The sequence below is a fragment of the Aythya fuligula genome, chromosome 2 (assembly GCF_009819795.1).
Source record: "Aythya fuligula isolate bAytFul2 chromosome 2, bAytFul2.pri, whole genome shotgun sequence".
NCBI lineage: Eukaryota > Metazoa > Chordata > Aves > Anseriformes > Anatidae > Aythya > Aythya fuligula.
The window spans coordinates 4830882-4975060 of NC_045560.1; the positions used below are offsets into that span (position 1 = coordinate 4830882).

General features: G+C 41.4%; 1 protein-coding gene across 1 annotated transcript; it reads left to right on the top strand.

Annotated features, from left to right (window-relative positions):
* Positions 1 to 7926: 7926 nt before the first annotated feature.
* CRHR2 (corticotropin releasing hormone receptor 2) lies at positions 7927 to 116240 on the top strand. The gene is made up of 12 exons (XM_032183444.1): positions 7927 to 8231; positions 8397 to 8516; positions 44358 to 44443; positions 51185 to 51291; positions 66486 to 66603; positions 70566 to 70719; positions 74545 to 74605; positions 82111 to 82183; positions 96663 to 96748; positions 99859 to 99994; positions 101714 to 101755; positions 115093 to 116240. Exons 1-12 carry the CDS (start codon positions 8117 to 8119, stop codon positions 115231 to 115233), a joined length of 1239 nt encoding a protein of 412 aa, XP_032039335.1. The 5' UTR covers positions 7927 to 8116; the 3' UTR covers positions 115234 to 116240.
* Positions 116241 to 144179: the final 27939 nt, after the last annotated feature.

The following is a 144179-nucleotide window of genomic DNA, read 5'->3' on the forward strand; positions in this document are numbered from 1 at the left end:
AATTCAAAATTAGATTTAATTGTAGACTTTGGGGAAGACAGTTGGAGACAATACAGGTTTCTGTTCAACTGGAAAGTCTTCCTGGGAAGTGTAAGACTTTTTCCACATGTGGAAGATGTATTAGTTGGTATATGTAGACAGCTCTTAGCAAACCCAATAACATATTCCAGCTTGTTGATTTCTTTATTCCTAGGACACAGACTAATTTTCTTCTCCTTTCCACAGCCTATTATTTTTACTAGGTCAGATTAGATTCTTCTTGTGGCTTTCTGGCGCTATCTTGCCTGGCAACTTAGTTGATATATTACAGGCTGTTTTTTAAACATAGCTTCCTCAAGAACAAGATATTTTTGGTTTGCACTTTGTCATTCTCCTCCTGGACACTCTGGCTAATTTCACTCAGAATTAAGAGAGAGGCTGAGCTTCTGCTTATGTGAGCTGCAAAGAGGACACCCTCTCTCTGAGAGAGTGTTATAAGCTTGACAATTTAATGAAGAGGGGTAAAAATGGCAGAAAAGCTTCATTTACTCTCAAGTCTTCTTCTGCTACTCTTTGTATTTTAGGACATTTCCCACATTTATTAAGGATTCAGTTTAGGTAGCCCAAAGATTGAAAATCTTTTACACATGGTAAAGCCTAAGCAATGAAAGATGCTCCCTAGTGGCATGCTGATGGTGGGCTTCACCCCTTTTATGGAAGGTCAATACTAGGAGACCAAATGGCCTATAAGCAAATTTACTATCTGAGGCTCAATCTAGTTGCATAGATACAGGTGTCCCATGCCATTTAAGATGCCTGAGGACAAATTGTCTGGCCTTCAAATTCTGCTTCATAAGGATGGTTCTTCCCTAGGCTCTGTGTTTATGTGCCAGCCTCATATAACAATCTTGGATGAGATAGAGTATCTTAAATGGTTCTGGACATCCGTTTTTGGATACTCAAATCAAACTGTAAATCTTCCTTGGCTATAACAGCAGCATATGAAAGGCAGAGAGTCAAAGCCATCTAAATCTGAAAACTGGCAACTAAGCAGTGTTTAAAGCTGTTAGACTTCTGCCTTCTATGCATGGGTTGGGCAGAGGTGCACAGAGGAGTATGTGAGCCACTAGTCCAGGGTCTCAAAGCCAGACTGATGATGCTTCTCAAAACCAGGCAAATCTGAATTGAATGATTTAAAACTGTAAGTTACAATACTGTAATTACAATGCTTTTTCCTGTGCAGTGAAGGCAAGACCCATAATGTAAAAGGTTTATTCTCTTACTGCGTATGTTAAGGTTGCTTAGGGTACTCTATAACTAGATCGTGAAAATCTTAAGCAGGTTGGTGGGCTACATCATTTTTGGAAGCAACTGATTTTAGCCATTATCAGAGATGGGATGCTGGGCAACATGATCCATGGTGATCATATGCTCTATCTCATACTTTGCATTCTGAGCTATATGATACTTCAAAGTCAGTTATCATGCATAGTGTCTGTGTATTTTCAGAGGAAATGGGGTATTGACTTCTGAGCATTTTATTACTTGCCACCTTTTCTTTCTGTGCTTCCTCTCGACTCAAGACTTATGGGATGACTACTCAGAACTTCCTAGCATGAACTGAAAAACAATCACAATGAAACAGAGTGGGAGGCGGGGAGAGCAAAAGCCTGATTGGCACAGCCTGAATTATGCCACAAGAAATCTTGTTGCCTAGTGTATTGCATGGAGAGCAGGGCAAGACCCCTGATTCTATACATATTTGGCAATGGTCCCATTGTACTTGATGGAAGCGAAGTGGAACTAGTAAGACACATTGTCATTGCCATCATCCATCATTTATTCAGATGTGACCTGACCTTTTTTTTTTTTTTTTTTTTTTTAACTTGCTTACACCATAAACAGAGAACTTGGACATTGTAAGGCATATATATACATATATATCTACATATATACAATAGGTCATTTGTGTTCTTAAATATCTGTGAAACACCGACCCTGAATTTGACCTTGTATAAAATCACAGTTATTCTGAAATGAATGTTTCTGTGCTCTCATATGGTAGATGATATTTTGCACATTCATCCAAAACACCTCACTTTAAAAAATAACATTGGCAGTTTATGAGTGTGTCAAGGTTGGTTCCTTTGTGTGTTCTTCTAATCTCCCTGCAATGTCTCATCATTTGTCTCATGTAACATGATTCACTTGTACAGGTTTTATAGCTGTAGAGAATGACAAGTGTATTAATGTGCTAGAAGAAATATATTAATGTGTAGCTAGAAGCCATTTATTATTTATGCTGTTGGAATCTTTTTATACTCACAGTAAATATTTTCCAACATCAATGAAGCTGCAGAGATTCATCACCACAAATCTGCGTTTTTGATTTTTGTCTTTGCTTGCTACAGTCATAGTTCATTTCCAACAAAAAAGAACGTCTCCTTTTTCTAACAAATAAGCCTATCAACTGAAATGAAGATCTGTATTTATATATGTCTGATATTCCTCTCTGCATACAGTAACTTACAACAGTGCTCATTTTGTGTACACCTCAAGTACGTGTGGCAAGGACCAGATTTTGATTAGAAGAGTTGTACTCAATTTGAGAAGTGGTTTTCTTAGCAGCCTACTCCTCTAGCAGAGTATAATTCATTCTGAGAAGCCATAGCACAGCGTGGCACAGAAGTTAGCCATATATGAATTTCTAGGGTACTTCTTGAGGTGTACTGTCTGTAAAGATCTTTAAGTTGCTGTCAATCTCTTTTGCTGCTTGAATGGCTTAACTCCACGATTGGTGACTGTCCTGTTCACACTCCAAAAAACTGCCATTTTTATAATTCCTGGAACAAGAAGGAAAAATAAATACTTTACCAGGTTATGGTCATGTTGTTGCTGCATTTGAATGTGCAGTCACATCAATTTTACAGTGTATGTTGAGAAGAAGGATCTTCAGGTTTATGGTCCAGAAGCCCCTCTGATAAATTAATGCTTTCCTTTAAGGTATATGATTTTTCATTCTTTACCCAGATGGACAGTCCCACTTATTTTGAAATTAGATGATGGAAGGCCATTGCTTAATTAAGGATTATTGGAGACATTTTTCAAGCAGAAAAGGGGAAGGTGAGAAAAGGCTTCTTCTCATGCCGTTAGAAACCTTCCTTCCTCATATTTAAAGGGATTTAAAAACAAAAGTGTAGACGTAGACAAATGCAAAGGTAGACACTAAAGCTCCAATTACAACAGCTGAGATGTATGAGGAATTAGTTGATGACCCTGCATTTCTACCATCAGCTTTAGTTCTGCTTCTTGATTGTCCTCTAGGGATTTAAACACCTAATTTCTACAAATAAGAAATGTATTTCTTATTCCTCCTCTTTCTTTTCTTTCTTTTTTTTTCTCTCTGCCTGCTATTTTCCATCAAAACCAGGGTAAGAAAACATTTCTTTGAGATTCTCCCGACTCTTTTCTTCACTGAAAATGTGATAGCCATCACAAAGTGTTTGTGGCATTTCACATGGACCTACATTAACTCCAAAAGTGTTGGACAGCAGACTCGACCAGAAGGCCCTGTACTTGCCCTGCAGGCAACAGCAAATCAAATATTTGGGTATGCAGCTTCTTGCTCACCTCACACTACAGAAGAAGATCTATGACTATGTTAACAGAACAATTAACAGTATCAGATGACAAGTATGGATTTGGATTTTACTTAGATTAAAACAGAAGACCTAAATAGACAATACTCTGGAGAGTGATGCTATGATACCTCCATATTGGTGAGGTAACTACATATAAGTTACTGGAAGTAAGATAGGATTATTGGTGTAACCAGGTGGTTTGATGAACAACATGCATTTCTTGTCCTAAGCTTTGTGTTGCCAACAGAAAAGAGGGGTGACTATTGTGCCTGGAAAGCTTTTATTGATGTGAAAGAGCTCTTCACATCAATGAGTAGGGAAATGGGTGATAAAACAGTCATAGGAAAAAAAGGAAGGCTGGATGAAGTATAATGGGCTCTTCTGTTTCAGAACAAGGGAACTAAGGAGAGAAATGACTTTTAAAATTATTTTTATTAACCCCTTCTTGGGTATTGAAATATACAGCAGTCATCTGGCATTGTAGAGGTCAAGTGTCTGGGGTGAAAAGGTCCCTCCAGTAGGCATGACCAAGGAGCGGTCAGCTGGTTTCAGAGGTACCCCCAGCCCACAAAAAATGATATATTGGCTGCATAGGGTGGAGTTTTGGTGCTGCTGCTTGAATGGCACAATGTTATCCTTGTTGGTCACTGCTGGTGGGGCAAACTGAAAGACATCCTGTACCTATGGGTACAGTGGTGCAAGAGCTGGCATACAAAGATTGATACTGCCGGATCATATTGTATCCCAGACTTGGGCAGAGCTCCTTCCTGTTCCGGAGGAGCTGTAGGTTACTTTCCAGTCTCTCTTCATGTGTTTATACATTTATTTGCCCATCACATTCACTTACATAATCTGGACTATTCAGATGTTCTGATATAAATCGCATCTATGTCAGATGCAATGCATCTTGCATCTCCCACAAGCAAACCAACGAACACCGCTGCATAGGAACAAGTTCACTTTTAATTTGACAAAGTTTTTCTGCCTGCCAAGTGCAATTATTAGCTTTCTTTGGTTATTCAGTACTTCTTAAAGAAGATCTCTGTTACCTAGAGCCTAGCAAGATGTGGTTGCTTTTTATTCGTATCAAATGCATCTCACAGAGGGGTACAGCATCAGCAGAGTATCGACAGTGTCAGTAGCTATAATACTTCTGTCAATCTTGTGTTCAGTTGGATTTGCTGCTTTTATAAGGAGCAACATGTTCACCTTGAATGACTCAAATTGACAGTCAAGATTTAAATGGATCCAGCCAAAGGGAAACTTTGACGAAGAAGTTAATTGTACCCAGGGAAAGTTACAAAAGGAGCTCTGCATGAAGAGACTGTGGCTGAACTGAGAAGAGATTAACAAATGATGGTGCAGGTTTGTGGACTGAGGAACAGCAAATTATTTTCCACATCCAGATTTACTCACAGAGAATATTTTCACCACCTCTATAATTATTTTTGAGGTTTGTTGCTGTTAAATGTATGTAATACAGTAGCGTTACCTGTGCTGTATATACTGTTTCTGATTTTCTAAATGGAACCAAATTGAAAGTATGGAAAGGAGAATCATTTTAGGATGACGATTTTCTAGCTCTTCTCACTTAAACAAAGAAACTGTTTTCTTCATTCTTGGAAAATATTTAGTTTAATTCAGGACTGTTGTTTTGGGTGTTAACTACTATAAAGAACAGTTCTGAAATTAAATCCAGCTCAGTCTTTGTCTTTGTACTATTGGAACCATTTCCCAAGTATTTCTGCAAGAAAATACAGGGCAGCATTTAGAAAAGTGAAACATTAATCAAATTTATAAGTAACTCCTTTTTTGAAACTGTCTTTCTTTCAGTAATTTATAAAATGATGTGTTCCTCCAAAAATTCATGGAAGTTTAGTGCCCAAATCCTCCAGCTGGGTTTATGATTCAACTGTGGAAGTTGCTCCACAAATAGTGAGTAAATAGACAGGGCAGACAGGAGATGAAAAATAGAGACCGTGGCCCAAGCATAGTGATTTTGTCTTGCGTAGAGACAGCAGAAGGAAAAAAAAATCCTGTCAGCATCCTGAATGAGTGCCCTACTCACTGATCGGTTGTGCATCAATTGAAATGGCCACTGAGTTCACTGATGCCACTGGGCACTTACAAATACTGTCCTCCAAGAAGAACTCACAGCCATCACTAAGAAGGACTCTTGAAGAAAAAATAAAAAGAAAAAAAAATAAATAAAAAAATCTGAACTTAACTGCTCCATTAGGAAAGTGAAGTAACTTAAAGTGAACACTTGAAGATACTTTGAGGGACAGACTTCTGTGAGTTGCTTGGAGGGTTAGAGCACCCTTTATACCTCTCACTGTAAAGTTCCAGAAATAGGGTTTTCTCCTCAAAGCTCTGCTTTAAGACAACCAGCACGTTGGTGGTGGCCATGTTGTGTGAATGATACTGAATAAATTTTCTTTCCTGCTTTTGGGGATTAGAGATGCGTGGGACAAAGAGATCTGGAGGTGTTGACAAAGGTCAGTTTGCTGAAATGCAAATTTCTCAAAAAGCATTGCAGTTTTGGGAATATTCACTTGGGAAGGAGATCGTGGCTCCAGACAGAGAAGCAAAGAGATTCGTTCACTTACCTCAGAACATTGTGCTGCCTCGATAGCTAGGGCATTTGTTAATTTGTGGTTTTTGCATATTTAAAACAAAAATATTCATCCCAAAAATTGATGGCACTCTTTCACCCTCTCATATTGCAAACTATAAAAATGAGCAAAAATCTTCAGGTTTGCAGATGGCAAAATAGTTTTCTGTCTAGTTCTCTCATTGGTGCATGTTGCAAATTTATTTGCCCTTCTAACTCATGTTTTCCCCCTTTCTTTGGATAGCAAGCTTCTTTCTGTCTTTGAAGGGTGAAGAATGAAGCCTTTCAATCTTAAATATGAGTAAAGGGAAAGTCCAGACCATTGCAGGATGGGAGATGGATGTTATTAGAAGTCCTAGGCCATTGCTTTGAAGTCAGTATAACACCACGTCTGATCTAAAGTTGTGAACACAAACTGCAACCAGGAGTCCACTGCTGAATCTCTTTTTTTTATGTCAAAGTTTCTTTGTTTTCCTTGTATTTTGTTTCTGCATCTCTGCCACTACTATATATACTTATTGTGCATTTCTCCCTTACACGTCAGTTTTCTATTTGCTTCCTAAGATCCTTCTGAATCCATGGAGCTAGATGGCAAGAAATGACATTTTTTTTTTTCCTTAAAAATTTCCCTACATCCTAATGTAGCAAATAAAAAATAAAAAATAATTTAAAAAAAAAAAAAAAAAGGCTTCTTAGGTCTAAGCTGCTCTTCAGCATGTTCCAAAGTGCAGAATTTCACTCAGTTTTCATTGTACTGAGATCTGATTTCCCTAAAGGTGACCACCTTTCTGAGCATCTCCACCCAAACTCATCCCTTCCCTTCCCCAGACCCTTCTCATCCTGCTCCCCAGGGACCTCAGGTCCTCAAGCCCCTTGCTTCCCTCCCTCCCCACATGATGGGCTCCTCACCCAGGAAGATTTTCTTGCCACCTGGCTCAGTCTGAGTGCTCATCCTTTGACCTACTGGCTCCCCCCATCACTGGAAAACCAGGGTGTTCTCTTTTCTTCTTTGACCCCTGAGTGGTCCACTTTGATCCAGAGCTCTACTCTGCCCGCAGTGCCTTGCCCTGCCCAGTTGCCCCTCCCACGCTGCCTGCACAAGGGGCAGAAGGAAGAGTTGCCCCTGCCTTGCTTCTCCCAGCCCTTCTCTCACTCTCCCCACTCTGGTTGTCACCCGATTCCTCTGTTCCGATGCCTCCCGTCTCTCAGACCATCTCCCACATCCCAGCTGTTAATCTTGCCTCTTTCTCCAGGCCTGCTCAGGATGCACTATTCCACTTACTGGACGAAGTCCCTTCTCCCCCCTCTCTGTCCACACATCCCTGCTCATCCTCCGTTCCATGCGGTGCAGACAGTAACTGCGCTGCTTTCCAAAAAGCCCAAGGAGTTTTATTAGTCTGATGGCTTTTCCTTTTCTCCCTGGCTCGAATTCGCACAGAGTATTCTTGCAGAAGTGTTCTTCACCGGAGCTAACAATAAAACTCTGTGTGTGTGCGCGCGAGAGAGGAAGAGGGAGAGGAGAGGGAGGGAGAGAAAGCAATACAACGGTCTGGCAACGTGAGGCGGCATTGGAGAGCTGCTAGACCAGGGAAGCCGGCTAAGAGACACGAGCCCCTTACTCTGGGCTCAGTGTGATCCCATTGGTTCCCGAGCTGCTGTTTTAAAGCAAAGAAGAGCCTGAAGGATTGAACTGCACAGCCAGACGCAGACTCTCAGCCAAGTTGTCAGCACTCTGGGAGGGAGAGAGGCTCACACACACGAGATCGCAGGGTGTCCGCAGCTTGATGCTCGCTTCTTTCCAAAAAGGAAGAAAGGAGAGGGAACAAAAAACAGAGAAGGGGGGAAGGAGCCTGATCCAGCCCAGCAGCCCCAGGGGGAAATAATGGATGTGACCATATCTCAGTTCATCTTAGAAGAATTTGATGTCAACTGCAGCCTCCTGGATTTACAAGAGACTGTTTTAGAGAGTTTCTCTATCTCTTTCCTGGGCTTTCATGGTAGGAATCATTACCTAGCACAGGGCTCAGAGAAGCTTTTTGAGTGCTAAGATTGGGTTTGCTTTGTGATGCAAAGTGTGTCGCTTTTGTGCTTTCTCAACTGCTTCTTTTTCCCTTTCTCTCTCTGTCTCTCTCTCTCTTTTTTTTTTTTTTCCAATGCAAAAGGTCCGTACTGCAATGCCACCACTGATCAGATCGGGACCTGCTGGCCCAGAGCCTCAGCGGGGAAACTAGTAGAGAGACCCTGCCCGGAGTTCTTCAATGGGATCAAATACAACACCACGAGTAAGTACAAACTCTTTTTCTTCTCCCGCAAATCTGGTTTTGAGAAGGCACCTAGGGAGATCCAAATGATCTTTTCATTGAAAAAAAAAAAAAAAAAAAAAAAAAAAAAAAAAAGTGCTTTCCTGGGAATTAACATTTCCTCCACATTCCAGCCTGTATATTCAAAATTTCTGCCTGGAATGTTGCAGATTTCTCAGAAGCACAGACTTCTGAACACGGATTCTTATTTTCCTCAGTGTGTTTAGGTAGATTGGGCAAAAATGCTCTCATCAGTCTAAGGAGGGTATACTGTGCTAGCTGGTTGTCAGGGTGTTTATGTGTAGATATATATGTGCCTGAATGTATGTTTTACTGTAGCTGTGCTTGAGCTGTTTGGATTAAAGATGCTCTGGCTTGCAAAGTGTTTAGTCCTAACACTTAAGAACTGTGTTCGACTTCCCGTTTGAGGGGCTGTTTCTGCAAATAGGGACAAACTGGGCTGGAAGTTTATATCTAACAAACAGGAGGCTGAGGTCTGGAAGCTGTTTAGTAACTTCATTGGCAGTTTTCTTAGGAGGCTGGGGTGGCTGCATCATTAGTGCAAGAGAAATGGCAGAGGATATTATGATGCAGATAAAATTCAGAGCAAGGGAGTATGGGGCTCCTTAGAAATCTCTTGGAACTGATGCTCGAGTCTTAGAGGTAAACAATCACGATGACTCACTAAGAATTTATTATTCAGGCTGTCGGACCCAAGCACTCATTTCCTTTCCCTTATCTGTCAATATTGTTCGGACCTTTCATTAAGAGGTTTTCATGTATTAGCTCCAGGTATGTGTATCCCACTTGTTTGTCACTCATTTTTCCAGCTACTTAGGGTGCTGGGGACTGGGGACATTTCATTCTGTGTTTCACTCCTAACTGTTGTTCAGGTGTTGGTAATCTAATTTTGTGTAGTGTTAATTTCATGGGCTAGCAGTAAAAGCATGACCCTGTCATCTTCAACTTTATTTTTTAACCGTGGAAAGTGAATTACCTCTTTCCCCAGCTCCAAGCGTCAAAGGTCAGATAACTAGACAAAAGTTCTGTGTATGTGCTATGTAACAAAACCCCCTTCCAGATTTGTTCTTAGGGACCAGCTTCTGTCATCCTCGTCTTTGAGCAAAGTACAGAAGTTACCTCAGAGAACTGCATGATCATCCTCAAATCCTATATTCTCTGACCTATGGTCTTTGCAATAAAATAGGTGGGAAGGGGTGAAGGGCTGGGTTGTGCTGTCTTCAATTATAGCAAATAGTCCACTACCTTTCCAGTCTCAGATGAGACAAAAAAAAATAAAAAATTCTGAGAATTAAGGACAGCTTAGACAAGAGCATGTGTATCAGAATGGACCCTAAAAGAACAGCCGTAGAAAAGGTATATCAAAGAAGTACGGGTATTTTTTTACCATTTCCTTTTTTTGGTGGGGGATGTCACTGCCTTATTTTCATTTTTGCAAAAAGAAAGAATGAAGGGAAAAAAAAAAAAAAAAAAAAAAAGGAGAGAAATGCATTATGGATGATTCTTTATTTATGTCATAAATACACTGGAGAGAATTTAAATGATTTTCCTGTGCATGGAAGGAAAAAAATCTTTAATACCCCAGTGTATTTTGATGAACTCTGTTAATGCTTTCAGTAGTTCATCACTGACCTGATTTAAAGTTCTTCCCTGATTCCCTCCTTCTCAGCGATGGCTAATTCTTGTATTACAGTGCTAATAAATCTTCTTAAATTCATTATTCTTAAAACAGTGACATGTTAATTTAAATTAAAGAAATCCTGATGAAGTGGGTTTGTAGTAGTAGTAGTTGTTGTTGTTTTGTTTTGATTTGATTTCAGGGGCAATTTTTTTGTTACAGCCTGAGAAGATGGGCATGTTTTTCCTTTGAATATAAAATGTGAATATGCACATTGAGAAAAAGTATGGCTGCAATATTGACTCGTAGTACATACTGGTGCCCAGATGCAGTAGTGTGTGTTGCTTGCAATAGAAAACTAAACTACATTCTAGCTACTGGGTTGCAATTGATCTTATTTCTTCCATGTGGGTAGCTCTTCCAAGCTGTAGCAAAGCAAAAGAACAGAAGGACTGTACCAAGATTTGAGACAACTTGTAAAATCAATAGCCTCTTGGGTACTGGTAGTACCAGGTAAATAAGGCTTGGAGAAGCAGTAGGACAGCAAGTTAAGATTTGAAGAGGTGAAATCTCTTTGGTGATCTGAAAGACTTGCCAACTAGTACATGTAGAATATGTCCAGAGTTTGGGGAGGCCAAATACCAATACATGGTCTGACTGCTTTTACTTGCATGGTTTCACCAAGTTAGCTTGTTGAATGACCAGCGGTCCATTGTAGCAGGACTCAGTGTGCTAAAAACCTAGACTGTGCACCTTGTGCTGGTAATAAAAACAGCACAGACAGCTGATTAAAACAAAAAAAGGGAAACAGCTTGAGAATTTCAGAGGTGAATAACACAGGTGTAAAGTCAAGGCTTGGTCAGGAGACGGATTGGAATAGGGTGAGATTTCTGCCTTGGAAAGGTAGTGTATCTTTGTCCTTTTTTTTTTTTTTTCATTTTGTTGGAGTAAAGAGAGAAATGATTGTGTATTACATTGTACTGAATTGTTTTTTGAGAGGCAATTCAGACAAGTTTAGAAAAAGCAATGCGTAATGCCGCTTTTCTACTAAGGGTTTATCCGGTTCTGGTCTGTAATTCAGCTGATGGTGATACTGTAAGGAATCCTGTATTTGAGAGCTGTTGCCTGTGAGGAACTGTAACATATTTTTAGTTTTGCTTTCTATGGTCATTAGTATACTTCTCATGCTAATGAAGATATAGTGAATTTTTTTAGAAATGAAGACCTCAAGGATTCAAAGTTTGTACCAGTGTTGTAAAAGTAGCTCATCATTTGGAGGGCATGAACCCAGCAGAGTTCATCACAGACAAAACCTTTTGCATTGTAGACACCAGAAAATCTGGTCTTGTAAGTGCCTAAACTTATGAAAATCTTATACCAGCCTCAATCGAGCTCAACACACTGCTCCAGAACAAACCAGCCTCCCTCGCTTCTGGTCTTCAAGGGGCGATTTCTTTTCCTTGCCATAGTTTCTGTGCATGTAGCGTATGGAATTCAAGACAAAGCAGCAGGTCTCAACAACACAGATCAACTCACCAAAGGCTTTGCATGGACCTCCCCCTTGCTTGGTATCTGTTTTAGCAATTATTACGCTTTGACCATCACTCCAGTTCAGAAACCCTGAGTCCTCAGATATGGAATGCTGTCAAACCCTGCAACATGCCAGTAGAATTTCAGCAAAGGGTACTTGAGTTAAAAATAAATAAATAAATAAATAAATAAATAAATAAGATCTGGTGCATTTAAAAAAAAATAATAAAATAAATCCTGCTTGCAATTATAAAATAAACTATTTGCATAAAATATTTCCATTTTAACTGCAGAAAAAAAATTCCTGCGGTGTTGTGCTTGTGTGTCTGTGTTTCTGTGTGTCCCTTGGGAACTACAGAGTGACTCAGATAAGTTTCAGCTGGATTGGTAAAACAAAGTCTGTCAGTCTGTGCGTATTTTTCATCTCTGACACTTTGTTATTTTGTGTTGGTTTGTTTTTTTTTCTCCCCTCTTTTTTTGAGAAACAAAGTCATACTGACAAATCAAGATCTGGTTACTGTGCTGTATGACTTGTGAATGCAGGCAAAATGCTCTTTGACCATGGAACCGAAAATGATGCCATCCATTTACAACTTTGCTTTTGGCAGCAAAGCTCTTGTATTAAACTCAAAGGAAAAACAAAACAACGAAGGGGAAAAAAAAAAAAAAAAAAAAAAAAGGGGAAAAATGTATGTGTTGGTGCAGTGTGTGGCTGTGCACTTGTCTCTGTTCAGGATCTATATTTAGCTAAAGATGACAGTATCATTGCTGCCCTCTAGATGTGTTTATGCTTTGACAGTGTGAAGCTTTTATTTGTGTTTTAGAAAACAGATTAATTCACTTATTAGGGTATCCTCAAGCTTGATTAATTCAGCAGATGGGCAGTAATGAGACTCTTCACTGCTTGCAAAAAAAGGGTGGTTGTACTTAGAGCGTTACAGGCTTAAGTATATCTACTTTAGTTCTTCCTTTTCGTTGTGAATTGCTTTTTGCAATGGGGAATTCCAGATGTTCATTCAATAGACAATAAGTGCTGATTCCCATAGCCTTGGCTGCCTGGTTGGGGTTTGTCTACAACAGCCTATGCAGGGCAGGGGTATTCGGTTGTGAGACACGTCCACAAGGGCTGGTTGGCTTGGTTTGCGGTGGTTGCAGGCAGGAGGTGGAAGTACTGGAAGGCTTCTGGGTTGAAGATGAAGATACAAATCTCTGTGTTTACAGGCAGGTATCCACAGCTAAGTAGCTAAACTCTGATAGAAGTTAGTGGAGCGCTGTTCACTCCAGGGGATGAAGCCTGGAGAGTTATTCAGCTTAATGTAATTGGGCAGATCAACTCAGTAGTCCATGCAGAATATCTCTTGCCATTTGATATGTCCAGAAGCATCTTGCCTGGTGCCTATCTCCTGTTTCATAGGGTCCAGGGTTTTTGTAGGTTTGTGTTTCATCTTCCAGGCCACATAGGCATTGCAGGTACTCTAAGAAAAATGATATGATGCCTGCATATGGGCAGCTGAATTCATCCCTGGGTGTTTGTTGAGCTGAACTGAACCCACACCTGAGGACTGACATTAGGAGGTCAGCCTGCTTTTGTGATCAAAGTGGACAAAAGGTCTCTATAGCTCTGGATCTCTCTGCAAATCCATATCTCTTTTGGTACAGGAAAGCTCTTTGACTGAGATAGCCACTTCAGATAAGTGTTTTGGGTATTGCACAAAGCATCCTCGTTTTCTCCAGGGACTACGGTGCAGAAAATAGGCACATAAGCACTGCCAACCTCGCATTGATGGGGATTTGGTCCCTCCTTGACTACCCCTTGTTCCAAGGGTATGTACACCACCTTTTCCTTGCTAGCCCTACAACCAGATGCCTTGTTGACAATGGTTTGGAGAGGGCTGGTGACTTAGCAACTGGGCTGTTGTTCAGGTGGACAGAAGTGGGAGAGAGCGAGCCATTGACACAAGTATCACAGCTGCATCTATTGACATGGCTTACTCTACGCTGAAAGAAAAACTCCTGCAGCTTTTTATCATCTCATCTTGAACAGAGGCTTATAATATTTTGTGTGGTGAGGGAAGAGTGAAGAAGTGAATTAATAGCTCTTCTTTTTTTTTTTTTTCTTTTTTTTTTTTTCATGCCCCCTCTTCTGAGAGTGGCTAAAGAGATTATTTAATTTTAAAACAGCAAAAGAGCTAATTTTCATAGGTTAAACACCCATTCTTTTAACAAGATCTAACCTCTGCTGTTTTTCATTACTACTAATTACTGTTCAGACTTCTTCTGGAGCAGTGGTTTTAGCCTGCATATAAAACATGAGCCTTGCTTGGAAATCATCGGTTTTAGAGTCTTGTTCATATTATATGGGTAGAGACCTGTCCCGGTAATTACAGAAATGTGCATTTTTATAAGTGGCTGGCCTAAGGCTCTATTAACATTTTCACTTATGTTTTATCTTGTGTATTTTACTGCCTGAGTACTTCTAATGATTGCATATGCATGGCTTACTTTTTCCTGAGAGATTATTCTGGTTTGATTTCTAAAGGGTGCATTTTTGAAAGCCAAGACCTTTTGTAAAAGATGAGGACCATTTATGCTATGGTGGCCTTTCATCTTTACTGGAGAAAAAGAACATAAAATGTCCATTGGCACTGTCTTGTCAGCATGAGCGGTGATTCCTCGAGGTACAGCTGGATGCAGTGAGGAGTTGCAGCTGAGGTATGGGCTGGGGGAAAGGACAAGGCAAGAGGAGAAGCATCCGAGTCTGAGAGCCAGCAGATGCTGAGCAGTGCTGGTGTGCTGCCATTTGGATTGAAGGGCTCTTTATATATTTAAAACACATTGCTGAGACACGTTTCAAAGGTCAAATACAAAACTTTTTCTTTTTTGCTAAGCAATGTATGCGTATCTTCAGCCTTAGAAAAATACTACTAAGCCCTAAAACTGCTCCTACCCTTTTCCCTTTTCTGTAACCTTGTTAGATGTCTGGAAGGCTTTTATCCCACTGGACTGTTTAATGACTAGAGGAAACTTGGGGTAAGAAAAGTTGTTTTGGAGCCGATTTCAATTATGGACTCGCTACAAAAAGTTAGTAAAAAATGAGTCTGCCATTTTGCAGAAGTCATGTTTTAGCCATCCTGGGGTGACCAACACTGCACTTGCCAATTAGGGAGTCAAGTGAACATGAAAGTTAAAGGAAGGAGATGGATGAGAAACGGAAAAAACACAGCAGAGGAAAAAGAAGGCCGGAATTGGAATTCTGGGGGAGGGAAATAAACATATTTTTAAGCTCGTATAACTTCTCTCTGAGGAGACCAAATCTGCAGTTGATTAGGTCAGCTTGACTCCAATAGAGCTGTATCCAGATTAAGATTTCAACCATCTCTGTTCATTTTCTCTTGCTAGTTTAGGTTGAGCTCGTCCACAAATAAAGCAGTGGGAAGCTCTTGATTTCAGTGCATGCACAGATGGGAGAGGCTGTACATTTTTTCCTTAACTTTTTTTTTTTTTCTTTTCTTCCCATTGTGAAGCTTAATTTGTGGTAAAAGATCACTCTGATTTTGCAGCTTGGAAGTAGAGTGTTGAAAACAAAAGGAGAAATTAAAATAACTCATCTTTCCTGCTGCCATCATCCTGTGAAATGTGTGATTTCTTCATTGAGCACAGAACAGAAGTTAATTGCATGTAGTAAAATAAGAAGATTGTTAATGTTGCTTCAGCCATGTTGAGGACCCTTTTCTGCAGCTAATTAAACAGTGGGTAGAATTTTTGTTCTTCTGCAGTGAGTTACGAGAGGTGGCTTTGCTACGATCCTGTTTTGCCTGGTTGGGTTTCTCCTAAGTTTAGGCTTGATCTTTGAGGCAGACTTGACACATTCCCCAGGGTCAGGAATTGCTGTCACCATTCTGCACCAGGCAGGCCTGATCCTCTGCCAGGGACGGTCAGAGGCCTGATCCCCTGCCTTGTCCTTCAGGGTGCTGATACTGAACTTGGGGACATCATCCAGAGCTGCTCAGAACAGTGACTTGTCGCAGTGAGAAAGCACCCATGGGCCTGTGAGAGGGTTCTGAGCCTCATGGCCTTCAGGAGGGTCAGCAAACAGGCCCTGAGCATCTTTTTTGAAGGTTTCTGTGACCCTCTTACTGTGGAAGCTGCCCCACACACCTCTCCGATGCATTCTTGAGTGAGCTGTTGTCTAAAATGACAGCAGCAACCAGCTGGCAGACAGATGGATTGAGGTTCGGTCTCTTCCCACAATATAGGAATCAGACAATACTTGCACAATCATGTGCTTCTGGGGCCAGGGGAGGAGTGGAAGAGGGAACAGCTCACGAGCACGTTGGAAAGGGGAAGAATCAGATGCATTACAAGAGGAGACAAAGCAGAGATTTTTCATCTCACAACATAAAAATGGCCCACATGGCTAGATCTAGCGTGGGGCCTTTCGTGGATGTGGGCTTTCCTTCATTATTCTCCCTCATGACCGGTTTTCATCCAGCCAAGCTGTGGAAGGGTGAGGTCTGAACACTTGCAGGGGAAGGAGCGACCAGGCTGTTCCCTACAGTCACTGAGCCCTTGAGACTTGCTGTGACTCCCTGGGCTTTGGCTTCTGCGTTTATTGCCACAAAACCTCAGGGAGTGTCACTGAGGGAATTCCGCTGAAGGGATGGTCACCCGTAATTCTTCCTCTCAGCCACAGGGTGTCACTTAAAGTGCAGGTAAAGTAAGTGTCCACAAGCATCTGCACTGAGTCACTTGGGGGGTGGAAGTGATGGATGGGGGTGAAACAAAACTGGTGTGGCTGGTGGGCCTGGTCCTGGTCCTGCTGTAATTCCTGGCAGTGCTGCCTCTGCAGCTCCACATCCTGCTGGGTGGTAAAAGAGATGGACTGAAGTGAAGTGGGGACAAGGACACTGTGGAGGAGGAGGTGGAGGATGCTCTGGAAGGAACCCTGCTGTCCTGCCTTTGTGGAGCACTTGCTAGGCAGTGGGATGCTGGCTGAAGGAACATGGTTGGTGGTGGTTTCACCAGGGCTGCTCTGAAAGGCTAAAGGAAGGGAAGCACTAAGCTTTGTTCCCAAGCAGGTGTGTATTGTGTTAGAAGATGTGGAGCTATGCAAATCTTAATGTAGCCATTCAGTTGTGGAGCACCTCCATGAAAAGCAGGCAATGAAAACCTACATTTGGATGACAGAGGAATTCTTCCTTGTAGACACCATGTTCATTCATAACTGTACTGTTTCCTGTTGCAGTACAATCAGCTGGATATTTCCTGCCAGAGTCCCCCAGCAGGGACTGTTAGATTCCCCCTATAGACCCTCAGGTGCTTGGCAGATGCTCTAGGTTCTCCCTCCTCACAAAAATAACAGATATAGTAAATGTGGGACAATGCCTTCCTCAGCTGTGACTGCTCAATTTACCTGTTGCTGATGAGAGGGGTGTTCTGCAGCTCAGTGAGCACACTGACTGGATTTAAGGTGTTTCTTTTTCATAGAATCATAGAATCACAGAATGGTTTGGGTTGGATGGGACCTCAAAGCCCATTCAGTTCCAATGTCCCTACCATGGGCAGGGACCCCTCCCAGCAGCCCAGGCTGCCCCCAGCCCCATCCAGCCTGGCCTTGGGCACTGCCAGGGATGGGGCAGCCACAGCTCCTCTGGACAACCTCTACCAGGGCTCACCTTTCCTTCTGTGTTCCTCAGTGGCATGGAAGTGTCTTTGATGTTCCTGTAATGGTGAGTCTTTATGACTTCTATGGTTTGTAAGGACAGTACTTCAAGTTGTGTCCTCATCCCAGTAAAGTTCACAGACTGCAAATGCCATGCAAGACTCTGCTTACAGTCTTCTATCCCATGAAAGGGAAACTCTTACTCAGTTTTGGACTGCAACATAGCTTATGACTTGACATCCAGCTTATAACAGCCATTCCTTAGTAGCTTGCAAAGGCAACAAGGACTATGGTATCCCATTAAATTGGAGGGGAATGGATTTTTGTAGATATTTTCCTTTTTCAGTGCAGTTTAATTCCTATCAGACATCACTCATGGAGTTTGTAATCAGTAGCTCTTGGGACAAATTCCTAAAATCAATAAAACTCAGATTGCTTTATGCTGACAAAGGTCTGCAGTGCTTGGAATACCAGAGGGCCAGACACTGCTCCGTTTGAGATTTATGAAATAAGAAGCAATCTATTGAAGTGAATGATAAAAACAGAAACTGGTACAATGTTTCAAAAAAGAAAAAAAAAAACAAACAAACAAACAAAAAAAAATCAAATCTCATGAAGCATTTTCCTTGGAAAAAAATGGAAGGAGGAATAACCATACCCAATGTGCCTGCATTGTCCAAAGCCCCTGGTGGCTGGAAAGCACTGAACACACAGTGACATGAGGCTGTATGCAGTGCTTTATCCTCCTGAGTCAGCTGGGGAGCAAAGAGAGATTTGGAAGGTTAAAAAATGCTATGAAAATGAGAAAGTCAAACTAGGAAATGACTTTGCTAGTGCACTGTTAACTAAACTTAACTAAGCTTAGATGTGAACTCTTAGTGACTCTTTTTCTCACTGCTGGGAGTATTAATGTAATTATTGCTGAATTATGCCACTAATACCTGAAGCATCAGCACTTGTGTATCTTAAAGTACATGATGAGCAGTCATTCCTTCCAGAATCTTCAGGCTTTCCACCTCAATTGCCACTTTTCAACTAGAGCAGCTAAGGCAGAGTTTGAAAGTGAAGAGTATTCTCAAGGATCCTGGTTTCTGCACTGATCTTAGTACACTTGACAGACCACATGCTTTGAGCTCTGTTTGGAAACCGGTGAGGTCAGCAGGTATTTAATTGCTGGAAATGGATTTCTAGGTATCATAAACTGCAAGGTTTTACATAGTCATGCCCTTGTCCTCTGAGCGGTGTGGGAGCCAGGTAACACTGCCACCAGCTCACAAGATCTCTGTAGTGTTAATGTCTTTCATTGTTCCTTATCAACACTTTGCACTAAAGCCAGAATGCCATAGATCCATATTTGGTTCATTTTGGCCATCTAGTTTGATCTGAATTTCCCACTTCACATAAACTTCACGTGTAAATGCACCCACCTGCCCCACTAGTATGCCAAAAGTTCATATTTCACAAATGTCTGCCTCGTGTCAGGCCTCTCTAAAAATGCACATTTCCACCTGTCAGCTTGTGGCACTGCACCAAAGTTGATTGTAACTAAGGAAGCCTTCTTTCCAGCACTAAAATAAGAAGGGTTGTGGGTTTGTTTTGTTTTGTTTTGTTTGTTTGAGAAGTGAGGGAACAAAGATTTTCTGGATCCTCATTCTACTTCAAATAAAGCCTCCTCAAAATGGACAGGAGCGGATGCAAATGTAGGTACAATGGTGCACTGCATTATCCAGCCCAACCCAGAGGTGAGAGGCTGCAGCACTCTGAATGCTGATATTTGCTGCAGGTTCCTATTTTTTCTTGGGAAGGTCTAAAATATCACCACCAACATTTTTTTTTGTGTAGTTAAGTCATCCCTATCTACCTACAAAACCATTCTCATCCTGGCTTTGTCTTTTAAATCCTAATCTCTCCATAACCCCTTCCTCTCTCAGTTCTCCTGTAAAATAAATTCTGGCAGCAATAGTAATAGCAGTTTTATGCTCACACAAGAGCCATTTTATACTTTATTTTATTCCTCCAGCGAATGCTAAGGGAATAGAAGGATCTGTGAACTGCGCTGGAGAGGCGAGTCTGTCAGAAGAGCAAAGGCATCATAGTAGTTTGTTTCAGTTTATAAGGCCATGTAAGTATGTAAAATGTTCTCTTGTAACTGGAAACGTGATAAATAATTGTTTAATATTTCAGCAAATGGACATAAAGTATTTATTAGAGATCCTCGTTTTACTGATTCTCTGCTAGATTTCAGCTGTAATCCATGACTGAGTTGCTGTGATTACATCAGCACACTACGGACGAGCACAAGTAGAACATTGCTTTTCAATTACAGGGCCTCGAGAGAATTTGTGGTGCTATTTTCTCATCACTTCTTCAGCTGCTTAGGTAACCTGAATGTCTTCAATGCGTTACCTCTCCTAGGTGCTCTATCAAAACCCCATTCCTGGTTCCCCATTCCTTGCAGTAACTGGACCAGGTACTGAAGGTTAATTGGGCAGACACATGAATGAGCCACTGATGCTCTGGGACCATATGGAAATCAACCATGTGTGAACTCAGCTTCTGATATACTTCAGCTACAATTCCCTTTCTTAAATCTAAGGGAAAGAAATTCATTCAATTTTGGTAAGTCAGACATGTGACCAAGTCCTTGGGTTCTGGAGTGGTTTTGAAAACTCTACTGTGATCTGACCAGCATCTTCTAGAAGTGAACTGGTTTTAGTGATTTTGAGTATACAGCTAAGAAAGTCCTGGCTTTGCTTGGTGAAAATAAGCATGGCGTGACAACATGATGTACTGCAGGCTCTCTACTTCTCCTTCTAATCATCTATGGTTTTGTGCAATCCTACAGATTTCCAATGGCTCCTTCAGTATTCTCTATCATCCACCTCTTGTTCATCTTAGACAGCTATGGCATGGCACTTAGTGTTGGTGTTTCTTTAGTTTCTAAGACACTTGAGATGTAAGCAGAATATGCAGATTTTTTATCCCATGATATGTAACAGAAAGAGGGGGCTCAATCTCTTGTTGGGAATCTAGGTATCCTACATATTAATCTATGTAATTGTTCTGCACCACTTTACTTGCTTTAGTTCATCCTTTGCTTGATTTCCGGGGAATTAAGTGAATCGCACAGGGCACTGACCTTTGTCTAGTTGCCATGTTACCTTAATGAAAATCAGCTGGAAAAGGCAGGGCTAATTGCTTAGATTGAATCCTGAAATGTTGATGACTCATTGATGGCTCATTCAGGATAGCAGACACTCAAGGTAGAAGGACTGGATAAAAATAGCTTTCTTGAGATTAAGTTAAACAGTTTAAATGCTGAAAGTTTCAAATGTTTAGGTCTTAAGTGTTGCATAACGCTTGCTGGAAACTTGAACTCTGACTTTGGTATCCACGTCCTCTTCCATCTTGAGGTAAGAGCAATAAACCTGCTGTCCAACTGTCAGCAGAAAGCAGCAGTGACTTGGTTCCAGGTGTCCCTGTGACAAGCCTGGAGCATGCATCCAAGCAGCGATGTAAATGTCTAGCGCAGGAGTCCCTGACACATCTGGAAGGTGACACCTTCTGAGGCCATCTGGGAACACACAAGCTATTCTTCAGATTTTAAAGGTTTCTCATCTTGCTGCGACTGACTGGTTTCCAGGGCTAATTTATTCCTCTTCCGCTAAGGGGAAGGAATTACAGAAGGTTGCAGGAAAAGTGGAAGTATCGATAAAAAAGGATAGCACCAAAAAGACTGGCCAGTGGAAGAGCAGAGCATCAACCAAGAGGACTGGGAATAAAAAGGGAGATGAAAGTGAGCAAAGACGGAGGCCTTGTGCCTGGAAAAAAAAAACAACAAAACATGAGTTAAGAGTCAATGTGGGAATGGGTGAAGGTGGAGTTTCCGCAGAAGACTTTAGTGAAAGAGTTAAGTGATTTTAGATGCAGAAATGACAGATTGTGCAGAACTAAGCAGCAGCAATGAGCTCCTAGACAAGTGTTGTGGGGTTGGAAGGAAAGATGGCCTCAACCTTGGGTGAGGAGTGGCTCTGAAATTGGTGCTGTCAAAGAATGCAATGTGTGAACCCAGGTGGAGGGAAGGGACACTAGGACACACTCAGAAGGCATTTGTGGGGAACCACTGGAGTGCCATGTGTGCCAGCTGTGAGACAAAAACCAAAATCTCAGCTGCCACCCCAAAGGACAACAGGTGAGAGAGGGGACTTGGTGATTAAACCCTGGAGATAAAGAATAAATGTGATACATGCTGTACTGCATCCAAGGCAGGCAGAATGAAATAGCAGGCAGTTACCAACAGAGAAGGAGGGGTAGGAAAGAGAGAGAGCAGGGAGAAAATACCAGAGACAAAATAGCTACCTTGCAAATGAGGAGATGTGTGCCTTGATTTCTAGCATTTTTGGCTTAAGTGCTTCCTCTGTTTCCATGCGTTTGTGAAAGAGTTGTTCATTCACTGTTTTTCTTAATGATCTTCTCTTGCTGCCTCTCCTCTGCCTTTCTTGGCCTTGGGATTGGTGGGCAGGCAGGCAACAGGACCACAGCCTCATGCTAGAACCCTTTTGGTTCTGATTTCATTGCCTCAAAAGTACAGCTTTTACTGAATGCAAAGACCTGCCATGGCTTGCTTTGGTCTGCCCAGGACATCACTGGCACATGGGGTTGTTCTGGTATGTGGCCACAGTCAATAGACAGCATTTGTCATTGTGCCTGTTTGAAAGGGATGGTAGTAGGATTATTTCACCTGCAACTGTCAGACCAGACAGAAAATGAGACCTGCTTCACACCCTGCAATTGACCTCAGGCAAGCTGCTTCAGCCTCCTGTCCTTTTGTCTTGCCCTTTGTAAAGAAACTCCAATAAATCAGGAACTCTGAAGCCTTACAACTCTTTAAAGACCTCTGTCGTGCCTTTTTGGTTTACAGTGCAAAAAGTTCTCTGATAATGTATCACCTCTATTCATCAGTGCCATTAATTTCTCTGGGGCTGAGAAGGACAGTTTTGAGGACAGAATCTGTGTTTTACAGTCCTTTATAAGAGCTTTACTACTAAGGTTTTTGGACATACAAATACTAAGTAGACTGTCAGATTTCAGTATCTCAATATCATTGTCTCCAAGGCTCTCTTTTAGCAGTAATGTCTTTTATTCTCGACAAGAAAATGTGAAGTGAACAAAAAGCATCCCTTTGTGTGATTATCTGGGAAAACTGATTTTTTCTGATTAACATCTTCAGAGTTGCAGAAGTATCTACAAGCTTGGATATTTAATCTGTGTGATCATTACTGTTGCCAATATATTCCTGTGTTTGACCATCTACTTTTACAGTTAATCTATAGCCCTTTATTTTCACGCCTTATTATCTTGGTGCAGATCTGCTGGTCTCTAGCACCTGCAATTTTTCTGTGCGCCAAAGGAAATGCTTAGTTATCAAAATCACATTTCTTCAGCTATTTGGTGCTCTACTCTGCAATGCAGAGTTGTTTCCTAGGCTACATTTGCTACTATAATACATATTCTGTTGTCAGATATCCTATCCGGTGGGTTTTGCCTCATTCCTTGATCTAGTGAAGATAAATTATTGAACTGTCTTGCTTTATCAGTGGAGAATGTCTTCACTTTCCACGAACTGAGCTCAGTTTTGCAAATGATTTTTTTTCTGCAAATCCATTTCAGATACATCACTCAACACTGTAGCACAAATGAAGAAGAGGAATTCAAGCTCTCAGGTGGTGATGTAGAAAAGGCAGTATGTTAAAAGAAAGCAACTTTTGATCAGGCTCTGCTTGCTTTTTTGTGCTAAAACCAAAGTAAGGGTATGTTGATTCTCTGAAGGCTTGTTGCCTGTTTGATACACCAGCCCTATTAGCTTTTTACTGTGCACTGCGAGGTTTGGATCTGTCACTAGGGCAGACATTGCTCATACCAAAGCTGACAATCCTGTCTCTGTCTGTCCATCCCAAAGTCCAGTTCACAGGCACTCATCAGTTTACAAGCCAGCTTCTGGTGTGCTGCAGTTACAGCAAGTGTTTGCTTTTAATTAAGGTCTTTTGGGTGCCTCTCATTAATGGTCATCTCAGCAGTATGTGCTCTGGGACAAGACAAACAGCTAGCACTGGTCAGTTTTACAGTTGCAATCCTTATTCACGAATGGCTATTATTAACTCTCCAACTGTTCAACCATCACATCTATTTATATTGCCAGCAGTGACTGAGAAGAGCTAATTACAGAGATTATGCAATTTGGTCGTATATTATACGTATAATTTTGTAATGAAGGGGTAGTGCTATTTAGAAGCTGTTCTCATAAGCCTCCCTTTGACTACAAAGGTCTGGCAGGAAGCTTTGCAAGAGAAACTTTACATAAAATGGTTATTTAAGAGTCAGATCATTGACAGGGAGAAAGATCTTGAGACATTACTATGTTCTTTTGGAAGCAAGTGCTAATATATTAAAAATCTTCTTTATGGATAAGTAGCTTTTAGCTCCAGTACTGGTAGTGTCCTGAATGCTTAAATGGATCTTATGAATACATGTAAATGTAATTGATCCTTTGCAGTTTTTAAGAACTGATTTCTTTTTCCTTTTTTTTTTTTTTTTTCTTCAAGATCAAGCAGGCAAGAGATTTTGTTGTTGTTGTTGTGCCCTTGTGGTTTTTGTCATGCTGTTCTTTGCAGTATTTTTTCCCCATTTGTTTCTTCCTGTATGGGTAAGATTATTGATGATTGTTGGTAGTAAAAGTTACCTTTGTTCTGCTTGCACCTCCCTAGTGCCTAGGGATCAGATCTTCGGTGGGCTCAAGACAAACTGTTGAAAATATGTTCTTCCCCTTGCAGCTATTTGAAGGCTCTTTAAAAAGGTCTTAGCAGGAAAGAGAAAAGGATATGGATTATGGAATAAATGTGGAAAAATCCATTCTATCTTTTTTTTTTTTTTTTTTTTTTTTTTAATTCTAAAAGGTTGGAAATACAATTATGGGGACTGCAGGAGGGTTCAGGACAGAGCACAGCATGTTGTCCAGGGGAAGGGCTTGCAGAGCTCTGAGCAATGCGCTGGGGCATTTGAACAGTATTTGCAGATTGGAGTTTCTGTGCACTCTATGCAAGCTGATTTAATTCTCAGTGGTATATCCTACCTTGAACATGGAAGATTGATTATTTCTCCAAAGAACCGTGCAAGGGGGTAGGTCTACTTTGTAACTCAGAGGTGTGAATTAAGTTGTTGACTTCTAGAGGTGCACCTAGGTTAGCTTGACTCAGTACCACGAGCATCACAGCTGTAACAGCACCACCTCCAGTTTCTGATGCTCAGGCCCAGCAAGGATTGAAAGGCAGGGATGTCAACACCTGGATAAGCTACTGCAGCATCGCTACCCAGTTCAGCTTGGTTGCATTCCCATTGCTTCTCTGTAAATATTCCCTATAGTGGTGATTCTCACATGTTGTGGTAGCATGGAGGCAAATAGTGACCTGGGCATGAATTTTAAGTGAGTTATGAGTGTTTAAAATTCAACACCTTATCTATTGGTAAATGCATTACCTGGTTTTCAGCCTTCAAAAACAATCAGGATTTGGTGTGCTGGCATTTTTATCCCTTAGCAGCTTAGTGAAGTCATATGGAGAAATTCTCTTTGCATGCAGCACGTATCCTTTCCCAAAATAGACACCAGACTAAATTGGCTTGTTATATTTGCCTTAAGTTCTAGGTTGGTTGTCTTACTTCAAAGGATTTCAAAACTGATCTTTCTTTCATTGAAACAAATTCACTGATCTGTAGTAATTATCTTCATTCACTGCAAAGATTTTTACACTTTCCTGGAGTTTCTGAAATCACATCCTATTTAACACAGTCCTTGAAACTCCACAAAGCTGTAAAAGCTGAATGTGTTTCTACCTTCTCTAACTTAGCTCCAAAGGTGAGGCTCTCTCAGTTTTCAGACAGTCTGCTGCTACCAGCTGATCGTCTAGGGATGATGCCATGACATTTCCAGGCTTTCCTTCACTAACTGCTCTCCATTCAACTTGAGTTTCCATTCGTTCAGCAGCATTTGTGAATCCACTTCCCTCACAGCTATTGCAGGGCAAATTGTCTCTGTGTTTATACTGATGTTAAATAGAATATTGGAAAAGGGCAGCTGATGAAGCTCTTTCTGTTCAGTATTTTTCTCCCCTGTAACCAAGTAGGGCTGTCCTAAAGGTCTGCTGAACGTAGGCACTAGCACTGACATGTAACTGCATGAACTGCTTACTTCTGTTGATCTAGAAGTTTGATTTGGTCACACAACAGTCTTCTGAAAGCTGCAACAGTGTCAGTCCTATTATATGGCCCACAAAATCTTTCTGCAAATGTGTTACGTGTAACTCAGCGTTTAAGTTCTGAGATTGGTTATTTTGACTGATCCCAAGCAACAGTATTTCAGGAAGGGAAATGTAAGTGGACAGTAAGTAGTAAAAAGAGAGATGGTAGAAGGATTTAAAGGAGGCTTTGTAAACTGACTGCTCTCGTGTAATCAAATAGTATTCTCCGCAGTTGGAATTATCCTGTGAATAGTTTTCATAAATGATTTTCAATACTAAAGTAACAGAGACACTTGAAGTAATTGCTATATGCACACTGCATTTTAAATCTATTTAAACAGAGATAATGAGCTACACTCCTCTCTTAGACTGAACTAAATCCCAAGTAATTCTCTGAAGCTGAATGTTTCTTCCTATCGTATTCTGGCTGTACAATCATGTAACAGCTAATTATAGTGATTAACTGAATTTCACAGATGATGACCTGAAGAAACTGTTACATGATGTATATTGCATTTCTTTCGTGTTTCAACGATAATGAGAGCAAGTCGTAGTTAACATTGTACTCTCATTAGAAAGTCTGCTAACCTTCTTCTACTAATTTGATCCAAAGATAAATTCTTGTACACTGGGAGGGAAAAGGCATTTTATCCTAAACACTTCATGTGTAATTACCAAAAGAATCTTTCATCTATATAAAGATTTAAATTCTATTTTAAGAGGAGCGGAGTTAAAGAGTAGTGCACCACGTGATCTTGTTGTACATGATATAGTTAAGATCAAATACCTGAGAAGAACAAAATTCTTGGAACATTTTCCTTTAAAAAATCTTCAATGGGAACTACTGCAGGACATTGTAACTGTGTAAGTGACAGTTAAGTTGTCTTTTATTCACTAATGTTTCATTTGCATATGTTTCATTTATTTCATTTAATGTTTCATTTGCGATATGCAGCAAAACTCTCCTTGGAAATTACAGCAAGTGAAATGAGGGTTTAATCACGAACCCCAGTGAGTTTTTGTGTGGGTGTCAGGAGCACTTCTGTAGGAGTCAGCGTGGTTCTGCAGGTTGGTTCCACACCGTGGATTTGGTGAAGGTCTGTCCTGGAACATCTTCTTTGCTGTGTTGAGCTGTGTTCTTTGTTAGCTGTGATCTGTGACCACTTTTTTTTAGTTATGCTGCTTGCAATCTGCTCATGGTCTGGCTTGGATCCTGCACCTCAGCCCCAGTTTCTTCCTGTACTGTTTCTTCAGAAGTTTAGCTCTCAAAAATTTGGGAAATGTGCTGTTTTCAATATCTAATTAGAACTTAGCACTGTGGATCTCTATACTACATTTTATTACTTTAAAACAAGCAAACAACAGAACAAAAAACAAAACCAACACATTGTTTCATGTCTTTATTTCTTTCCTTCCAACTTGTCTAGGGGTAAGGTCTGACCCACAAAGGGCGCTATATGTCTTCAGGGGTGGTGAATGTACTAATGAGGAAAAACCTGCACGTCTTTGGCAATCTGCATTACTCTGTGAAAGGGAGATGATGGAGGAGTTGGAGATAGACTGGGTCTCCCTATTGTAATGTTTTAAAATAAAATTCCTAGAGTAAAAATGGAAACAAACAATGTTAGAGTTTAATAGAACAGCACTTACTTGGTCTCTTGAGGCGCTGGGCCAAAATGAATATTTCCAGTGGAAACTATAAAAGTGACTGCTTATTTTTCTTACAGGAGAGGCTTCAGGGTTTGGATGCTTATTTGTGCAGAGCTTTTATGTTGCACTACAGATTTTTTCCTGGTCACGTTCAGTTCAAACTAGGTCCAAACTGTTACAGATATATTGTTGGAAAGTGTGCTGTAGCTTTTTTGTGAACATGATGGTTGCATTGCTATACAGCATAGTTCACTGCTCTGTAAAGATAATCAAATGTCCATCCAAATTTAAAAAGAACAAATTTAATTTAATTCACCTGTTAAAGAAAAAGAATTCTAATATCACCTTTTCCACATTTGATATATACGCCAGTAAATCATTGTTATTTGGCAGATGAAGTCAAGTTGCATTGCTTCAAAAAGCATTATAAATTAAAGACACCTTTCCATTCACTTTGTGTTGTTCAAAGTCCAATGCAGTTTGCCTGCCATTCACACATTTCAGCTTTTCTCTTCTACAGTGCAATTGTTCATGGCAAACTTGGGCTTTAAGACTTTGTGGTTCAGTACATGCAGAATATTAATTAAGCAGTCCTTGTTTGAATACCCAATGGTTAAATAGTACGCACTCGATCTTCTCTCTGGGGACAATTCCGTGGTTGAATTGGAAATGGTACTGGAAATAAATCTTGCCCCTGTATAAGAAATTTAATTTATGAGTACTCACTGATAATTTTCTTTTTTACCAAGTAAAGTACTAAGTGTCTGAATAGGAGAATCTGGTCTAAATGAAAGTGAATGGCAAACATTAAACACTGCTCTAGGTGAATGAGCACTTTCAGACATGTAATTTTTTATTCTTGCCCTCTTTGAAAGGAAATGGCAAACCTTCATAAAGACACCTTTTTTTTTTGTCTGTTTCTCTTTGTATGTTCTAAAAATTGTCTTCCTGCATTATCACTGTAAACAACCAGTCTTAGTGCCTATCTCCCATGTCAACGTGACAGGAAATTTGCAGTTGTTTAAAGAGCAAGCAAAGTCAGCTACTGAGTGATAGGAACTTTCCACAACATTCTGCTGTATGGTCCCTTCGTACAGTTATATGTATTACACTTTAAATCTGTTGTGGAATCACATTTCACCAGCTCTTTTATCCTCTGTGAAACACCTAGGGCATTTTCTCCCCCTCTAAGTTCTTGGCTGATGTTCTTGCTGGATGCATCATTTGCTTAAGGGGGCTACTGTGTGAGAAGCCTGCTTTGCTCTTCTCACCTCCTTCTTTCCTTTCCTCAGTACCTCATTCAAGCTTATAATGTCATTTGGTAACCATAAAATGACAAGTCTTGGCAGACTAACCTGAATTAAAGGGAAAAAAATAATTTTTATATATATATATATATATACACATGTCCTATGTTTATTGGTCGTTTTCAGTCTGGATCCAATTTGTCTTGCTTCTTCAGAATCCCTGGAGCCAGCATTTTCCCCAGCAAGGTGGTACGTAAGCTGTGGCTGGTGAAATGAATAAATTTGGGTTCTGAAAGCCTCAGTTCTAGAGCTAAAGAGAAGGCCTGCATAATCAGCTTGAGGCGAGGATGGCAGGGGAAGTAATATATAGGGAAATAAAGTTCTCTTTTGACATAGCCACCTTTTTCTCTTGGTTAGAGCAAGCTCCTTCTTAGCAATTACAGAAATGGAAGGGGAGTCTTAGCTTTCAGGGATGTGAGTCCAATGGCTTAGAAACCAGAATAGACAAGCTTGGGTTATTGTATCCACTTACAGTATATGTCCTCCAATCTCTTGCAGGACTGCAGAAATTAAAGGATAGTGATTATAACCAGAAATAAATTTTACAAAGATGCCTGAAAGTGAGGAATTAAAGGTGTCAGCAGTATGCAAAGCAAACAAAAAAAAAAAAAAAAAAGTAATTCCAAACTGATAGACATGGAGACTTGTCTTGGGAATGACTGGATGTTCAGGAGACACCTGAGCTAAGCCAAAACAAAGAAGCAAGTCACTTTTAGTGCTCTGAGAAGTGCCTAGAATGCTCTTTTTTGTACCAGGAAGAGAGTTATCCCACCAACATAAGGTTTCTGCCCTGTCATTAAAGCAGTGCATCTAACTTGAGAACGGGGTGTGCGATATTTGAAATGTGTGTAGTGTTTTGTGCCAGTCTGAAATGACTTTGCCTTTCCATCCACTTCCTTGTGATCACAGAACTACACAGTGAATTATTTGAAGAGAACAGTGTTCTTTGCAGTCTTTGGTAGCACTAGTTTGAGACACAGCGTATCACTAACCTTTGCATTTCAGATGCCTCATTACTTGTGTGTCAGGTGTGAGAGACTGCAATGGCAGCCAAAACTTCAATTGCCACAGGGTCTCCTTTGCCTTTTGGAACTAGTGGTCTGCCCATATGCTTCTGTATTACCTTGAAATTTGTGCTGGGAGAGAAGTACAATGACCTCTCTGCAGAGAGAATTGTCCTTCCTTGGGGTGGGCTTCCAACAGAAGGTAGTTTGCCTTCAGAGGATTGAATACCATTATAAAGATGGCTCTTGGCCAGGATTGAAAGCCTGATCCTTTTCACAGTAGGGCTTTTTGGAGAATCTTACAGATAGCAATGGAATCACATATGCAGAGTCTTGAAGAGGTGTGTGTGACAATGCTGAAGATGTCACACCACATTTACCGAACTGCAGCAAACCTGAAGCCATGTGGGAAGTTTCAGAGATGGCCTAGCAATCATTCCTAGTTGAAATGATCTCAGGCTTTTAAGATCCATCCGAAAGCTTAGCCAAGAAATGAAGCTGGTGAAATGCTTTTCTTAGACTGTCACAGCATGTGCTGACAGAACACATTATGTGCTATAAAATTAGAAGAGATTTTAAAATTCTCCTTTTCCCTCCCATGCCATTTCAAACCCCCAAAGAGACAATAATTATCAGGTGATAATTGCCAGAAAGCACCTTCCCACATAACAGCAGGTTTTCCAGATGAGTGATGCATTGTGTTAATAAGGTTATGTCAGGGGAACAGCCTCTTTTCCTCTTTTCACACCTGGCTGAGCTTGTTACAGATTAAGCGTGGTCTTCCTGGCCCATGTGTGATCACTCAGCAAATTGTGCACAGGGGGATTTTATTTGAGCAGAAAGGTCTTTTGGGTAGGAGCTGGGAGATACCTTGGGAAGCTGGACTGAAACAGAGACCAAGGAGCGCTGCAGAGTCCCATCTTGCAATCAGAATGTCAAATGAGCATCTTTGATCTGCCTTTTCTGATTCAGAAGGTGGTGTATACACGAAAGCAACCCTCCTGAAACAATGTGGTCTTTTACAGATCCCTCTCAAAACAAATCATACTTTTTCACTTCCTTTGTGATATCACTTGCAAATCACTTAATTTTCTGATATCTGTCCCGTACTAATGTACATTAGATGAAACAGTATTTTTCAGGTTTTTGATTCCACTTAAAGTTTTGACAGATGCTGTCCTAGAGGAAGGGATAGGCACATGATGCATGTTTTATGCTACGCTTCAGGAAAAAACATAAATGTGGCAGTATTTACAGGAATGGAAGAGTAATATAAGGTACAGGAGGGGGAGCCCTGGGTGGTTTAGCAGTTTGTGGGCTTTCAAACTTATAATCTAACAAGCAGGTACAACATCAGCACAGTTCATAGTGCATCTATGAAGCCAGCTAATGCCTACCTCTCTTCTTACCAGACAAAACATAAAGATATGTTAGCATATCTTACCATAAACCATAGCAGCACTGTGCTTGGTTTATGTTATTTACTCAATAAGCCTTTTGGCACTAGTTTAATGGAAAAAAACTAGTAGGATGTCAAAACTGTAACACAAGCCCAGTGGTCTTTAAAGTAATTTCTTTAATAAACGTTTTGTTGTGTGTGTGTGTGTCTCTTTTTGGCTGTGTAAGAAAGAAGAAGGATCTGAGGTGGGTGTTACTTTTCTTCTAGCAAGTATTTTCATGCAGCTGTTCTTAAACCTTCCTTATCCTGCTCCCCAGTGGGAGAAGGAAGATATTTATAGGGAGAGACAATCAACAGAAAGCACGCTATTATTAGGTATAATAGGACTTTAAGGCTTAGAATTACTGTTGTATTTCCCTGTATCTGCAGCGGCTTTGTTTTCTTCTATCAAACAGACCTGATCTGTGCTGGCTTAAAGGAGCTATTTATATCCTGTCACATCAGCAGGCATCTCCACAATCAAAATTCAGGCTTCTGGTGTTGCTGACTATTTTGCTTATCCTGCAGAATAGTATGATTAGAAGGGATTTTGTATTAAGGATAATCAAGTCAACTTCACAGAAATTGGTAGAAACTGCCCAGTTCTTATCCGCTTCTTGAAATTACTTTTTTGGAAAGAGAATTGTGTCTCAGCAAAGTGGGCTGGCTTATATCTGCCAAGAAGCACTCGGATTTTTTAAGCTCTTATATCATGTTTTGTTATGAAAGTTATCTGTACTATGCTTGCAGTCTTTTTTTTTCTGTTGGTTGGTTTTCTCGTGTAGGCAATTTGTTTCTTCCCTGCACTCTCATACTAGATGTTTAGGCTTAAGGAAGACAAGGAGCTTTCTGGCTGCCAAGCCCAGCATAAGTTGACAGAGTGTATGTTGTGCTTTTGTCCAGACATCCTAAGACATGCTGTATTGGGCTTATGTGGCAAGATTTTGGTAGCAGGGAAGCTGCAGGGGTTGCCTCTGTGAGCAGAGCCCAGCAGCTGCCCCATGTCAGAGCAGAGCCAGCTCCAGATGGCTCCAAAAGGGAACTGCTGGTGCCTGGAGCTGAGCCATGGTGATGGTTGGGTCTCTGGGAGAGCAAAAAAAGCCCTGCTGTGCTACAGCAGCTTGGAGAGAGGGATGAGAAATGGGAGAGAAGCAGCCCTGCAGCCCCCAAGGTGAGTGCAGCAGGAGGGCAGGAGGTGCTCCAGGCATGCAGCAGCAGTTCCCCTGCAGCCTGTGAAAGGAGGAGCCCCCGGTGCAGCAGGTGGATGTAGCCTGGAGGAGGCTGTGGCCCATGGAGAGCCCCCGCAGGAGCAGGCCCCGGGCCGGAGCTGCAGCCCGTGGAGAGGAGCCCACGCAGGAGCAGGGGGGCTGGGGGGAGCTGCTGCCCGTGGGGGACCCGTGCTGGAGCAGTTTGCTCCTGGGGGATGGACCCCGTGGGACAGAGCCGTGTGGGTGCAGTGCTTGCAGAACTTCTGCCTGTAGGCAGCCCCTGCAGGCTCAGTTTGGGAAGGACGGCATCTCGTGGGAGGGACCCCGTGTGGAGCAGGGGCAGAGAGGGACCATGAGGGAGCAGCAGGGACGAAGCCTCAGGGACTGACTGCAGCCCTCATTGCCCATTCCCCTGTGCTGCTTGGGGTAAAGGAGTGATAAGAGGGTGGATAGGGAAAGGTTTTTTCAGGTTACTTTTAGTTCTCACTTTGCTGTTAGGAACAAGCAATGAATTGTGTTAGTTCTCCATATGCTGAGTCTGTTTTGCCTGTGACTGTAGTTGGTGAGGGATCTCCCTGTCCTTGTCTGAACCCACAAGCTGTTTTTTCATCTTATTTTCTTCCCCTGCTCTACTGAGGAGGGAGAGTAATTGAGCAGCATGCTGGTGCTTAGCTGCCCCATCATTGTTAAACCACCACGCATGCCGCTGTTGTTAACCCACGACACCTGTAACAAGATCTAGCTGAATCGTCTCATAAGACTGTAATTTTCTAAAATGCATTGTAATAAGAAATATAATACTGGATTTATGATCCAAAGAAGAGTTTGACATGAGGGAAAAAAAAAATCCCTGCACATCTCATCTGAACAACTGTTCTGGTTCATGATGAACCTTCTTAACAGATAAAACCCAAATGCTGAGTCTGTGGTAGTCAGGTTTTGTATATCCTCTTGACCTTTTAGCAGGACTGGTTCCCTGTGTAATGTGTGATATCTTTCCCTGTATTCCCAATCATTCGTGTTTTCTAAGGGCCCTCGTCTCTCCTGTGTGCTGCCTTTCGCTTGCAGCCTCTTCTGTCAGAGTGGAGGTTTCATCTGAATTCCACGTCAGAAGGCATATTAACTGTTCCAGGCAAATACCACGTGGATGGGCCCATCCTGGAATCCATTCCCATCCCTAGTCACCAGCTCCTCCCTTTCTCAGCCACTCTTCTCATTATTTTTGTGGAGTCCTTAACTGGAACTGGGTCAGGATTCCCACTATAGACTGACTTTGTGCTCTATCACAAACCATTCATACAGCTGCTGTGTTTTGCTTACGTGATTACAACTCGGATTTCATAAGGTCACCAAGTTCCTAAATGAATTCCAGGCAGTGAGGACTCTGTGAGAGGAACATAGGTCCTTGCGTTCCCACTTACCTCAGCAGAAATGAGACGAAAGGGAGGATGCACACTGGGACTCGTTTATCTCATTAGGCTGTACAAATTGTATTTTCGAGTCAGCTTCACCCTCAGGCTCCCCTCTCTCCCACTACTGTGCTAATCAGATCATAGTGCTTCTCAACTCCATTGTGCCTTACCTACAGGTAATACAGTACAGCTACACCTTTCCTTGTTGTCATTGCCATCTCTCAGTGCGTTCAGTAATTATGGCAAGTGACTAATTGAATTCTGAATTTCAACTAAGAGGCAACTATTATGAAGATCAAGTATCATCATCAGCTTCTGACCTGGTAGCATTTCAGAAGGGGGTTAGTCAGGCAGCTTTGTAGCTCTGTGCTCTCCTAGTCAATCAAGCTGAGAAATGAACTAGGCTTCAGCCCAGTGTGTGTGTGTGTGTGTGTGTGTGTATATATATATATGTTTTCAATAGAGAAGTAGCCCATAGACCATGAAGATCAAACCAGCTTCACGAAGTGAACAGCCACTGATCAGCTGAGTCTCAGTCTAGGTTGTGGTGACTGCAGTCACTAGGGATCAATTCACTTGCTTAAACTTAAGCTTCCATCACAATTTGTGATGCCCTTGATTGAGTGACTGCCTTGGACACCATGGGGCATCTCAGAGAGTACTCAGTATCTATCTAGCAGTGTGTGCATCGTAACTGCCACTTGCATATGGGCATCAGCATCATAACATCAGAATTGATCTGTCTTAATCTTGAGCCCTGTTTCATCTGTAGGGAGGAGTATAAGAATAGGGCAGACGTGAAAAGAGACTGTTCTTGGGTGCTGTTTTATTTAGCTTCCAGTGATCCAAGTTTCTATGACCTGCTGAACCAGAGGTGATGTCTGTGAATGTTAAACAAGTGACCAGATGCCTGCTCGGTATTGTGTGGGATAACTGGCCTGGCAGCGGAGAATAATTTGAATAGGAGTGTGTGAAAATCTTAATCTTAGTATGAATTTCATACTTTTCTCTCCGAACAGGCTTTTTGGGAGACAAATTCTTGTTTCTGTTCAGCTAGCATAAAAAGGTTGGTGGTGTATATTTTTTATCATGTGCTGACATCCAGGTGAAGGGGAAAGGTGATAACCTGAGGAATATACAGATTCAATGCAGATTGCTTCATAATCTCCTTCTTTTCTTTCTGCTTAAAGATACACATGAGTCTGCGTAGAAGATCATTGGGTTCTGCGTGCAGTCACGTTTCTGTATGTGCTGTCTCAGAGAATTAGCCACAAAGTGCAAATAGCCTTAGGAGGCTGCAGACTCACCCTGCATCTTCATGTCAAGTTCAGCACAGTAACACAACACAGGAAGAAAGTAGTCTCCATTTGTTCCAAAACAAAGAGCTCTGCAAGTTATTACAGGGTATGTTTTTAGTTCCAAGCACTGTAGCACTTTCTGACAGACACAGAAAAGGAGGGATTATTTTCCTTTTTACTCTTCCTTAATTCTTTTGACACATGTGGTCCAAGCTCAGTCATGTCAGTCTGTACAAGGGGGAAAAAAAGAGCTGTGTGCTATTTGTGAAAGCAGAGTCAACTGAGCATTTATCAAATGCTTGGGAGCCTGTTCACTTGTCTCTGTCTCCTTCGTGGTGTTCCCTTGATTGTTTTCATAACAGCATGGTCCTGGTACTTCAGAACAAGAGTTTTCTTAATCACAAGCATGGAAATAATTTCCTAAAGGAATTTATAACATTTAGGGATAATAATCATAGCTGTGAATAATAATTGTTTTGTTGAGTGATTAATAGGAGTTGTAAGGAGATGTGACAAAGAAAGCAGCTTCTGGGATAGCTCCCGAATCATCCTTCTGAGGAGAGATTGTTTCGGAAAAGGGCAACCGTCTTGGGATACCCTGCCACTCGTCACACTTGAATCCTGAGACAGTTCAAAATGAAGCTGTAAAGCAACAGAATATGCACTATATCAGAGATGTAACTTATGGAATATTTTTGTAAGCCTTTGAAGAGAAAAAAGTGAAAGAAGAAACAAGAAGAAGAAAGAAAGAAAGAAGAAAAAAAGTGAAGAGAAAAGAGTGGAAAATATTGAAAGAAGTTGTGGATGTATTTCCTGAGAAGAACTGTGTGGAGTTGACTTGACAGGGGTTGGAAAGTCACAAAGAATGTGTATTTTGTTTAATTTTGTATTAACAGGTATTTAATTAACAAAGATAAATAAAACCACATTTCTGACTGCTTTGTACAACTCAGTCTGTGGGATCCTTCTTAAGGGACTGAAATGAGAATACTTGCTGCGAGGTAGCAAGGGTCTTGCCTAGGACAGGAGCAACCTGCTGAGCACAGGGGAGTCCATCAGTATCGGAAAGTGTGGAATGGGACTTGCTTAGGTCAGTAATGAAGAAAAGAGGTAGGGATACAAAGGCTAGTTTGTGGGTTCTGAAGTCAGGGTCCTGAAGTTTGTTTAAAAAAAAGTGAAAGCACAGCCACAGATCTAGCCACAGCCCACCAGTGAGGTGCATCTCCAAAATGAGAAACAGGGGAACAGCTGGCTGCCCCAAGAAAGAAGGTGCGCATGGGATCCCGGTCTGAGTATTTAGTAAACATTAATTCTTGGACTTCAGTGCTTAGGTGTTTAAAAATAAAAAATGGAGAAAGAGATACAGACCAACAGAACTGTGTATGTTGAATGCCCTTTTATACTCTTCTAGTCCAAGTATTAAACCTGCTCAACTTGTCTAATAAAGTTATGTTCAGAGGTGCTGAATGCATGACTAAGAGCATCTGTGCAAGAGTGTGCACAAAGGTGTGGGCAAGACCATAATCTTTATCAGTATGCCTAATGGAGTAGGCCGTGGGCTAGAAATCTGAAGAAATGTTTTTCTAAAGTCTGGGAGCCTAAACTCCTAAAAGGTTCTGCTTCTGCCTTTGCTTTTGACATGTTACATGACCTGTGTGAATCACTCGAGCTCTTTAGCAGATAGGAAATCGATACAGAAAGTGAGCATAATTAGACTGTTGGAGCTTCTCATCAAGCATTTAGTATTTCTGGCAAAGGAAAACAATAGAAAACTGCGCAACATTTCTTGCGTGCTTGAAAGGCTGGAGAGACACCAGATTGGTGAGCTAGGCAAAGCTGAGGTCAGAAATGTTTTTCTAAGGGAACATTTATTGCCTAAAGTACTATTTATCTGCCTTCCAGCCCTCTCCTATAAGTGCATTATAATTCTACATGAATGTCAAAAAAGCCCCAACAACATGACATCTAAGAAAATCTCTCTTTGCACAAAGGCTAGCTTTCAGGATGATGTTGGCTGCTAGACAAAGTAATAAGCATTGGCTGGATAACTCTTCATTCCTCTCCTTATTTTTGTCTGAATATCCCTCATTCACAAATAAAGTATGTGGAGAGAGATTTTTCTTTTCAATCTCCTGCACTTCTGAGCGCTGTTAGAATTATATTGAAGTGCTACCTATCGCTGTCACTTCTGATCTCTAGAAATAGCAAGCAGTGTACTGGTGCGTTGTGAATCCTACCTTCTTCTAGCTTGTCACTGCAACAATCAGAAGAAAACCACCAAAGTTCTCGGGTGGGAAAGATGGCACATGAATAAATAATGTATAGGCTGTGATTCAGTCCTTATTTTTAGAAGCCTGCTATTTTTCTGGGGCTTTGAAAAAGGGCTAAGAATAGTATACACATGAAGTGACGTATCCTTTATGCAACACCAGGCTTTTCTGTCTCATTTGTTCTGAATCCTACAAAATCTGAGCAGTCAATTTGGGGAATTTATGCAATTCGTGTTGTTTTTACTGGATATCATGGAAGAGAAGCACACGAGAAGAAATATTTTGCTTGATACCCATCAAAATGTCTTATTCTGAACATTATTTTTAAATGAATAAAAAGTATTTGGAGATGGAAAGTCTAATCACAAGTGAAATTGAACTTTTTTTCTTGGAAAAAAAAAAAAAAAAAAAAAACGAACAAACATAATGATATCACTTTTGAATATATAAAATACAATAACTATTTGGTTTAAATAGCGGAGGAGGCACTGAGAGAAACTTGCAATATCACAGTGATATTGTGAAAGGAATGAATTCAGGAGCTGGGTTTAAGTTCATCTTGAAGTCCAGCAGTGGAAGGAACAGAAGGAACAGAGCTGAAGTTCCCCATGGGCATAATGTTTGAGGCTGGAATGTCCATGGATTTTTTTATTGGTTGGTTTGGTTTGGTTTTGTCCTATGTTCCATGCGTTTTTTTGAAATTTAAAACGTCAAAATGTTTGTCCTTTCTGGGGGATAAAACCTGGATAAAATTTAACCAATTTAACAAGTGATTCTGGCTGCCCAAGAATGGTGTTTAAAAAATAATCAGACAAGAAAATGTCATCTAGCTTTGGGCTGGACACTGAGACAGGTCTTCTCCCCTTTCTCAAGTGCCAGCAGTTCACCAAACCTATTTTTATGTTAAATATCTTCCCTTATTTGTGCTTGCTCCCCCTCGAAACAAGGCAAATTATCCAAATTGGTCAGAGGACATTACAGAGGCAAAAAGGGTTTAACAATCGTCTTTAAAAAGGAAGAAGAAGAAGAAAAGTCTATTAAGATATCAACAAAAGCTTCCTGGTAAAGAAATCTAACAGAGTGTATGAAATAGTTTTACAGAGTGATTACTAGAAATTCTTAGGGTTTATGCTTTTTAATCTGGACTGAACAAATCCTATTGGCAAGGAGATGGACAACATAATGCACTGTGCTCTTTCAGTTATTTGTTGCATCTGCGGTTCTCTGAGGCTGCCTCAGTCACTGCTAACTCCACTTTCCAAAACTTTGTGCTTTCCAGGGAGTTTGTTCAGTGGGGGTTCTGGTTTTCTAGTTGAAGGACCTTCATTTCAGCTTGACTGGCAGCTAACATGGATCAGCAAACTGTCAGAGCAGTCAGATACCCCTAGCTGTGCACAGCTCAGACCTTAGCAGACTGTGGTTTATTTATTTATTCATTTCCCTGTTTATTCCTTAACTCCAGTAGCAGATGAACTTGTCTCATGATTATAGAGCCGCTCCATGCATGTGGGATCCAGGACAAAAGGTGGAAATCATTAAATTGGAAGTCTGCCTTCTCTAATTATGACTGGAAATGTAAACCTTGTCAAAGTCATCTGCATGAGGGACAGCAAAATGACTAACATCTTCTTAAAAAACAACTTGTTTCCAGTTGTCAAAGGCAAGATCCACTACGGTAGTGCTTGCATGCAATGTCTCGAATTGCCTTTCACCTGCTAATGACTGGAAGGATGTGGTTAACTGCCTGCTGAGAATTACATCCACTTACCTTTCCCCTCTGCTCATCTCTTCTTTATTTCATGCTTTTAATAGAGTTTTACTGACTAAATACAAACCTGCCACCAGGCCAATCTATACAGATTGGGTTACTGCTACCTAAGAGGTATTATTTTCTTCAACAGAAGCAATAAAAAAAGTAAAAAAAAAAAGTAATGACACTCATCAAATACTCCTTGCTTATTCCATTCGGAAATGCAACATCATCTGCTGTTGGAAATGAAATTAAGGTCAAGGTTTTACCTCTCAGGATGATGTAAACCATTGATCCCAAGCTGTATTTTAAGGTTGGTCCAGCACATGGTCATGTCCTATTGGTACACCTTTTGCAGCTACTCTGTGTGCATGTACGGTTTTTTTTTGGCTGGTAGTACTGGTTATTGGTATTTTAATTACAATGTTTAGGTAAGCACTTGCAATTCTGAAGCAGATACACTGAATACTAAGGGTTATCACCAGCTCTCTCAGTTTTTCTTCCAGGAGAGATATTCCAGCCCCCTGAGCATCCTTGTGACCCTCCTCTGGACCTGCTCTAACAGGTTCATGTCCTTCTTGCGTTGGGGGACCCAGTCTAAAGTTTAATATAGCTGTATATGTGTATATACAAATGAGACATTCCTGTAGTTGTTTGATTACTTTTCTAATTTTATTCAGAGAAGAACCATGAAAAATAGACTGAACTGGGCATGCCTTTCCAAAAAGCTGGAGTGAGGGCGAATAGGCACCATACTGCTGTCTGCAATATCCTCACCACGCTGCAGATGTTGCTGTTTCCACTGTCGTGGGGTATGGAGGCATATAAAAGTTTCCAAGTTCATTTTAGACAGCTGGAGCTGAAATGTTGGCTGGTGCATAGAATCAAGGCCTGGCATCCTGCTGCCAAAACAGCAGCCACAGAGTAGGAGCGGTAGAGGATATTGCGGTGTGCTGTCTGAGGGGCCGTAATTGCTGCAGTTTGATTCTGGGAATAGTGCCATAGCTGTCACTGGTTTTATTGATAGACTATAACCGTGATCAGCATGAGTGATTTGGCCCTGAGAGGGAATATGAAAATGAGTATGTTATAGTGGCTGTCTTGGAGCAGGTGAGGTATATTTTCTGGACTCTAGCAACCTGAGTGACAGTCCGAGCACTACTGGATGTTTCCTTCTATTCAGGGAGTTCCCTTTTATCTCCTTGCCTGCTCCCTGGACTGATGATTAAGCAGAAGCAAGCAAGTGCCAGAAATGTTGCTCATCAACATTTTCCAAGACAAGGAAGAGGCCATAGATTGAGGCATAGGCATTAATATTGGATCATGTGTCAGAAGCTATGTGTATAATGGCTGTCTGTTGCCTGTGTCTTCATGAGTCATCTACTGCTTCTTATTTGCTTGCATGAAGATTAAATCTGCTTGTCTGGTTGTATTATATGACTGCAAGTGCACACAGAGCACGGATAACTAGAAGTTATAACTACCAAAAAACTCTTAATTTATTTTGTGTTTGTGTTCTTTAGAATTAAATCAGTAAGGCGGGAGAAATGAAAAGAAAATATACTGGGTTCTTCAGTATGCCATTTGTCTAAGGAAATTAAAATTGCCACCATTTCTGTTTCACTAGAAAGAAAAGAAATCATGCTAATAGCTCTCAATAGCTATTGTTGCTCTAGAAAGATCGTGTGTCTATTCTTCTCTTCCTGGGCGTTCATTGTGTGTCTCCACAATGGAGTTGTTCATCATGACTCTTTGTACTTATTTTTTTCGTGACAATGATTAAGAACAAATGAACTTAATCTAGGATCTTTCTGTATGTAGTGCTTTAAAGCAAAGCACGAGAATTCTTATAGCAAAAAGCACATTAATCCCAGTTCTCATTGGAAAATCAGGTGTGAAGGAATTCTCTTCTATATGTTCAATAACCAGAGATCACAGAAGTCTCTTGGTAAGATCTCTGGCTGTTGGGTTCTGTGATTCATTTGAAGTTGACATTACTTTATCCAGGGTCTTCTGTGAAGAGGTATACAAGCATAAAAACAAGTCAGTTGTGGCTGACTGTGAAAGTAGAAGCCTCTGTCCAGTGCATAAGTGGTATGTCCAATGCCCCCAAGAAATGATAGACTTACTGATGATATCCCATGGGCGTGAGCAAGAGCTGCTGCTTCACAATGCCTGCAGTGAGGCTTTTGCCCTCTAATATTACCTCACTTACTAAAACAGAAATTTCTGCTTTAAAATTCTGAGTAATGATCATTGATGTTATTAAAATAGATACTTGAAAATACAGTCAGTATGATCAGAAAGTTGTTTCCATGTGGCTATTAGAACTAATGTTGTAAGGCATCTGGAAGAACGAAAGAAGACCTTTGCTTTGGACTATGAATTACTTATGACTACTGCAGTTTGGAATGAGACTTTCCCAGAAGTCAGATCTCCTTGCTGTGTTTTGTTTCCGAGAAGTGGCTGATGCTGGAGGAGATTCTGGACTGGAGAAATTCAGAGTTTGATTTTTGTCCTCCTCTTTTTCTGATACTCACTCATGTAAGAGGTCTGGGTTTATGAGCTCCAAACTGCTTTGCTGTGAATGTTGTGTAGGATTCCTGTGTTGGCACTGAAAGAGAGCTCAGGGGTGCATTTTGTAACCCCTAATATTCTTCATGTTGCACGTCAATATGGAAGTGGAAATTAATGGCTTTCACTTCACTTAATCATGATCTGTTCTCTAATATTTCTTTTGGATTAAAAACATGAGATTTTGTGTGCAAAGGGAAATGGGCCGATAATATCTTTACTGTCACTGGGATTCATGCAAATACCTGTTTCATCAGTTTGCAATCCCAGATGACTGTAGAACTCCCACCCATTTTACTAACAAGGTTTCAAGTGAAAATGGAGTTTTGTGGCCTTTAATGGGACCTTGTTGCATTTACCAACTACTTAGGCCAGATGGTAAAGGTAAGGGCAAGACACATTTTGGATGTCTATCAGTAAGAAAGAGAAGCACTAACCAAATTCCAATGAATGTTTAATGTAACAGTCAGCTAGTGTGAACCCAGGGGAATAGTTGGGTGTCTCCATCCCAGGGGTTCACTGCAGGTCGTGGGAGCCTTTTTACATAGGTGAGTATTTGGTTGGAGTTGTGCTGAGGATCTTCGTATTAGAAGGGGAAAGCCCGTGCTCACATGGAGAGAAATATTGTTCATTTACTAATGGGAGCATTTTCAAGTGGCCATCCTATTCTGTGGACACTCACTTATCTTTCTGAGAAGGTTGAAATGAGCAGAGAAGATGCAGTGCAGGAGACAGAGGCATCGGCTGATAAAGTAGAAGACATCGACCCTCACCACCCTACAACCTACTTTGAGGTAGTGGTAGAGAACAATAAGGTCTTCCTTGAGCCTACTTTTCTCTAGCTTAAGTAACCCCAGTTCCTTCAACTGCTCCTTATTAGACTTGTTCTGTAGAACCTTTATCAGCTTCATTGCCCTTCTTTGGATGCAAAATGCCTAGGGAAAAGAAGAGCCAGGATAAATAAAACAAGGGTTTCTTAAGGAAGCTATCCTGGAAGTGGGATTCAGGATCTGATTAAGTACCAAAGCTTTCTGCTCAGTGTCTGGAGAACCAGGTTTTTGAAACAGACACTCAAAATCAGCAGCCAGGCAGCTTCACTGTTGGCCATGAGGAGGAGCCAAATACAGGGGCTTTCAAGGTTGAAACTCATATCCAACTTTTAAACCCATCTGAAATCTGGTTTCAGACTAAAAGATGTTTTGAGACACTTCTAGCTTTGTATGTTGAATAATAATACTGAGGAAAGAAGTCTAATCACCTGCTTCTTTCTCAGGGAAAAACTGCATGTAAAATAGCACAGAAAATTGCAGTCTGTGTCTGATTTTCTTATAAGGACATGGAATTGCATGAATTTACCAGTATATCGGTGACAGAAATGGAAACCGATGACCTTACTTTTCACACAGTTTTCCACAGTTGACCCAAATGTTACCAGTCATTTTATTTTGTTTGGCCTTGTCAGTCCAAGAAGAAACAGTGCAAATAGAAAAGGACAGAATGAAATCTGTTGGTATGTATGAGTATGGTGCAACCTGGAGCTGTAGGGAAACTGTTCCTTGTTGCTTTCTATGTTGACTTCCCTCCTCTGTAGGAAAAAGCACCTTTTCAGAGCTTTCAGTGGCTTTTTCAATGGCTGTTGTCAACAGCACTTTTAGAAACATCAATGTGATACTTTCATTTGACATCTTGTTTTTCCTGATGGCTGGGTGTTGAATTAGACCATGGCAAAGTCCCAAAAAGAAACTGGGTAAAGGGTAGCAAGAACATCATGAAGAGTTTGTTAGGAAGTTGTTTGTATGTATCCTCTGGGATCTCTCTGAATTTCCTGTTTTATTTTAACTTTCTTGTTTCTAAGTCGGTTCAAAATAAGCATGGAAAAAAAATCTATTTCTTGGGACTGGCTGTACTTTTGATGGCTACAGAAAGGTAGTTTACGCAGCAAAACTGCATAATTTTCTCTCTGAGTTCCTTCTGATGAAGAGGAGTGCTTGCCAGAAGCTGAAACCTCCTCCCTACCTCCAATGCATGTAGTTTCTAGAGCTACTCAGGGCGCCATTGCAACTGGACATGAAATTGCTCTTCTTCGGTGAAGTAATTGTTGATTTTTACTTAATGACACCTTGGAAAGAGATCAGAAGGGTTTCTTTCCCATAGGGATGGGTGAACACATCCTACCCTAGGTGTACCCATTTCTGAAATCTGTTCTCGTGTGGCCTCCCCAGCACCTGCCTGTTCTGGGACTGGGAAATGTGGTTGTCTTGCTCCTCTTTCAGGTTCTTTGCAGAAGTTTTACCAATAATTCTGTTGCATAGGAAGACTAGAAAATCAATATCCAGGAATGTTTCATCTAGTTTGCAGTGGGATAAATGGGAGGATAGTAGAGCAGTAAGTTTACCACATGCATCCCCTCTTCCTAGGTGGAGCACTTAAGACCTAAACCTTTCTGCCCATTTATGAATACAACATCTAACAGCTTTCTGAAAGACACTTACATTAAGTTTCTCTTGGACTGCTCTTTTCATATCTTTCCTGTCTCTCCCATTTACTTAAAGAGACTATTATCGATAAATATCTTGAAAAACTTGTTGTCTCCAGATGCATTGATGTCTTTTATTTGTCCTCTTCCCTCCTTGGCAGGCTGTTCGAGTCTTCCCTCCTCACAGTAGTGGGATATGTTGATTTTCCTTGTGAATAATCTTTGCTGTTAACCTCTTCTTAAATATGTGAATTTGCTAGTCTGGTTAAAGTCGAGTACAGAGTGTTCATCTCTTTTATTTTGGTCCCTACCAGGAAACGCCTACAGAGAATGCCTGGGCAATGGAACGTGGGCTTCTAAGATAAACTACTCTCAGTGCGAGCCTATTCTGGATGACAAGGTCTGTATTTTTCTTTCCCTTCATTCTTCTCAATGTCATTTCTCAGCACATATGAATGCAAAGCCAAGCTTAAGGTTAACACGCTAATTTAGGATTTCTGAGCTGGATTCCATTTCTGTCTCTGCAACAAATCCTCCCTGTGAATTCAGCAAATCATTTATCCTCTCTCCATATCCTCTATACACGTAGTTTTTAGAAAATAAAGGATGCTTTATTTCACTGTGTCCCTGGTGGTATATGTTTATGCAGATCCATCCTAGCTTTGTTGAGAGCCTACAGCTGCTATGGTAAATGTTAGTGATAATAACAATAATACCAAAAGCTTCTTTGGCAGTGGAATGTAAACTTTCATTATCTGATTCAACCCCCTACCTGCCAGTTCTGAAGTCTCATTGACAACTGGCCTTTCTAGATCTCAGTGCCATTTTCCCTTCAGCAAATATGTAAAGGGGCAGCAGCAGAAAAATATATAAAACTCATACTCAGGTCCCAGCTGTCTTTAAAAAAACACTGAGCCAGCCCTGCATTATACAGTTTACAAAATGAAATTAGCATAAAGGGTTAAGCCCCTTCGGAAAAGCTGCAAGCAATTGCAAATTGTCCCTTTTTTTCAAATGTCACACCTTTTTTTGGAGACACTGTAGACATTAATCCTCAGTTTAAAACTTCAAACCTTCCCTGCCATGTCCTCTTTCCCTTCCCCTGCTTTGAGTGCTACAGTGGGACACACAGGTACACTGGGGTTTTGTCCTGTCTCTCTGCCAGGGGTGATGGAGCCCAGCAGCTCAGGCCTGTTCATGTTTTGGGGTTCTTTCCACTCTTTCTGCCATTGAAGTTGTGCCTTGCCAGCTTCAAATAGAGAGGAGGAAGACAGGGTCTTGCCTGCTACAAGCTGTTTGCTGAGCTAATCCATATCTCAGGCTCAGGAGCTGCACCCAGAACAGCTGTGATGTGGCTTGGCACCCATCCCGTAAGATCCATGTTGCTGAATGCGGGCTTTGACAAATGAACAAGAAAACAGGTAACAACACAAAAGGGGCTGAGAAGTACCCACTCTTATTTATGGCTAGGTAATTTATTGGATCCCACCCCCACAAAAAAAAAAAAAAAAAAAAAAAAAAGCTGGAGGCTTCTACAAAGTAAGAAACACACCAGAACAGGACTGCTCTCTATTTGGACTGGTAACATTCAAGGTTGTCTGGCATAGTGGAGAGGGTCCCATGGCAAATCGAGCTGATCTAAGATTGGGCTACCCCAGTTCAGCCCATCCTGGTATTTCCTTTCCACTTAAGGTGGAAAGACTTTACTTTTTGGGTCAGTTTTCAGCTGGATTGGTTCCCTGCACCTTCTTACTGCATTATTGCAGGAGTGCTGGTTGTAGGGCAAATAAGGGAAGTGAAAGGCTGACCAGGGTCAAAGGGGAAAGCATCCAGTGGTAGCTCTGACTGAGGTGGATTTGCAGTTCTTTGAAAGCACCCTCTTAAAACTGAACAAGGTGGGAAAGTGGAGTACAGCATCCAGTGCTGAGCTAGAGAACGGGGTAAATGGCTGAGCTAAAATCTTTCGTGTAGGTTACCTCATATGGGAAACCTGAGCTGACAGTAGCAGTCTGCTGTAGGAGGTCAGGAAAATGCTGCTATATTTTAATGAAGTTCTTTATGTGTTTTTTCTGCTTAACCTACGTAGCTGTTGTCTCTGAATACAACAGGGAAAATACAGAGGAGTTTTATTTGAAGAGGTTGAAGTGTTGTGACTAGAGTATGGGATTATCTCCTTTGCTCTGTCTTTGCTTTGAAAAAAAAAACTTTGCAGCTATGGAGATAGCTTAAAACTTCTTAAATAGCATGTTCCTTAAACAGAGGAAAGTGCAGATGTTCCCCCGACACTTGTTTGCTAAAGCTTAAAAATTCATTTAGTAGACCTTTAAAGATTTGTGACAAGCTTCACAAATATTAATATTTGCGAATATTTCCTAAATCTCTACATAATGCTCAGTGTTACAGATGAATACTTGGGTTACTTTGTGATTTAAAAAATAAATAAAAAAAATCCCCATGGATTTGCATAATCCCCCATTTTGATTAAAGGTGAGATGCAAGGACACACATAGAATCATAGAATCATAGTGGTCACACGTGGGTCTATTGTTATTTGTTGACTGATCACAGCAGATACCATGTATCATTCAGGATGTACCCCCTGTGTTTTGTGTTAGTCTTTCATGCAGAAAACAACACCACTATCAAGCCTGACCACTTACAGCCAGATTTCTATGTAAGGACGTAGTTTGACTTCAAATGCAATGATTGATACATGGGGACAGAAACAGGAGTTTTCAAGATCAGCCCAGTGTCAAGTGCTACATGCTTTATGACCATGTTGGCAATGCAGCAAGGGAAATCGCAGCTTTTTTTGCAGCTGGGAGTCAGTCTCAGGGAATATAAACTCCTGTAGCACACATTCCCTGATGGATTACTTCCATACATAAGTGCTTAGCTTGTGGTTGTGACCTGTGGCAGTCATTGAAACCGTACTCTGCTCAGAGAAACTCTACTCAGAGAAACACTGCGTTGCTCCTAGACAGATGTTTTGGGTGGATTTAGTTTCCTGCATGTAGTTATGTAGTGTAGATTAAAATGCCCCAGTGTGTCTGCATGCATCTGGCAGGCATGCCATAGGCCTTGTGAGATAACTCTGTCGGTCAGCTACAGTCTTGGAGGTCTGTCAGTAGGACTGACCAGGAAGAATAGAGTCTTCTGCATGCACCTCAAGGGGCACTGGGTACCTGTGTGTGGCCACAACTGTTCCCAGCCCTCATTTCAGTTCTTGGTTGAGATTTGGATAGGTACCCAAATGTAGATGTCACAATGTCAGACTAAATCCCACTCTCTCCATGACCAATTGGCATCTTCTCCAGGCACCAGAATGAGGTACAGGAATAATTTTGATCCAACTGGCTGCTTGGCATAACGTGTAAAAAATGGAAAGCTTCTCCTCGGCCTACAAGCTCCTGTATCAAAGAGACCTATGCTGCGTCTGGCACAAATCCATACCCTTCTTAGAAGACAAATGAGAGTCTCAAGCAACAAAAAATATGTTTCAGCCTTCATAAAAAGCTATAAATTAACAACTATGGGCTTATCTATGTGGCCTTTGGCAGCTGGGTATGCAATCAGCTCTGCTGCTGTTCTGAGGTGGCCTGAAGCTGTGTAGCTGAGTTAGGACCATGCTGGGCCTAAGTTAATGCATCCTGCTTAGGACCACAGTCACGTCAGGCACAGCTACCCAGCTTCCAGCTGTCTCACAACAGGAAAGCAGTGAGCTCAGAGGCAGATGAGAGAGCTCCCACTTGAAAGCAAAAAAAAGCCTGTGCAGAAATACTGCCTCTTCCCTCGATTCGGCAGCAGTGAAAGTCTGCTCGTCTTTTCGTTGGCTGGTTCAGTTAAGATTCACCTCAGCTGATCTTTAATTGTCTAAAAGTTGCACATTCAGTCCAAACTAGTCATCCAGTTTTCCTGTATGGCCAAGAGATGGATAAGGAGGCCTCTTCAGGAACTGAATTGTCATTTTCCTGAACATTTTGCAGAAAGAATTGAACTATCCTTGCAACATATTCATCCCCTCTGCCTGACTCTCGTGGAGTGCCAGACAGTCAGCCTTGCCCAAACAATGAACTTTTAAGCAGCCCCTTAGGTGAGATAGATCTCTTATTTTGGACATCTGAAAAGATAGGAGGAAGAGGGAGGGCTGTATTAGGAGAAAGTAGAAGCAGTAGAAGCCTAAGAAGGACATTTTGTTTTCGAGCAGCATCTCACTTAAAAAATATACTTCCCTGTTTGGACGTGGTCCTGGACAACTTGTTCCAGGTGTATGAGCAGGGATTTGGACCAGATGACATCCAGAGGCCCCTTTCAGCCTCAACCAGTCTGTGATTCTGTCTCCAAAAGTCTTTGGAGAGGAGATACGGTGTCTTCAAACGAGTCAAACTCAAACCTCACAGGAAGAGGTGTGCTGGGAATGGTGGCAGGACCTGTCAGGAAGTTCTGGTAGAAGGAAAAGGATCCTTGTCATCTGGAGAGTTACAAGGGCAGGCATTAGGCGGGTGTTAGTCCAGATCATTGGCCAGTTTGGTTTGGACAAGTTCACAATCGTGTCCTAACTACAGCAAAGAGGTTCCTGGGAAGACAATGGCTCTTTCATTAACTTAGACTTGGAAACCTGGAGAAAGGTAAAGAAATAAGGCTGCACTTCCTCAGTTTATTTGGTAGAAGCTTGTTGGAAAATAATGTTGCCCTCTGTAACATAGCATCATTGTCAGGCATAGGTATGATGTGGAAGAGGGCTCTAGTGATGTGACCTGCTGTGCCCTGGAGACCACAGCCAGCGGACGTCCTTGCCATCCCCTTCTTCATTTCCTTTCTAATATAATGACCCTACTTCTGAGCCATGAATAGGATTTAAATCTGCATTTTAGTGGAGTGAAACATCTTCCTGGACGCAAAGGAATATTGTGTTGCAGGAGAAGGTTGTTAGCATTTTAAATGCATCAGTCTTCAAGAGGGTGAGACAGAACAGTTATGTAAGTATTTTACACAAACCCAGCTTTGGCCAACACATGACTGATTCTGGGCACGTGTTTTTCAGACCTGAAGGCGTTGTCTCCAATTCTACCAGAGATACAGATTGCAAGTAGGCTGGTGGGAAGTGATCTTGCAACCCTGTCAGCTTAGTTTTTCATAGGCACCGAGGCAGTTCTTGTTTATATGATATTTGAATTTGCCTTCAGGAAACCTTGTTAGTGTCAACAACAGGAAAAAATAAATGTATGCCTGTTTTTCCTTCAGCATCAGTGTGTCAAAGAGGAGTTCAATTATGTTTTTTTTTCTTTCCAATCAATTTTCCTGTGTTTTGAACCATACCTTCTTAAAATTGGAACGAAGTCGAAACAGCGCTTAGGAGACACAGGAGAAAGCTGAAGGGCCAGACTCAAGGAGCAGGATCCTTGACCTGGGAGAAACACTGCCATCTTCTAGAAGGCATCTAGCACTACATGAGTAATTAAGCAGGAGAAAAAATAAGCAAGCCAGTTTGCCAGGGCAGGAACTGAATAAAACAGCATTGCATTTCAGGTAGGCACATTGGTTAAGTGCATTTTCCTGCCCTTTAGGTGACCTAGTGACTTAAAGATAAATAAAGCTTAGGGTGGAATTCAGGTCTTGTGGGTTTTTTCTCCTCAAGGCAATTCAGAAAATGGGCTCATGCATGGGGAAGTTTATTTTAGGGGACTTTATAATAGACTTAAAAATACCTTGCATGGTTGAGTTTAGTCCAGAAACAGCACATTACTCCATGTGCTGAAGATACAGGCAGGATTCATCATGAAAATGATTCCAAGAGGGCTGACTCGTTTGCTTTCTGGCAAACTGCTGGAAGATGAACAATGGAGCAGATTAACTACTGCTGCTGGTTGTAGTTTCATCCAAACATCCATTCACTGACAAATTCCTGTGACTGGAATAAAACCTCCAGGGAAATTGTTAAAAAAAAAAAAAAAAAATGAGACAAAGTAGGTTCAACCAAAATTAGAAAGCTGATGCCATTCGCAGGATTTTAGTTTTATATTTTTATCACAAGGGAGGAAATTTAGACTTTAGGTTTTTTTCTTTCTTTTTTTTTTTTTCCCGAGGGAGGCAAACATCCCAAATTGTGGAAAGATCCGCTTAGCCTGAAAAGAAACAAATGCCAAAATAAAAATAAAAAATCTGTTTTTCAGGGCTGTTTGTTCTTTAAGTAGTAAATCTCTTGTCAGTTTTTAACCATCTTCAGTATTTACATGAACAGTGTTTTTCTACTTCTTCCTCTCCATCAGGCAAAGAGAGGAGATGCTTCTCCTTTCTCTGAGGGCAGCAGCAGCTTACCACTCACTTCAAGATCAAATTTTGATCACATTGCTAAATACACTGATTTATACACCGATTTAGGTGGAAGCGCTTATGCTTTTTCATTTACAGGATCAAGAACCTACCACTAATGCCCTCAGCATCCTAGGAAACAGACCCTAATACAATAAGTTTCATCACAGACTTGGGTCACTGCTAAAAACAAGAAGATGTGCTTCATCAGGCTCTCTCAAACCTGAGAAGACAAGACCAGATTCCAGCTCTTTCAGTCTGCATCAGTTCTGCCCTCAGAAAGATAAGGATCTTAGCTTGCAAGGAGAGTGTCTCAGAGTAAAATCTGCCCATATGGAAAAGGCTTCTTGTTTACTCACACTGACAACTGGTTCATTTCTGTATGAAAACCAAACCATTTGAGAAGGAAAGTAGCATAACCTGGCTCATTATGGCTGTGTAGTCTTCTAACAAAGTAATGTTTTGTAACGTGTTGCAACTGCTAGAAGATCATCGCCTGTGTCTTTTGTAGCTTTGTCACCTAAATTTTAAAGTATTATAATGATGAAAATAAGAAATCCTGTGGAAAATGAAGAAAAAGGGGGGGAAGGAACTTTTCTGCTGAGATCTGGAAGAAGCTGTGGACAAATCCCAAACTGAAATGAAACTAAGCATGTACTTCTGTGCCTGGGCCGCATGTTTGGCTTATACATAGGCATCAGCCCTGGGGCTATTATATCATTTTAAAGTCAAGAAAAGTAATTACTGTTTCCTAAACTGATTAACTGTTCCTTAATGTCAGTGCTCAGAGAGTCATGCTGATTTAATCATGTTATCTCTTTACCTCCAGAGGAAGTATGCGCTCCATTACAAGATTGCTCTCATCATAAACTACCTGGGGCACTGTATATCAGTAGGGGCCCTTATAGTTGCCTTTATGCTTTTCTTGTGCTTGAGGTGAGTAATCTGTTTGCATGCTTCTAACTTGGTTGGGTGTGCGACACTTACCGGGTCACTTGAGCCCTCTAATAACACTGTCCAGATTGTGTATGGTCTTGGAAAATTATGGCTTTTATGCTCCCAAGCATGTACATGGTTTCATTGATTGATGCACTAGATGAGTTGTAATGATGGCTTCCATGCTTAAGACTTAAAGCTTATTTATATTCAGGAAAAGAGCTATGCATGATTTATTGATGCAGCAAAAAAATTCAGTGAGCACAGAGTGCTTCATTAAGGGAAGAGGGGATTTGAGAGTGTCAAGTTGCAAGTTTGGGGGCAAGTTTTCTAAGGCACTGCATAATAACACAAGGCATTTTGCATTCCCTGGTAGATAATGCCCAAATCTAGACCTGAGGAGATAAAATAAAATCTTTCCACTGTGCCTTGGGTTAATTTCAATTTTTCTTCCATTAAAGAACTTTGAATTATGCTTAAATAGCAAGAGAAACATCTTTATGGGATCTTTATCTCCACCAGTGCTCATGAAACAAGGAATGTAAATCACTGAAACTACACAGAAGTGCTTCTCTTCTCCTTGTTAATAGGGGTGGCCTGGTTAGAAGGTATTTCTATATTATTTGTGTGGTTTTGGCTACAAATGTTCAACCTGAACTTTGTCCTAGCTACAGTAAGTTCTGTAGAATGGTAATCCTTGAGAAAAACTGTACAATAGTATCAAGGCAGAAACATGTAGAGGACCCTAACTGGGAGCACAATATCACAGACAGAGACTTAAGTGAACACATAACTGCTTTCCTAGACTGGAGCATCCCTACAGAGGCTTACACTAACTCTTCCTCTTAAGCATCTTTAACAAGAGGGTCTTTCTTGTTAATAACAGGAATCTTCTTTCACCCCAGTGTCTATAAGCAGAATGAGCTGTGCTCAGAAAAAAAAAAAAAAAACGCTTTAAACATTCAGTGGGAACACTTCCGATGCATTGGTTTAAACTTCCATTTAAACCTTCTTACTGTGCATATAATGCTAATTCCCATAGTGCTTGAAGCCCTGAATTAATTTACACTGAATAAAGAATGCAAATTATTCATTGCAACTATATTCCCTGCTTTGATGCTGAATCTTTTATAAATGCTTAAGTAAATAACGCAGAAGCAATTAGATAATACGGGATAAATGTACCCAGCTTCTAACACAGAAGTGGCCTAGCTGATCTCTTTTAAATTGTTTTTCTGGTATTTAAACTTTGATTTTAATGTTTAAATTTTGCAGTCAACTTCAGCATGAAAAATGACTGCAGCAATTAAGTAGTTCCCTGTACGTGCTGTGAATTAAGATATTCCATCTTTCCAATTTCCCACTGCACCATGGAAAAAAAAAAATAAATCTCTTGCCCTGATATAACTGTCCAGCCAGTGTTAGCCAGCATGAGCTATCTCACAGTCTCTGCAGAGACTGTTTTGTTTTCAGAAGTTGTAAGAATGCTCTGGTAAAGGCAGTCCAGGCTGCATTACAGATTTCCCATGTGCATACTCTAGGCCATGCGTATCTGCATCACCTTTACCTTTGCAAAATGACCCAGGAGCAAATCAGTTCTGCTAACTGAGTCTAGTTATTTGGGGCTTTTATTTTTGTTTTAGTTTGGATGGAAGAAGGTACCTACTAACTGAGTGAAACAAGAGAATATAGGCTATTCCTTGCTTAAAAAAATGTAATAAAAGACATTGAAGGCTAAGTCTGATAATTTCTTATCTTGGCCAAGAGTGGAAATCTATCAATTCCTTATTCTTGCCCCTCTCCACTAATCTACCTTACTCCATGGTGTCTGCTGAGGGTGAAGATAGAGGAAGGCTCAAGTTCTACAGCTGCATATTTTTCAGGCTTCTCACCCATCATCTGCTTGATATTTCCTTTGCTTTGCTTTTGGAGATGAGCCTCACTGTTACCATTGCTTCCCCAGTCCAGGTACTTGCTGCATTGCTGTAGAGTTTAGTCCTCGGTTCTGCTGAAGTGGGAAGGGGAAAGAACTGGATGTAGTCCCTGTTCTTCCAAGCGTGTCCCGTAACATCTTCTCGCCAGTTCTGTCTTCAGTTCTTTATGCAAACCTCTGACCTCCATTCACAACCACAGCAGCAGAAATGCTCTACTGCCTTAAACCCTAAGGAATTTTACACCAAAAGCTATTTTGAGGGACAGAAAGCTCAGATGCAGCAGCAAGCAATGAAATAAGCTGCCATCTGTGTCCGTGTTGCCAGGAGCCCCAAAACAGCTGGGAAGGGAGGAGAACTCAGACAGGGACTCCCTCCCACTGTGAAGACCTATTCCAGCCTTTTTTTTTTTTTCTCTACGTCTGTCACAATCCTTCTTCCTGGGCTCTGCAAGAGAAAATAAGCTAGTAAACATTTCATTCAGCACTAAATAACAAGAAGCAAAGCCCAACTTAGGGCAGAGGACTTGACTTTCATTGGCATACTGACTGAATAAAAACGATTCATTGAAATAGCTTCTAAAGATCTAGGTCACAGCTGGTTCCCCAGGGTCTAAACGTAGGTGCTCTTAAAAGTCTAACAACCATGCTGTCTTTACAAGGCAAAACAAAACCAGCAAGCATATAGGCAAGAAGAATTATGCTGAGAAGGAAAAATGAGGAATTTGTGCATACAAGCAGGTGTGCTGTAGAGATGTATTAATCTCCAACACAGGATCTGAAGAGATTTGCTTAGTGCACTTCACAGGGCATTGTTAAATGTTTCTGTGTTGCTGTGAATCTCCTAGGTTGCGTGTTCTCCTCGTTAATTGTAAAAGTTTAATTCATCCCTCAGGTGCACACAGGCAGTTCCTGCTGACACGGGACTCACCCTCCCACATCATCACATTGTCACACTGCTAAAGCAGAAATTTTCCAGAGGACTAATTCTGATAATGGTTATGCCAACCAAGCTTAAAGAGGAAGAAAAAGGGAAGAAAAAGGAAAGAAAAAAAAAATAATAAATAAAAAAATAGAAAGAATAAAACACCTCTTTTTAGTAATATTCTTCTTCACTGTTGCTGATAATGCAGCCCAAATGGTTTTGTCCTGCCTTTTTCCTTGTTAGTGTGCTGTTATATCAGCCTCTGAGGTGGAGTGAGTCCTTATAAAGCTCCTGTTGTGTTATCAAAGTGATGGCAATAGCCAGCAGTGACCTGACTGGATTCAATTCCAGTAGTAGCTATTTTATTTGTGCAGTAGTGACCGAAGCAGAAGTGCTGACTACAGGAAGACCTGTTCTTTTTCTGGGAAGCATCTAAGTCCCTGCTGTATTTTGAAACTGATAAAGAAGGATCACACTAAAGGGAAGATAGACTGAAGATTAAAAATGGCAAGTCCTTCTGCACAGGTTGCAGGATGAAGGCAGCTCTGTAAAAATAAAACCCATAAGCATTTGCACAGCATCTTTTTCTACTAGCATAGTGGTAATGAAAGTAAATTGAGGGTAGGAGGGGAACTCTGTTTTTCCTGTTCTCCCTGATTTACTCTTTATATTTCCACTTCAGAACATCTTTTTTATTATTATTATTCTATTTTTTTTCTTGTGGGCCTGAGGCAGTGTGTCCTTTCCTTCAGGCATTATAGGAAGGTTACCAAAACCTCACTTTTTTTTTTCTTCTGAAAAGCTGAAACATTTTTTCCTTTCAACAACATATTCACTTTTCTTTTTTTCACTTTTCTTTCTTCTTCTAACCAGCTCCCAGGATTTAGGAGCTGAAGGTCTATTGTCCTTTATCTTCTCCAGATTCAAGCTCCTTTGAACTGCCTTTTGATCTTCACTCTGGCATGCAGTCGGTGAGGCTGATGCTGCAGGCCTCCGTTAGTAAGAATGAAAGAGACTGATTAAATGTTTTGCAGCAATCTGTCAGAACAAGAGGAGAGCATCCATGCAGAGCAGATTTCATAGAGCAGAGTGATCTGACACCTATCAGAGCCTGGATACTGAGGATATACCAGCTGGGGAGGTGATCTGTGCAGTTCATACTGAAAAGTCAAGAAGTATCTGATGTGCTTAGAGCAGAGTAGGCTCCAGACCTAAGTCACAGTCCTCCTGCACCTACCTTTCTATCATAGAGCTAGGGAAAGAACAAGTCCCAGGTCAGGGCATCAACTGAATGAATTAATCAATTCATGTCACTGCTCCATTTTGCCTTTCAGTTCCTGGATTTCCACCTATCTGCCACTTATACCAGCACAGCCTCAAATGATGTTTTGGGTACATGTCATTTTATAAACTTTGTAGTAAATACTGGTAGTTGCAGAGCATGTGTTCAGCGGATGGTAGTACCTGTTGAGTTGGTGACAGCACTCTGTCCAGCCCTGTGAGGGTCCATGGTGAAGTTCTCAGAGCAAGGCAGGAATTAAAATGATGGAGTTCCATAAACAAGCACATACGTGATCAGTCACCTCTGAGTAAAAAACATATAAATTGTCTGTACTTCCTGAAACCACCTGAAGTATCTTGTCTCAGGGACTCAGATAAAGGACAAAACCACATTTCCTACTGACTAGCCTTAGGCCAATGTCTTTGCTTCCCACTGCTCTTAATCACTTCCCCCGTATCTCATATCTGTATCACTTGTTTCTTAGACTCTTTGTACGGAGCCTACATAAACCACAAAGGAGAGCAGAGCCCTCGTGAAGTTCTGTAATAAAACCAGTAATTAAAAGTGTGCCCAGAGAGCTATATTCTTAAGATGTGGGAGGTTTCATAATCTGTATCTGAAATAATAGTATTATAGCCTAGCATTATGAAGGCTGGCACAGAGTATGATTGATGCTTATAAATACATCACTGTTGGATAAAGATTAGAAAGAGAAGAGCTACTTACAATCAGGGACAAGGCTAGTGCAAGAAGAAATGAGCATGAACACCCTATGGATACACTTCTGAGTAGATATTAGAGGATGATTTCCAACCCAGAGAGCAATGTGATGGAAGAAAAAAATAACTTGGAAGAAAAAAATAACTTGGAGTTAATTAACTCTTAGCTTGGAGTTAACAGATTCAGGAATTTCTTAAGGACTTTAACTCAATGGCTGTCTGGAGTTTGGAGGCTCTGGAGGCCCATCCAGAGTTTGAAATGTGCTTCTAGTTGTGTATTTCAGTCATTGCCAAGATCTTAGCCATGAGGTAGTGTCTTTAGAACTGAACCGTGACTTCTTCAATTTGTGGTAATAGAACTGCTCTTTGCAAAGCTAGATCTGTGTTGGTTGACTAGCTAAAACTTGCCTGTGCTCTTTTCTCCTTGTAACGATGGTAGAATGGTTTTGGGAATAGTGGGGCAAAGCTTGCAACTCTTCCAAGGTTTCAGAGGAATAAAGAAAGCAAAGTTTGGTCTTTGCATTTTTTTTTCTTTTTTCTGTTAGATATGAATAATGCTCAAGAGTGCAATTTACTTCAAAAAAGAATATGCCCTGAGTCATTTCTGGGCAAGAAAATCAGAAATGTATTCAAGCCTGGATGTTTAGAGCTACTCAGTAAAAAATCACCTGCAGGTATTCAGGATGGTTCAGTTTCAGTTTTCACCCAGGGAATTGCACGTCTGTATCCCCCACAGACTTCACTGCAGTTCTTCAGCGCCCAGTCACCTTCTCTGCTGTCTAATCTAAGATCTGCTGCACCATATTATGCTGTCAAGTAAAAGCCAAGAGTGGTGGGAAATCCCTGATTTGCATCACCCTTTACATGGGACGCATAGGCTTTTTCAGCATGTGGTCTGGGTCTGCGTGTTATGGAAGCAGCAGCCTCCTGTGAGAGGTGCCCAGCTTGAACCATGGAGAAATGTTTTCACACGGGCAGTGACCGCCATGAGGCTAACAAGTTTAGGGCAAACACAGGAATGAATATTTGGAAGGAGCAGGTTATGAAAGATCATATGTGGTCTTTCCTGTATTCCTTGACAGATAATCCAATGTCGTGAAATATTTCACACCATGTTTTGAAGGCAGTGAGGCCAAGAAGATTGTGAACAGCAGCATCAGTGCCTTAAACTTCACTCCTCTTGCTTTATCCACACCACTGTGCACTGTTATATTTCTCAAACAGCAGCTGTAAGCCAGATAAACCTGCATCAGCTCTCTGTCTGGCTACTCAAGCCCTAACAGGAATTTGTGCAATCCAGCTGCAACGGCCACTTTTCGTAGAAAATGTTCAGCCCTCCACTGTCAGGACTGATAACTGATGAAAAAATGGCCTGAAGGCAGGAGAAACAAGTTTTAGAAAAGGCTGGGTGGATCAGAGATGGCTCCACAATGGGTTTGTTATTGGTGTGTGTGCACATCCTAAGCACTCATGGAAGCTGCTGCTTCTCTTCGCCTGAGCATTTCACCTCTGCCCTCAAATAATGCTGTTACTCTCTTCATGGCTTTCACTCTTCCCTTGCAACTGTCCCTTGTGTTTCATGTGGAAATGCTTTTATTCCTCTATGCGACTGCCACCAAGAAGCTCGTTTTCCCTGCTAGCCTCTCCAGCTGCTTTCTCTGTCTGTAAGCATTAAGAGTACCAGAATATATGCACTGCTTGAACACGAGCACACAGGGGACACCATGAGGACCTAAGGGGAGGCCTCCATGTGGATGAAAACAAATAGCCCATGACAGACACACAGCCTGAGAAATAGCTTGGAGTTCGGTAGTCTTCCCATTCCATGCCACTTATGGATTGTCCATAGGCTTTGCTTGCCCTAGAAAAGACTAAAGACTATATACTAACCTGATTTCCTTTTATGATAAGATCACCCGTATGGTGGACCAAGGGAAACCAGCTGATGTGATTTTTTTGGACTTCAGCAAGGCTTTTGACACGGTTTCCCATAGGATCCTACTGGACAAAATGTCCACCATACAGCTAAATAAAAACATCATACGATGGGTGAGCAATTGGCTAACGGGCAGGGCCCAAAGGGTTATGGTAAATGGGGCTGTGTCAGGCTGGCGGGCGGTCACCAGTGGGGTCCCTCAAGGCTCCATTTTAGGGCCGGTACTTTTCAATATTTTTATAAACGATCTGGATGTAGGAATAGAAGGTATTTTGAGCAAGTTTGCTGATGACACCAAACTTGGAGGAGTTGTGGACTCAAATGAGGGCGTAAAGGCCTTGCAGAGGGATCTGGACAGGTTGGAGAGCTGGGCGATCACCAACCGCATGAAGTTCAATAAGAGCAAGTGCCGGGTCCTGCACCTGGGACGGGGAAACCCTGGCTGCACGTACAGACTGGGCGATGAGACGCTGGAGAGCAGCCTAGAAGAGAGGGATCTGGGGGTCGTGGTGGACAGCAAGTTGAATATGAGCCAGCAGTGTGCCCTGGCAGCCAGGAGGGCCAATCGTATCCTGGGGTGCATCAAGCACGGCATCGCTAGTAGGTCAAGGGAGGTGATTGTCCCGCTCTACTCTGCGCTGGTGCGGCCTCACCTCGAGTACTGTGTGCAGTTCTGGGCACCACAGTATAAAAAGGACATGAAACTGTTGGAGAGTGTCCAGAGGAGGGCTACGAAGATGGTGAAAGGCCTTGAGGGGAAGACGTACGAGGAACGGCTGAGGTCACTGGGCCTGTTCAGCCTGGAGAAGAGGAGGCTGAGGGGGGACCTCATCACAGTCTACAACTTCCTCGCAAGGGGGTGTCAAGAGGCAGGAGACCTTTTCTCCATTAACACTAGTGACAGGACCCGCGGGAACGGGGTTAAGCTGAGGCAGGGGAAATTTAGGCTGGACGTCAGGAGGGGGTTCTTCACAGAGAGGGTGGTTGCACACTGGAACAGGCTCCCCAGGGAAGTGGTCACTGCACCGAGCCTGTCTGAATTTAAGAAAAGATTGGACTGTGAACTTAGGCACATGGTCTGAACTTTTGGGTAGACCTGTGCGGTGTCAAGAGTTGGACTTGATGATCCTTAAGGGTCCCTTCCAACTCAGGATATTCTATGATTCTATGATTCTATAATTCTATTTTTAAGTATTGTCCATGATTTTCCTTCCCAGTAGTCATGGGATGGACTCCAGCAAAGAGCTCTCAGATTTCTCCTGCCAGCTGTTTTCAGACAGACTTTGAGACAGCAGTCTTAATTGAACATCATTATTAATGGAATACTACATGAATTAATAGAAGGTTTCCAAGCTTCTTTAATAAAGTTATCATTTGCAATTATTTCTGTGCAGATGATTCTACTAATTCAGCTAGCTTTCAGCCATGCTGGCACATTATGATGATTGCTAATGTTAATTATTTGTGTCATGCTTTGAATCAGAAAATAGTAGCTCTGCACATCCCAGAGGAAAAAAATACCACTGTATGGATAGAGTAAGAATTAAAAACACGAATCAACAGAAGGGCTACTTTGAGTTTCACCAGCGTTATTTTAGAAACCCTTTTGTAAATCTCCATTTCTGAGTGAAATGGAGAATTTCTCAGAGAAATTTCTCAGAGAAATTCTCCATTTCTCTGAGTCAGTGAGACCACCTGTACAGAAAGAGTTGATCAAGTTCCCTGCCTTTCCAGCTCTCAGCACTTCCCAAGTCAAAAGAATGGATTTTCTATTTCTCTGCCTTCTATACCCAACCGTGCAATTAAGGTCATTTGACTGAAATAATTAGCAGAGCGTGCTTTCTCTGCGAACAATCAGAAACTCTTTCTGCCCACCTCTGACACAGGCTGCAGCCAACTGCAGGAGAATTCTGTTTTATTTTCATCTAACGCTATTGTTCCTGGCATGGGAGCCTGGTCCTGATAGCAAGCCGTTCAGGATGCCAGTGGTGTGATATCAAGGCAGAGAATGACGTTTCGGCTTGAAACATGGTCTGTTCTCAAATCAAATAAAGGGTTATTATGTGTAATTTCCCACCGTACACCTGGCTTTTGATTTACTAATTAGGAGGGCCAACGAGAAGTACGTTTGCTCTCACCATAATTGCTTCTTTGTGTCTGACCTCCCGCTGTAGGGCTGAAGCTGTGCTTTTACAGGGCTGTGTGTGTGCAGGGAGTGGGAGGCTGCTACCAGATCATCCTACCTGGCTCTGGTTCCCAAATTCCTGCAAATATACAGCAAGTTATTTCATAACTCAGTGTGAAAATGCGCTATCTCTTGCTACACTATTTTATCCAAGAGCTTTGCATCGTTCCCCTTGAGGCACACAGCTCCAATGGGATTGCTCTTGGCCAAGCTCTGCCTGGCAGACTCAAGAACACCACAGCCCAAAGCAGCAGACGTGGCGATGCAGCAGGACTGTCAGGCAGCAGAAGTTCTTGCCTCTTGCAGTTGTCTGAAGATCACTCAATGTGGGGCAACGCGTTGGTTATTATCATGGGGAGCCCTGTCATTCTTCCAGTACTTCTCTCTGTCCAAGTCAGAAAGCACAAGTCCATCTTTTTTCTCCTTTTCCAGTTCCTTCTGCCTGCTCACTCACTCCGCCTAACACCCGCTGCCCATTTGGGCTGGTCTGGCACTACTTGCTGAATTTTGGGGGATGTTTCAGGGCCAGAGTCTGCCTTCAGGCACCATCAGAAGTGAAATTGCTGCAGGAACTGCACAGCTGCAAGAGACACACCACGACCATGCCTCCCATGGGACGAGCAGTGTCCTGCTGCCTGCTTCCAGGCTCTTTCTAGCTCTGCTCCCTGCAGCTCCCAAGGGACAAGAGGGAATGTAGCTGTGAGGAAATGCCTCCTCATCTAGTCCTTGGGAGGGGACAGGCAAACAGAGAAGACCAACGAAGAGAGAGAAACTTTTTATTATTATTATTATTATTATTATTATTATTTTGCAATTAATAACAGTTTATGGGCTCTTCATTCCATCACTACTGTAGCATAAACAAGGAGCTGCTAACACCCTACCTCCCCTGTTTTCCGTGCTTCCCAAACTGTCTTTAACTTATCACCACACTCTACATGGCTCATGCTCTGACTGAATATCCAAGTTCTCACAGCTTTGTGTTTTGGCCTGAATCCCTAAGTCTGTTCTGGGTGAATTGCTGCAACCCCTTTCTTCTATTCTGGGACCCATGCACCAGGGAGGAGTTAGGATAAGAGTCCAGCCAAGGCCTTGAACAACACTCTTTATCTGAAAAGGAACTTTAATGGAAACCCACAGCCTCAGTCCGTGGTGTCCTCCTTGTGATGTGCCAGTCCCCAGGCTCTTGGGGATGGCACCTTGTGCTGCTGTTCTGGGCCGCTAGGCCACACTTGCACAACTCTCTCCACAAGGGTTGTGAAACAAGCAGAAGTCGCAGTAATGATGTTACCTGTCATGAAGATGAAGATGAAACCCTCTGTCACCCAATATTATAATCTAGGGGACTTTAAATGGCTCTTTAATTCACAACTTCATCCTAGAAATGGTATAATTGTGGCTCAAGTAGCAGTTCCATGCCCAGTCCCCTCATGGCCCATTTCTTCCCCCTCATGTGACCATTTGCCCCCCCCCAACAAAGCAGCTCTCTGCTGTCTGTCCTTGCTTTTTCCTTATGTTCTAAATGCCATTATATAGCATTGAATAACCCCAAATTTCTTAGCCTTTGAGTTGTGAGGAGATGCATCCATGCCATTTGCTTTGAGCTCCTCTGACTCCAGCTCAATTCCCTAACTTCTAACAGGGCCTGATGTGTTTCAAACCCCACCTCCCCCCATTTGCAATGTGAGGATGTGAATTCCTTTTCAGTGCTGCCTGTGAAGGCAGTAACTGCTGTTTCTGGAGCATAGACTGTTTCTTTTCATTTCACAAACTGAAGGCAATAAATAACCACAGAGAAAGAAGTTGTGGAGCCCAGTGTCACAGCAGACTGTGATGACTTTCAGCTTTCAAATACAGGTCATTTTTATGAAATAGCAGGAGTATTTCACTTTAATTTAAGGCTTATAGATTTAAGCCAACTTCTAACTACCAATGGTCAAGAAAATACCTGTGGAGGACAGACTCCTGTGAGTAAAGTGAGTTTCTTCACTAGGCTCTGAGATGAATAAGTATGAAAAGGTCAGCTTTGTCCTTCCACCAAACAGATGCATGGCAGGTCTCCTATTACTTAGTCATTTTTTTTGCCCAGTTTGGGGCACATCCTTCATTCCCTATTCACCTCAGCCTTAGATAGGAGTCTGGGGTGAAATGTTGACTCTACAGACAAAATTTTATGCACAGGGTGAGCTCTGGGGACCCTCACCTCAGTCAGCATCCCTCCAGATGCTTTATCCATACTAAATAACCATGCTAGCATCCACTAACAGTGCCTGCAAATGAGAGAAACTTTCTCAGGTGGCTGGCAGGAGTTTTTTTCCTCGTTATATCAATTGGCTTAGCTATAGTTCTCCACTGCTGTGCCCTGCAGCCTGCACATGCTGCATTAACCCTGCTGTTTCTCCCTACCCAGCAGGTATCTGACAGTTCTCTCTCATGCTTTACGCACCCTTGGCTATGAATTTTATTAGTGCTACTGTGATTCCTGTGCTAGTAGTAGCTAGGAGACAGTAGCAAGCAGAAACCATGTTCTTTGAGCTCTCTCCAAACAAACAAACAAACAAACAAACAAACACAAAAGGAAGAAAAAAAAAAAAAAAGAAAAAAAAAAAAAGATTAAAACCATTCTGTGCTTCGGTTAACCTCACTTCTCAACCATTGAGAAACTCTGTGCTTTAAATGGATTTAACATAAAAAAGGGTCTAGATTAGATATAAGGAAGAAATCCTTCACTGTGAGGGCGGTGAGGCCCTGTTCCAGGCTGCCCAGAGGAGCTGTGGCTGCCCCATCCCTGGCAGTGCCCAAGGCCAGGCTGGATGGGGCTGGGGGCAGCCTGGGCTGGTGGAAGGGGTCCCTGCCCATGGCAGCAGGTGGCACTGGGTGGGCTTTGGGGTTCCTGCCAACCCAAAGCATTCTGTCATTCTACGATTCTGTGTCTCAGCCTGAGTGTACTGTCATACACTCAAATCCTGCCTTCATTTACATTGGCAGAGTGGTCCAGACATCACAAAAGCAATTCCTGCCAATGATCTGTTGGTACTGCTTCCCCAAGGCATCAAAGTGGTGGGGAATGTGACTGGGGAGGGCCTGCAGCTGGAAAAGCAAAATTCTTTCTCTACAGGATTTTTCACCTTACTCCATTAACCTCAAATACAAGAACCTTTTAAGCAGGTCAGAGCATCTGCTTAGCATCTGTGCCACACACGGAGTGTGAGAAGGGGAATGAGGCTATGATATAGGGCTGCTGATACAAAAGCTGATATCAAAATATGCCTTTTGGTAAAGGTGGTGGGACAAGCATTATCTGACAAGACTTTAAGCCTTGTGTTGGTAGATTCTAGCTGTTGACAACATTTAATCTTTACTTAACTTCACACCAGGAGCACATCTGCCCTCAGTACATCAGTTTTTTTGAAAACAAGGACTTTTGATCTTCATAATTGCCTGTAGAGTCTGGGAGTTCCCAAAGCAGACCAGACACTCTTGCTCTCAGTGCTGAACAGACATCATTAAAAGTTGGCCTCTATCCTAAGCACCTTGCAGCCCAAACAAAAGCCGATGGCTAGGTGCAGAGAGACAGGCAAGGAAGACAAAACAGTGTGAACCAGGAGGTAGGAAGGAGGACAAAGATCACAAGCCCAGTAGATGCTGGGGTTCTAATGCAGGAGGTGATTTTGATCAGTAGGATCCTACTAGCAGGAAAAGCTCTTTTTAGGGAGTCAAGGAAAAGGTCTAAAACTTTTAGTTCAATCCAGTTTTCTTCTGTGGCCAGTCTATTGCCATGCTGTATGCTTTGTGGGAATCAGGTTTTCTCAAGCCAGATTTAGTTCTAGCATATGGGGTGATTGAACTACATCTAGCCAGAGCCATTCAGTGAGTATAATTTTCTCTTCAACTTATTTATCTTCTCCTTTTCAAAAAACACATTCAGGTGGCAAAGTGCACTAGATCTGTTTTGCTGTTAGAGCTCCCAAAAGCAATTAATTTCATGTGAGCAGCTCCACGATTTGACCTTAATTTCCTCACTCTGTAGTCCCTTGCCTTCCTCTCCCCCCAGAAGCAGTGTTTCAAACTCCTTCCTTAATCTGCCTGTCCTTAACCCAGTGGAAGTGAATAAAACATCTAGGTGAACGGCAGCTGCAGGACATTTGTGTGCAAAATGATCAGTGGAGAACAGACCTTATTACCATCTTTCAAAGTGGGTTCCTGGGGTTCAACATGAAAGGCAGCAGATGTTGGTTTCCCATTTTCTTTGAAAGCCTAACCATGAAAAGATCGAGATCTTTTGTTAGAAGTGAAATTTTCAAAGAAGTGAGATGTTTCTGTCCTATCCCTCAGTAGCACAGGTTATATTGAGAACAACACTTTTTTGGTTTTGTAGCCTATATAAAAGGGAATGGATGTCAGCAGCTGGAGATTTGTTTTCTGAATCGACTCAAGTCATGAGTCATTGAGACTCCAAAACGATTTTATACCTGGAGCCTGAGTTGTTAAACTCAGAAGCTGTTTTGACATTGACTTAGTAGGGTTATACCTCTGAGCATCGTTCTGTAACTTGCAGCATCTCACATGTGGGAGGTTTTCCATTTGCGATTTGTGGGTTGCTGAGAAATCTTGGAGAGAATTGTGAGGCTGAAGAACACAACAGAATGGCTTCTGGCCCTTAGGCTGACTAATTGGGTCCTGGAAAACATGCAGTGAGGGTTTTGTGACAGCAAAATGGTGTTTTTTGGTGGGAAGGCTGGCTTGTTTGTCATGCAAAAGACCTGAGGCAGTGACAAAGTTGGTTGCTGGATTGTGGTTTCTCTTTTTTAATGAATTTTTGCTGTCACTGGGGTGAGGAATTGCCAGTTAGAGTTCAGCAGGTCTGAAAATACCACAGTGTCCCATGTTGTCTGACAGCTTCCTTTACAAGCAGGGAAACCGATACACCAAATGGAGAATCCTACCCTGATGACTCCAGGAAATGTCCCTACGAAAGTGATTTTAGTAGCTGGAGAATTTTTTGTCTAGCTAAGAAAAGATCGGTTAACTAAAAACTCTGCAACTGCAGAACTGCAAGTTGGCACTTGCCTTCCTTTACAGTTTCACAAAGAATGAGAAGACAAATGATCGCGTCTCAGATGACAGATTCTGCCACGAGTAACTTTCTGTCTAGCTTCAGCGATGCTTCCAGTTGCTGGCATGGTACTGAGCCACTTTCAGTATCAAGCAGCGTTTAAGATGTCCCATCTTTTATTTTATGGCACTGTGCCCCAAATCATTGTAGGTACTATTTTACATCATGCTCATATTTTACATCCATTCTGGAAGAGGGATAACAAAAGAGGAAAAAATAGACACTACTATTTTCTGCTGAGTGAGAATACATTGTTCTAGAAAGCCTGGTGCAGCTGACTGAGCACAGGACTGGCACCAGGCAGCCTGAACTCTCCTATTGCTGTAATGGGTCTGAAAACTTTGAACTACACATGGGTTGGTCTGTTTGAGTCACTGGAGAGAGAGAATCACAAAAAAAAAAAAAAAAACTGTAAAAAAAGTATTTCAGTTTCACTACTCCAGGATATTTGTCACCAAACCTTCTGTGAACAATGCAACAAACTCCAGCACATCCTTGCTGTTTAGGGGCTTATCACTTCTATTGAGCATTGTAATAGAGCTGATGGGACTGGGGAGGTCAACAATGATATCCAAGGATGAAATGACCATTTGGTCAATTGGGTCTTTCTAGTCCTTCCAATTTTGCTTGCTTGAATTGATTCTGTCAAAGGGAGCTCCTCATGTTATCAAAACAAACTGGCGCAACTTTGCAAAAGTTACACTATGGTTTCTGGGAGAAAGGTATATAGCAAGCAGCACAAATTTTGCCATCTGCTGCTGTTTTGTGTTTACACCATTTATTTGCATTGTGACTACACTGCAAAGTCCAAGTTTTGGCTTTGGCACTGGCTGTGCCATTTACCCTGAGAGCCAGAGAATGGGACCTGACCCAGCTATGCTTGCTGGTAAAGGTATGCTTCAGACAGCCTCATAGACCATTACTGCTGATCACTGAGCAAAATAATCTCCGGTTTTGTTGTGTGAAACAAGTAATGGATGGGGATAAACTGTGAGGAACTTGGAAAGTGAACAGAATTAGCTTGTTTATTTTATATACTTACTAACGTGCATGTGTATATATTCACTGTATATGATGATTTATATGTATTTCCTTGTTTAGGAGTATCAGATGCCTGCGGAATATTATCCATTGGAATTTAATCACCACATTCATCCTGAGAAATGTGATGTGGTTTTTGCTTCAAATGATAGACCACAACATACATGAAAGCAATGAAGTAAGTGTTTGGAGGTTGTGTGTCTCTGTCATGCGCTTTGGGGTGGCTGGGATGCTTAATTAGCTCAAATAACTAATTTTAAATAATTAAAAAAATGCTAAATTTTCATTTATTTCCTCATTACTGAATATCAACTTTTTTAAAGTTATAGTCTGCCCCCAAAAAATCTTCTATCTTCGTTGACCATTGATACTTTCCAAATGTTTATTCTTCAAGACACAGTATAGTGCAAGACACTATATTTGGTGGTTCTCAAATATTTTTTATCAGTGCATCTTGCAGTGATTGCACTTGTGTGTGAAAAGTATTAGTTCCAGAGAACTTTACCTCTATGACCAGGGTACAGAAATACCTGAGATGGCTGTTCTGGCACTCAGCTTCTTTGCCTGATGACAGTGGTCACCTTGCTGTCTGGAGCCTGTGGGACTCTCAAGAATGAATAAATAAATAAATAAATAAATAAATAAATAAGGAACAGGACCTGAAACAGCAGAATTTTTGCTCGTTTATATCTTTGTGCTTTTTTTTACAAAATTCCGTTTTTCTGCTAATGCCATCTTCACTATGCCAGACCTGCTGTTGAGGAGTGCTGTGAGATGGGTGGGCTGCATACAGCAGCATCTGCCTGTAAGAGGAGGCATCCTTCTGCCAGGGACATAACCTTTTCACTCCAGCTCCTGCTGCTTACTCTGCACTCTTTCTACTCCTTTTCTTGATCCCTTGTGGAGGACTAAGCCCTTGGCAACAGAGTTAGAACCAGTTCAAAGAACAGGGCAGGTCCACATAAAAGAAATGGTTTTGGAATTGATTAAAAATATCTACTCCAAAATAAAAATATTTGTGTTCAATTTTCTTGAGGAATAATTCTACTTTTCCTTGAGGCATCATTCTTTTTGATAGTCCCTTTAGAGATCTTTTTACTGTTCTTACTCCCATTGTAATATTCTTATAGTGGAGTACCCTCTTTTTAGGATTGTCCCTTGATAGTTATCTCCATAATAAAAAAACTGCCAGTGTGCTATGCACACATACATGAACACAACCTTCATATTCTTTCTTTTTTGGAAGGCAGGTGGCGTAAAGTGCCTATAAGAGCACAAGCTGGATCCATAGCTGATACCAGGCAATGTGGCTCTACTCTTGGAGGAACTGCTCCTTTAGAAATTGAAATCCACCCCAGGAGCCTGGATATCCGTTCATTGTAGTCAGCTGGGTACTTATTATCCCTGGTTAACTTTTCAAATGTCAAATTTGGCATCTGGACTTTAATCCCACATTTTGGAAAAAGGAATAGAAAAGCCATCAGTACCTAGATAAAAACAAAGCAGCCTCAGATTCTAAGTTTTTTGACACATCTGTATAACTGTATTATTATTCAAGTAGCTGCTCCTTTAAGATGTAGCTTATGTTAATTCATTGTTTGCTTCGTCTGTGCTTCTGACATTTTCAGGCTACAGAAGATGGTGGTATATCAGCTTTGTTGTTGATAGTTTTATGCTGCATTCTTTTCTCTCATGACAATATTGTAAACCTTAATGCAGATTTTTACAGTTATTTAGGAATAATCAGTTGTACTCAGACACTCAAATGCTTCTTAAAATGAGACCACAAAGTGCTAAAGAAAATATAAACTTGCAAATACAAGGATAGATCCTCACATGCCTCAGTTTTCCGTTACTCACCTTTTCTCTGTAAAACACTGCAGTCTTTTTTGGGAAAGTGCTTTTTATAAGCTTACTGATAATGTTAATGTTCTTACTGTGGTGTAAGGCAGAATCAAAACGGCACCTCCAAAATCAATGGGGGCAGCATAATTTACACTGGCTAATTGTATGATCTCTTCTGGGCTAATCAGCAAAGATTAAATAATGCAGTTACAGAAACATAAAGGACTCAACATGAAAAAAAATTTGCATGAAGTTATAGTACTGATGTTAATAAATCAAGGGGAAATGCTGAAGATGTCTAGAGCCTAATGGTGGATGCATGTGGGGACCAGGTATCCTCAGTCAAATAAATGAAATGGTATAAATTAATGAGTTCTGCTAATTGGGTTTATTATTCAATAATAATAAATCCACAGTTCCAAAGGGAAATGAGTTGCTCAAATTCATTTTGTTCTGGTTTCCTACGGAAACAATGCAGAGGGAGACCTCACCACCTTCATGTGTATTTGTCTCTACGTGTCCCAGTGCCATCACAACCCACTGGCCAATTTCACTCAGTTATGACAGAGGAACAACAGGCTCAGATATAATTAGTTTTTACATTTTTTTTTTTATGAAAATGGGCAGCTGTGGAGAGAAGAAAAATTGCATAAGTGTTACAGCCGAGGGAAAGAGTGGAACAAAAGTGTAGGCATTGTATTGGAGAATTTACATGAGACTGAGGCCACAGGGAAAGGTTTAATTCATGCTCATACCTTCTCAGAAAGCAAAATCAAATATGAGACTCAGTGCCTTAGGAAACCTGGTCTTACCAGTTAGTCAAAAGTGGAGTCAAAATATATATTTTTTTTATATTAGCAAAATATAGGAGAGAGGGGGATTGTATTTTTGTTTTGCTTTGTTCAGGCCAAAAAGAGAAAAAAAAAAAAAAAAAAGTAATTTGTAATTGATTTAAACAAAATTTTGAAGACACAGTGGTTCATCTTCTGCTTTCTTGATTTGTTTTTAAATCCTATTTTAAGGATCAAGGCAAACTAAATTTCAAATCTTGATGAAATCACACAGAAATTAAAGTTTTAACATATCCAAAAGTTTGGCGTTTTGTTTGTTTGTTTGTTTTTGTTTTTGTTTTCTGTTTATTGCAGTTCAATAAACAGAAGTGATCACTTGTGAATGTGCTACCATTTTGTAAACATGTTTCTTGTCCAATAAATTCTTAGTCCACAGAATTCTGCTGGGTTTCATAGTGCATCTGCTGCTCTGTTGACTGCCTAGAGATCATCAATACCTCATGCATATGAAGTCCAAAATGAAATTAACTGAGGGTCAAAAGTTTCAAATACTTTAGCAGAGTTAATTAAAAGGCTGGAGAATGGTAAGACCAAAAATGACATCAATGATACCAGCTAACATAGGTAATTAATGTCATGCTTCAGGGAATACACTGAATGCCTGCTTGGTCAGGAGGAAATTTTCCCAGACTTCTGCGTGTAGTGCTATGGAAATTACCATCAGCGGTTACTTCTGATTTATTGATGTGATGTTACCATCTGCCTCTCCATAGTTAATTGTCTATTCCACAGCTGTGGTCTCACTGCACAGCCATAGAAGCTTCCTTTACTGATACATTGAGGCCGACTAAAAATTCTTCTTGACGTTGTGGCAAAATTCAGAGGTGATGTGACTGACGGACTAAAGTACAAATGGCAGGAGTAGAGGGGATGAGGTAGTTGATAAAAGCATAGCTTTAACGTAAAATATCTTTTTTTAAAATGTTAGTGGTGCTCCTTCCCTTCAGTGGAAATGAAGCAAGACTGTGACATTAACTATTATCTTAGATTTTCTTCAAACTGCTCAGCAGGTGGGTTATACTGCCTAAAAGTTGCTTAGACTCTTATGTCATCTTTGGAAATTACCTTAGGCTACAGCTGTACCTCTCAGAAAGATCACCTACAGTCAGGCGGCACGTCGCCTTTTGTCTTCATTCCACACAAATGCTTCTTTAACTGCTTGCAGACTGCTGGTGTGGACATGCCTTAAGGCATGTTAACTTTCCAGACATGTTCAGATGGAGGGAATCCAGCATGTTGTCGTCAAAGCCAAGCCACATCAGAAAGTCACAGATACAGCTGTGAGCTCCTGACAGCACCTAAGATATTTTGATTCAGAGTACCAAGTATAAATATACATTCTTTGACTTACTTTTATCATTGTTTTTTAAGGGAATAGCAAGAAAGAGTTTTTGAAGTGGTCTCACCATGGTTTTAAAATGTTCCTTTTTTTTTTTTTTTCCAGCCCTGGTGTCGGTGTATTACCACTGTCTACAATTATTTTGTGGTGACCAACTTCTTCTGGATGTTTGTGGAAGGCTGCTACTTACATACAGCTATAGTGATGACCTACTCCACAGATAAGCTGCGGAAATGGGTCTTTCTCTTCATAGGATGGTGTAAGTGTCTTGTGCATTCATAATGGTGTTACATGGTGTAGTGGTGTAACATTTGGGTGCCAAAATGGACTGTGGTGGTTTTACTCAGCTGGGCAGCTGAGCTCCACCACAACAACTCTCATGTGGTCCTGCGTGGGCTCCTCTCCATCGGCTGCAGCTCCAGCCCAGGGCCTGCTCCTGCGGGGGCTCTCCATGGGCCGCAGCCTCCTCCAGGCCACATCCACCTGCTCCACCGGGGGCTCCTCCACCCACGGGGGGGCTGCAGCGTGGAGATCTGCTCCATGTGGGACCCATGGGCTGCAGGGGGACAGCCTGCTCCACCAGGGGCTTCTCCCTTCACAGGCTGCAGGGGAACTTGTGCTGTGTGCCTGGAGCACCTCCTGCCCTCCTGCTGCACTCACCTTGGGAGTTGCAGGGCTGCTTCTCTCACATTTGACATTCCTCTCTCCCACTGCTGTTGCTCAGCAGTTTTTTCCCTTCCTTAAATCTGCTCTCCGAGAGGTGCAAACAACTTCACTTACTGACTTGGCTCTGGCCAGCAGTGCATCCCTTTGGAGCCAGCTGAAACTGGTCCTTATCTAATATGGGGCAGTTGCTGGATTCTTCTCACCGAGGTTACCCCTGCCGTCCCCCACTACCAAAACCTTGCCACGTAAACCCAATATGCTTAATGCCTGGCATTAAAGTGATAAAAACAACAGCAGCAAGAAAAAACTTGAAAAATCCTACTGTGGTGAAATCTGACATACCTAACTTTATACCTGAGAACATGTATAGTTCTTCACTGTGGTGACAACATAAAGGTAATAGGCTGGATCTGGATTTATTTTCATCACTTAGATCTTTGGGTACCTTGTGTTACAGTTGAAAAAAGAATTCCCAGGCTCAGCACTTTGGGAACACAGCAGTCCATACCATGCCCCTTTCACTTTGATCAGTAAAGCGCTGATCACAGCCCCATATGCACTGCTGCTCCAGATGGCATGAAACAAAAAGACACAGTCCATGTCCTGTGGACCACTCAGTCTCAAGAGACAGAAAAAATAATTCTAAGTGAGGAGCTGATTGGAAGAAAAGCCTAATTATCTGCCAGTCCAGTCTTACAGCTGTTGTTTGAACTTCTGAAGGGTTTGTTCCTGGAAAACAGCCCTCAACAAAGGATCATATGTTGTCTTTGTACTATATTTATGGCTGCTCGAAGACAGAAATAGAGCTCATTACTCTGTTATCTCACCTCTACTGTGTGAGCCTGGGCCAGGGCAAGGGCTGCTCCTTCTCTCTAGGTGCATCAATATAGGTTGGTACATCAGTTCAGGCTGGGAGCCAACTGTCAGAGTAGCAGTCCTGCTGAAAAGGACCTGGGGCTTATAGTGGATGCAGGCAGGTTGTAAGCCACCAGTGCCCTCCCATCGTGAATATAGTAAAAAACACATTGGGCTACACTAGGATTGTTGCCAGAAGACTGAGGGAAGTTACTAATTCTTTGTATTCAGCTTTGATAAAGCAGCTCTTGGAATACAGTGGTCACTTTGGGGTCTGTTAGGTTAGAAGGCATGTGGAAAAAATGGAAGTTATCCAGTAGAAGGTGGCCAATATGATCAGGGGTCTAGATGACATGAGCTATGAAGTGAGGCTGAAGGAACTGAATTTGTTAATCTAGTCAAGAGGAGGCAAAGGGAGCGAGGAGGGCCTATTAGATTCCAAGAAAAAATTGGTGTCTAATTAGAAAGATGATGGAGCCAAATTCTTCTTGGTGATAGCATATATTATAAAAAAGGGTAATGGCCGCAAACTGGGAGGTTCCAGTTGGGCATTAAGAAAAAAAAAATGCCAAAATGGTAATGCAACACTGCAACAAATGACTCAGAAAGGCTGTGGAATCTCTGACCTTGGAGATACTGGAAATTGAGCAAGATTAAGCCATGGTTGAGGTGGCTAGTGTTGTCAACAGTTCCTCTTTGAGCAGTAGATTGGACTGGGTGCCTTCATGGTTCCTTACCAAGCAATCTATCCATGACTTGAACTGAGCCTCAAGGGGTTTGGCAAGGCAAGCCCTGTGCAGGTAGCTTGTTTGGTGAATACAAAATAGGGAGCCAAGCAGAACTAGTGAATTTGGCAATTCTTTTCTGTTGAAAAAAAAAAATGTGGAAAAGAAGTCACAAATATTGTCTTTTCTGAAAGTAGAATGGCACTGTGTTCAGAAATGCCTCTCATAATTGAGCAGAATTTTTTGAGCAGAAGTAATTGAATTGCAGTTCTAACAGAAGAAACAGTCTTTAAAACAAAATATGTCAATCAGTCCAAAATCAAATGGGAAGAAAGGGGAGCTATAAGAAAAAGAAGAAAGAAAATGTAAGAAAACATGTATGTGGTGTATTTATTTATTTATTTTAATATTTTTTATTCTGTCACAAAACTAGAAAATCAGCTCCTCATACAGCTCTCACAGATCCCCAACAGGTTTGGTCTATGGTATTTTCCTTCCCTATTCCCCCCCTCTGGGTCTCAGGATTGCCATGTGATGAATATACTTTTCCTCTCAGCCTTTTAGGTGCTTTCGAGCTCTGTTTTGGCTTCCCATACACTTGATCTTTTATCACCCTCATTCTCAGTTCCCTGGTCTTCCCTTCACCAGGAGAATTAAAATGTTATCCCAGGAGAAAGGATGTGGCTGCATTTTGTCTGTTCATCCCTAGCAAAGGCAGCATTAGATACCTGATCAGGCTCACTCCTACAAGAGGGCTTAAGTCATGTTGCTTCCAGTGGGAAGGAAGCAGGTTCCAGTGAGGGTCACTGAATCTGGGCATTCACCTTGGAGTAACGTTGGTTTTAAAGGGATGTGAAACTGGAGGCTGGAATGAGGGATGGAGCTGGAGAAGCTTATTTTCTTGTTTGTTTTTTGGCTGAGGTGACAGGTTAAAGGGAAAAGAGAAATGGAGATGGAAATTCCTCCTCTTCCAATTTTGGCATCTGTCCAGACTGCCTGGGAAATGCATGTGTGAAAATGGTCATGTCTTCCCCCAGGAGATCCATGCAAAAAGGCCAGCTCCACTTACTCTTCCTCACCTCGAATATCCTTCTCCAGAAAAATGCTCATCCCCTTGAAACTGACTGAACTCTGAAGGCCTAATACAAAACAAGCAAAACAAGGCTAAAGCTGCAGACATGAGACTCATATAACAATAGAATTAGAAAGCAGAGGACATGGCACTGCAGGGACATTAGGTGTACAGATACAACTCACCTAATGCAACAAGAGATCAAGAGTTTAAGAGATATCAAGAGATTCTCATCATCCTGTTTCACAGGTTCAAGACTTAACTGAAAAAGTTGTTGAAGATGTTGAAAATTGGCTTCATTTAAAGAACCCAATAAATTTACAATCTTCTTGCAGCCAGGGAAATAAAAATCTAAACAATGCCCACCTCCAAATGCTGTCTATAAGGTTTTGCCGTGTCAAAGGCAGGAAAATGAAAAGGGGACAGAATTGCCTCTAAGCTAGCCAGAACTTTTCTGATCACATGCATAGAAAAATAGGTATATATGATACACACTGTTACACTTGTTAATAATTTTATTAACTTCTTTTATTAGTCCTAAGTTTTTTCTTGATGAGATTATTTCATTTAATACAAGGAGATGTTTTAGCAATTGCAGTGTCTCAAGTATACCAAGATAGGACCACTTGTATTTTGAGTCTTCCAGTGCATTAAGAAAGACTCTTCTATCCTCATTACAAACCTCTATCTAAACAGAGATATATCTAATATTGTATCATCGATACATAAATGGATTAACTGATTATTTTTTTTGCTGTTGTTGCAGGTATTCCTTGCCCAATCATCATTGCCTGGGCCATTGGCAAATTATATTATGAAAATGAACAGTAAGTGATGTTAACATTTGTGTTTATGTGGCTCTCTAAATAAATTAGGAAATGGCTATAAGCTGAACTAGTAATTTAGAAATTAGGCTGATTGGAAAGAGAAAAGGTCATCTAAACCCAAATGACCTCAAATTTCAGAACACTATTTGAGTCAACTCCTGAAAGTATCAATATATTCCCAAATCTCCTTTGTCAAATTCTAAAGTTTTCATATGATATCTTTGTACATGATTTATAGTAAGATTAATCTCCTTCAATGGGAGTTCTGCTTGAATAAGACCTTGGTGAAAATTACAGTTGAGTGCTAAAGGATTTAGCCTTCTGGGTGTGCAGAATTCAGTTTCAGCCTGCCAAAAGTTGTCTTACAGTTGGAATTTTTGCATTTCTGTTTCTGTCTCTTCCAAGTGGAAGCAGTAAGTGCATGAAATTGAAAAATATTGGAGATAAGCAGGCATCTGTGTTGTTTTGTTTTTTTTTTTTTTCCCACAAACATTGATACTGGTCAGGTATAGTTCAGCTTGTACTTTGCAACTGGTGTTTGGATCAATGTGTACTGGCTGTTACAGCTCACTTCTCTAATCTTAATAAATTCTTTCCTCCATGAATCTGGTATTCATATGACCACACTGTCTATCTCTTTCTCTGTCTGTAGCACATATTATTAAACGTAAGTATCTACCTCATAGGTGTCTGCATCTGCACTAATCTATGGTCTGTTATGATTAGTGGTGATCAATCAAAACAGTAAATGCAGTCTGGGGTGTATTTCATCTCATCTGGAAGAAGATGTTTGAAGCAGGTTGGATGAATTAAATTTACATGCACTATTTCTCTCTCCTGACTCTAGAGGAGATGGACAGGATTACTGGCTGAGTTACGGGCATCTACACTGTATGGGAGGAATTCTGTTATGCACTACTAAGTTCTTATTCTTTTCTCCCCACTAACTTTTGAACCCTTGACTAATCTTTCCTATAGCTTCAGTGGTGACTTTGAAGGTGATAATCTAATTCCCAGGAGTTGCACATAATGGCAGTCATCCAGACACCCTTCAACTGACAGAAATGTTTAGTGAGGCCCAATCCCAGTCTACAGCAATCACACAGGAGAATCCATGTTGTAGTTCCAAAATGGCAAATAAAAGTTTAACTGGAGCCTGTTTTTTGGGTGTCCAAGTCAAGCAGCCCTGGGAGGTAACCTCAGATGACCAGATTTCCCTAGTTTCCATGCTCACAAACATTTTTTTTCTGTCTGGGTGAAGGATTGCAACATTTTGTGTCTGCTTCATGGTCAAGTTCCTTTCTTGAACAAGCAAGGGCAGCATGGCAGCTGTCTCATTGTGCTGAAGCTAGAACTTTCAACTGTAGAACTAGTACCTTAAAACAGAGAGGCAAAATACCACATGCTTTAATAGCAGCAATGCTGATTAAACTTTCTTGTTCTGAGTGACTGAGTTGAACACTAAGGTTTGGACACATCATTTTTGAAGGACTGCTCATCACTCACAAAATAAATAAGGGCAACCCCACAACATGCCACAACATCTGCGATCGTACATGCAAGGCAGATGTATAGAGAAACTAGTGTATCACCTGTACCAGTTCCTCCTTTCAAGATCATCTCTATGCCTGCAACATGAATGTTAAAGAACCTCACTTTGATGTATCTTAGATATGAAGAAAGATATGACATGTTTATACAGCCATTATATAGGTCCTGCACAATATAGCATTACAAAAGAAAGAAGGATGAAAAATACTGTCAGCATGGCAAGAAAAACAAAGTGATTCTATTTCTATGCAGAATGTTCTGTGGTATATAGGCTGCTCCTGTTGAGTCTCTAGGATCAACCTCTCTGCCTTGGGTGGATTATGAAATGGAGCTTGAGTTTTTAAATTCATGTCATGGGCAAATTTTCACATACTAACGTACATCATTTGGCTAAAGGGCTTGCTGATAGGGGAGGTTGCAGGTTACTTTTGGTCGACCCAGACAACTAAACCTAATGTCTTGGGATGTTTTCACATTTATGCTGATGCTTGGCATGAAGTGAAACATTCGCACACATCTTCATTGTACAGCACAGCAGCTCCAAGCCTACTGTGTAAAATGGAAAGTCCTTTCGGCTTCTGCCCACTGTCGTGTGGGGTGTAATGGCCTGGAGCCTTAGTGTTATCCTTGCTTAGTGTCAGCGGTGGGGCCAGGATTCATGTACTTCATCACCCTGCTTGAGAAACTGAGACTGGACACTTCCACAGTGCCATTCCTTTGATCTAACACACACCACACAGACAGACAGGCAGAGCTCCTGTAAATGAAGAGCTGGTAAGGGCATAAAGCTATAAGACAAGGGCTATTAAATGAACTCTGCTTTTCATGTTTGTAGTAATGGCATATGCAGGGGAGACTCAGTGAAGTAAATGAACTGAAGCAAAACTAGAAATGAATTGCTTGCTGAGGGCCTGTCAGTTATCATGAATATTCAGTCATCTTCTCAAGCATTAAAGCACATGATACTTCAGATAGCCTCTTCCTACTGCCTCCTGGTCTGAGGAAAGGGGCAGATTCTGTCAGACTAAAGCTGAGCAGTCAAACTAAAGCACTAAACGTATGTGCGGTACATGTGCATTATGTGAGATTGTGTGTATTTAACTTAGGTATTGTCTCTTCTCCTCTCCAATTAGCCATTGGGAGAGTTTGGAATAAACTTTGTGACATTTACATAATCCTTTCCCTGTGCTTTGGATAATATAGAAATCATGCCTTTAACTTGAGTGCATAACTGTGTACAAATACAGACAGAGAGAAAAGTAATTCCCAGCTTCGAGAAATAATTGCTGCCAAGATAATTCATCATCTCTCATGCCAGGAGAGGCTGAAAGAGCTGGGACTCTTTATCCTGGAGGGGGAAGAGGGGTGTCACACCAATGTTTATAAATATCTGATAGCAGGGTGTGGAGAAGATAAAACCAGTGGTGCCCACTGACAGGACAAGATGCAAAGGCACAAATGGAAACACATGACTTGCCATCTGAACATAAGGAAACACTTTTTTTTCTTTTTTGTGAGGGTGGTTGAACATTGGAACAGATAGCCCAGGGAAGTCGTGGAGTCTTCATCCTTGTAGATACTCAAAAAAACAAATGAACATAGTTATCTGCAACTTGCTCCTGTTGGCTCTGCTTTGAGCAAGGGGTGTTGGACTAAACAATCCCCAGAGATCCCTGCCAACCTCAACTGTTCTGTGAAACAGACTGACCATCCTGGCTAATGCTCCATTTATCCTAACCTCTGGAGAAACTGTTTTACTCCCCTTGAACTAGCAAACAGGACACCAATGCAAAACCTGTGCTTGCCTACAACCTTCAAGACTGTTCAGATACTCCAGTGGGCAGCCCATAATTCAGAACTTCTTTATCTGAGTATGCATTTGAGCTATAACATAAATTGTTTGGAGGTTCATGCTATGTGTAGCTCATAGTAGCTTAAAGGCTCAAAGTAATGCACAAGAAGAATGTTAAGGAAATGCTTCAATGAGCTCCTTTTTTTTTTTTTTTTTCCTTTTTTATACTTATTATAAGTATGAAGAAGTGTTTTGCATAGTGAGGCCAATATAATTGGTACTGTGGCAAACACCCTGTCTGGGATTTAACAGGTTTTTAGCAAAATCTGACAATGAGTCAGTAAAAAAAGGAAAACAAAACAAAACAAAATGATTAAGAGATATTATTGTAACAATTTAACAATTTCATTGGTGGACCACTGGTAAGGAGAAGAACATTAGTAAGGTCTAATTAACAATAATGATAAAACCAATGTTGTTTTTTGCTATATGAAGAACCATCACAGAACCGTGGAGAATATTAATTAGCGCTATCCAATAGAAGTGTGTTTATATATCTGAGTTTAATAAGAACTGTCTTCATAAATTTTCCTCTTCAATATTTACAGAGTGTTTGTTTATTCTTCCAGAGGTAAAGAAGAGAAAAAAAAAAAAAAACACAAAGAAAAAAAAAAGAGAGAGAGAGAGAAAAGTGGCTTTTACATGTAACACAAAGCTGAAATTAAATTCTGATGCACCAAGTAATTTTAAGTGTTTCAGATTTCTCTCTTTTGGTTATAAAGAGATGTGTAGTACAGATTTTACTGTGGAATAAGGGCTTATATTGGATTTAAAGTTAGAGTTAAGATGACAGGCAGAATGTTTGCAATATGCCAGCTAAGGTCTCAATTTGATCAGTTAGACTGTAAATATGAAATTCAGCAAATGAAATGTAGACATATGTAACGTCTATGGCACATATCTATCCTCTAACCTTACTCTCTTAATTTAATGGGCAGACTAGAAATGTTTAGACTGCAAAGTAACAGATCTGTTTTATAGCCTAAGTAGATGAGAATCATTCTAGAAAAGCTTTTTTATTATTATTTTTCGTCTACTAAACACAAAAGGAACCTGGATTAACAAGCTTGCATGTGCATGTAGATGCCTGTGTTGTAGAAGTTTACCTTTGGCAACAACCTCCTTCCCTCAAATTTTGTGAAAGTGTGTGTATACATACGTGGTGCCTCACTCAATACAACTTTAGTCTGATACTGGGCTTCAGATAGTAAATATTAGTATTTTTTTCTTCAGTATGATCTTACAGTTAAGCAATATTTTAATTCCAGAGAGCAGAGAGCAACCTTTGCCATTTAACCTCATTTGTGCTCTACAACCTCTCTTCCAAATTTTCTGCAGACTTCTTCTGGCTCACAAAACTCTGCCACATGTCTCAGTCCCTTATTGGTCCCGTTTGGATTCCTCTTCCAGCTTTCCAGAAATTCCTCTTCTAATGGCTCTTGGTTCTCAAAGTTTCAGGCAATCTCTAGTAGTTCTCTTGAAATGCCCTTCAAAAACATCTCTTAAATCTAGGTCTTGCAAGTTCTGGAGAGTTGCGTTTCCTGCCTTGGCATATCTTAGACATCATTTTTCTTCATATCATTCCATCTTTCTAATACAAAAAAAAAAAAAAAAAAAAGAGGTTTCATTCTTTTAAAGCTGTTCTGGGGATTCTGGGGATTCAGGGATGATAAATAGACTATAGGAAGTATCTTATTCCAAGTCTTGCTCTCACTGCCAAATTTTGGAAAATTAGTTGCAAAATTATCAATTTACATTAATTTGTGGTCAGCGCACCAGGGAATAACAGATGTGTTTTCTATTTACAAAATATTCAAAGCCCTATGGTTCATTTGGACCTGAAAAAAATAAATCAAGGAAAGGCAAAAATTGTGTGATACTAAATTGTACTCCTAGAACCCTGGTGCATATCCCAATATTTCTGTACATTCAGGGCAATAAAAGCATTTTGCAAAGAGCAAATGCTCTTTCTATCTTTCTCTAAAACACAAGCAATGTGTTTTGAGGACATTATGTTATTGAAACTAATTCTAATTGAACCATAGCTTTCCTTATCTCATTTTATTTACCTTATCTACTTCTGATGTCCTGTCTTACAGATTGCAACCTCCTTGAGTCACCAAGTATTATTTCTTGAATTTTTGTAAAAGTGAAAATATGAAAATATTCATGGCCTTCTTAGCTCAGGAGCTGCCCTTGTTTTCATGTCTCCAGAAGCACTAGCCTTACCTTTAATGACAAAATGAACACAGAGGAGACATAATTTTTTGCTTTGTAGACTTGTTAGGTGGCATCCATAAAGGGAAAAAAACCCTCATACACTTGAACTGCAAAATCTGCTTCCTGTGGAACAAGATCTGGAGCTCCAATGACTTAAACCTTAAGGCATTATGGCATTATGACAGCAAAGTTGTCTCTGCTCGGTGGAACCAGTATTATGGATATATCTGTATATCATGGCTATATCTGTAATATTAAATTAGATGAGCCTGGAATCACTATTGGGGCTGGAGTCCAAATAGCATGGACTGATTCACATCCATATTACTAAACTCTCTTGGCCCCCAAATCAGGGCAGCTGCGGTCTGTTGGGAAGGTTCTCTAGTTCCTACTAACTCCAAATTTGTTCCCCAGGAATTGTTTGAGAGTTAGCTATTGTTTGGCCTGGGCCAAAGCTGTACAATATAATGGTGTAAATCACTGAGTCCAGGCATGACCTCTGCTTCTGATTAATTTACTGACAGAAATATAACTGATTTATGATTCCCTGTATGGGTCACTGTGAAAGCACGGGCTTTTGGAAGCCAAAAGGGCCATCTGTACCATGGGGTGCATCAAGCACTGCACTGCCAGCCGGTTGAGGGAACGGATCGTCCCACTCTGCTCTGTGCTGGTGTGGCCTCACCTCCAGTACTCTGTGCCGTTTTGGGCACCACAACATAAGAAGTACATAAAACTATTAAAGAGTGTCCAAAGGAGGTTTACAAAGATGGTGAAGGGTTTAGAGGGGAAGACGGGAGGAGCAGATGAGGTCCCTTGGCTTGTTCAGCCCAGAGCAGAGCAGGCTGAGGGGAGGCCTCATGGCGGCCTGCAGCTCCCTCACGAGGACCCGAGGGAATGGCATGGAGCTGGGACAGGGGAGAATCAGGCTGGGGGTTAGGGAAAGGGTCTGCACCCAGAGGTGGTCAGGCAACCCCAGGGCAGTGGTCACGGCACCGAGTCTGCCAGAGTTCAAGAAGGATTTGGACAATGCTCTCAGACTCGTGGTTTGATTTTTGTGTGGTCCTGTGTGGAGCCAGGAGTTGGACTTGATGGTCCTTGGTTGTCCCTTCCAGCTCATGATATTCTATGGTTCTATGATTCTATGACTCATCTGTTGTATAACGAAGCAGGGAAAAAAACATTTGGAATTAGTAGAAGTGAGAGTCAAGCCAGCAGTCAGTAACACATGAAATATCGAGGCTCTCTGCTCATCTAAAGTCCTGTGGTTTACCTGTGCTTTCACTTAACCTAAGTTCATGCCCTTTTAGTAATATTGGATCAGGTATTTCCTAGCTTCAGATAATGTCTTTTTACTGTATGCTGGATTTGGTGGTCACCAGCTTGGTTCAAAGCCAATGGGATGCACACCTTCATCCAGTACCTTATTTACCCATCATTTCCTTGCAACTTGAGACACATTTGCTGTAATAGCCCTTACTTTCTGGAATTGAAGGGTCTTTGGGCACTGCAATAAGTAACAAATTTTTCTCCTTACAAAGAATATTTATTTCATCCCTTTTTCAGATGCAGCAGGTTACATCTTCTGCATCCTCCTTATAGCAGGTTCTCACATTTCTTGGAAATAATTGAATAGTCAATAGCCAACTACAGGATGGGAACATGAATTGTCTGATGGGAGAAGAAAATGAGGCTCAGACCCGTGTCGAAACAAAAGAAGGCTTTGTAGCAGAAAACTCAATCACTTGCTGATTATGTACATAATTATACAACTTGGAGCATAAGGGAAAGTCTCTCCATCATGTCCTTGATATTACAACCTGTGTAGAAGAACTGCATTCCCCTTTATAAACATTTATCTCATTTCTTTTGTTTCTTACAGATGCTGGTTTGGAAAAGAACCAGGGAAATATATCGACTACATATATCAAGGGCCAGTGATTCTTGTTCTTCTGGTAAGGATTTATGTGGGTGGAAGGACACTGCCATCTTCCATTGAGGGATATTTTGATAGGCACCTGTGATGTTCCACTTCTACTTTCATATAAAATAAAACACAGAAAGGTCAAACATCTTCAGCTGCTCTCTGCAGTTGCCACAGTAGCTAACACTGCAAGTCAAAATTGCTGTGATCTGTTTTTGGTTGTTTCCTTGACCTCAGGCCATTCTTCTCTTCTGTAATGCTGTTTGCCTTACTTTGTAAAATGTTTTGAGATGTAGGAAGGAAAAACGTTCAAAAACAGGAGGTGTGCTATAACATCTGCTTCTCCACTTGAGCTCTTGAGAACTAGGGCACTTCTTTCATCCATGTTTTTTTAAAAAATGTAATAATTGTTGTAAGGAATTGCATTTCATTGTATAGCCATCTACACCTTCTCCATTCCCATTATTGCCACGTATTTGTTCTTTAGCCTTCCTCTTTTTAACTTTCCTTCTCATTGCCGCCCACAGTTAACAAGCTGTTTATCTGTTTAGCCAACACTCTGTCCTCTGTACCAGCCAACAGCAGGCAGAGAAAGAAGGAAGCTTTTTCATAAACTACTTGGAACCTTCAACTAAAATTCAGTGATGCTTTCCCAGAAAATAACGGGTGTGGATCAGCCAGATCAATGTTATTATAAAGGACAATGCTGGAAAAAAAAAAAAAAAAAAAAAAAAAAAAAAAAAAAAAAAAACAACGATCTTCTTCTTTCATCCCTTTGCAGTAAAAGCCAGCTAGGAAGGAGGCAGATGTCCTGACAGGGAATTCCCAGGGCTCACTGGAGTCTTTTTCACTTAGGGAACAAAGAGTGGGTATATATGTTGGAGTATGCTGCTCCAACCCCCATGGAGAAAGTGTAAATGCTTCAGAACAGGCAGCCACTGTCAGCTTTTTCAAGGCTAAGAAGCCTTGAGCTCTCACCTTGTCAGATCTGTGCTTTTCATGTGATTCACCAAGAAAACAACTTCTCTGTTACCTAGGAAGCCAGCGACTAATCTGAATATTTCCTAATCTAAGAAAAAAAAAGGTGAATTAGTCTTTGAATTAATTGTTAAGATGAGGCAAACAGATCATATTGTGTGTAGCTGAAAAGAGAAAAAAAAACGTAATAGGAGTCTGTTTTTATGTAAAAAAAAAAAATCTTTACATTCTACGGAGAGAAATATATTCAGTGTGACACACAATATAATTGTGTGCTACCAAGAGAGCCATCCCAAAAGCACAAACAGCCTCACAGTGAATTAACTCACTGATATAGAGACTAACTCACATACAAATCCTATTTAGAGAGCACAAGTTAGCAAGTTTGCAGTACTCAAAGCATTTAGTTTTTACATCATAGCCTGGAGGTCAGCCCTGTGGATCTACCATAGCCCCTTTGCCTCTCTCTAGCAATCAAAAAGACCTTTAAAATTCTTTGATAGCATTTCTGACAGAGAGCATAGGTAGCTCAGAACCTGGAGAATAACTTTACTGTCCCCAGAATAACCCTTTCTACTTAAAGATAACAAAAAGAACTGAAAAATAGATGCACAGTTGGAGACTCTTCACGTACAGATCACTTTCTCTACCTGTAATTTACAGCAACCCTAAAAAAAAAAACAACCTTTAAACCAAACCAAGACTTGAGCATACCCTAAATATATCACCCTGACCCAACCAACCTGACATATCAAACCTTTCCACATTGGCCTACACTGGAGCTCTAATTAAAGCACTAATGAGGTAACAACAGTAATTGCACTGTGGGGTGGAGAGCAGCTGGTACAATTTAGACAAATCACATGAGGGCAAGCCCTTTCTTCACTTTCCATATGATTACCCTTATTGGGGAGTATTGTTTGGTGAGGAAGAGAGCTCTAGGGAAATTTATTTTAAAAGGAGAATATGAAAACTCTTGGTTATAAAGAGATATGTTATAAAGAAAAGTTATAATACACCCTGATTGTCAGAAAGTGCTTTTTTTTTTTTTTTTTTTTTAACAACAGTTGAGTCTCATGCTTATAATTAAAAATGCATGGTTTTACAATGTCTTAAAGTAACTTGTCAGGCTCTTTTTATGATTGTTATGCAAGTTAAATCATATGTAATGAATCAAGAATCACTTTTTGTTATTGGAGTTACTGACCCTTTCAAGGGTCCTATGAAAAGTGCTGGATTAAAACCACTGAAATTTGATGTTTGCCATGTACCATGGCAACATAGTCAAATATCTTACATCCAGCATGTCAGTATGCTTCTGCCTTAACAAAGGTGGGGGCGAAGTGCTGAATCTAGCTGCTTGCTCTTCTCTTCCCTCTAGTGAACAACAGCCATGGAAAATGGAGGGCTCAAAGGTATTTTGAAAACCATACAACTCTCTTTGACCTTTTTTGGTCACAGCAATGAGTTGAATCTGAACTAATGAATTAAAAATGTTGGATAAACTGAGCTTTGTGTCTTACCAAAGAACATGCAGGATGACTCTGGGGGAGAACCGGTGCACTGCTGGGATGATACAGAGATATGAATATTCCTAGAAGAAATGAATGTTATTTCCAAAATTGGACTCAGACTGGAAGTTACAAGTCTAAAAACTTCATTAAATTACCTGTCCACATGCAAGCACTCAGCCTGTGGCCATTAAAATTGGCTTTACCCACAAAGATAATTTTAACTAATGCAGAGAATTGTATTTTGGGTTTGTTGAGAGCCAAGTGCCCAGTGTACATCCAGCTGAGTTTTGGTTCCTTGTTAGACAAAGGTAGCATCTTTGTGTTCAAGAGGCATTACTATACCAGCCTGTGAAAATACGATTAGAGGGCTCTTGTTGGTAAATATTCTCTGTTACAGAGGGCTAAAAACTTTTGAAAGTTCTTGATCCTCTTTAAAATGTAGGATTTAATCTGTCAAAAATGAGTTCCACTGGTTTTGATTTCTCATTTCTTTGCCTCTGTGCACTGGACTGCTGCAGACCAAGGCAGAATAATACCGAGAAACAGATCATGCAAAAGTTTTGATCCCCCTGGGAAAAATGCAAGTTGTCTAAGAACAAAGCATTTCTCATGATGGAACCAGTACTCAAGTTCACCATTAAGCCATATTATTCTCTGTTATGTCTCAGGATGTGAGGATTTTGAATAATGCAGAAGACATTTGTTCTACTGCTTTCCTATTTATCTTTAGAAGAAGCTTGAACATTGACTTGCACTAAAAATGGGGAAACAGTTTCAGAGACAAAGGAAACTGGGCGTACATTCTGATCCTGTATCTTGTGTTAGATACCTGTGACCAAAGTTGTGAGAGAGAAAATGTACTTAATTGTTCTTTATTGTTTAATTCTTGAATTGATTTTGGCTTGAGCATATCCCAGGAGATATCTAGCCATCTAGTCCTCTGAATACTTTGAAATTCAGTTTCTGATAGCACTGGAAAAAGATATTCTATCAGTTATTTTCCATTCGAGTTAGTGTTTGTTTGTTTGCTTGTTTGTTTTATTTCTATGGTATCTTTCCTCAGAATGGCATAACCAAGTTTTAATCATACGTCTCTGTCTGAAGGTAAAGAAAGGGCAAAGGGCTGGAACTGCAAGCCGTGGAATTGAATTTCAGCCTGAATTTATTAAGAAAAATACATTTCTTATGTGCAATTTTAAATGTAATCCCTGTCAAAGAACCGGTGAACCATGAAAACACAGCAAGATCAGAGGAGGAACCTCAGAAAACAGTCACCAGAGACAGTTAATTGAGCTGCTTTTTTTCTCAATAACTGTGTAGTGAACTGACCCCAGATATGAACCATTCTGCAAAGTTGCTCAGAGCTAAGACTGTATTAAATTTTCATTTTTTCACTTTCAAACAGGCAGGTTGGATATTAGGATTATTTTTTTATTATTTTTTTTTTCAGACCTTCTATTCCATTTTAATAGATTCTTTTTACTTATGCTTGAGAACTGAACAGTTTTCTAACCTCTGCTTTTGAGGCTAGTTGAAAATAATTCAGCACAATCAATTAACTGCTGCCAGAAGTGGATGAGCTGATGGGAAGACCTGGAGTTTACTTCTATCCCTGCCTTCATCAGCTACTTGCTTTTGTCAAGTTATATTTCTGCTCTAGGTCTCAGTTTCCCCAGCTAAAAAGCGAGCTTGATGACACTTATCTTCCTTTGTAAAATCCCTGGATGACAAGTACTGTAGAAGAGTGAAGTGTCCTTAAGAAAATGGGCTCATCTATATAATAATGTGGAATTTTGACAAGGAGACAGCTGATGTGCGGTCTTCATGATGTGCTAATCAGTAATGATGTAGAATTTGAGGCTGAGCGCTGGGGTTGTTTAGCCTGGGGAGAAGGCTCCAAGGAGAGGCTGCAGTGGCCTGCCGAAACCTAAAGGGGGCTACAGGAGAGCTGGGAAGGGAGTCTTGGGCAGGGAATCGAGTGATAGAGTAAGGAGTAATGGCTTTAAACGTAAAAAGGGTAGGTTTAGACGAGATATTAGGAAGAAATCTTTCACTAGGAGGGCAGTGAGGCCCTGGCCCAGGCCAGCCAGAGGAGCTGTGGCTGCCCCATCCCTGGCAGTGCCCAAGGGCAGGCTGGATGGGGCTGGGGGCAGCCTGGGCTTCTGGGAGGGGTCCCTGCCCATGGCAGGGGGTTGGGATTAGATGGGCTTTAAGGTCCCTTCCAACCCAAATTATTCTATTATTTTGTGGTGGCGAGACCAAAGCTTGCCACAGTACTCAAGGCGTGACCATACAAATGGATTTTTATAGCAGTATCCTGTTCTCTGTTTTATTGTCTTTCATTCTCAGTAATTCCAGACATCTTTTGTTTCTTTTCTTGAGTACCACTGGGAACTGAGATGAACTTTTAAGGAAGCTAGCTAGTATAGTTCCAACATTTTGTTCTTGAATTAAAATACGTAGAGCTCATAACTTGTTATGTAAAGTTAAGATTGCTTTACTGCCCCACTGCATTAGCTTTATATCATGTGATTTCATGTGTCATGTTACTGCCTGGTCACTTAGTATTGTGAGTCCCTATACAGATCTTGCAATCAACTTTTATTTTTGCTATTCTGAGTAGCTTAATATCTCTAATAAGCTGTCAGCCTTCCCTTCATTCCCTAGATCATTAAGGTCTACACTGAACAGCACAGATTCACTACTAGCCTCACTCTGTTGAGAAAACAGACTACTATATATTCCTACCCTTTATTTCTTGTAATCTTATATCTGATGCTCTTCCCTCCAAACTTATAACAGACAAACTTCTATAGGAGCCTTTAGAAATTTTTCAAATTCTTTTCAGAAACCTGATTTGTTTTCTTGTTTGTTTGTTTGTTTTGGAAGTACATCTCAGAGGAGAGTTGACTTACCTGAGCTTAATAATATTATTGACATAAAGCAAATGATCATACCATTACCATTAATATGTTTAAGCTACAGAAACAAGTTTATGATATTTATTAACTGTCTTCCAATATAACTAAAGAAATAGTAACAATTTAAACAATTTACTTGAGAGGTTATTTCCCACTACTGCAAAGTATGTTTCAATACAACTGTTTGCAATAGCTATAGGATTTGACTTAATAATTGTTCACTTTCTTTGTCCTAGTTTATCAGTGCAATGGTACTTTACAGTATCTATACATCATTTTTTTTTTTTTGTCTTGAAATGTGCTGCTCTGTGCTTTTGAATGATTATCCTAACACCACATATGCACTTACAGTTCTGAAGAGCACAACCATCTTTCCGCCATTCTCTTATGCGCATCCTTTTCTGATATGTTTTAAATGGACTGCAGGTAAGGGGTATAGGTTTGTTAGGCAAAACCCAACATTTATGGAATTCTTCCCTTTCTGATATTGTCCAATCAGATAAAATTTGCAGTGCGTCATAATCTTCACTTCTTTTTGCTTGACTGTAATGCTCTACTCACAGTTTTGCAATCCACATTGTTAAAGTTCTGTTTATTTTGATGTTCTAAAAAAAGTCACAATGGTTTGTTCATTTGCCATTTTATATATAGAAGCATTGTGCCTATGTATGCATCTATATGCATTTCAATTTTGCTTTCTCTGAAAAGCATCCCCTAGTTCTTTGCAAACATCTTTCTTGCTGATATAATTGCTTCTCTGAATATTTTATTAGTTTCCGCTGACTCTTTTCCCACTTTTGTTTCCAATTCAGCATCATTGTTTTCTGAGACCAAGAATTTTTTCCATTTTTATTATTATTGATCTATCTTTTTCATTTTGCCTTCTGCTTCCTGACTAGCTTATGTTTTTTCTCAGCCCCTGGATTGCGGATTAATTTAGTTTTCTTATTGATTTTTTTTTATTTCCTTGTCTCTACAGTTTCCATGTTCTTCCACTGCTAACAAGATTGTAGTCCATGACTTGCAAACTTGTAACATACCTGAATTTTTCTGACAAGACATTTATCGTCATTTTCACTAGTTTGCACGCATGCTGTCATAGCTACTTACTCTTAGAATAGAGATAATATGCTAATTTGATTAGAGTTCATCATGAGTTTATCTCCAGTTCTGCTTTTGTTGCTATTTCTCCCTTCCTGTTGCTTAAGTTCTGTAGCTCTGGAGTCAATAGTGTCTTCAGGAACAAAAAAGTGAGATATCCAATACCATGTATACACCTGCAGTGTCTCTTCTTTCTAAAATTTCTGTTCGTGAGACACATTCCACAGCCAATAAAAAATTCATATGACCAACAGCAGTTGCCCAGAAAAATTTCTCTGAAATTCATCCTGTGAAGTCTCTCCCTATACTCAGCGTCCTTTCCAGCTAGGAAATTGCATTTCATCAGCAAGATATTGGATGATTACTCTTTGGAAGAAGACTCTCTCTTGAGTCTTCTCTTTAACACATAGCAGCTTGAACCTGCCCAGCCTGAGGAACTGCCAGGAGGATCATTCACAGCAACATGCCTGTGATTTAGGCAGTCATGTCATTTTGGTCATCTCCAGTATGCTGGGGTGGTGATTTGGCTGTTGAGAGACACCGGGGCACTTTTTTGTTTTTACTTATATATGTGTTTACTGGTATTTAAACCTTCAATGTGCCCCTGGTTTGTCAGGTGAAACATCTGAAGAGAAGTCCTGTTGAGTAATCTGTGACTGGGGGCTCCACAGTGGGTGACTTGACTTGGAAGTGACCTACAGTGTGTTCCTTTAGCAAAGCTTCTTGAATACAAGACATTTCAGGAGAGACAGATGTCCTGGCAGAGTAGGGTGAGGATCACAGACAGAGTCATGAGATTGGAAAAAAGGCTGTGGGCATGCTCATGCATGATGTGGGGCTCTAGTGAGGAATTGGTGTCACCCCAGCTGCAACTGGAGTTGGATTTGTACTTGGGTTTAGATAACAGGGTGGGTGAAGACAAGGGTCTGTGTGGGCATGTGTAACACAGATGTTAGGTAAGGAAGGTGTCCATTCATCCACCACTCTCTTCTTTCCCTAGCAAAACACTATTCCATCCCATACTGTCTTCAGGATGTGTAGTCCAGCTGTTCTTGCCTGGAGAGTTGGTCTTTGACTGCTGACTTAGAGACACTCATCCACAATTCTCCCCGTTCCCGACCATCTTAATTACATCTCATTATTCTGCATTTTCCAGCTCTTTGTTGTGTTCCTAAAGGAGTCATTATGGTACCTTTGACCTCTAGGAGGAGAACTCTAGTACTAAGAAGCCCTATTTGACAATCATGTCAGGACAGTATGATACAACAATTAAAAAGAGGCATTAATAAACCATCAGACTATTCATTTGAGGTCAGGATGATGGTATACAATGCTCCAGCTGAGATGACTGCTCTAATACCAATTAGGGTTACTCGATCCTGGGGTGGATTTTACCACATAGCATAAAAGTGCTATTTTATTTATCAATGAATAAGTCTAAGTAGATTAATATTTACATTTCCTGGAAGTAAAGAGGAGGAGCAAACATTCTCAGAACCACAGAATTATAAACTTACTGTGTAGCTTAAAATAGGAAGCCTGGCAGAAATGAGCAAAATGAACTCTCAGGAGAGCATAAATACTTCTCATATAAGCTCTTGAGTTTAACAAAAATTGCAAAGAATACTCAGAGTTCCCTCTTCTGTGCTTTTTGGAATATTTTGGCTATTTCATCTCATTAAGGGAGAAAAATTTCCTCTCAGATGGTGTTTGGCTTTTATGATTGAAAATGTTTATGACCAAAATCTTTCACTGAAAATTTGTTTTAGTTCAAAAGGGCTTCTGGGTTTGAATATTCAGATTAAAACTGATCTCTTCTGAAACAGGTGGTCCAAGTGCTTTTTGGATCATTGACTTATAAAGTCTTTCTGGAACTTTGACTTTTCATCCCACTTTGGAAAAGGAAACAATAAACCTCCAAAGCCCTGGCAAGTAAAGAAAGCTACTTCTTTCCCAGCTGTAGTTGGAGAGGGTCTTATTCCAGCAATAAGGATATTCTTGATACATCATAAATAACATCATAAAAGTAGGAGAATAAGAAATAAGTTGTTTTATGCTATCTTCAAGACCTGTCCTTTGGACTAATTTTATCTATGAGTGCATATCAAGAGGGAAATCCTTAGTTATCTTTTCCATTATGAAGCAGCAAATGTGTTGTATAAACAGAAATTAATAAAAATGTCAAGTCAGATTAAAAATAAATAAAAAGGATGTACTGCCTGTCAACATTACTTCTCTTAAATACCCATTCATCAGCCTTCATTTATGGAACTGATGTTTTGTAAGAGCTGCACAATTCTGAGAGAAATTAACTTGTTGACACAGAGCTCCAATAATAACAAGAAAGTCCTTAACAAATAATAGTGTGCTTTGCTATATACAGTAAGAAGTTTTAGTTTTGTTTTGTTTTCTAGAAAAACTCATTTTGCAATGGTAAGATCTTTCCTCCTTTGAAATGTTACTATAGATATGTAGGCTATATATATATAGAATAAACACCAGCATCTTGATCTACTTTGCTTGTAAATCAGAATCATTCTGGTAGTCATTAGAAATGTGGAGATCTGCTCCAGATGGGAAAATAGCTGTTTTTCTTTCAAAGACTTCAGCTTTTGCAAGCTATTTGCAGCAGCCTCTTTCCTGTTTGATTATGTCTCTGTCCAGAGTTAACTCAAGCTATGAATTAAGCTCATCCACGTGAGCTGTGGTATCAGAGCTGCTTCAGAAAAATAGACAATAAAATCCATCTGATCCTGCATTGAAAGTTTATCTTCAGATTAGACCTCTTTGAGTGCTAGGTGCAAATGAGCCAAATGTCTTTCTGAAACAAAGGAATGTAGTTTTAAAATAAATCATCAAAATTGAACACACTGAAATGTGTTTCTAGTAGGCAAAACCAGGGAGAGAAAAAAAAAAAAAAAAAAATTAATTGTGACCACATTTGTATCTTTTGCCCTGCAATTTCTTGTTTGCTGAAGTCTGCCTTTGAGATGTCATCCTGTTCCGAGCATTAAAGATCTCCCAGAGAAACACAGATGGAGGCAAAAGGGAACCCTTGATGTTGGCACCACAAAACATTTTAGACCCTCAGTAGACACAGACCCTCAGTAGGCACAGCCACACTCAAAACTCAGGTGAGGTACCCCTGGATGATTTGAAATAGCACTTTGCATGGAAGACTTTGTGTGGGTAACTTGCTCAAGTGCTAGCACTATTTATCCCAAAACACTTGCTGAAATGTGCCTGTTCTCTCCACCAAATATAAATGGAGTTTCAGATAAACAGCTGTCTGAATTGTGGTGGGGCAAATCTGACTCAGTTCCTTCTGTTTGTACTCTTCTTATCCTCACTGTGATGGAATCACTTTGTAGGCATGGCCAAATCACTTTACTTCCTTCATTAGCTAATCTAGAATTGGGAAGAATTAGTTATCTAATTCTGAAGAAGCATGTGGGAAGAAACAAGTAACAGGAGCTTTTTGCACAATGAGAAAAAAGCTGCCTTAATGTCCTCTCCTAATGCAGTGACAGCTGTGGAAAGCATAGCCCTGTGAAAAAGAGAAAGACAAGCCTTGAAAGAGCTGCATACATTATTTTTAAAGCCAGAAGGAGATCTGAATGATGTTTGTAACCTTACTTTATGCATAAAACAGACCATAGGGTTCTCCTGACTTGATCCTCTTTGCCTCCCAGCCATCATCTCTCAGACTGAGATACGCAGATATACGTGACTCATCTTTTTAGAACCTTCCAGCCAGCCCAGGATGCTCTCTTCCCTCACTCCATCCCAGTTAACAAGCCCTTGCAAAAAAAAACAGGATTCTGGTTTTCATGGAAAGACAGATCAAATACTTGTGTTATTTCCCCCACTCCCTCCTTCTCTTGGAACCAGGTCTCTCTTTTCTTTCCAGGCAAATTTATTTTCTTTCCAAGTTTTCCTCTCTCATCAGCTGAGCACTCTGTTAAAGTGTGGTACTCCCTGCCACAGACTGTTTCAGAGATGAACCTAAGAGATAATCCTATTAATCAGACTCAGATCAGACTTTTTCAGGGAAATAAAGCTCACTGAGATACCAAGATAATTCTCTAATGCCTGTCTAAAAAATTCTCAGAGTTGCCTGTTCCTGAAAGCTAGGACAGCACTCGGGCAGTGTCATCGAATGTTTGACTTCTTACCCTCTCTTTACACATCAAGGTATGCAGCATTATCAGTGGTGGGGCCTCAAGTCTGACATTTATCCTTAGGTGACTGCCAGGGCTTTGAAGGGCATTTTAGAGTTCACTTATTAAATGTTATTAAAGTGTAATTGTGTGAACAAATGTCAGGTCTGGAGTTGGAACCAGACTTTACATTGGGACCCACCCTAATAATCCAGGGGAATTTGGATCCAGGTTCTCTATTTATACAGCAGCCATTTATGAGAATCAGAATAGGAAGCAAAACTCCCAAGTTTGAGTCTCTTTCTGCATTTAGGTAAGGTGGAATTTGGGATCAGTGTTTCTGAAGCCATGGGTGAGCAGTGGGACAGGTTGTCTGTAATTAACAAGTACTACTGTTACACTGAAGTGCCAGATGGGTTAAGGTAACCAACCATTAGCCAGAGAAGTCTTGTATGGTCCGTCCATGCTTTTTCAAAGATCAGTGTGGCTTTGTATTCACAGCTGTTCCATTGGGGAACACTAAGGCTATCAAGATAGGATGTATCTCACCTAACTCAGAGGAGAGATCCCTTTACCTAAATATAGGCACTTAGTACCTTTTGAGATGCTCTGTCAGCCTCACGTGAGTCTGGCAGGGAAGATATAGATCCTCTAGAAAGTTCTTCCCCTTCTGAAGTAGTAGGATACAGCATGACACCAAAATGGCCTTCAGTGCCTGTTTTTAGGCAACTAAATGTAGCCCTGTAATACAGCCCTGTAATATATACACTCCCGACAAGTTTGTCTGTGCAAGTCCCATGAAGAGGAGCTTCAACAGAGGGAGAGACATCTCATACCAAAGTAAACGTCCCAAATAGACAGCAGGAACTCTATTGTTGAAGTAGCTATTTGTCTCTGCTGTTTATTAAAGGAGCTGTTGGTAACTAGCTTAGGGCTATCTACAAGGCACTTTTATTGCAGTCATGAGGCCATCCTTTCCCTCATTTGAAAGTTTCTATAGCAAAGGAAAATTCAGGGGAAAAAGAAGGAAAGACAACATTAGTATGACAATGAGATGTTTGCAAATCACATACCTTGCTGACAAGTACATGACCACAAACATTCAGGGTGACAGTCACTCTGAAACGCAGACTTTTAGCTTACTGAGTATATCTGCAGACAGATTTTAGTTTGTCTTCAGACCCTCAAGCTTAAATTCTTCATCCCAAGTGACTAAGGATACGCAGTATATTCCAGGCCAGAACCGGGAAGAGAATTCAGGGTGAGTTACCAATGCCCCTGTCTTGGCCTCAGTGTTCCTCTCTCCCAGTAAATGTTATGGGTATAAAGTCCCTACCAGGCTTTCCTCTGACACCTGGGCAGCCCATTAGAAGTAAGCACTAACACATCTGCCTTCCTTTTGCTGTGACAGACAGATTAGGTCACTTATCAGCTCTGTCACAGCTATCAGTGCCACCTGTAGTCCCTAGCTCTGCAAGAACCTTTGTCAGTGCTATGGTCTTGGGTAGCTGAGTTCTCTCCCTCATGTGGCCTCCACTGGGATGCTCTGCTCTTGGTGGCACCTAGCACTCAGCGAGCATCAACTGAGGCTGTCAGAATTAATGCTGCCAACCAGATAAACAAGCCAACTATCACCAGGGATCAGTGTGTGCAAATAAACATGAAAATCTAGGTGAGAAGTACTAATAGATCCTTTATGTATGTCGTCGTTTTCTCTCAGCAGCCCTTGGATGGGGGAGCTCATGGAAAAGAGTGAGAACAGCAAATTCATTTATATAGAATAAGAGTATCTCTACTAAAGTAACTCCCAAACTTTTCAGCTAGCAATTCTCCTTCTGGACTGATGAATCACTTCTGCAATTTAATTTTGAAGAAGATAAAAATCCCTGTTTTTTCTGATGCAGCCTGTGGCAATTTGAATTTCCAGTTCTCTGCTGTCACATCAAACTAGAACTCCCAAAACTTGAAATGCTTTCTCCAGTCCAGTTCATCATGTTAATCCCATGTGATTAGTCCTGCTTATATTTGGAACTTGCCCTTGCCTAATAGTCTCTAATTCCATCTGGCACCTTCCATTGCGATTGCAAAAGCAGCAAGTTTTGGATCGGTGCCTTTTTGGAATCCTTGATGGAAGTAACCCAAACCTGACTCTGAGCTGACAAAGAACGTCAAGATTTGGTGGTTTAATTTCAGAGGCAAATGTTTTCTTTCTGTGGGTGAAGGACACCCCCGCCTACCTGCCCTTCAGTAGGTTCTCTCCAAACAATTCTCTTTGTGTTCCCGGGGAATGGTGCAGTTGCTAATGTGAAGAGTTTAAGATTCACGTCAAACCAGTGGTTTGAAGCAGTTGTCTCTGATGAATAAAGCGAGAACTGTTTGACTTCATGCTCTTCAATACAACAAAGACAATTCCAGCAAGAGCAAGTATACAAGCTGCATACACTGTTTTATTTATTTCTTAGGTTCCCCATGGCCCTGCTCTGCTAAGAAAAATGTCACATAACTCTTAGAGAAGCATTTTGGTATCTCACGTAATAAGCATTTAATGTACAAGATTCCCAACACTGCCAGTCTCCCAGTGTCTATTCGAGTGCTTATTGCACCATTTGTTATAAATAACATTACAATAACCACAGGGAATGATGTGATGGATGCCAAGATACCATAATCATCAAAACACACCACATTTCATTGGGGGAAAAAAAAGAGCATATTTCTAGAACACCTTTGTGTTAGCAGCTCTGCTGCAGTGTTCAGCTGGAAGGCAGTCACAGAGTTCTTCCATTCACGGACCACAAAATGCCAGGAGCCCTGGGATCCTGGAAATGAGATATAAATGTGTTGATAAATGTCTTCTCACAAGCTTAGGTTGTGACCTCAGCAGTCTTGAGATAACAGTTCGGCAGTTCTGACATCGTCAACAATCTTGAGATAGTTCCATGTGTTGCAAGCTACCCTACTTTGTAGTGAAAGCAACACAGAACTTGCTCCTAGGTGCCAAATCCCTCTGCTGATCACAGTATACAAGTCACAATCTTCTTTTCAGATTTTTTTTTTCTTTTTCTTTCCTGTTTACACTGAGAGGAAACTTGTCTGAGAAACTCTCTAGCATATGCAACAACAGCAATTAGAGCAAATCTCAATTCTCAGCATTGAGATGGTAACAGAAATAATAATTACCCGGCTCAGCAGATTAAAAATAGAAGTGGTAAATCTGTCATTTCAGCTTCAATGACAGTGAAAAAAAAAAATGCATTTTTCAGGAATGATTTAACTGCTCTATTTCAAATGTCTCTTGTAGTGTGCAATGAGTGGACTCCACTGAATCTGAAGGGAGTCCAGTGTGACTTGGTTACATTCAGATCTCTGCAATACAGTCTTGCACCAGGGGTCTTGTGAGCCCCACCTAATCTAAGGATGGTTTCAGATGCATTCTGTGTCAGCACAGCACAGAGCTGCCAGTACTCTACACAGCGAGCCTTGGGTGAGCCAAGACAGAGCCAGAAGCAAAGATCCAAACAAATCCCACCCTTAGCTCCTTGGGTCACCCAAAAAAGGAGTAAAAGGGTGTAAAAATAAGGCTACTTGCTGGGACCGTTAGTTTCATTCTACATTTTAATTCCTGTTTTGAAAGGATTAGTAGCTGTTGGATATTTGCTTGCATAATCTGGTATTTCTGGTAAACTTCTGAGTCTGCTGCAATCAGTGATAAAGCTGAGAGGCTGTTTTTGATCAGATTGGAATTGCAAAATGTGTCTTTTAAGGTGTATCTCATCCTTTAAGCCACTCTTTGACTCACAGGTCTTATTTTTTCCTCTCTCTTCCTTCTTTTCCAGATAAATTTTGTATTCCTATTTAACATAGTTAGGATTTTAATGACAAAGCTGAGAGCTTCAACCACTTCAGAGACAATACAGTACAGGTAAGTCAGCTGGTGCTTCTTGCTGTTTGTGGTATTTGCAAAGAACTGCCTTGCCTGTCCTGTCCTTGTCCCGTCTTTGTCTTTCCAGATGCCACTGTGATTTAGAGGGTGTCCTCCTTTCCACTTGAGCTCCTATAGTTAGCTCCACAGTATTTATTTTTGCAGGCTCTCTTTAAAGTGTGCCTGTGTTCTCTCTGTCCACTCCATTTCGATATCCAAACAATGGAAACCGCCAAGGTGTACAGGTACAGAGACAGCTGTGCACTGCCATGGGCCCAGCTCCATCAGGTTTACATTTATCTTAATGCACATGTGAAATTTCCCCCTTCCAGTGAAATCCAAACTGTCAGTGAGGACAGGAACTTTATCAATTTCTGTATGTGTACAAGCATAAGCATTATATGATACAAATATGTCCTAACTCCTCTCACTGAGGAATAGATCATTCATTAAGCTAATATGATGCATCAGTGCTTCTTTGTCTCATTTTCTAGCTTTGTAGATGCAGAGCAATACCAAGACTTCCCAATAATTTGTGTATGTGCATATTAAGATCCATGTTCATAATAAGATCCTACCAGAGTCAGAAGTTAAAGAACAGAGCCTGGGCCAAAGCACTCATACCACATCTGTAATCAATAGCAGTATTATTACTGATGATTACTGTGCACATACAGGCATTTAAAGTAGAGTTTAATGGTATTTGTAAACTGTAGGTTATGGGAAAAAAGGGTGTTCATGCCTTTTCAGCTGCCACCAGCATTAGCGTAACCATTCAGTGGGTTGCACCAGGGAACTAATCCTCAACACATTATTACCTATTTATGAAGTGCCTTTTTATGTATTTATTTTATTTACTTATTTTATTATTAAATACATTTTTGTTTATATATATGTATATGTTCTTATATTTTATTTATGAGGCAGATCAGTTCCCCGAGCTAGGTGACCGTACAACCTCACAAACACAAGTGTGGTAGAAAGGAAAAGACAGGAATGTTTAGCCCAGGGAAGCAGAAGGAAGGTGGACTTCTGTCAGCCTTGTGGACTTAGATCAGACCCAAACAGTCCCGAAAAAAAATAATAAAAAAAAAATCGTAGAGATCAGGAGATGCCGAGTGTCTTTTCTGTCTTACTATTTGCAGTCTCCTGCAACATGAGCCAGTGTTTTGGAGCATTTATGGACAGACATGTCCTTGCTCTGAGAAATAGCTCTGTTTTTGTGGGGTGATATTGGCCACAATCCTCTAAATCATTTCTAGATAAAATCTCAGTGTATTAAGCTGAGGTTCAAATCCTGATGTCCTCAATCATCCTGCTCTTGACTTTGGAGGCAGTTTTCCTGCAGTAATGGGGGTTTGTTGTTTTACCTGGTTCCTTCCTTTCACTCCTGTCTGTGGCTTGGAGACAAATGTGAAGTTAATGCAATAGTCTGTTTTTCTTGTTCAGATTCTTCTTTGCACAATTCATAAGAAATTAAGAGGAAAAAAATTACCCCTTTTCATGCTCAAACCTCATGCTATAAAACTAAAACTAGCATGAAAAAAAAAAAAAAAGCAACCAACAATTCAAATCTCATTACATTTTACTCCCTGCTGCAGTTGGCGGGGATTAGAGATATTAGATTTTGAGGCAATCTAAAGTAACTGCCTTCCTCCTTGAACAGATGATGATGATCTTATCCTCACTACAAGCTCTGTGAGGGAATCTTTTTTTTTTTTTTTTTTTTTTTTTTTTTTTTTTTTTTTTCACAGCCTAAATAGAAACCCTTACGATTCCAGGAAAGCCTGGGGCAAGGCTTGCTGCTCTAAAGCCGAGTACTCCAAACATTTGTTAAGCAAGTATTAAATAATGTGGCAGCCAGTTTGTTAAAACTGTCGCTGTCTCCTGACACTGACAGTGCTTTTGTGCCTACCCACCTACCTGCCTTTATCCACCTTTTGCAGCCTTATTATGGAAATTTATAGAGACTTAGCAAAATTGCAGTCTTACGTCTTTGTAAAGTACCTAGCACAATGAGGTGTTGTTTTGCTTCTGGCATCTCAAGACACTATTACAGCCCCAATAATAAAGATTAGCCCCTGATAATTCTGTTAATAACAACTAATGTTTCATTGTGCACCATCTGCTTGTTTATTATTTGTAAGACAGCCCTAAACCGTTGCATCGGGGATACAGATGTTGCAGGGAGCGTGAGCATTTACACTCCAGACAGAATCAAAAGGTGGGCACAGGGAAGGTCTAACAGGCACAGCAGTCCTACCCCAGTGCAGGATTTACCACCTTATCATCCTGAGGTGTAACAAATCACTCCTGCAAAGAATCTCAAAACCTTCAGCCTAATGCAAGCCCTGGAGATAGGACAGAAACTATCCAGAGGAAGAAGAGGCAGAAACAGAAGGATGTAAAAAAGGTTTCTACCTCTCTCCTGGAGTTCAGGGTATGGGGACAAACAGCAGGATTCAAAGGCAAAGGCTTTCCCAGAATACTTTACTTCGAGTGGTCAGGCACTGGTCAGAAACTTATTTCACAAACCCACCTGTGGTTTCACAACTCAAAGTGGAGGCTGACATTCTTTCCCAGCCCCCCCCTGCTAAACTCTCTCCAGCCTTTTGGCCACGGAGTCAAGCTCAAATGCTTGAATTATTTGGCCATTGTGCAAACAGAGGCTTTTACCGTTGCCCTTAGAGAATGTCCTATAAGCATGCCCTGAGAGATGGAGATACCTACAGGGAGCAGTTGTACTCCCTAATTCCAAGCACCTGTGTTAGACACTGGACAGAACTTTACATATGAATTTTGCTCTGGAAGTGGTTCCTTCCTCCAGTGACCATACATGTTGGACAGCCCTGAGCAGCCATGTCTTAAGAAATCCTTGCTTCTTCTTGGCTACTCCCTTTTCAAGATGGGCAGGCGCTGAACTATCTCAAGGAGGCACCTAAGTTCCCTCTCCAGCTAACGTAGGTACTTCACAGCCCTCTGAATTGCTCTGAGACTTGTGCCCTCTCTCCACTTAGGGAGTGATCTGTTTCGGTGGGGTCATTCTACAGCGGTTCAGGTAACACCGTTTTATCTTCTGCTCACTTGTGTTTTCTCTTTTTTCCCCACAGGAAAGCAGTCAAGGCAACTTTAGTTCTTCTGCCTCTGCTAGGCATCACATATATGCTTTTCTTCGTCAACCCTGGTGAAGATGACATTTCCCAGATTGTTTTCATCTATTTCAATTCCTTTCTGCAGTCTTTCCAGGTAGGAGAGCAATTTTACATCTGGTATTGGCTAAAAGGATCCTCAGTGCTTTTCAGCCATGAAGCATATGGCAGTAAAGTCCATGATACAAATAATACTTGAAAAGTGCTCAGCTTTGTTATTTTTGCTTACTTAATAGATATATTCAGCATGTCTTATGAAGTGGAGGACTCTTCTCAGGTGTATACCAGAGGGATTTACCTCCCTTATCAGCACTATGTTTAGTCTACAGCTACAGGTCTTTATCTAATCTCCATCTAAAGTCAGGCGACAGATGATGTTTCATCCCATCAGAAACTACATGAGAGAGGATGGTGAATCATGCTTCCAAGCTGCCTCTCTCTCTTCACAAAGCTAGCTGAGATTTAGACTAGATGTTCCTAAAGCAAAAGGAAACAAATCCTACCTGCTGAGTTGACTTAAGACATTAACTATGTCCTAAATCTTACCCAGCCTCTCACCCCAGTGCTCCTGCAGTTCTGAGTATACTCAGCCATCAGACCATAACAAATCTTTGAGCACTTGTGCCCTATTTCCTTTTTCCACTATCTTTTATAGGAGTTCTGCCAGTCGTAAAAGGCAGTGGAAGGTGAGTAATTGTCCCAGCTTTCCGGATTTGGGAAAAAAAGAAGAAGAAAAAAGTGACTGAAATAATCGTATTATATTTGGTCATTTACTTCTGGTTAGGTGTGTTCTATGGTTCTACTTCTGCTTAAAGACCCCTCCTGGTCTGGAGTGGAATTGAGTTTGATATTAATGTTTTACCTTTGATATCTGCAGGGGCAAATGTTTTGATACCCAGTTTGTCAATGCAAATACATGACACACGTTCTGTCAAGCCAAATCTAAGGCTGTGTAATACAAAAGTTTGGGGCTTCAGATTACTGTATTACTGATTGCATGTTTAGCTTTGAAGCACAGAGCATCCCACCAGAAATTGAAACTGGAAATTGAAAAAGAAAAAATGATGGTTTTAATCAATGAGCAAAGGAACTTTAGCTCTTACCATTGAAGCAATCCACATTTTTCATTCCCTGAAATTAATTGTATTGCTCAAGGTCTCCAAAAATGATGCACTGCTTATTTTATTGTTAGTGTTATGAAGACATATGTAAGAAAGGAGGGGTGGTGAATCTCTGCTTTATGGTGACAATAATTGCAGTCCATTGCTGAAAGCAGAATGGATGGGACTCAGATTTAAACATGAAAGCATCATCATGTTGTTGTCTGAATTTCCATTATGGTCATTGCAATCTTTGCAAACATTAGAGAGGTGTAGTCACTGCTGTCAATAGATTCCGCAGTGCACTTCAGCTCAGTTGAACGAAAGCAACCTGATGAAACACAAGAGCATCCAAGGCCATTTGACACCCCCCTGTGGTGTCCAAGACATACGCATAGAACTGGCAAGCATGACACAGGACCTGTGCCATTTTGGGGAGGCAACTGGAAGCTGTAGAAAGGCTTTAGCACAACTGAATTGACAATCCACTCAATCAGTGGAAGAGCTGTCTAGATTCTAGCTCTTATATATTAACAGTGAGCTGCAAGACACCTGGTATCTTGTCATGAAATTGTAGGGTAAAGATATTGTGTTGCTGGAAATGGATGTCAACAAGGTTATGATTATACTCAGAATGATACCAGGTGAAAGCTCAGTCCCCAGTTCTTCCTGTGAAAATACTTACCTAATAACTGACTGCTTTCTATTCTTTCCAGGGTTTCTTTGTGTCAGTATTTTACTGCTTCTTGAATGGGGAGGTAAGTAGTGTCTTCTGCTGTCAGCGTGATTAATTCTTGGGAGGTGGAACCTATTTGAGTGCCTGATTGTAGAGCATGAGATGTTTTTACATGAGGTCATAGTCCCATCAGTCTGTTCCTCTTGAAGAAGTTTCTGTTAATGTGCATCTGAATTTCCCAGCCCTCTTTGTGGGTGTTCTGTGTTCACAAAACTTTATCCCATTCAGCTCCAGCTGGGAGGGCAGAGCAGAAGAGGAGTATTCTCAGATTGTATTTTTTTTCCCACATTTTAAGAAAACTTTTTTTGAGGTTTCTCATTAATTCTTAATATGATTTCTGGGCATACATAAGCAGTGCTTCTCATCTGGGCTCTCATTAAGGTTATGCTACAGGTGACCCATTTTTTTTAATGGGATTGCCATGCTGAGCTGAGTGAGTTAGTTTTTCTGTGTGGGTATCTCTGTCTAAGTGATCAATACCTGTTGTAAATAATTGGGAACAGGGTTGGTGTGCTCCTTTTGAATTAGTTCTGGGGAACTGATACTCATGTAAGAAATGTCTCACTAATACCTCTTTGTGTTTGATTTACACCACAAAGTGTGAGAGATTTATTTTTTTCCCTGCTTACAGTGCCTGTGTCTAATTTATCTGCATTATGCATGTCATTTTATTCCAGTTAAAGTTTGTGCCTCTGCAGAAATGAATCTAATGTCTTAGTTATTCCTGCAGAATCAGTATATATTTTATATGTGCTGCTTTTAGTTTCATTGTGAGTTCCCTGTGTGGCACTATGAAAAGGAATGAGCATGTCTCCTCACCTTTCTAGACGTCAACCAATGAAGCACCAGCATTTTGGTGTTTCTTTTTTGTTGTTGTTGTTGTTGTTGTCTTTGGTTTTATTGTTGTTGCTTTTGCTTTTCTTCATTTCATGCCTTCCTCATATTAACTCAACTCTGAGGTGATGTTAACAAGAAGCAACACTGCTTTCCCAGGTTAGGCACATGCTATTTTTATAAACAGCCAGCAGAGTGTCCTCGGCTCTCTTTCTAACCTTCCTCCAATGAATTATGACCACTCCATCTGCCTCTTAATAATGGGTAAAGTCTTCCCCCAAAAGTACTGACTCCTTAACTGGGACAACAGTTACCTGAAAACCTTGCTACCTATCTGAGTTGTTTTATGATCACACTTGTTTTTCTGTTTGTTTGTTTTTCTTTCTTTTGTTTGTTTTTTATCGTGAGCCATTGTGCTGCACAATCTGATGAAGTTGAAGGAACTAAAAGACTCATGTATCAACAGTCAGAACTTTGTATTAGCCCAGCACACTTCTATTTTGTGGACTTGAACTAGGGCCAGGTCATACCAGGCTTTCACTCTTCTGGCTGCTCTTGGATTCTTTCAGCTGTCCTGAAGTGGAAGAAGCATCTCCTTCTTCACTACAGCAGTCTGAAGTTTTCTGTCCATGGCCATGAGCCCACTTCCCATGCAGTAGCTTTCTGTATAACTAGTTCAAGCCAGTCAATACAATCTCCTTCTCATCAGGTTAGCCTACACCTCTGTTTGCTCACCTGCACAATTCTAGACATTACTGGCAGTATGGACTAGCTCTCTGCTGATTCTGATGCTTGCCTACACACTTAGCTCACATGTAGACACCTACGAACAGCTAAAGTTGTGAGCTAAATCTTCCCTGCTCTCATATGTTTACATAATGTATAACTTGACTGACTAAACCATGGAAACTGCCTAAATAAGTCTTTGAGATATAACATAAAACTAAGTCCCCCAGATATTGAAGCATTTTCTCTTTGAAAAGGGACTTTGGATTCATCTTATGGTATTGTGGGCACGTCTTTGAAGTATCATAAAGGTTTTAAAGGGTAAAATTTCCTGCTCTGTTCCAGCTGCAGCTCTGCAAAGCTTAGAAACAAGTAGAAAATTCAATGGCTTTTCAGACTCTTCTGAGTTTCTAATGATGTTGACCAGAAAAAAAATACATATATCTTATAGTAAACCATTGTAAAAGCTCTCCCGTGTGATACTGCCTATCCTTTCCAGATCTCCCTACACTCATAAAGTATTCTAAAACAGCTTATGTTTCCCACATCACATTCCAAAGCCACATCAGACTGCAAATGCTTGCAATTATGCCGTGTCTTGCCTCCTCGTGAAGTGTAACCTGTACAGGCAGCATTGCCAGAAAAAGGCATATGTGAGGGCCTTGGTTGTTAGCACAGCAAAAGTGTTTTTCCTTATCATTAAATTCCATATCTAAGCAGTGAAAGCTATATTCATTTATTGCTCAGTTAGATTTGCAGTACATTAAGCATTCCTCAGATATCTACTATGAAAAATCCTGTATTTCTTAGTCCATGTGAACAGGATCACATTGGAAAAGAAGTACCAAAATATCATTTGCATTCTCCTACATCAGTTGCTTTCAGGGAGTCATCTCAGCTAAGAGTGGTGATGAAGGAAATGCCACTCAATCTCCCAGCATTGTAAGTAAAATCCACAGTAGATTTAGCTCATTTAATAGTTAATTGCATCATCCGATAAGATTGTAGTGTAACAAAGACTTTTTTTATTTTGAGAAGTGAATCTGCATAAATGTCCATATGGAATAGTTATTGCAGAACTTCCATAAATTTCCTCTTCGTAGAACAGCCTGAAACCTTTATAAATATCACTGAAGCCTTGATGAATTATCATCTCTTTAGTCAGCCTGGTATTCCTGTCTGTGTGATAGATGAGCTGATGATTTGCTGTCTCAGAAGTTTATAAATACATCAGGTTCTCCAGCTATGACAGACTTGGGTACTTTAAATGCATGCAATAGTCTTTAGCAGGTTATTTAGCCCACACAGTGCCAAGCCTGCTCTTAATTATGACACAAACAAAAAAAAATATATAGAAAATTAATTAATATAAAATTTAAATAATGCTGTGATCTCAGCTGCATCTCCACCATTTCATATTTGATAGATGCCACTAGGTTCCTGTAAACTCCTAATGACAGTCTGTAGTAGAGCCCATGACTGCTGGCAGTAGAGTTCACACAATATGGATCACAGATGACAGTTATCAAAGTTTCTGCTTTTTGTCAGTGTTCTACCTGTTAAGTTTGCAAAAGAAGCAGAGAAGAGTTTCTGCTGTGTAACGTCTTGTAGCCTCCCTTTATTTAAACAAATGTGGACTTATGACTTAGAGCAGAAATTTGTTGCTTCTCTTCCTAAGAGCAATTTTGCACCAGATCAGAGGAATTATATTTCCCTCGATTCCACAACAGATTTCAGACTGATGTAGGAGGAGCTTTGTTGGCTGCAGTGAGAATTAAGCTGAATTAAGCTGATGGGCCAGGTGTTGAGAGAGTGTGTATCATTCAAGCCCCCTTTCTGGAGATATGGCTCTTCAGGTATTGAATATAAATGTCTTTCCAAGCTGATACATAATATTATACACAAGCTATTCCAGTGAATCAAGGGAGAAGAAGCAGTTTAGATACAGAACTGACAGTCTTTTTTTTTTTTTTTTTTTTTTTTTTTTTTTGTTCTGAAAAGCTCTGAAGCTCTTGTGAACAAACTGCGTGTGCCAGGGATGGGCATCAGGGGCCACTAGCACTTGACTCATATTAAGCAGCTCTAGAGACCTTATGGAAAAAAGTTGTCCTTGTTGGATGCATAGAACATCTACTAAACCTAGAGGGCAAAAATATGCAAATTTCATTTAATCTGAAGCATCTCTGCACTTCCAAGAAAATTGAGATCAAGATGTTTTGAGAATCCCAGATGTTATGAAAAATGACAATGACAAAAGATGTATGCATTTTCGTTACATAACACTTTAAAAGTATGAATGTTGGTTGTGGGTTTTTTTTTCAGTGACTGCAAAAATCAAAATGCTCCTCAAAAAGTTCTCCATCAATTCACAAATCACAAGATTGAATTTAATTTCACATAACATAGGATTTAACAAATGAAAAGTTTAAGATGGAGTTCTCTTGGAACAAGAGTAGATGTTGGCATGGAGCTGTGCTGAACAGAATATACTTTCACAGAACTTCTATTGGATATTTTTTTCCTAGAATCATAGAATTGTTTGGGCTAGAAGGGACCCTTAAAGATCATCCAGTGCCACCCCCTGCCATGGGCAGGGACCCCTCCCAGCAGCCCAGGCTGCCCCATCCAGCCTGGCCTTGGGCACTGCCAGGGATGGGGCAGCCACAGCTCCTCTGGGCAGCCTGGGACAGGGCCTCACCACCTTCTGAGTAGAGAGTTTATTTCTTACTACAGTTCATTAAAGAAAACTTTAGGATATTTGAGTTGATGAGAATTATTCTACCTAGATCAGTTTGATTGTAACATAATAATCTATAAGCAGTGATATGCTTTCATGGTATTTCATCTTTATGTAAGTATGGATGAGAGAATAGATTTATAAAAAAAAATAAATCATCTCTTCAGCCTCTGTAGTGCAAGCTGATGAATTCCATCCAGCAACTGCACTTGATAGTATGTGTTTAATTAAAATGCTTGTCTTTTAAAAGGTTGCTTGGTGTAGGATTCATCTCACATGGTACATGATTTTTCTGACAATGATCTTGAGAAATGAATGTTGGAAGAAAACATTATCTATCAAGGTCACTGCCAGATCTGAAACTTAATAAAGACTCAGTGAAGGTTATAGTCCTTAGGCATATGTAGAATATTCTTGAAATTCCTTTATTTGCATGATATGAAATCTAGGATAAATATTCATTATAATTTCATTACCAAAAGAGACTCACTGTTATTAGGCCTAACAAATGATCAGTGAAGACAGGGAAAAAGTGCACTTACTGCGTTTCATATTCCAAGTGTATCTAACTGTATGGTTATGTTAGCTGTGGTCTTATAGCTGCTGTTGGTTGGAGTCTGGAAGGAAGGAGGTCAGATCTCAGATGCAATGTACCCTAGAAAAGGAAATAAAATATTTCTAGTCAGCCACTGGTAACCCTTCAGAGGAATGAGAACTTCACTGGGAGGCCTGTCTCCAGTCCTGTTACCTCAACAAAGGCATGATGTAAACAAGAGGATAAAGAGGGAAAGGATCCCTGCCCCCAGAGAATACCTCTTCTTGTTGTTAGGTGCTTTATGTCATTTCCAATAGCCACCAGTGATGACCCCTGAGAGAGTTCTCTGATCTTTGGGAGACTTAACAACCCTAATAGGAGATAATAACATAGCTGTACAATAACAGAGTGCTTGTGAATGAAGGTGGTGATGTGTTAGAGTGACCCAAATTTATAAAGTGATACTGCTTGATGAATGGGAAAAGAGAGAAGTCACCTCTAGCAAACAAAATGAAGGAAATAAGGGCAATCCTGATCAAACACAATGGCAAAAATAAAATAAAATAAAATAAAATCATACTGAGGGTATATCAGCATTAGAAGAAAGGCTGAGAGGCATTTTGAGATGTCTAACTTTGTATGTAGTCAAAATGGCTGGATAATTCTAAAGTGTTGGACCAGAAACCTTTTGGGGTCCATTCTAAACATAATTATTCTGTAATTCCTGAGTCTTATATCCATAACAAGGTGGTTGTCCTTCAACCATGCCTGGGGGGGATACATAGCTAGCAAGGGTTGTGTCTGAAATTCTCTTGCAAAGAATGAATTCTCATCTCAAGCAAATTCTAGTATTATCTGGTCAATATCAACAATCAGCTATGAATTCACATTTAAGATAGAAAGCAATTATCTGACTTAAACGGAAACCATAACCAGAGAGCAACAGAACACGTAACTTCGTTAGATGGCACTGTAAATTATTCTCACAACTAGGTGCAAGACAAGGATAAATATGTTTAATTTTTGTATATTGACCCTTTACCCAGGCACCATCTGTCTCTCAAAATCTATTAAGCTCAAAGTGGCTTACTTTGATCTGATCATCTTGGGAGGCTATTCATTATAATAGCCAGCTATGAATCATGACCTAAATGGTTAGTCATCCACCTGCCCATCAATCTAAGCAGACTTCACATTAATCATCCCGAACCCAAAGGACACGCATTAAGCGTTCCTCCAAATCGCTGAATAAATATGAATATGGGGGTGGACTAGAGGGCTAAAGTTTAATTCCGTCTTCCACAATTATTGTTTTCTGAGCAAAGGGACCCAACAATATGGATGTGAGTACTATTGTTAAATGCCCCTGGGAATGACTGGTCAATATAAAGTCAAACCTTCCCGTTGGGACCACCAGGTCATGGTTCATTACAGGACTACAGTCTCCTTCCACTGCCCATCTCCTCACCCAGGTGTTTTCTGGTAGAAAGTCACCTTCACAGAAAATCACCTGTGAGTCCAGCAGGTCTCTTCAGAGTAGCATCCTATAAGAAAGAGAAGATCTAGGCATGCTGAAGGATAGGAACTGGCCTGAAGATCCTTCCACACCCTGTTTTCCTTTTCATCTGCAGTGCTGCTGTTGTGGCAGTGACTCCAGAGCACTCCACAACAAAAGCACAAAGTCTTGGCTTGGGCTGATTGCATTTATGGCCTCCCCCTCAAATGGTTGGTTCTGCTTTTTACCAGTCCCTTTGCGGCCCAGAAAAAGGGAGCAGCGTTTGTCTCCTGCACAAAATGTGCAACAAATCTTTACTAGTCAGAACTGTGATATCTTCTGAAACAGTTGTATACATTAACAAAATTGCACTGTTGTAATCTTGGAAATTAGGCTTCAGTGTCCCAGTCTGGCAGGTGCTGCAGAACTATCAGCCTGTTACTGCGATGTATTGAAATGCTGCCAAAGACTCTTGGGGAAAAAAAAAATAAAAGAAAAAAGAGTTGCAAACCAGTTAAGCCAGGTAATTTGGAGGGAGAAAAAGAAACTTAATAATGGTACATAAAATAGCAATGTGATGAAAAGGTCCACCTGAGCTTCATTGGTGGAAGATTACAGGATTTATTACCACATTTCCTTTGAGCTTTGCAGATTAATTTTTATACTACATCCACTCCCTACCCTACTAGGATTAAACACTGATAATGGCATCTTTATAGAGACATTTGGCTCCTTTCTTTGTCTGATGGTAAACTGGTCATCTCTGGTCCAAGATTTGGTTCTACTGGGAGTCTTGAAAAGCTACCAATAGGGTATGGTATGACATAGGTATAGTTGTTTGGTTATTTAACACAATAAAAAAACTCAGTCCTATCTCTCTGAGAGCATTAGTGTTCCTCATCACCAGATCCTCAAGTCTGGCAGTTCAGTGAGGTCTGTGCTTAGGCCGTTCTGTTTCTTTGCTTCCATTCAGGATTACACTTACTTAATCTTTACAAGGATCTGGGCTTGGTCCATAGGCTTTTTCACAACATTTACTGTTAATGCCTTTTAGATTAAATACCTTTCTCTCTTGAGGAACACCTTACTCCTCTGGAAAACAAGGTATTATGTAAAGCATCGCCTTACTTTAAATTCTAATATATAATGGATGGAATTTATTCCCCTAATGTCGGACATCTGATACATACACATTTGCAGGTAAGCTGATCACTCTCAACTCCCTTTATAGGCAGTGATTCACCCAAATGAGAGTAGAATTCATTTGACCTATTTCAGTTGTCTCTTTTGGAGGAACTGTTGCCAGCATCTCTTGGCCATTCCTGGCTGTGTCTCTGCTGGATACATGCAGAGGCCAGGGCTTCAGAAGCTTCCTGGAAGCAGATTCCACTACAGGATCAGACCCAATGAGACAGACTGGTGCCCTGAAATTTAAAGTCCTCATAGCCAGTTCCCTCTTGCTGCTCTTTTGAAAGTCCCTCTTCCTCATCCATAGCTTACAATATAATTGAATAAATCTTCATCAACTTTCCCACAATTTGCACCACCATTTGCAACCAAAGATGTTTAAATTCCAGGGTGATTCTCCAGTGACCTCCAACTGCAGCACCAGGATCTGAAGCATGGCACAAAGACAAGTGAAACTTGATGAATTTGTTACTAAAACTGATTTTCACAGAGCAAAAACTGGTCTATTGCAAAGCCCATTGAGAACTATAGGAACTACTGTTATTCCATTTGCTTTTAGATCAGGTTTTCTGGGAGTAAAAAGGAGCATATGAACAAAACGAGAACATAATTAAGGTTTTAAGGTCATTAAGGTTATATAATCATTAAGGTTATATAGTCACAGACTGCTGAGCGTGACTCTTCAGTAATCAGAGTCCCTGTTGTCCCTCTGCCACTCAATTGTTAACATTTGCATGTGTGGTATATCCTCTGGGGACAGAGTATGGAGGGGTCCCAGCAGTCTTCCTTTCAGCTTCCATTGCCATGACGGATCCTTTAATCCTATTGTTATTATCAGTCTTCCTTTTTACCTCTGTCACTACTCTTATATTTCAGTATTGCATCAAGAAGCCCCCAGTGAATGGACCTTTTTGTTCTAAGCACTGTGTAAATGGTTCAAGCTATCTTCTGTCTGCTAATAAGACATGACATTTCTTCCAAAAATTTATTTTAATGTCACTGAAGGCTCCTTCCTCAGCTCATTTCTAATTGATGGCTGCAAGAAATTAGCCAGCAGCTAGTGTGTAGCACAAATAATAGCAATATGAAGTTACTGTCCACTTTGTCAAAGCAAACCCTCTTTGCATCTTTTCATTCTTTTTCTGCAAAAAAGTAGCCAGCAGCTAGTGTACAGTACAAATAATAGCAATATGAAGTTGCTGTCCATTTTAACAAAAGCAAACCCTCTTTGCATCTTTTCATCCTTCTCTCCATCCCTTCCATTCTTTTTGTTGTTCTTCTGATGGGAGGCTTTTAATAATTTTCTCTGATCAGATGTGAATTTTTGTGATTTTCAGATGTGATGTCAAAGTTTGAGAATTTCTCAGTTGGGTGATCCAGTTGGGATAAACAAACTATCACCCACTGACATGTCTGTCCCATCAGCTGAATTCTTTCTCTTGACTGCTGAGAGAAGTGCCCACAGTCTGTAAGCACAAATCTGTTGGTAAATCTGATTTGACCACACATTCAGGAACTGTGATTATGATTACATCTAATTTGATCGCACGTTCAGGAACTGTGATTTGCACAGGGGGCAAAATGCAAAGAGAGGAAAAGGGTGACTCTGAGGGAGCAACTATGTGAATGAAAAAGACAGACCAAGGGTCACTGCAGAGAACCGAGCAGTCTGCTCGGCCGCGTGGAGAAACTTCACATCATGTCAAGCAACTGAAGTTACACAGGGATGAAGCTTGTAAATTGTATTTACAAGGCTGTTGTTTGATAAGCTTTAACTGCTGATGATAGTGTGTATGCTTCTTTGAGCTATTACTGGCAAATGCTGTTAATTTCAGGTCATAGAGGTGCTAATGCTGACTCTAAGACATGGTACTGCCTCTACAAATGCTTCACAAACAGGCATAGTTGCTCTGATGATTAACAACTGGATTTGAAGTTGCTATTTTGCTTTTTCTGTTCTTCTTCGTCCCCTGTGTAATAGCTTTTTTTTTTTTTTTTTTTTTTTTAACATATTATTATAGCAGTTACAGCCATTTTTCTTTTTTTCTTTTCTGACCTGAAGTTAAGCCAGCATTTTGTCTCTGAGTTCAGCTGTAAGAGATAAATTTGAGCTTAACCTTTCCTGCTTGTGCTTTGGTCACATCCTAATTGCAGTGAATTATTTTCTCATTAAAAAAATGCTTTGCACTTATCCTCGTAAGTGCAGAGTCTATTTTCACGGGGCTAGACCATTAGGAATGGCTCCAGCTGTACAAGACAACAGCACTTTTGTTACTACTTTTTACACAAAGCTGGTAAGCAAACCATGTCATAAAAGCCATTCAGACAACTGCTTGTTTAGACTCACGTCTTTATCTCCAGGTGTCTCTTTTTGACTTGATTGGTTTGAAGCTCAAATGATAAATCTAATCTGGCTTCTCTGTCTGAGTAAGTATCTGCTCACACAAGTTGCTCAGAAACTTTACTTTTGCATCAGAGATGAAAAAAATCACCTTTATGAAGGACTTGAGTGGGTCGTGGGCTCTCTGTGTACGGGTGAATTCCACTCCAGCAGAATGGGGGAAAAAACTTTATTAACAAAATCTCAATATTTGGTGACATATGGGGAGAAATGAGCATTCAACAGGCAATGTCCCTCTGCAGAATAAGTCCCATGTTCTTCATGGGATGATTTCAAGATACTAGTTATCCTCTGACACTTTACATCTTATTACATTTGTATTAGGTGCCCAACATTTAGCGAAGCTAGTTTTGCACTCAATGGAGCAAGTTGTACTTAATTTAATTCCACATACCTAAACCACCTCCTTTGGGGGAACATCTCTTTCTCCAGTAACTACACTGAAAGCATAAATAATTGGCCAAGACTAAGTACCAAGCTTTCAGATGATACGCATCCAACCTTGCACGTACAAGACACCTACATTCTCTCTTGGGTGTATGTTATATGCTCCCTTAAATCCAGAAGCAGAAGTAAATATCCCTTTGCCACTCCAGGTAGAACCATGGTAGATTTGCAAATAGTGACAGCCAGGGAAGCACAGCACCATGATGCATATTCCTTCCACTGTTCCTCATATTTTACCTAGATGTTCAGTGAGCCATTGCGGGCTGTTGTATGAGACAAGTTAAAGTGAACAGTGCAGGTGGCTTCTACTTTAGTAGCGTAGAGCTGAGTCAGCCCATCCTGCCTCTGGCTGTCTCATATAAATATCTCATTTAACTCACCTTGTAGGCTGACCAGCCTCCACCTTGAAACTAGTGGGGGTGTTTGTACCTACGACTTCATAATAAGAGGGTCTTCCAGAAATCCTCTGAAGTGTTTAACCACATTGTTCTCATTCCAAGCTCAAATTCCTTTGTGATGATAGTGTTTCTCCTGGCAGTGCTGTTTTTCAGCTTAAATCCTTCTTTCTCTTTGGTGTTCACTCTTTCGCTTCTCCATGCAAGTGGTTCCCTGATAGACTTTATTTTTCTAGGGTCTGTCCCACCCCTATTAACTGTGAACCACATTAGTTTATATTTAATTAAATCGTCAATTCAAAATCAAAAGAAAGAAACCTGCTGTGGTGCTCTCCTCACCTTGCTATAAACACGTGCAACAAAATTGTCTCAAGTGTTAGAGCAAGCAGCACAGATCACACAGAACCAAGAAAGTACCCAAAGAAAGAAATCCTTGGGTCTGTTTTGCCCAGTCTGTACCTGCCAAAAAGATTCTGGTAGAAAAGCCATATTTCCAACTTCAGGATTCCCCTGCCAAGGCACCAAAGAGGGAAATTGCAAAACTGTTTTCCAAGTTGTTCCTTACAAACCTAAAATAGGGTGTGCTTCATTTACAACTCCTGTGATGATAGGGCTCAGAGTTTCTAAGCAGTGCTACAAGCTATGGGTCTAACTCTGTGAAGACCCACTAAGAAATGAGAGAATTGCAATCATCTGAGACATGGAGTGCAGATCCCCCCTTCCCATGCTGTGCTTATAGACCACTGTATGTATTAACCATTATTCCCATTCATCTAAGACACTTCATGCTGACAGTGTGGGGTTTGGGTGGGAAATACGACTTCTACTTGAGTTCATCAACTCATTCAAGCACCCACTATAGACAGCATGTTGGAGCTGGTCTGAGGTGGGGCTGGTGAGTGTGCATTCCTTGTGTTTTGAGTAGACTTCACACTACACCTGAAGACTGAATACAGGCTTTAGAAGAAACTGAGAAAAGCAGTGGCTGTGCAGCTTTGGACGATTTGTTTCAATACCATCCTCCCTGTAGTTCCAATATTGATTATAAATACACCCAGCATGGCTTTGATCTACCTCACCCAGGTGCTCAGAGCTGAGAAGCTTTGTCAGTAAGGTTTCTCAAAGGCTATGCAAGCCCATGCCAGGCCTCATATGGTTGCCATGGTAGTTGAACCATGTTGAGGTCTACTCTATGGCAACATCACTGCTACTAATACCCAAGCTTTAGCCTGGCAGTGGTAAAACGGCAATAAGAGCTCTCCTTAAATTTTGAGGGATGCAATGAAGATAAGTACATTAAAGATTGGAAAACATTCAGAGTAAGATATCTATATTGTCTAAATTTAGCTAAATTTATAATCCAAACATCTAAACAGAGCTGGTTGTCTAGACTCACTTTATAACTAATGAAAAGAAACATGCATTTTTCATTTATCTTAGTATATGATCTATTTTGGACATCTGTTTTAGGAGGAGATGCATTATACATTTTGACCATACTGCCTTGGTCAGGAAGAGAACTGTGGGTCAGTAGATGAGGTTTAATGTCTACATTATACTATTTATAACCCCATCTTCTCAAAACGTGTCTTTGGCAAAGGAGGCCCTGGCTTGATATAGAGGTTGGATTGATACAAAAAATATTCTTCCTTCAAAGTTGACTGGATTTCAGGTTGGCAGCAGAACATCAGCATCCTTTCCAAATGTCATGTCTATGATTACCTATCCAAGAAGCTGGGCCCAGATTCATCTCACCTAAATTTGAAGACTTACCTAGCCGCCTGGGTTAGGGGACTGAATTGCTCTTAAGTCTCTACAATAAGTGGAGATCAACTGAAATACGCAGAAACTGGTCTAAATAGTTCATTTCAGGTTCTGACTTTGAGTTTTGTCTTCCGGTGATTTGGCAGGAAGATGTTGCAGTCTATGTTAGGAGAATCTCCAGCCTTCCTTCCAGTTATGTTTTTGGCTAAGATCCCTATCACCTGTCTTTCTCTTGCTTGTATACATATGGATTTGAGCTAGAGCTCCTGGGCTCCCTCTGTGGTCCATACAAAAAATACTCAGAGTTTGAGACTCACCTGGCATATTACAACCATCTCCTTGAGGCTGACCTTCCATTGACTGCAGAATAGCTCTCCAAGCCTGTACAGGGAGCCCACAGGGATTAGCTCAAGTATGTCCATGGTGTAGACACCAAGGTTTAGTTAGATAATCTGGATTCTCTGTCAAGTACAAAGGAAGCAGAGACAACTACAGTGCCTGTGATAGGGACTCTCTAAGACAACCAACAGGTACATCCATCTCGAGGGCTTGATTCAGCTGTGTAAGTTTAGACACTCATTGCCATTTGAAATGCTCTGGGGTATTTAAGACATCAGATATAAGACATGAGACATGAGAAACGTATGCGTTTCCCAGAGCGCAGTACCCAAGAGAATATCAAGTGAACTAGACGCACAAATGTAGGAAGCCGAATCAAGCCCTGTGTTTCAAATGCTCACCAGCTATCATCATTTTTCTCAGTGCTACCTAGTGTCCCTTTACTGAGGACACCTGCATATTCTAATTGTTCATGTCCTTTCCTTTTTCTCTCACCAGGTCCGCTCTGCTGCCAGGAAAAGATGGCACCGCTGGCAAGACCATCACTCGCTCCGAGTACGTGTGGCACGTGCCATGTCTATCCCCACATCTCCAACACGAATCAGCTTCCATAGCATCAAACAGACCGCAGCTGTGTGATACACCCTGCACATATACGCACCACCTGGTGGCCTTCAGGGTTCTTCTTTCTTCACTCTCCCCAAAACCCTTTTCTTCAGACTTTCTTCCTTTATTCTGCACTGTGCTTTTTCGCAATGAGGTGCCCATCACGTTTTTGTGGACTCTCATCTCCCACGTTCATAATGCTGCTTTAAGACAACCAGGCAAAAGCCTCTTGGAGTTGATGGTGGCAAAGCAGATTCAAAGAAGAAAGAGGTTCAACTGACTGCACCTTGTGGAAGTTCACAACACGAAGCCTAAAACAGCACAGTGGCAGGAACAATCAATTTTTTCTCTTTACTTTTTTCCCTTCTGTATTGTGGTGAACAAAGACTATTTTCAACATGCTGCCCATCTCACCCTGTATATTGGTTCCCAATGATTTCAACAGTTTGGTGTGTAGATAGCCCGTCTCTTTCTTGGTCCTTTGTAAAAAAAATTCTTCTCCACAGAACTGTCATTTGAGAACATGTGGCAGCAGGAAAAAGAGCATCTGAGAAGTGGTGTGAAGAATCTGAATTTATCTACCTTCCCCACTTCACCCTTTGATAGACTGGTAGCTGCCAGGGCATCACTGGACTGCTTAACACAGGGCAGTTTGCCTTGCAAGAACCATGCCCTGTTCATACACAGAGTTTTGAAAGGACAGCAATGTCTCTAGATAGCTCTATAAAGTATCCTTAATCCTCTTACCCCCATGCTTTTGACAGAATGTAAGTAGCCCTTGGAAAGTCTTTGTTTGGTTTCAGCTAAGAGCATTGGGGTGGGGAAGGACAACAGAACATGTTTGCTGGGTTTAAAAAATATAAAAGGGAAGCACTGTAAAAAAAAATCAATAATAAGAAGAAGGTGTTTGAGTCATGAAGATAGTGCTATATGCTGCACAAAGATTATCTATTCAGCATTTTGAACTAGAGCAGTTGTATCTACTAGGCTTTTTATGTGATGTTCAAAAATACTGTATATTTTCAATAATAAACACTACTCTGGGTTGGTTTCAATAAAACCAAGCATCATTTTCTTTACTCTGGAAAGGAAGAGGAACCCTGACTACCAGTAGATTTGAGAGTGTTCTTACATCTACGACCAAAGAAAGAAATCCTGTGTGATAATAAGCCAGGAAGAACAACTTCAGGATAACATCTGAGGACATTTATACAATTAACTGTTGTGCCCTTTCCCAGCACATGGTGTTACTCTACACCCCTGTCCCCCTATACTCCCCCTCACTCTGCTTCTTTGCCATAGCAGAAGGAAAAAAGCAAGCTGCATAGTATATTCCCCAACATTTATATCAGTGCTGGAGTGATTTGTACTTTCCACTTTTGCATGCTTGCTCTGAGTTTTCTTCACAAGTATTAGAGGACTCTTGAGAGCAATCTGGATCTGAATTCCCTGATCCTGGTACTATTTAAATTGGTCTCTGTGGTTTTCAGGACTACACAAGTCTGAAAAATCTCTTGGGAGGCACTGATGTTAACTCAAGCCTTTTGGAGGCATCCTGTCATAACAGCTCCATCACATTTAACTTTGAGCTGATTGGCAATTCATAGCAAATTTAAATTAACAAGTTAAAATTGCATCACTATTCCCCATCCTAAATCTCATCTGGATTCACGTTCCTCAATGAGATGACTGAGAGAGCGGGGAGATTTGAGGTGCTGTCTGGGAGGCCTACCATCTCTGCTGAAGAGGAGGAGCAGGGATGAGTCTTCACATCACTTTCTGTGTGGTGTGCCAACTATCGTGATAGATTGCAGTGCAGCAGAGACATGTAGGATTGGAAATGTGCCTGTCCGTGTCACTCATCACTGTCAGTGCCCTGATTTCTGCAAAGCGATGCAAGCTAACTTCATGGTAGCTGGGAAATTGAAGTGTCTGTTGCGAGACAGCTGTGTCAGTGCTTTTAAACATCACATGCATCACGACGGCCATGCGCGGCCTCCTGCCATGTCTCTCGACAACATTCATCCCGGCTGAGGGTTTCCAGTCGGAGACTGGATCCAAAGCTCCTCACATTATATTCAGTTAGCTCAAGCACTTCTGCCTGCTTTGTGGCTGCCCAGTGGACAGCCTATGAATGATCTGTAGGCTGCTTGAGCATTTTATGTCCCTCCTGGTAGGCAATGAGGAATGGAGTCTGTGTGTCCTAGAGCTCATGTTCTGGCTCTGCCAGAGCCACAGCCTGAGGGGCACAGTCTGTGGGCTCTGTGTTTTCAAGGGGGTCACCTTCAGTCTTCTCTGGGCACAAGTTTCAAGTCTCTGGAGTGACTCTTGCTGATATTAATTGACCTGGTGTCAGGCCCACATTTTCATGCTCCATATGCCCTTTGGTTCCCGATATAAAGGCAACTCTTATCTTTGTCTTTCTCTCCTCCACATCAAGAACTAGGCAGACCATAGGGCAATCGAGATCTCCTGATGAAAGCTGCCATAGAAACAGGGAGTGGAAAGTAGTCTCCATGGATATAGTGCTTTGAAGCCTGGCTCTCTTTCCCCCAGCCCATCAACTGATCAATATCATTTCATTGCTGCCTTCAGTTCACCTGTCTGTTTGTATCTTTCATTTGCTTTTATTAGGTGCAGTAAGATCCCACTCAACACCGCAAATATGATTCAGCAAAGCCCATGGTAGCTGTGAAACCAGGTGAAGAGCTAAGAGAAAAACCCTGAAGAGCTAATACCCATCCTAAGTTTTCCTCACTGCTGTGGGCATGCACCCAGCTCTGAAGGGCAAAGCACAATACAGCAGCACAGCGATGCTTTCACCGGACTGGGTTTAAAATAAATAAATAAATAAGGCTTCTAGTACCATTTATTTGAAATGTTGCAGGAATCTCAGCTGGCTTCCAGCTGTCAGTCCATAAAAGTAACTCTATGGCAGGTGCAGATGTCCCACCTTCCCTAAAGTGTTCCAGATGTACATAGGCATCTATGTATGCCTTGTACACTTCACTGCTCTGATTTTCCCCTAGAGAGAAATCAAAGAAGTGGACATGGTCAAATTAGCTAACCCAGGATCCTGCAGATAAGCCTTTATTTATTAAAGAGTGTAAGGAGACCCAGTTACCAAGGAGGGTCCGTGCTGCCTTTCTCTTCCAGCAATGAGTGATGTAAAGTGCACTGAAGTCATTAATATAAAGTGCACTGAAGCCATTAAGATTTGCACTACCTAAAGAAACAGGGCTACAAGGGGCTCTCTGCTTTCTCTACTGCTAGGAACAGTTCAAAAAGAAAAATATGGCAGTCTTTATTTTATTTGTGCCAACAATTAGAAGATAAAAATAACTTTTTCTGATTCTGCAAGTTCTCACTTATTAAAGCTGGGAAGGACAAGTCCCCAGTTCTCTTTATGGGTAGCAATGCTGATATTCTTGACTCAGCTGTACTGTACAGTCCAAAGGGCTGTGAAGGATTTTCATGCTGCCTTGTGAAAGTGACAATGATTTGCTGATTAGTTGGGATACCTGGGAGCAGAGCAACTGAGATTATTTACAGACGTCCTGGAGAGCAAAGGGAAATTCCTTGGCTTTATGGCTCACCTGAAGGTGAGGACCAGCAGGCTGGAAAAGCATCCAGGGATCTTTGTGGACAGTGAGGAACCCAGGCTAGGCTTATACCCTGGCAGAAAGTCAGCTTAAAGCAGATGTCTGCAGAGAAGTCAATACTTTGTGCTCATTTGTCCACATCTAGATTCTGTGCCCAGTCTTCCCACCACCCCATCCAGTACAAGAAGACACTGATAAACTAGAGCAAGGTCAGCCAAGGGACACCAAGATGCCCAGGGCTGGAATCAACCATGTACAGAAATATTAGAGGAGCTGGGCTGGTTCATCCTCAGGAGAAGAAAGCCTTGAGGGGATCTCACAGCAGCCTGCAGACACCTACAAGGAAATTACTGAGACAACAGATCCCAGCCTTTCTCAGTGGCGTGGGGCAGGAGGACAAGAGAAAAGACACAACTGGAACAAGAAGGGGTCAGATGAGACATAAGCTCAAAGATTTTCCCCAGGGGGACAGCCAAGAAACAGGACAGGTTGCCCAGTGAAGGCGTTTAGTTGAAAATCTCCATGTCTGGAGATTTTCAACATCCAGATGGATAAATCCCTTAGTGATCTGGTCTGCGGTTGTAGCTGAGCCTGTTGTGAGCAGAGATTTGGACTGAAGACCTCCTGAGGTCCCCTGTGACTTGTATTACCCTGCCATCCTAGCAGTACTGATGTCAGTCATGCCACTAACACTACGAGCAGGGTTTAGCTTCTCGTTTCTTTCAGGTGCACCTCGGGAGTCTTGGAAACATGCTTATGTCCCTACCTTCAAAAAAAAAAGCTTCTACCACCGCTTTCTCCTGGCAAAGGTGCAAAGATGAATAAAGTCACATCTGCATTAGGCAAACCCATCTCCTTTATAATGTGAGGCCTTTCAGTGCCCCTTGTCCCTTCAACAAAATAACATTGGGGTGATTCAGATGTGCCTTTTGGATCCGCAGGAGAAGTTCACTGCCAGGAGAATGGCTGTGGATCTGACGGGGTGACAAATTCTGTGTGTGTTCCTGTACCAGGGTATGCAATGTACATGTGCATCCCATTGCATGTGTGTGTATACGCCCGTGTGCACGAAGAAAAGTGATCAAGTTGCTTTAGATTTACAGCATATTGTGCAGGAAGCATCGGAGGTGTCTGGGTTTTGGTGAATTATTATGGAAACGAACATCCATGAACACTTAAGTGCTTGAATCAGAACTCATAAGAGCTCTTCCAGGAAAATGTTTGCAGTGCTGAGTGTTGCAGATAATGCTCGTGCCAACTGGCATGTGAGCGCAAGTGAAAGCTGTCTTTGGATCTGGACTAACTGCTTCTTTCTGAAACTGTTTAATTCTTCTCACCCTCCCCCTTTGTAATAATTCCCCAATACCAGCTTGCAGGGGAGATGACACATCGCATCCCCCTGACCATTGCCCCTGGGAGTCAGCAATGCTGCTCTGCCGCCCCTTGGGCGTGAGGACATGAGTTTGGGGACCAGGTTTGGTCCTGAGGAGACTCTGGAGATTTGTTGGTAAATTCCATTTTAGGTGCACAGCTTCCTAGCCTTCTTTGCCATCTTTTGCTTCCATGCCAAGCTTCAGCTCCCAGGAGATAACAGTAAAACTCCCTGTATCTGGCACAGAGGGTCACTGAGCATCAGCACCACTCACTCTAGTGGGCACACGTGGGCAGTGCTGGCCATCAGACCACAGCAGAGAGGTTCTCAGAGCTCACAGCATCAGGAAGGAACAAATCGAAGATGTGTCATCCTGAACAGCCACCTGGAAAACCTGGCAGCACTCTGTTGGGTGGTGAGGAGAAGAGAGAGAGACGGGACCAAGCGTTTTGGTACACTGTGAGATAGGAGGATGTGCCTCCAGGGCACAAAGGTCAGTATGGCTTAAAGACAAGAGAAAAAAAAAAAAAAAGGTGCTGATGCTTTTTGCAGAGTAACTGTGGTCAGGCAGATGTTGAAGTCCAATTTCAGATGATGGTCACAAGGGTGAACACATCAAACAGGCAGTGCCCACTGGAGAAGTCTTCCCAGAGTCAGGAAAAGTTTGAGGGACTCTGAGCAGCAGCGATGCCACAGCTTGTCCCCAGAGCAAGGAGAAGCTAACCCTTCAACACCTGCAGCACCCTGAGAGTAGGAAGCATGAGGAAGATGGCTTTGGACAGCCTCTTACTGCCTCACACCTGAACAGAAATGCAACTCCTGGAGGAGCCCACGTGTCTCCAGAAGCTCTTCTCCTTCCCCAGCAGGTCTGGAGGGGCTGGAAGTAGGTCCCTGCTAGCCCCTTCTCCACTATACATTTGTTACCACTGAGCAGCAGGGTGACGCCTTAGATGGTTTTCTTAGTTTCACCCATTTATAGATGAATAAAGAGTTCTTGAAGCGTGCTGTTTCGGGGATGGATCTCCATTTGGTTGGCACTGAGGCAAACAGTGCTGTTTTCCTGGATGCCCTTAGGCTTGCACAGGATTTCCTTACAGTGTTAAGACAGTTTTGGTGGAGTTGGCTGGAATAGCACAGCCCTGAACCTGAGGTATATAGTGCATAACTTTAATTGCCAGCAGTGCTTATGACCTTGGCTTATGACCTGCTCTTTGGTCAGCCTCACCATGTCTGCAGTGTAGCTACCTGCTTCTACAGCCACCATGGGCTTTCTTATTAACCCACAGAGAGAAACAAGCACTTTGGAGGTTATGGTCTTCTGAGCTCCCACCCAGAAAACAGTATTTACCTATGCAAAAAGGATATTGCAGGTTCTTGAGTGTAAAGGCTTCACATAAATCCTTCAGATTTTTGTAGATGGGTTCATTTTAGTCCTTTTCTCATTTAGTGCAGAAGAGCTGGAAGATAACAAGCATCTCCCGAGAAACTTTTGGAAAAGAAACAGAGCATGCCTACAAATTGTGGGCTGAGAGCAAAATATGTAGTTAAAACAAAAAACATGCACCATCTGGATGGTTCTGTTGCAGTGTACAATGGTTTCTTAAGATTCTCCACGTGCTAATTAGTGTAGCAGGAAGAAAACACTTTCGATTACCATAATTACTGTAGAGCAGTGCTATAGTGACCTTAAACTATGAGGAGCCAAAGCTTTAAAAAAAAAAAAAAAAAAAAACAACTTATAAAACTTTAATGAGATCCCCAGATGCTAATGAGCGAGCCAGCTTCTATGAAAGGTATCTTATCCATGCTCAGCTGCCTCCGGAGGCTGTGAAATGAGCCCTCTGACCCTTCTGGCACATCTCCCCTCCGCATTCCCAGGCTGCAAGGGGTCACGTCAAAGGCTGAGCTGATTAATTGCACCCCGGACAGCAGCATATGCCGAGTGATTGATTCGGTCTTCTGGGGAGGCAAAATGACAACTTACAAAGCTGCTGGCAAGGTCGTAAGGAAGAGCGAGAGCACTTTGCAGGGATGTTTTGCTCGGTGTGAAGGTGGTTGTTAATGAGCTGCCTGACCCCAGATGTGCAGGGAGCAGTGGTTAACCTGAGGAACCCCAATCCTGGCCAGCTACACCCAGCTGAAAGCACATTTGGGCAGCAGAAACTGCTGCACATCCTTCCACTGGCTTGCCCGTGATTTAGTCATTGACTCATTTTGACCTGGGGCATGCTCACTGACCACTGACTTACGGCCCGGCAGTTCGGTCAGAGACTCACTGGTCAGCTGGATTTTTTGGGATCGTTTCTCCTTGCTACAAGGCTGAAGCAACATTTTGGCTGGCTCAGGAGCAGTGTGCGACTGAGGCAATGATCATGGCCAAGCTCCAGTTTTGTTTGTGAGATCTGCTGATTGCTGTGGTCTCGTATCTCATGGGGTCCCCCCAGTCTCCTCTCTTTGCCTTGTAACTGGTCTGGGGTTTGCTCAGTTCTGGAAATGTCTGCAGGTACTTCATATAATTCATCAAGTCTAGAGCATCCTTTCTTTAATAAAAAGATTATATATCATTTTGGGACATTAAAACAAACAAACAAACAAAATACAAGCTAGTTATCCTATGCTGTGTTGCTACAACAGCAACACTCAAGGGAAAGTTGGAGTTCACTCTGAATAGCTAATGATGGCTTTTATTGGCCTTCTGTTTGTTTGCATGTATATATAGGAGCACAATTTTTTTTTTTTTTTCAGTCCTGTTGTTTACTTGAGAAGATTTTTTAAGGCTAAAAAAATGACTCACAGACCAAGAAATTCTCAGAAAGCAAATAAGTGCTAGATTGGGAATGGGGCACCCACGTACTCTTCCCACCACTTCTGTAGACTTTTGGTGTCACTCCAGGGAAGCTGCTTTCCTTTTATTAGTTTCCTTCTGCATCTGTGTAGCTGAGCCCTTAGTCTGGAAGTTCTTTGGGGTACAGACTTGGTGGATGTCTGTATAACATCTAGCACCTAACATGGTATGGACTACTTTTTCAATGTGTAACACCAAAATACAAAAAAATATAGTGATCTGAGAGGTGTACTGTTCAATCCACAGCTGAAACCTAGTGTACAATTTTGGGTCAGAGTAGTCCACCTGTGACTTAGTGTGGCCAGCTGGGGTGTGAGTTGTATACATCATGCTAGAGGTGGCTGCCTAACACATTGTCACCTATAAATAATGTGAAAGACATTTTTCCATACTATTGATCAAATGTGTGTTGGGGTCTAAGGATGCAGGTGGACACCTAGTGGGATTTTCAGATTTCTCCATGTAGAATCCATGCTGCAGAATGCTCCATGGCTCCATTGCAGAGAGCAAAAGAATTAATCACAGCCACTGATTTATTTATTTTCTGTTTTGATAATTTAAATCTGACCCACCAAGAGCTTTGAAGACACGAATTGAGCATTTGAACCCAGTGTCTTATACCCTGGGGAAAGAGCAAGTGGCAGGAACAGTGATGCTCTTTATCCTGAAGCCATTTTGGATTTCTCTGATGGCAGTGTGTATGAAAATACAAAAAGGAAAAAAAAACTCTGTTATTTTTTACTTGTTCTTTTTTATTTCAGTGAGTAGGCTTTTGTTTTCCTGCTTTTTTTTTTTTTTTTTTTTTTTTTTGTAGGCAGCGTTTTCCTTTTGCAAGCGTAAGTGTATGCAAGTGGTGTCACTTATATACCCAGCTCCATCACCAAATCAGTTTTGGTGTCTGAACCAGAACATGACATTTTTCCAATAGATAGCAAATTTTTGTCTCTTTCCCAAAAGGGAAATTTGCAGGAACTGTGAAATTTTGCTATTTGCAAAACTGGGTTAAATCAGGAAATAATTTTAACTGAAAGAAATGTTTGTTCAAAATAAAGTTACTGATGACTAAGCTCTGCATTTCACAAGTCAGTGTGAAAAACTGACTTTTCATTAAATATATATATATTTATTTTAAAATCTTAAAAGAGAGAGAGAAAGAGAAAGGATTTTCAAAATGACTAGTGTAAAATCAACTGGAAGCTCTTTACCTGGTGTGTCCCTCTGGTTTTCCCAATTTCTACAGCCTTTGTAGGTTAACAAAGGAGCCTGAGATTACTTCTGCAAAAGTCTAGAGAGCCTAATCCTCCCATGAATAGTTTTTAAAAATAGGAATTCCTTACTGTTTCTTCATTTCTCCCTTAGACATCAGAGATGAAAGCTGTTTGAGAAGTTCCCCAGTCAGTCAGACTGCCACACGCTGCCTGTTCCCAACAGGACTGTTCTTGCTGGATCTTTCCTTATACTAGACCAGCAACATACAAAGCAAACGTCTGTCACTTCGGTGACCATGACACTTATGTTTCCCCTCCAATTTGTCCAACCACCACATGACAAAACACAGACTTATTTCAGACTTCAAAATCTGCATCAGCTTTGGACCTATAGGCATAAAGATGCCTACCTGGCTAGTAAGGACAATGTCTTTCATTAGACACATTCACACTGTTGGAAAAGGTAAATAAGGTTTGGTCACATCATTCCTCCTTCTTCATATACTACACAGTGCAGATTTTTTTTCTGACAACCAATCAGGCATGTAGCTTTTTAGAGAATCCCTCTCCTCCTCTCTCCTGTCAAGCAGCACCTGGCACACTTTCCATTTAAAACATTCAAGTTCTTTTTCTCTTGGGTTTTGCTATCTGTTGTCATCTGAAGAACTGGTATTAGCTTTCTCCATCAGAAAATTAGGTGCTTGCTAAAAACACATCCTGCCCAAAACTGTGTTACACTGGCGTTCATTGAAACTTAGAAAGCAAAACCCACCGTCGAAGGGGAAGGAATATCCAGAGAACTGGAAGGACTGGCTTTGAGATGGATGGCTTCCAGTCAGCAGCCGTCCGTTCCATTCAGCTGCTCTAAAACTCTCTTCCTTCCAAAATTAATACAAATACACTCTTATGACCTGAATTACAAATGCAAGGATGGGTTGTTGCCTGCCTAGCAAAGAAGAGCAAAAGAAAAAGCAGAGAAGAGCTCTGCTTATCTGAGTCTTGAGCTACACCTAGAGGAACAGGGAACATCAGAGGGCTGGATTACCTTTCTAGTCCTGCGAGGAGCCTCTGTCTTCCGGCCACTTCAGCATCCACTCATTTTATCCTTAGCTTCTGTTTTATAGCTTTTTTTATTTATCCTGGCTGGGCATGATGCTCCAATTTTTTTCATACGCTCAGCTCCAGAATAAAGACCGCTAAATCTTCTTTTGCCAAGCCTACAGCACCTCTGAGGATGCCTCCAGCTGGTCACAGCACCGTGCCCATCACAGGGAGATCCTGGAACAGAAATATCTCCAGCAGCATGAGTTCATTAGGAATACAAAGAAGATGAACCCAACTGGGCCTTCTCCTGCTGTTAGGCTGATGGTTAGAGATATGAGGAGATGGGGTGCCAGACAGGGGAAGTACGGTGGATGAGCTTGGAGAGGTTTCTGAGGAGCAGCCAATTCACAGGCTGGGAACAAGGACCAACCATCTGGGCAAGATGATTTAGAGACTGGCCTGACCAGAGATGGGAGAGAGAGTCTGAGCAAAGACTTGCTGAGACCAGGGCAAGGGTTGGATGTAGAAGCAGTGTAAATGGTCTGCCAGTTTCAGTATATACAGAAAATGCTGAAAGGTTTGAAGGCACAGGAGACTCCACTGAAAGCAGACAGCCCCAGGGTTGGAATAGGCAGGTGATGTTCTTGCCCTGGTCAAGGAGAGCTCCATACTGTGCAAGCAACCTTCATTGCCTGGGACAAGTAGCACAGAACAACGTCAGAGACATCCAATGCTGTAACCAATAAAGTTGCCTGAAGGTTTTGATTTGCCTTTTCTGATGAGGATTGTCTCATCTTAGTACTTTTGGGATTACTCTCTCTACATGCTTTACATTTTCACTGGTAAACATATGTGCCTGGCAGTATGTCTCCACAAGTATGCTCCAGGCTAGCCTTCACCTTGTTAACAGCAGCTGGCTTGCTCGTCCTCATTATTTCCCCCCACTCAGTTCATACAGGCTTCCAAAGCATTTTTGCTTTTGTCAGCATTGACAAGTATTGGGAAGCCACTTGCAAAGCAATAAAAGCAAAGCGCTCCATAAAAATATTTCATCAAAGTTGCCAGCTTCATAAATCTTCCAGGAAGGTTGTGGTTCCCTCTCCTGCTGCACTTGTAGAGGCAGAGATGTGAAATAAAACAGATTCCATCTGCCACCCCCTCCGACTCACTGTACGCCTCGGGATCGAAAGGAAAGCCTCGAGCTTGTGCAGACCTAAACCTCATCATGTGACTCCCTCAATAAATCAAACCCTTCCCACACGTTCCGAAATTATATTAGCTTCTAGCCACAAGACATTTATGATTCATGCGGGACAGGCTCCTTGCGAAATGATTACACGCAGTCCCATCTGCAGCATAAAAGCAAAAGGCTGTGCAGTCAAAGTCAATTAAAAAACAAATTCATCAGACCCCCTGGTCCGTGTTTCAGCAAGGAAGAATCACATGTTTTTCCCTGTCAGAGACTCATCAACACCACTTTGAGTGGTGTTAATTATTGGTTGTTCCTATATGAAGCAACAACCCAAACGATCAGATTGTCTAAGTTCTGTTAGTTTACTATTTACAGACAGTGTTATTTTTTTGGAAAGACAGTGTCTGTGTACCCCTCGGGTATGTTATATTCCCCATTCTGAAAAGAGCATCTTTTATTTTCTTGGGCCAGATTAGTATCTATATCGAGAACCGTGTGAAGGACTCTCCTTAAACTCTGCAGAGATTATGCTAAGTGTGTAGAGCTATCACCATACAGAGGACAGTCTCTGTCTGGGATTTAATGGGCATTAAAAAGGGCAGCAACAACCCGGGTGCCTTGCTGCTGTGTGCTTCCTGGGTCACACACGTCGCATCCTCAAGAGACATCTCCATCAGCTGCAAGAGTGCAGCTGATGAGCCCAACCAGCCATCAAAATCTTCTTCTGCCACTCTCCAAGGGCTGGTTGGGCTCACACCTCCCCATCAGGACCCACCTCGCTGAGCAGAAAGCCTAAGATTATGTGTTCGTATGTGGATGTCTTCTAGAAGCTGGTGTCTTCACCCTCATGGTGGCCATTGGAGGTCTTATCCATGCCATGAGCACAGCTCAGAGAGCTGTCCACATGTAGGTGTTTGCCTTCAGGTGACCCCATCATCTCCTGAGCTCCACTGGATGCATTGACTACATTCCCACTGGCTATAAGAGGAGCTTGGAGGCTGGCTCATAGACACCTTCATTTATCTCAGAAGTTGTTCAGCTTGCCTAACATTGCTACTAAGTGCCACCCAAGGAGGCCTGGTGCGTCTGAAACATCCACACAGGGTGGCAGGGTGGGAAAGCAGAGGCCAAGTGGGTCTCCAAAGGCACTAGACACCAGTAGGTGAATCACTTGTGTAGGGCTCTTCTGTGTCACAAGTGCCCCACTACATTATCATTTTATGTCAAGCCAAGGAAAACTACTTTGTGTTTGTTTAACCTCTCCTCTGCTTTCTACTCTTCATTTGCAGTTGAAATGCTTTGATTACCCTGAATTAGTCACCCAATTTTCTTCCCTCTGTCATTTCCTAAATGAAGACTTTTATTCATTTTGTTCTGTTACCGCAGCTTTGGACAGCGCTTGGGAAAAGAGAGAGAAGGCCCACGGGGTGGTGTCTCATTCTGCTCTGACGACTGAATCAGCACAGAGCAGCAAGCAGGAGGCAGCACATGTGCAAAGGGAGGCAGACGGAGGCTGTAACAAGACAAGATGCCTTCAGATTCGTCTCACGAGGTAGCCACGTAAGGAGAGGGGATGGTGGCAGGGTGTAATAATGGCAAAGTAATGAGGGGATGGACAAAGAGGATCTCACTGTCGTGTCGTATGTGGTACAGGCAGGTGTCACGCTGAGATCTCAGCCCTAAGAAGGAATTGCTACAAGGAAATGGCACTGTCTGGGGTCCACCACCATCATCACATTACCTATCAGGAATGGAAGATAATATGTCTGTTTCTTTACCTAGAGGGTAGTGAAGACTTGAGGGTGTTTTTTTGTTGTTTTATTTCTATGACCCCCACTTTTCTAGTATGATTAAAACTAATAATAACAATAAAAGCTGTAAAATGGTTACAACTCATACACGATGCCAAATATGATATGATATGATATGGAAATATCCAATTTCCATATGGAAATTTCCAAATATGGAAAATATTTCAAAGTCACAGCGCAGATTTCCGTTATAAAACTACTGGCTTTGGCTTTCAAAGTCACAGTGCAGATTTCCATTATAAAACTACTGGCTTTGGCTGGTCTAAGTCACTCAGGGAGAGCTGAAGAAAAAAAAAAAAAACAAAAAACTGTCAAAAGCAACTCTGAGCCTTTCGTGACTCAGCTGTCAGGATGCGTCAGACCCTCTGGCACAGATACATGCCTGATAGGTAAGTTAGAATCATAGACGCACAGAATCATTTAGATTGGAAAAGACCTCTAAGATCATCTGGTCCAACCATCAACGTAGCACTGCCAAGCCTATCACTAAATCCTGTCCTTAAGCACTGCATCTACACGTCTTTTCAGTACCTCCAGGGACAGTGATTCAGCCACTTCACTGGGCAGCCTGTTCCAATCCTTCACAACCCTTTCTATGAATAATTTTTTCCTGATATCTAACCTAAACCTCTCCTCATGTAACTTAAGGACATTCCCTCTTGCCTTATCACTGAATGCTTGGGATAAGAGGCCGATCCCCACATTGCTAGGCCTCCTTTTAGGTAGTTGTAGAGAATGATAAGGTCTCCTCTGCACCTCCTTTTCTCTAGGCTAAACAAGATGGAGGGAAGTGAAGCCTTTGGCATCACCTCCAGCAGTCCTAGGGCATGTCCCCACCATAGGCTCCAGCAACAGGGACGTAGGACCTGTCTCCCATCTCTTTGTCCTGGGGAACCAGCAGAGCCTGCATGCAACTTCCATCACGGGTATCAGCAAGGGCATCATGGACATTTGCTCCTGGGTAACACTATGTACTACATCCCACCATTCTTACTGGGGGAAAGAAGCAGTCTGACAGGTCTCACTGTGCAATTTACACTCCCAGATATATTCCTCGTGATGCTTCCATTTCCCCTACACTCTGCAGTTCCCATTCCCTGCATTTCCCCTGCTACCGGCCTGAAAGCCACTCTCTGATGTGCAGGACAGTCTCTGCCCTGCTGTCCTTTTTCCTCAGGAGCCATAATAATATTTTATTATTAGCTTCATTACTGTCCCTCTTTCACAGTTCAAAGTGAAGAACAAAGTGAGCAGCAAAACATTTCCACTGGAAAGCAACAATCTTCCCATCAGACCTCGTCATGTTTATTATCTCCCATTCTCTAAATTAAAATTCCTGGCCATGCTGCACGTACATTGAACATAATAATATAATACTTTATTTATTTTCATAGAGGCTTCACACACATAATATTTTTTCTGTATTAGATCTTCTGGGTTAGTGGTGAACCCCTAATTATTGATACTTGCAGAATATGTACACAGAATTGTTATTTCCTAGGTCTGAGGGACAGAAACATGACGGGAAAACTATAGCCTTTAGTCAAAAAAGCATTATAAAACCTACAGGTCAGATTATGGCACATCCCTGTGAACCACTATTTTCTACATGTTGGAGAAAACAGTTTTTTGCAATTACAGAGCTCTCTACTCAAACAAGGTTTCTCCCTAGGTAGACCTGAGTGCAATGTGCCCTTGTGGCCAAGAAGGCCAACGGTATCATGGGGTGCATTAGGAGTAGTGTTGCCAGTAGGTCAAAGAGGTGATCCAGCCCCTCGGATTAGCCCTGTTGAGGCCTCTCTGGGAGTGCTGTGTTCAGTTCCGGGCTCCCCAGTACAAGTGGGACATGGAGATACTGGAGTGAGTCCATTAGAGGGCTACTGAGGTGTTGAGGAGACTGGAGAACCTCTCACATGAGGAGAGGCCAAGAAACCTGGGCCTGGTCGGCCTGGAGAAGAGAAGGCCAAGTGGGGATCTTGTTAATGTGCACAAATATCTGAAAGGAGGCTGTCAAGAGGATGGGGCCAGATTCCTTTTAGTGGTGCCCAGTGACAGGACAAGAGGCATGGGCACAAACTAAAGCACAGGAAGCTCCAGCTGAATGAGGAAACACTTCTTTACTGTGAGGGTGACAGAGCACCAAACAGGTTGCCCAGGGAGGCTCTGGAGTCTCCTGAGAGGCTGCAGAGTCTCCTTCTCTGGAGATACTCAGAACCTGCCTGGATGTGATCCTGTGTGAGGTGCTGGGCAGGGTGTTGAACTAGGTCACCTCCAGGGGTCCCTTCCAGCCTCAGCTATTTTGTGATTCAGTGATTTGGTGAGCCTGTAAGTGCTTACAGCCTCAATGCTATGTGAGAGCTACTCAGCCCAGGCTCTGGTCTGTATGGTCAGTAGAGGCTGCAAAAGTGAGGGACTAACAAGCTTTGCTTGTTTAGGAAAGTTTAAAAGTCAGGTTTCATCTGCAGACAGTTAAGGAATATCTCCTTTCAAACAAGCATGACTGTGCTGGCTAATGTTGCATCCCAAGGACTCACTTTCTGGTCTTCTGAAATCAATGAACCATGTACACTTTCCCCATTGCCAGCTCTCTGTTTCCATCCTTCATTGTCTCAAACACTGGCCATGACAATCTCCATCTGACCTCAGTTTTCAGTGATTTTCTCTGCTTCTTTCATGTACAAGGAGGCAAACAAAGCCGGGCTTCCAGGCTTCACGTTATGCCCAACGTAGGATTTGGCTGCCGTCTTCTCTATTGGGCTTATTAGCTAATCCAAACACAGCCTGGATCAAGAGTCATTATGGGCTCATGTTATGCCAGCACAAATTCACTGTAAGTAAAGAATAATTAGCTGGTCCAATTAGTGCTCGGCAGAAAATTGAAAGGGAATTATTCAAGGTTTGATACGAATTAGTAAATGCACAGACAGTAGCGTTTGAGAGTCAGACACAGGGAAGTTAAAAATCCTCTTCTTTCTCACACATGCATATTTGTCCCTGTCTGTTGTTGCCAAATATCTGTAGCTCTTTGGAGAAATCACTGAGTTTAACTAACTCTTGGCTGTGCCATCAATCTGGAGACTGCTTGTCTAATTTCATGCAGTTGGGAGCCTTCAGCATGTGCCCAAATATCAGATGTAAAAGATCCAATACCCTCTTGTCCCAGAGCTACAGTTCTTTCCAGATATATATTTTTTTTCATTCTATCCTAATCAGGAATATATTACTATTTATCTAAACATATTCATATTATTTATATGATTGATCCATCACCAGGTTTTGCAAATAATGACAAGAGGAACTAAGTGTACGTCTGTAATCATTTTTGTCTATTCTTTGCTCCAACAAGCCTTTGAGAGCTAAAACTTGTTTTTGCTTTGGTGGGCCAGACAGAGCAAGGGGTAGACAGACTCCATTCCTCAGCTGGAATCTGGAAGGATTTACCCAGACATAGAAATATTTGGATCTCCAAAGTGAAAAAAGGAAAGGATCCATGAGATTGGACTTAATAAAGTACAAGTTATGGCTTATTGTTAAGGGAAATTATCACCAAGCGCCAAGCACACAGTGATGTTTACTTTGATTCCACTTTTTCTTTTAACTTCATTCTTGACCATGACTATAATAACTAGAATTGAAACTGTCATTAATCTGGCTAATGTCTTTCCCATTTTTAAGTGCTGAGGACTGAGGACTGTTCTTGTAGAAAGTTCATCCCAGAGCATTAAACTAGCTCCCAGCAATGTTTGCTTTTCCAGAAAACTTTACACTTATTGTGGAAAGTTCTGCCATGCCAAAATGTTATCTACTGGATGAAGTTTCAGATGTTTTCCTCCTTTCCTTGTTCTCGTCATGTGGGAGAGATCAGGAGCATGAACACATTGAGGCCCAGATGAAGACCACTGGTCTAAGACAGGTTTCTGCAGACCTTTACCCTGTCAGACAGCATTTTGTTATTGAACTAAGCCACAATAGAGTGATTGAGAATAAAAATCATAAAATAAAGAAAAAAAATAGATTTTTTTTTAAGTGGTATTTGCCACATTGTTTACAATTACTGAAAACAATGACATTGGGTAATGGCATTCTTAATAATTTATAATGTAATTAACATTTGAAACATGCATAGAATATGGGGAGGTTTACCTGGACTGTGCTTTCTGAGAGCATTTTATTTTATTTTATTTTATTTTATTTTAATTTATTTTATTATTTTATTTTATTTTATTTTATTTTATTTTATTTTATTTTATTTTATTTTTACTGTGGCTTTTCTTTGTTGCCTCTTGGTCTTATACATGAAAATCTGACATCCAAGCTGCCTAGTTTCAGTATTGAATATCAGACAGAAGATTAGGTGTAAGCTACGTCTTGAGCAAATAATAATTAGGAAACAACTCCTCTAAGAAAATATTTACTGTTTAGAATCATCAAGTCATGAGTTGTTCCCCTCTTTTTCCTAACCATAGACTTTATTAGAAGCAAGGCAAACCAATCCAGGACAAACCTTACATTTTGGTGAAGGCTGGCAAGGATCGTGCTTTCTGTAAACATGCACAGTTCAACTCTCTCAGAGGCTGAAGACCAAAGGGATGCAATTTCTCTTCATACTTCTCTGCATTTTACCAAAAAAAAAAAAAAAAAATGACCTAAGAAGTGTTTTCCTATTAGGGAGGTGGCACTGGCTGTTTTTTCTCTAGGGGAACTGTGAACTGTAAGCCCTCAAGCTTTCGTCAGGCTGATGCCAGCTCCATTTGTGCTAGCACATACAGTGGATTTTTGCTTCCAGTCACTTCAGTGTTTTGGAGAGAGGTTGTTGTGTTATTTTTTGTTAGTCAGTTGGTTGTTTTTTAGTTGGCTGGTTGTTTTTCAGTGGAAAGAGCTGTTGTGGAGTATGTGCCTTTATGTGGGTATCCATGTGGGGAGGAATGTGTCTGTATTTGTATCTCAGCTAAAGTAAAGGCTGAACAGAAAGTTCACCTTTCTTAAACATCCTTCAAATGCTCCTCCAGCATTTTCTATTGTCTCACAAAACACTTTCACAGGGACTTGGCAGGCAGAAAATACCTTCTGTTTTCTGAAGATGAGTAGCAAGTGCACAAGAACTGAACAAAGCATGATAGCATCTCTCAGAGCCCAGGAAGGCAGGGAGAAACCTTGAAATAACACTGCAGATATTACGGTCTTCGTGCAAAAAGTCCTAGTGCCCCCAGGGGCAGCCCATATTCTGAACCCACTGGGATCATTTAATTGCAGTATCATTTCATTTTTACATTACTACAATGCAATGATGAATCATGTCTATCATTTTCCATGGAGCTCCTTTTGATCCTAAAGTGGCAGAATTGGGAGGAGAAACCTGTAGATGAGATCATCATCCCTCCTGAGAAAAGCATTCCCTGAATGTCTGTCTCTACAGAAAAAAATGAAAGACTGCCACTATAAATTTATTTTGCAAAGTGGAACACTGAAATATTTATTTTATGCTACCAACTCTTTTACTGAAAAAAAAAAAAAAAAGGAAAGAAAAAAAGAAAAAAAATTATTTGCACACACAAAAGTACACAGAAAAAAAAATAATAAAAATCTATCCCTAAAGTAAAAAGTAGGGGCAAAACAACCTCCAGCTAAAAAAAAATAAAAAGAAAAAAAGAAAAAAAAAATCCCAGGTACTCAAAGAAACGTTACTTACTGTGTCTTAGTAATACCCTACAGCATTAGACATATATTCATGGGCTGACGAACACAACACAGGATGTATATGTGGTCACTGAATCATTCTGCTCTAATTTATATCAGTATATACCCAAAACATTACCCAAACACCTGTAGGATTATTTCCAAATCATGCTGCTGTGAATCACAGAGGGATTTCATCGGTGATGTACCAATACATCAGTACCTTCTTCTGGACTTGGAGAAACAAAGTCTATCACAAGTGAGTGCCATAGCAACTCAGGCAGGTTTTCTTTTCAAGAAAGAGGCAACAGTGTGAGGAGTGAAGTCAAATTAAAGAAGAAAAGTGAATCAGAACAAAGAGGTGACCTTGTCTCTCATCTCTGATTAATGCCGGCTATTTGTTGTTGAATAACACTGCTAAAGACTATACTTTGTGTTTAAGGTACTATTCAGTCTATAAATAGACGGTGCTTCAGGCTGTTTTAAAAAATAAAAATAAAAATCCAGAAATAAAATCCCCCAACAGTTCACATCTTGAACAGATGAATATCAGCTTGACTTCCACTGGAATAGAGGTTACGGACAAGTACACTGAAATTTTAAACATGTGTCCTACCTCATCTCAGGACACTGAGATTGCTGCTGTTTGTCTGGAGGGAATTGAACTCTGTGGACAAACCTGGGCTAACATCTTCTTTAATGAGTACGCAGGAGTTTGATATCAGCTCGAGGTCTCACAACTTCCTTGGCTGTTTGATAAAATACCAGGAGGTGACAGGGTGGACTTAGGCCCCAGCAAGACCGAAGTGCACGTGAACAATCTCTTGGTGAAGGAGTCTTCTGCAACAAGGGCTCAAGGCAGACAACATGGGAGATGCTGGTGATCCAGCCCGGTGTGCCAGAGGAACCACTCTGTCTGTGAGAGGACCCACCCCATCCAAGCTGAAAGGTGGTGCTCGTGGTACTGGAGAAGTACCAGGACAATGTGTACATCATGAAGACTGCAGCAACCCCAGTTAGAAAGGAACCACATGCCCTGAGGATGGAGAGCATTCGATCTGAAGTCATTACAATAAAAATCTGAGCAATGCTGATCTTCTGCAGACTCACTCATGCTTTCTGAGACAGACCACTGCATTTTTACCCCTGCTGTTTAGGACTGTGGTTTAGCAAAAATAGGTTTGTTACACTGCAAGTATTTCACTTACCAGTCCCTGTTCTGCCAGAGAGAAATTATTTGTCTATGTGAGAAGTACATAGGCGAGGTGGAGGAAACATGGCAGTAATAATTGTCAGTGAAGGAAGAAAGGAAGGAAGGAAGAAAAACAACATTGACATAAGACAGTCCTGAAGACAAGATTGACCAAATCATGGTGGGATCAAATCTTGCAGTCATTTCTACCTCTCTGGCTACATTACTCATGGCAATGATACAGAATCATGCTGCATAAGCATTTATGGAGTCCAGGTCATGGCACTTGCCTTGGGTGGAAAAGTCTCTTTTGAGTTAATTACCCTGTCCTCCTTATGTGGTCAACAGAAAGGTTGTTGAAGGCTAGTTGAAATCATCAGGAGTACAGAGCATATGTAATCTCATCTCAAAATAGGCATCTGAAATACGTTTTTAGGCCTGTACAAGTGTCTGTTTCTCTCTGCTGGTGATGAAGGGTGTTGAGGAGGACTGGCCCAGCTCTAGAAAACTGCAAGGATGTCAGATCAATCATGCTGATCTGGCTTTTTGATGTGGTTTCACACATCCCATATGAAACCTGCCCCCCATGCAGCTGAGGATCCAAGACACTAATTGAAAGCAAATCTGTAATAACAGCAGCAACCACCACCACAACACAGGCTATTCTAAAACTGTGTGTTCTACCAAACAAGTAGTGCACACCAGAAAACTGTAAGTAGCAGTAATTTGCTTGTATTTAAATGCTTTGTTGACTTAAGGCTACAATAAAGGGGAAAAAATTAGTCTCGAAGGCTTTTTTTTTTTTTTGTTCAAGGACAAAAACATTGTTAAACATTTTCAGTTCAACAGGGCATTGGTGCAGCCACAAAAATTATCCTGAAAACCCATTTTCCCTGGAGCAACAACATAGCATAGTCTAAAGAAAGAGAGGAATAGCTCTCAGCAAAAATCCCAAACCTTTTTACATGTAAGAGTATGTGCAATTTAAAATCCATTATCCACCGATGTATAAGCTGTGTTCCTTCCACCACTTTTTCAAATGAAAATGTTGTGTCAAAGGCTGGCAGCTGTCATAATGCTTTGATCAGTTCAAATTGCTGCTCTGAATTTAGTATGAAAATTTTAGCTGAGTCAAAGCAACAGAAATTTCCCTAACTCCAGCATTTGACAACCCGATGTCTGCTAGCCGTCTAGGGACGGAGGATCAGGGGAATTTTCCTGCTGGAGTCTGTTCCTGGATCCTTGCTCCTGTGCTACACAGCAGGTACCAGCCAAATCTTTGTGTTTTAGAGGAAACAAAATCAGCAACTGACCCCTAACTCACAGTGGTCCACGTCTCTCTGTGCTGTAGAGCATTTTTGGAGTACAGTAACATTTGAGTAACTCTCAGTTAGCCCTAACACAGCACAGAAAATCTGCTTGTCTTAAAAATGCATCGCAGAGGTAACTATTGGTTATCTTTCAATGTAAATAGGTGAAGAGTAGAAAACAGAGACCATGGACTGGGATAATGGAGTTATTCTGACATATAGGTCTTTGAACAGCCCTGGTTTTGACTCCAGCCATCCCAAATGTGAAATCAGAAGAAGAAAGTGGAGATTTCCTGGAACCTGCAAAGCATAATGGGTGAAGATTCCCCTTACAGGAATATTTACATGTATTTACACTCAGCTTCCTTGGAAATAGCCAGGGGGCAAGCCCTGGAAAAACACACGCAGACCAGGGAAGCAAGGAAGTAGCCCATGAAAGCTCAGGAGTGAGTTTTGCTTGATGCTTTGTTAGCAGGAGACACGGGGGGTGGAGGGGGACAGGCTCACTGGCTCCTCCATGGTTTGCACAGCCAACAAATTGACACTTCACCCATTTAGATGTCTGGTGCAAGTACTAAAGCACCAGAATGGAACATAAATTAGTCTGACGGGTCTCTAAAAGGAATCAAGGTTAAAGGACAAAAATGAATGCATTAAACTCTTAAGCAACAAGTGACAACTGCAAAATGCTAAACGCAAATTGCAGATACGCACAGAAACCAGCCGTTCCTTTGCGCACTCCTGTCCCATCAGAAATGTCTCAGTGACAGTAGGATGTTCTCTGTAAACATCCTTTCCTCAGCTTCATTTGCCACTGTCTTGGCTCTTTGCCTTCCAGGAGCTATTTAATGTCCACATTGTAGCCCCAGAGCAAAGAGAGACAATCTGGGATACCAGGGGCAGCCTGGTTTCATCCCCAGCTGTCTCCTTAAGAATGATCCTAGTTGGTAACACCTCAAAATATTTTAAAAATTTCATGAAGGGTCCAAATGCCTAGGTAAGCACACCTTTCCACAGCTCCTGGGACAGTCCTCCTCTTGGCAGACCAAATGGCTTCATGATAGATCTGCTGCCCTCCTGAGAGAGCATCATCACCCACGCTCCAGTGTTAGGAAACTTGGTGTGCTGTTTGCAGGCTGCTGCTGCTGGTCGTGGAGAAGGACAGCTGATCTCTCCCCAGCCCAATGTGTTATCCCTGAACTACTTCCAGCATGTCTGCAACGTCTCTGCTGACTGCCCATGCTCCAGGACTCCTGAACCCTGGCATCTCCCTCTGCATTTGCAAGCTTTTCTCTTAACAGGTCAAGCTGGCTCCAGTTTTTCCCCTTTGTAGTGAACTATTTCCTTCTTCGCGTCCTCTAAGGCCTCCTGAGGAGCTCTCTGAGGAGCTTGTGATGTCAAAACACACTTGTAAATCATTTATCTGCAGCTTTCCCAAGAAAGAGCAGGCAGGCGCCACCATGTCCCTCTGGGTAAATTCCCACCCTTCTGTCTGAGAGACACGGAGCTGCTCGGAGGATTCTCAGCCCCCCCCCCAAAAAATTCCTTCAGCTCTTCCTTGTTGCATTACAAGTAGGTGTATGCAAACAAGCCCATCCAAGCACCAAGCCCCATGTTCCCCACATCCTGACTCAAAACAGACACCAACAGGGGATGTGACAAGCCGTGCAATGCGTTAGCTCATCCCCGCAGTAGCTTTCACCCACGTCTTGTCCCATCAGAAGGAAGTTTCCCCACTAAAAAATGTCAAACCGTCTCAGCAAAGGATGCTTAGAAATATCTCACTGCTTTAAAGAGTCTAATGCTGTTCATAACTCTTTCTAGTGAGTTGTTTTGGATTGTTTTAACGTATTGGCAGTCTCCAGGGCCTGATGGCTGTTGGTAGCAAGCTGATACTTCACACCTACACAGCTGAATCCAACTAATAGTCTCCTGCTGGGCTATTATTTTCTCACCCGTTGCACTGTTCCAGCAGCAGCACTACTGAGTAACTCCACACCAAAAGAAAGGCTGCTGAGAATGATCTCTGTCCTTGAACAGTGTACAGAGTGCCTTGAGCAAAGCTGTGCCATTAAGGAGGGGAAGGGAGCTGATGAAAAGTCCATGCCTGACCTTGCAGTTGCAGTGAGCCTTTTGTACCATGAACAGAATCCAACAGACACTGGAAAAGATGAGGAGGGAAGGAGACCACATGTCTCACCTCCATGGATGCCAGCACATTCCTGACTGGTTAGCAAACCTGCTTCTCATCCAAGATGCTCTCTGATGTGACATTTTTGATGTGCACATGCTTGCACTGGCAGTTTGTGACCGAGTGAGTGTGCAATTCCACAGACAGTATTAAAATGTTCTCTAGAGTTGTGACCAAAAAAAGATACATGGCTTGGAGTTGCTCTGGTAACAGCATAGCCAATGCTCTCGAGTACAGTTCTCAGAAATCTCAGCAGTGTCTTTGTATTCATCCCTCTATCCTTTAAACACATCTCAAATTGTAGCACAACACCAGCACGATGGGATGATTAATGCAGAACATGTGTCCATCTGTATTTTCATCCTGGAAAAATATAGACTCAGGCTTGAGACAGGATGTTACGAAACAACTGTTCTGGAACCCCGGCCCCTGGTCTCCTCCAAGAGCCAAGTGTCCTAGGGAAAGTGGGAAAATTCTTCACCTGTAAAGGTAAAAGCTCTTCCCAGATCTGTCTTGAGAAAACTGATGGCATACAACCATGCAGGAGAGACTCTTAACACTTTCAATGAGATAATACCATGCAGAATCCTGCTGACAAGACAGAAGCCGACATATCACCTATGGGTTCACCAAAGGATGCCTCCCTCGTTGGCTGTGCAGCCCAGCCCTAGTCACTTAGGGCAGGAGCTTTGCCTTTCCTCACTTGAGCTTCACAGCTCGATGCCAGCATCCCTATAGTCACTCTGCACCATGTCCATGCTTCTGAGCAGTTTCTTAGCATTCTGTCTGTATTGCTGGAAATAGAAATGCTGAAGTCTCAGGGATTTTCCCTTTACCAGCTGTGAATTTTTCTGCAGTGAGACTTGCTCTAAGGGATGCCTCTGCACAAGGGCAAGTGGTTCTCTCACCTCCCACATGCTTTATATAATTTCCAGGACTCATCTACAGGATTATGTTGACAGAATGAAGGTGATGGAACCCTCGTCAAGGAAGGAATAGCGAGCAGCTGCTGGGACCTGCCCATGTAGTATCCTACCCTGGCCTGGCCCAGCAAGCCTCACCCCACTGTGTTTTTCCTGAGTGGAGAGCCTTTAAATCAAGTTACCCCTAGGAGAACTGCACCTCAGGGAGACACTTCCACTACTTTCACAGGAATCAGGAAAATGTGGCTTCTTCTTATCTTTTCCCATCCTCACAGCTCCAAACCAAGTTCCGTCTGGGGGTTACCTCCTGTAAGTGCCTCCTGGAGGGAGGAAAACCCACTCTACCCCACTCACATGAAGTTCTCCCCTGATCAGCAGGGTGCAAGCAGATGTCTTTTCCTTATTACAGTAATGATATATGGGGCCCGTGTCTCCACATTCACCCCAGGCCATTCCCAGGCACAAACATAGTTTCCAGGTCTGCTTCACTGACCACATCCCTAGTGCAGGTGGTAGGGTTCCCACAAACCCTAGCCTGGCCTTAAGATACTGCAAAGGTCTCCCTGAGTCTCTTTTAGCATATGAAGTACTTTGTAGACAAACACTGTCTGATATTAGCACTGGGAACCACAGGAGGACTGTTGCAAACCAAGTCTGTAGACCAGAGAAAGATCGTAAGTAGAAGCAATACCTTTTATTAATCTAATTAGTTCATCTAGAGAAAGTAGACAAGCTGTTGGGACACAGGCTATTTCTTTCTGCTGCAGATGCCTTCAGCCCGCTATTCAACCTTCAAAACAATGTGATTTTGAGCAATCACACAGAACGTAATTGGTTGCTAAATCTGGCAGGAAAGCAGGGTTTCCTTGTTTTCCCAAGTTCATGTGAAATTTGGGATTTTTGCCAGGGAGGGGAGTACATGTGTGTGTGAGTGTGATGTGTTGGAGTGACAGGGAGAAAACAAAATGTTTCGTGGTTATTTTTATCTGGGGTTAGTGGTGACTCACAAGGAAATCAGAAGAAAACTTAGACCAGCAAACAAACAAGACAAATCAGGGTGGCGGGCTGGCTTTGCCTTTGTCGGGAAGCCTTGAGGGAACCTGGCATTCCTGTTGGCCTCATTCATCACATGGAGGTTGTGAGGGCTCTATGCCCTTGGTTCTTCATCTCTGAACCATCCTGGAGCTGGGAAACTCAGCTTCTAGTGCCTACAGCTTGGAGTTAAGGCCCTTCCTCACCCTAGGGAAAGTTCACTGACCGCTGGATGAAGGAGCCCAGTGTTAACAACCCAATATTTTTAGACTGAACTCTGTTTCATTGGAAAGTCTCCCAGCAGCTTTCAGAATGAACAACTACCTTAAAGGAAGGTCCATCAGCTTTGAAGATAGTAAGGAGGAAAAAAAAAATAATATGAAGAAGAAAATACACCCTTACTGGGTCTTTAAAGCCCATACAGTTCTGCACGAGGTACCTGAGCTTCTCCTGGGACCTGAGCTTGTTTGTTCAGACCTAACTGGTGTCTCTTATCCCTGCCCTGGAGACACAAAGTTTTCAGGGCTGTTCTACCACCTTCCAAATTACATCAGATTTCCTCTCCCAGGAGACCCCAGAGAAGAAGCAAATTGTGCTTGCCTGCCTGTACAAGGCCTGGTGACATCTCCTTGGCAGGCAAGCAGAAGACCAAGGGTAAAATTTAATCCCTAATGTAATTCTTCAATTAATCATTTCATCTGCAATTAGGCTAAAGCAGACTTATCAGCTATCTGGGTCAGACCTCCCACTTCCACTTCCCTCTACCAGGCTTCATCTTAATCAGATACAGGGCACGATAAGGGTTAGTCTCCAGTGAAGGGAACTCATTTCGATATGGTAATTAGAGGTATCAGCATTAAAAATGCAGTTGTACTTCCTCTCACAAGTTTATTGCTTCAAGTGACTCAATCCAAGTGAATCCAATACAACCTAATGTGTTCATTAGTTTCCATGATGATTTTTTCAGAGCTGTGACTGTGCATGAAGCTCTCCTATCTGCCCGTTTACACCGTGTTTGTCTCTAATGTGAAAGCATGTGAGAACACTGCACATGGCCGTACACATTGCAGGACTAAAGAGGGTTGCAAAGGATATCGTGGTTTTGTTTATTGGTGTTGGACCTTCAGAGGATGCTGGGATCAGATCTGTGTTGTGCTAAGCACCACAGCGAAAGCAGGACAAGAAGAGCCCTGAGGAAGCATCTGATAAGGTGCAGCAGGTGGATAAATGAGGTGGGATGGGAAAATTATAAAGATGTGGCACTTGAGCATCCAAAACATCTCCAGGGAAAGAACTGTTGCAGGAGGGCAGCAACGTAACAGCTGCCTCTCAGATCAGGGTTTTGGGTGTGGGATTAGTGGTTTTTATGAAAGTTTCTAATAGACTACCACAAAAACTGGTCTCTGTGCATTTTTGGAGCTGCTCTGGAGAAATTGAAAGAATTTGCCCCTGTTATACAGGGAAACTCTAGGGTTTCTGTGGAAGGAAGTTCACCTGGTATCCATCCCTGGTATCCACACCCATTTGGCTTGCTGGTTCTTATATTACTGCTTCTGCATGCGAATAGTCTATTGCAGTTCAGAATATATAACATTATATATTTTAAGCATTTTATATTATACATACACTCAGTATCAGCACAGCCAAATAAACCCAAACACAAGAGCCCATGGGTACCACTACTGACAGAGGTGCCCACCCTGTGTGTCAATAGCAGCTTCCAGCTCTGTGCCAAGTCCTGTACTTCTCTGAGTCATCTTATCTAACACTGATGACATGTCTCTTACTCTCTCAAATGCTTTTCATAGTGTGCCCATGCTGAAAGCAGGAATGAAGTTGGCAATGACAGTTTTTAGGATAAAAATTTCCCGTGTTTGATGGGAAGACATGATGGCTCTGGGATTGCTTTCCTGCTGCCACAATTAAATCTGTGTGGAAAGACATTTCTAAGAAAATAACAGACTGAAGCAAATTGTTGAGATTGTAATAGTACAGTCTGAATTATTCCAATAGAAATATTCCCTGTAGAAATAGTCCAGAATGTTCAGGTAATTTTCAGTCAGCTCAGCTAAACCACACACACCTCCTGTGAGTCTTTGTTGCGAAGCAGCACCAGCAGGAATGAAATCAGGCACAAATATCCTGGAAAACTTTACATTCCACCTTTCTGTGAGCTTATTAGGAATGGAATGAAGCCATTGGCAAAGCCTTTTTGTTTGGTCCTAAATGTGGAAGAGGGAATTAGAAATTTCTTCTCTCTGGAGTTTTATTGATGCAATAGGAGTTGAGACTTTAATATATTCATCCCTTTCAGTGGCGATGTGGAAAATGTTTTTCTCAGAAGAAAGTTAAGTTAGAGCTTGATTTTTTTTTCAGTTAAGCAGTATCTTTTAAAAACAAAGCATTTTAATCATAAAATGTTACCTGCAGTGATATAGAACAATAGGCCTTTTCTACCAGTCAGAATTTGAAACAATAAGCCTTCTTGTTTGGGAAGGAAGATAATTCTCTGCTTCACCACCCTTAAAAACATCCATTTAGGCTTCCATTGAATTAAATTGTGTTTTTTTTTTTTTTTTAAAAATAAAATAAAAAAATCTTAAATATAATCACACTACTTGGTTCGTTTTATCTATTGTTAAAATTAATATTAATAAAGAGCATGGCTCCTTTTTCTCCCCTTTCTTCCTCTGCACTTATACTTTTGTCAAGGTCAAAGCAATTAAGCTTCACGCTTCTGACATGACCAGCTGCTTGGAAGCCCAGGGGAGCTAAGAAGATAGAGTGTGATTTCAAAGGCGAAATGCTGGGGGGGGAGGAAAAAAAGAAACACTCAGGTGCCATTTCTGCAGATAAAATGGGATGCTAGGGAACATTCAGCCCTTGTCGCTGCAGAAGTGTGTGTGGAATACAGTGAATTTTGCCTTTATTCCTTAATTCTAGTGACCACAGTTTTGAACAACAGAGCAATGACTGAAATGAAGACTCCCATGCTTTCAGGTGCTGTTTGAGACGACAGAGAGCATCCTGCCTGCTGCTGATCCAGAAGGACACAGGACTTCCAGGGGCAGAAGCCACCTCTGCTAGCCTCACATGAATGTTTCAGACACCCTTTGTGATCTCCAGCAGCTCCATGCCCCTACACTAAGGTGACCAAATCGAGCTTTTGGGCTCTGGGGACTGCCACAGACACATGGGATTATGACACTTATAAGCTTATGAGTGCCCATCTCTGGCTACCTGGCTTATTCTCCTCCCCTTCCCAGCTATCATGAATGACTTAGGCAAAGCTTTCTGAGACTCTCAGGCATTGAAGGGTGACAATTCTGAAGCAGGATTTCATCAAGTCATAGAATCACAGAGTCATTAAGGTTGGAAGAGACCTCCAAGATCATCTGGTCACACCATCCTCCTGCCACCAATGTCACCCACTAAACCATGTCCCTAAGCACCACGTCCAACCTCTCCTTGAACACCCCCAGGGACAGTGACTCCACCACTTCCTTGGGCAACCCGTCCCAATGCCTGACTGCTCTTTCTGAGCAGAAATATCTCCCAAATTCCCTATGAGAAATCTGATC

Coding starts and splice junctions, on each gene's coding strand:
- CRHR2 (XM_032183444.1), top strand. CDS start 8,117: ATGGATGTGACCATATCTCAGTTCATCTTAGAAGAATTTGATGTCAAC. Junction 8,232..8,396: donor CTCTTTCCTGGGCTTTCATG/GTAGGAATCATT, acceptor CCAATGCAAAAG/GTCCGTACTGCAATGCCACC. Junction 99,995..101,713: donor CCTTTCTGCAGTCTTTCCAG/GTAGGAGAGCAA, acceptor TATTCTTTCCAG/GGTTTCTTTGTGTCAGTATT.